This window comes from Neospora caninum, chromosome VIIb (genome assembly GCF_000208865.1).
Source record: "Neospora caninum Liverpool complete genome, chromosome VIIb".
NCBI classification, from domain to species: domain Eukaryota; phylum Apicomplexa; class Conoidasida; order Eucoccidiorida; family Sarcocystidae; genus Neospora; species Neospora caninum.
Genome location: NC_018394.1, coordinates 4,430,459 through 4,565,119, shown reverse-complemented (window position 1 = coordinate 4,565,119; position 134,661 = coordinate 4,430,459). Strand labels below are relative to the sequence as shown.

General features: G+C 55.3%; 20 protein-coding genes across 20 annotated transcripts; 9 read left to right on the top strand and 11 right to left on the bottom strand.

The window, feature by feature from the left end:
* Nucleotides 1–1,862: 1,862 nt before the first annotated feature.
* NCLIV_029610 (putative prefoldin subunit 3) lies at nucleotides 1,863–5,277 on the bottom strand (the record flags this gene model as incomplete). Its single annotated transcript, XM_003883156.1, has 7 exons — nucleotides 1,863–1,982; nucleotides 2,192–2,281; nucleotides 2,737–2,859; nucleotides 3,103–3,331; nucleotides 3,765–3,835; nucleotides 4,283–4,363; nucleotides 5,212–5,277. 7 exons carry the CDS (start codon nucleotides 5,275–5,277, stop codon nucleotides 1,863–1,865), a joined length of 780 nt encoding a protein of 259 aa, XP_003883205.1.
* A 4,317-nt stretch (nucleotides 5,278–9,594) lies between these two features.
* Nucleotides 9,595–13,400, bottom strand: NCLIV_029600 (conserved hypothetical protein; the record flags this gene model as incomplete). Its single annotated transcript, XM_003883155.1, has 3 exons — nucleotides 9,595–10,542; nucleotides 10,909–12,811; nucleotides 13,258–13,400. The coding sequence occupies 3 exons, from the start codon at nucleotides 13,398–13,400 to the stop codon at nucleotides 9,595–9,597; spliced, it is 2,994 nt and encodes a 997-aa protein (XP_003883204.1).
* A 2,680-nt stretch (nucleotides 13,401–16,080) lies between these two features.
* On the top strand, nucleotides 16,081–22,542 carry NCLIV_029590 (hypothetical protein; the record flags this gene model as incomplete). Its single annotated transcript, XM_003883154.1, has 11 exons — nucleotides 16,081–16,224; nucleotides 16,456–16,602; nucleotides 17,645–17,740; nucleotides 18,198–18,299; nucleotides 18,651–18,722; nucleotides 19,092–19,177; nucleotides 19,878–19,955; nucleotides 20,367–20,437; nucleotides 20,866–20,922; nucleotides 21,333–21,427; nucleotides 22,117–22,542. The coding sequence occupies 11 exons, from the start codon at nucleotides 16,081–16,083 to the stop codon at nucleotides 22,540–22,542; spliced, it is 1,374 nt and encodes a 457-aa protein (XP_003883203.1).
* Nucleotides 22,543–26,390: 3,848 nt separating this feature from the next.
* NCLIV_029580 (putative synaptobrevin-like protein) lies at nucleotides 26,391–27,680 on the bottom strand (the record flags this gene model as incomplete). Its single annotated transcript, XM_003883153.1, has 2 exons — nucleotides 26,391–26,807; nucleotides 27,297–27,680. 2 exons carry the CDS (start codon nucleotides 27,678–27,680, stop codon nucleotides 26,391–26,393), a joined length of 801 nt encoding a protein of 266 aa, XP_003883202.1.
* A 17,320-nt stretch (nucleotides 27,681–45,000) lies between these two features.
* NCLIV_029570 (conserved hypothetical protein) lies at nucleotides 45,001–46,656 on the top strand (the record flags this gene model as incomplete). The annotated part of the gene is made up of 2 exons (XM_003883152.1): nucleotides 45,001–45,096; nucleotides 45,247–46,656. The coding sequence occupies 2 exons, from the start codon at nucleotides 45,001–45,003 to the stop codon at nucleotides 46,654–46,656; spliced, it is 1,506 nt and encodes a 501-aa protein (XP_003883201.1).
* A 2,930-nt stretch (nucleotides 46,657–49,586) lies between these two features.
* Nucleotides 49,587–50,951, bottom strand: NCLIV_029560 (conserved hypothetical protein; the record flags this gene model as incomplete). Its single annotated transcript, XM_003883151.1, has 1 exon — nucleotides 49,587–50,951. The coding sequence occupies one exon, from the start codon at nucleotides 50,949–50,951 to the stop codon at nucleotides 49,587–49,589; it is 1,365 nt and encodes a 454-aa protein (XP_003883200.1).
* A 4,355-nt stretch (nucleotides 50,952–55,306) lies between these two features.
* Nucleotides 55,307–60,408, top strand: NCLIV_029550 (conserved hypothetical protein; the record flags this gene model as incomplete). The annotated part of the gene is made up of 5 exons (XM_003883150.1): nucleotides 55,307–57,011; nucleotides 57,424–58,913; nucleotides 59,306–59,421; nucleotides 59,935–60,109; nucleotides 60,304–60,408. The coding sequence occupies 5 exons, from the start codon at nucleotides 55,307–55,309 to the stop codon at nucleotides 60,406–60,408; spliced, it is 3,591 nt and encodes a 1,196-aa protein (XP_003883199.1).
* A 1,759-nt stretch (nucleotides 60,409–62,167) lies between these two features.
* NCLIV_029540 (putative WD domain, G-beta repeat-containing protein) lies at nucleotides 62,168–65,658 on the bottom strand (the record flags this gene model as incomplete). The annotated part of the gene is made up of 2 exons (XM_003883149.1): nucleotides 62,168–63,922; nucleotides 64,450–65,658. 2 exons carry the CDS (start codon nucleotides 65,656–65,658, stop codon nucleotides 62,168–62,170), a joined length of 2,964 nt encoding a protein of 987 aa, XP_003883198.1.
* A 3,805-nt stretch (nucleotides 65,659–69,463) lies between these two features.
* NCLIV_029530 (hypothetical protein) lies at nucleotides 69,464–70,336 on the top strand (the record flags this gene model as incomplete). The annotated part of the gene is made up of 1 exon (XM_003883148.1): nucleotides 69,464–70,336. The coding sequence occupies one exon, from the start codon at nucleotides 69,464–69,466 to the stop codon at nucleotides 70,334–70,336; it is 873 nt and encodes a 290-aa protein (XP_003883197.1).
* A 3,168-nt stretch (nucleotides 70,337–73,504) lies between these two features.
* On the top strand, nucleotides 73,505–75,187 carry NCLIV_029510 (conserved hypothetical protein; the record flags this gene model as incomplete). Its single annotated transcript, XM_003883146.1, has 1 exon — nucleotides 73,505–75,187. The coding sequence occupies one exon, from the start codon at nucleotides 73,505–73,507 to the stop codon at nucleotides 75,185–75,187; it is 1,683 nt and encodes a 560-aa protein (XP_003883195.1).
* NCLIV_029520 (hypothetical protein) lies at nucleotides 73,645–74,076 on the bottom strand (the record flags this gene model as incomplete). Its single annotated transcript, XM_003883147.1, has 1 exon — nucleotides 73,645–74,076. The coding sequence occupies one exon, from the start codon at nucleotides 74,074–74,076 to the stop codon at nucleotides 73,645–73,647; it is 432 nt and encodes a 143-aa protein (XP_003883196.1).
* Nucleotides 75,188–75,446: 259 nt separating the features above from the next.
* NCLIV_029500 (hypothetical protein) lies at nucleotides 75,447–76,668 on the bottom strand (the record flags this gene model as incomplete). The annotated part of the gene is made up of 2 exons (XM_003883145.1): nucleotides 75,447–75,823; nucleotides 76,527–76,668. The coding sequence occupies 2 exons, from the start codon at nucleotides 76,666–76,668 to the stop codon at nucleotides 75,447–75,449; spliced, it is 519 nt and encodes a 172-aa protein (XP_003883194.1).
* Nucleotides 76,669–78,572: 1,904 nt separating this feature from the next.
* On the bottom strand, nucleotides 78,573–84,368 carry NCLIV_029490 (conserved hypothetical protein; the record flags this gene model as incomplete). Its single annotated transcript, XM_003883144.1, has 4 exons — nucleotides 78,573–80,314; nucleotides 81,044–81,189; nucleotides 81,964–82,439; nucleotides 83,700–84,368. 4 exons carry the CDS (start codon nucleotides 84,366–84,368, stop codon nucleotides 78,573–78,575), a joined length of 3,033 nt encoding a protein of 1,010 aa, XP_003883193.1.
* Nucleotides 84,369–87,199: 2,831 nt separating this feature from the next.
* Nucleotides 87,200–92,787, bottom strand: NCLIV_029480 (conserved hypothetical protein; the record flags this gene model as incomplete). Its single annotated transcript, XM_003883143.1, has 4 exons — nucleotides 87,200–88,668; nucleotides 89,248–89,682; nucleotides 90,231–92,127; nucleotides 92,761–92,787. The coding sequence occupies 4 exons, from the start codon at nucleotides 92,785–92,787 to the stop codon at nucleotides 87,200–87,202; spliced, it is 3,828 nt and encodes a 1,275-aa protein (XP_003883192.1).
* A 2,416-nt stretch (nucleotides 92,788–95,203) lies between these two features.
* NCLIV_029470 (GI23694, related) lies at nucleotides 95,204–99,056 on the top strand (the record flags this gene model as incomplete). Its single annotated transcript, XM_003883142.1, has 5 exons — nucleotides 95,204–95,837; nucleotides 96,191–96,235; nucleotides 96,712–97,102; nucleotides 97,696–97,871; nucleotides 98,452–99,056. 5 exons carry the CDS (start codon nucleotides 95,204–95,206, stop codon nucleotides 99,054–99,056), a joined length of 1,851 nt encoding a protein of 616 aa, XP_003883191.1.
* A 2,406-nt stretch (nucleotides 99,057–101,462) lies between these two features.
* On the bottom strand, nucleotides 101,463–104,402 carry NCLIV_029460 (conserved hypothetical protein; the record flags this gene model as incomplete). The annotated part of the gene is made up of 2 exons (XM_003883141.1): nucleotides 101,463–101,528; nucleotides 101,970–104,402. 2 exons carry the CDS (start codon nucleotides 104,400–104,402, stop codon nucleotides 101,463–101,465), a joined length of 2,499 nt encoding a protein of 832 aa, XP_003883190.1.
* Nucleotides 104,403–105,170: 768 nt separating this feature from the next.
* NCLIV_029440 (conserved hypothetical protein) lies at nucleotides 105,171–107,602 on the top strand (the record flags this gene model as incomplete). The annotated part of the gene is made up of 3 exons (XM_003883140.1): nucleotides 105,171–105,646; nucleotides 106,357–107,075; nucleotides 107,529–107,602. 3 exons carry the CDS (start codon nucleotides 105,171–105,173, stop codon nucleotides 107,600–107,602), a joined length of 1,269 nt encoding a protein of 422 aa, XP_003883189.1.
* A 3,475-nt stretch (nucleotides 107,603–111,077) lies between these two features.
* Nucleotides 111,078–120,458, top strand: NCLIV_029430 (conserved hypothetical protein; the record flags this gene model as incomplete). The annotated part of the gene is made up of 4 exons (XM_003883139.1): nucleotides 111,078–111,199; nucleotides 111,515–111,833; nucleotides 112,311–114,038; nucleotides 114,444–120,458. The coding sequence occupies 4 exons, from the start codon at nucleotides 111,078–111,080 to the stop codon at nucleotides 120,456–120,458; spliced, it is 8,184 nt and encodes a 2,727-aa protein (XP_003883188.1).
* Nucleotides 120,459–125,543: 5,085 nt separating this feature from the next.
* On the bottom strand, nucleotides 125,544–127,896 carry NCLIV_029420 (putative myosin light chain TgMLC1; the record flags this gene model as incomplete). Its single annotated transcript, XM_003883138.1, has 4 exons — nucleotides 125,544–125,565; nucleotides 126,112–126,159; nucleotides 126,666–126,757; nucleotides 127,408–127,896. The coding sequence occupies 4 exons, from the start codon at nucleotides 127,894–127,896 to the stop codon at nucleotides 125,544–125,546; spliced, it is 651 nt and encodes a 216-aa protein (XP_003883187.1).
* A 4,918-nt stretch (nucleotides 127,897–132,814) lies between these two features.
* Nucleotides 132,815–134,338, top strand: NCLIV_029410 (conserved hypothetical protein; the record flags this gene model as incomplete). The annotated part of the gene is made up of 1 exon (XM_003883137.1): nucleotides 132,815–134,338. One exon carries the CDS (start codon nucleotides 132,815–132,817, stop codon nucleotides 134,336–134,338), a length of 1,524 nt encoding a protein of 507 aa, XP_003883186.1.
* Nucleotides 134,339–134,661: the final 323 nt, after the last annotated feature.

Genomic DNA, 134,661 nt, shown 5'->3' with positions numbered 1-134,661 from the left:
CAGCTGAGGCACCCGTTTGGCGGAATCAAAGAGTCGGGCGTCGGACGCGAAGGATCGATATACGGTCTGGACGAATACACACAAATTAAGTATGTTTGTGTCGGTGGGGCGCACTAGTAATTGGAAACGCAAACAGATCAGAGCAAGCAGGGAATCGGGAGGAAGGCATGCAGCAAGAGCAAACGAATGAGTGGGGCAAAAAGAGAACGGCAGAAGGGGAGAGGAAGCCGAGAAATATTCTGCTCTGTATGTATATGTGACATGGAAGCGACTTGTCTTTAAGCGCCGGTGACCTATGCAGAGGGTAAACTCGCCTCAGGTGGAAGCTAGCTCTTCGCGCTACTAACGTGCAGTCGGCGTCCCAACGGGGCGCGATTTATGTGCCTTTACAACAGAGCTATCGACGGGCACTGCTCTGGGCTGTGCTTCTGTTTTTCCGTGGTGGGACACGGAAGAAACCTTGAGTGCCCACGTCCTCGAAAGTTGTGCACGCCGCATCCGTCCGAGCTGTCTTTGTGTTTTTTGAAAAGCGCGTTTCTTTGGTAGACTGGCTTAAACTAGCTAAGAGAGACCAAGTGACAGTCCTTTTCACCCATTTCATTTTGCTCACCGACACTCGGACCGCGTTCAAAACATGGTCCCCACAAAAGCGTTTCGGCAGCGCAGCGAAAACGCAGAAAAAGTGGCGCTTCTGGGAACCACTGCTCCTCGGGAGGCGCGAAGAAACAGCTGTGGTGCCGATGCATGCATCGAGAAGTTTGTGACTTCAGTAGCGCGACTGCTCGACTCAGAATCCCGGTACCAAAGGAGCTGCAAACGACGAGTGTTTGCCGCAGAGGAAACTGTCACATGCTCTTCTCTTTCCTGGGGTCGTTTTGAGCCCAAAAAAAACACGGAGAGCGGAACTGACGAGGGCACCATTCACAGGAGAGACGGCAACACAGTGACGCGAAGGATATCGGAAGAGAACGACGAAGAGAGGCCAGAACTACACGAAGTAAGCGCACACTAATGAACTCAGGCTGCATGCGCTTGGTCCGGAATGAAAGGGGACACCGAGAGCGAATCAACATTCGCACACGGGACAAAAGAGTTGCAGTCGAAAGGCCAAAGAAGCGAGCAAGCCGGAATCTCTCGCGCAAACACAATTCAGGCGACAGTCGAAATCTCGCACAGAGGGAAAACTGAAAACAAAGAGACGGGAAGAGAGACGAAAGGAGACAGCGCAGACGGCAGAGACGAGCAGTTTGACAGGCCGAACGAGGAAGCACCAATGATCAAGAGCGGAACGCGAACGCGACGGAAGAGCAGGGAGAAGAGGATGACTCCCCGTCGAGCACCATTTGACGGTCCAGCGAACTCGGGTCTCGAGATTTTTACCTCCGTTCTCAGCGAAGGCCGGCAGGCGGATGAACTGACTCACGCAGATTCCCGTTTGCCTGGACAAACAGAACCAGAACATGGAAATGGACGCAAAGATGGGAAGACAGAGAGACCGAAAGACAAGCGCGCCGATGACACACACGGGATAGAAGCGTGGAAGATCTACCACCGGGCTCTCTGCAGGTGGATTCGCAAGCTACACACCCTGCGACGGAACGCGCAGCGCAATCCGTGGGAGAAGAGACACGAGAGACACCGCAGGCAGACTCATAGGTATGCCCGCACATTCGAGTCATACAAGGTGGAAAGACGACGACGGAATAGAGCTGGATAGCGACAGCCTCCTCCAAGTCACCGAACGGGCGTTTCGCCTATACACAGCGACAGCCCCGCCAGTGTCTGATTGATGCGTAAGGATGGGGCGCCGCACATATCCTCTGATTCTGTTTGCTCAAGAACAAAACTCCTGCGTCTTTGGTTCAACACGTTTTCGGCCCACCTTTGGCTTCTTGGTTCTTCTTCACGCCGTAGTTGTGGATCCGAGCGACGTTCACCTCAGTAACGGTGATCTGCGTCCGCAGGCGCTGGAGGTCTTCCACCTGAAACGGAAGAAAACAAACAAGACGCGAACCGACTCCTCCTTTGCTTCAGAGAGAAAGAGAACGACACACAGGGCCCCACCACCCTGACCCGCGAGGGCAAAGACAGCCCCGTGGAAGACCAGGAAAAGACTCACAAGGCACTGGACAGGAAGAACACGACGCACAGAGACGCCCACTGAAAAGCACGAGAAACCCCATTTCCTCACCGCTGCAGCGCGGGTCTTCTTCGCCGTTTCCACGTTGTTCGTCAACAGCGTCTCGGCTTCATCGAGCGAGTATTCCATGACGACATTCGCCTGCAAAAAAGCGGTCGACCAATGCACTCAACAGACAAATGAAACACCTTTTCAAGTATGCCCGTAGATGGAAACAGATGCATGTATACACATCTAAATATATATAGATGTACGTACTTATATACATTTATATGTGTAGATGTGTACAAAGATAAATACATAATTTATATTCATGCATGCGTATGCATGCGTGGGGGCCGTGGGACCTTACTGCAGAAGGCGAAATACCAGCGAAAAACAAAGGGGGGGGTTCCCTTGCCCTACTGTGTCTCTCTTTGTGAAGTCCCGAGACTCGGAACGTAGAGGCCCTCAGTTTTAACTAAGACATATACACCAAAACACGTAGAGAGAGATGTTTTTCGTGAGACAAAGTCCTCGCCGAAGGTCGATCTGGACGCTGCGTGTTTTTCCTTTGTAGGTCGTGGTTCTTCTTTATCACAGGGGCGAAAACGCACCCCGAGCCAGAGACAAACTGAGTCGGTGGGCGGAATGATGGCCTCTGCATGCAGTGTGTCGGCGAGTTCGAAGTAGGTTTTGAGTTCTGCCTCCTTGGGATCTGCAGCGTCCTTCGCCTTTTCCTAAACGCGAACAAGAGAGAAAAAACGACAGGGAAATGGTGCACGTTCGGCACGCGCCTTTGTGCTCGACAGAGACAGACCGCGTTATCACATGGAAAAAACGCGACGCTCCCCGCCCTTTCTTGCATTTCCTTTGTTTCCGTGTTGCATAGCGAGAAGAACTTCCTGGCTTGCCGTCGCGTTCCCCCGTTTTCTGGTGAACGGCAGCAGACGACCGCGGCACTCCAGCGAATTCCTTCCCACCTTTCTTGTCCTACTTTTGCAAATCGCGCGCAAAACCTCAGAGAAATGCTGGAAATCTGTCCCTCCACAACGGCGCCTTCTTTCCCGTCCCCCGCTTCTCTTCTTCAGCCCGCTTGCCTTTTGGTGCTTCAGTTTCTTTACGGCCGAGAGCGCCTCTTCCATGTCGCCGATTTTCGCGAGAAGAACTTCACTCTGCCTCTGAATCGCCTGCTCCATGTAGCGGTATTTCCTGAGAAATCCATCACAGGACACACGCGCGGTAGGGGACTGTGTCGCCCGCTTCTCCAGAAACTGGCTTTTCACAGCTTCAAAACAAAAGGGAAATGACAGCAAGAAGACACAGGAAAGACAAAGAGGCCCCGATCGACTACAGGAACGGCAATCTTCCTTCCCTCGCAAAACTTGTCTTCGAGGACTCTTTCGCCTTTCCTCCCTCCTCTTCCTCTCCACGTTATCATCTCGGCGACGTCCTCGCCTCCCTGTTCCTTCTCGTCTCTCTGATTGTCCCGTCTCTCTCGTGGAGATCTTCGGTTGGTTAAAACCCCCCGGCGGCCTTTTCGCGTCCGCAGCCTTCGCGTTTTCCAGCTCGGGGCCGCTCTCTCCAGCTCTTTTCTAGTCGGCGCCTTTCCCCCTTTCGCGCCTCGCGCGCTCCACCGCCTCACATGAGAAGTTCCCTGGCAACCGCCTCGACATGCCCGGGGTTTTGCAGCCCCACGAACTGCTCTACGCTTCGCTGCAAAAAAAGGCACACAGGAGACCACAGGCGCGTTCTTCGCTTTTTCTCCTCGCCATCCCGCGACACCCGCTTTCTCCCGCGAAAAGAGAAGAGGCAAAAAAACTTTCCTGGAACCCCGCCGCGAAAGCGAAACGCAAGTCGTCGGTTCTCCTCCGTTTTCTCCTCTTCGCGCCACATGGTGACAGAGCGACGCGCCGACGCCCACGCGCGCTCCTCTCGCTCGGGAGGGCGGAGACGCCTCTGTGGAGGCTGCAGCGCCTACCTCGAGTAGGCAACAGACTCTGCACTCGACTAGGCAACACATTTTGCACTCTTTTTCCGGCTAAACTCCGATGTGTGCCTGGCGGACCGCGCGAAGAGAGAGTCGCTTCCTGCGGCGGACATTCGAAAGGTGCTGCCTCGCCGAGGGTTTCCTCGTTTCCTGTGTTTTGCGCGAGCGCTTACAATAAATTTCGCCTTTGGAATCTTGCGGTGCCCCGCCTCCTGCTCGTCCTGGATCGTGAAGTCGTCAGTGGTCAAGGGCGCCTGCAGGATCGGCGCAGGACACAGAGGAGAGAGACACAGACGATAGGAGAGGATAGGTCGAAGGGGTCCAAGAAGATCGGCAGACGGTCAGAGACTCCCCTTCTTTTCGTTTCGGACTGAAGGTCCAAAAAAGCGAGGAGACCGAGGGGACATACACATTTGGCAAAACGAGGACGCCCAAAGGCATCAGGAAAACAAACCTCCGATTCATGCAAGTTGGGTATCGCTGGACGTTCCAATTCCCCGCAACCACGCGTGCTTTTCTCTCTCCACATAAGCATGTGCCCACACGCCTACAATCTTCTATATCCACTATTCTCCATACTCTACTAGTATGCGCACATATATATATATTTGCGTTTGTGTAAGGATCGTGTATTCCTCGGCCAGAGACTTCCTTTTTTGCCCACAATAAACATGCGTATATGTATATATATATATATATATTTACCCATAGCGGTTTGCCCTTTCGATTTTCCATCACATGTACATACTGATACACAGGTTTTGAACACAGTCCGTTGACACATCTTTGCCAGGTAACCTTCCCCGGAAAGGGACGGGAGACTCTTCCCTCCGACGTGAAACGAACCCCCCCGAGTGTGTTGAACGTTTTACACTCCCTTCGATACATCCGAGAGCCCATGTCCACTGAAAAACAGAAGACTCGAGAGAAACGCAAGCGGTTTCTCGAGGCAAGACCTTGCGAGAAGGCGAAGGCGTGGACCGCAGAAAAGACACGCGAGGAAACTGGAAAGACGGAAACAGAAACGGGAGAGAAGAGGAGAGACTCGAGATGCTGCGGGGAAGAGGGAAACCAGCGGGAAAACTGGATAGACAAGCCTTACAACTTCTGAGGGCTCCACAGCGCAGCCTCCTGCGTTTCCGCCTCTCGCCGCTGTTGCAGGAGTCATCTTGTCGAAAAACGAGTCGGAAGAAGAGAGCTTCCCGTTTCAAAGCGAGAGACGGACAGAACGCAGTGTTCAGTGGCGCAGTGCAGGCGCCAGGAAAGAGCAGAGAACAGAGACCGGGTCGAAGTGCGGAAAAAACAACGGAGCAGCAGAAACACGCGAGGCGCAGAGAGAAGGGAAGAAGAGAGACACAGAGAAGTGGAAGGATTTCGAGGGCCAAGCCTGAGTAGGAACTGAAGAAGACAGTCGGGTTCGGGGGCACGATATGCTAGGCAGCTTCTCAGCTCTTTTGGAATAGGCGCCACAACGGAGAGGAGACGGCAGCCTCGCGATGCTCTAGAGAGGCGCAGCCCACGCGGGGAGAAAGTGGGCACGAGAAAAGAAAGAAGCGAGGAAAAGAAAGAAGATGTGTCGAGTTTGAGAGGCAGGCGGGTTTTTGCACGGCGACGACCTTGCCGAGAAGACAAGGAGAGCGGCGTAAGAGCGCCGGGGACACCCAAGAGCCTCGTGGACGACGAGGAGGCAGAGAAAAAAGAAGACGCGTAGTGCACCTTATACAGGTCACCCCGCCGAAGAAGGGAAGGAGAGCGTATTTTCTTGAGAAGAAAGAGCACACAGTCGTCGTGGACAGGTTTGTAGATGTGCGGCGATGGAAGACGGAAAGAGGGCGCCTGTATCAAAAACAGGCGTTTTCTTCACTCTTTGGATGTCAAAACGGAGAAGAGAGAGAGCAGAGAAGACGTTTGAAAAAGCCGTTACAAGTTGACGTTCCCAGAGAAAATGAGAGGGGGACGAGGAACAGGGAGAAAACGAGAGAGGTCAACGGGTAGGCAGATTCAAAGGTTGGCGGAAGCAGGCACCCACACAGTCCCGTTCTCGGTCTTTTCGTCTTCCCTCCTGAGAGAGACAAGCGAGATAAACCGAGAAAAGAAGCAAACGGCGCGAAGTCTCTTCCTGTTTCGGAGTCTCCTTCGATGTGCGTTTCGATGTGTGCCTCCTCGTGTGCAGCTCCCCTTCCTCTTCTCTCTTCTGCCCCCGCTGCTGTCTCCCCGTTTATAAGCCGTTTTAACGACCGAGCCCGTCGACTCGCGGAACCTGGGTTCAGGGTTCTCGCTTGAATCTACACGTTTTTTCGGAACCTTAAAAAAGGGCTCGAAAGAGTGGACGCAAAGAACCTCGAAAAAGGTTGCGGCTCTGAAACGAAAAAGATCCTGGTTTCCGTGTAATCTCCCAAACTCTATCTATGTGTTCATGTGCAGAGCGGTCTTTTTGGGTGGCCCCCTGGTTAGATCTTCGATGTCTTTGTTTACCGGAACCAAGTTCTATTGTGTTAGCATGGTTTCGAGAACAGACCAGTACCAAAGCCATTATCGTTAATATAAATAGATAGGCCTAAGTATTTTGTCGGGACCGGCTTTGTACGGAGGATATGGTAACTACTGTGTACCCATCTATATTGGGGGTCCGCCTCCTTCCGCCATTCGTTGACTGTGTTTACCACGGGGAATTAGAACAGAATATCAAGTTCGCGAGAGGCATGTATAGCATGCAACACCCTAAATTCCCACCCTGCTGCTACTTCTCACGCAGTAAATAACTAGATACAAGGAACTTGACAGAGTTGTCGAGGAGCGCAACTCCCTCTCTGGGCGCCGAGTCGCGACCGCCGGGTCACAGAAGGTAAAAGGCGGCAAGATCGAGGTAATCTGAGTTCTGTATGTGTCGTTTGCGCCGGCCACACGCTTGTTGCTCGAAATACCATGAAGAAAGATGGACGGAAAACGCGTTTTTTCTCCGAGTCTACGGTGCTTAGAATCACCTCGAGCGCCAACCGCGTTTCCCACGTGATTCACAGGGAAAACACGTTCTCGACCTATATGACAAAGCTCGCGAATCTTCGGACACGAAACCGAGCAAGGATCGCCTCGAACTCCCATCCTAGGTACTATAATGTCTCTGTTTATTCGATTTGAGTTATACAGTTCTGGATCGCGTATCATGTGTACAGAGACAATATCTACTTAGAACGTGAACACATAAGATCATCGAATATAACGGTATGCTCCTGAATGTAACGGTCGATTCTTTGAATCCCGAAAAAGGAATTCCGGTTCTGAACCAGGAGGTGTGAGTGCGGTCTCAGTTACAGAGCAGGTGGGCATGTAGGAAGAATCGTCGATTCGCACAAGACTCGATTGAACCTCGACGACAAAAACCGTTACTCTACAAAAAACAGACACCCCGCTTTGACGCATTTTCCTTTCTTCAGGCCGTCTCAACAAGCAGTCGGTGTCGTGGAGAGGAGAGAAAATGGGTACTACACAGCGCGAACAGCCAAGAACAGACGACGTACGGACTCAGGAATCCGAGCAGGACAGGGAAAGACTGAGGCACATGTCTCGAGAGAGTCCCAGAACCACTAGTGTTTTGCATAAATCGCTAAGGAGTGAACAGGGGAGGTGGTGCTTCGTCCGTTAATGCACCAAAGATATCGATTAGAGTGTCAAGAACGTGCGGCGTGGTCGTGGTGACAGCGCGCGAACGACTGTAGATCGTTTGGTACAGAAGGGCAATAAAATACGTAACTGAGTTAAAGACTAGAGGACTTGCACAAGCTGGCGATAAGGAAGGGTGGTAGTGGGGTAAGAGATCGAATAAGGCCAAGAGAAAGCGCGCGTTGGTGGGCCAGGAATCAGGCTCTTTGTGGTCTTGACTTCAGCTCTTTTCGGTTTGATGGAACTTTCACACCCAGATAAAGTCTATACCAGTCAACCGGTGCGTAACACCACTTCATATCGTACCTGCATATGGTATTTTCTAGCATAGTAGGCAAGAGCTGTGGAGCGGTGAGCGGCAAAAGCTGTGATGGAAAACGAACTCCGGTCATTGGAGACGCCGCAGGCGCTGCCTGGAGGATCAGGAACGGGACCCTCGGCACAGAAGGGTATCTGCCTTCAAACTGAAAAAAGCTACACGGTCTCGCAATACTCGGTGTGTCCGTGTTTCCGCTGTTTTCTGAATGCTCAAACACCGATTCTCCGACAGGCGCCCACCTCGCTCTCGCTACTGAGTTCTGTGAGCGGCTGAGGGACTCTGACGTCTCAAGTCGTCGTGAGTTTTCTAGAATTGTAACGAAGGGGTGAGAGGTGAAATCTCGCATGGGCAGAGGACGGGGGAGCTTTCGCAAAGACTTGGCGCGTCTAGATGAGGAGAGGCGACACGCGCGTGGGACAGCGGCATTCCTCGAGCGAGCCCCTTTGGCACTTTTCGTGAAAAGATGAAGTGAGTCTCAGGCTGTTCCATTGCGTTCTACCGGCCTCCCACTATAAGGCGAAGCGTTGCCGTCGACACGGGAGATGTCAGGAGGGTGAGAGTTCTCCTCTCCGACGCATTCCGGATCTGTGTTAAAAACGCTTGTTTATCATCTATCTAGGCACCTTGAGGAAGAAAGATGCTGTCGCCATGCGTGTTGCGATCGAGGGGGACATCCGTACACCTACATATATACATGCATAATTAAATGCGTATGTCTATGCTTTGCATACCACCGGAAGGCAGAAGAAGGGAAAGGCATCTGGGGCGTGAGAGTCGGTCAAACAGAAGATGCACGAAAGCATGCAGTTTTGGGTGTCATCCCGTCGGGATGTTGACGAATCTGTCGGGCTCTCGTTTCCACACAAAAAGTCGGAAGGAGGCGACATAGAGTGGCTGAGACGGATCCCTGCATTTCGGAAAACTGCAGCGAGAGGAAAAGCGCGGTTTGAAACGGGATCCTCCACACGAAGCCGGGAGCAGGAACAAAGGCGCGCAGTCAGAAGACGTGACGATAATATCACAAGAAACTTGTCAAACAAACGAAACAGAACCCACCAAAGAAGCCTCCCTGCCCCGCTCAGGGTGTGTCGTTCGTCCCTGATGGTTCACCGTGTGTTCCGACCAAAGTCGAGGTGTCCTCATTTTTCCTCTCGGAAGAAGACAGACACACTTCGTGCTTCAAAAAGACTTGAGGATCCAACGACGTAGAACACGCCGCACAGAAGCAAAAGAATCCCGAGTCCTTCTGACAGGTAACGGCCCGTTTCCCACGCCCGGTGGGCTGTCTTGTCCCTCGAGATCTCCATGCATAACCTTTTTTTCCCTGTCTCTTCGACCCTCTGTTATCCTTCTATTCCCCTCTCTTCTTCTCTCTTCCCCCCTTCTTCTTTGCTCACCTCTCCCTCTCTTAAGTTCTCTGTCTTGTCTCCTCGCTCCCTCTCTTTTTTCTCTCGTCGCCTCTCCCTCGCAGTTTTTCCTCTGCCGCTTGCAGTCTCGTTCCGCAGTTCATGCGCATTCGGGTTTCGTCGGCGTGGTTTGCCGCTCCCCTCTGTCTGCGCACCCTGCGGCGGGATCCGCCTGTCTTTCCCCACTTTGCACCTTTTCTCTCTCTGTGTCTGCGTCTTGGAGCCAGCCGTCGATAAGGGCGAAAACGTTTGCGTGTCCAGGCTCATTTGCGAGGTTGTGCCACACGTCGACGTTCTCCACGAAGGTCACGATTTCCTTCTGCGCCTCTCTCGCTTCCTCCACCTTTCCCTTCGTCAGGCGCTCTACGTTTCCCCCCTTCTCTCTCTCCCCCAGGTAACCGACCGCCCTCGTAGGCTGTCTTCCTTCGGCAGGATTTGCCGGCTCGCGCGAGCCTCGGCTGTCGCCGACTCGAGCTCCCCGTGCCCCTCGCGAGCCTTCTGCTCCCTGTGGGCTGTCCAGCGCGTCCCTGTGCCGCGAGGCCCGCGCGCGCTCGAGAAATGCGTCGAAGTCCTTTCGCTGGTCGGTCCGGAACTCTTCCCGTTTCTCGCCTCTCTGCTCCGTTGCTCCGACATTCAGCAGAATCAAGGCCCTCTGAGGGGCGTTCGCGCCCCGCCGCTTCTCGGGTGCACCCTCCGCCTCGCCTTCTTCCTCGACCTCCTTAGCCTTCCGGCCTGCATGCGCTCCTTCGCTGCCGAGCCTCTCGCCGCTTTCTCTCTCGCCTTCGCGCCGACGGCTTTCCTTCTCGCGAGCTCCTAGACGCTCGAAAAACTGCACGGCGCCTCCCACGTCGCAGATGGTGTCTCCGGCGTTGTGGAGAATCAAAATCTTCTCCACATTTCTGGCGGTTATTTTCTCCACTTCTTCCAGATCGAGTGCGCGCTGAGCCCCGCGCATGATGGCGGCAACGAGCGCCCCCGGCGGCGACGCCTTGAACGTCAGAGGGTCTGCTTGAAAGGACAAACGAAGTCGCTCGTATTCTGCTACGCGCTGCAAAACAAACTCGCACAGACACTCCGAGATCCGTCCACAGATACACACGCAACCTTCCAGTCACACTCACGCATCTACTGACCACAAACATACACACAAATATACACAGTTCTCCCCATACTCATCCATATATATATATACATATATATACATATATACATATATATATACATATATATACATATATACATATATACATATATACATATATATATACATATATATATATATATGTGGACGCATGACGCATGTCCGGAAAAACAAAGAGACGTGGAGCCACTGGAAGGTTCACATCTCCGACTCGGATGAACCTTCAGAGGGGTGCGCGGTCGTCGACATGGGCTATGGCAAGGCGAAGCGCACCTTTCGCTTTCTGTCCTTCCGCAGACGCCTCCAGGGTGCAAAGAGCTCCAGAGGGACACCTGGGAAGAACGCGGCGAGGGGAATGATGCCGTACTTGGCGAGTTCCCACTTTAGCTTCGCTTTGCGTCTCTCGAGATCGAACATGGGCGAAACAAGAATCAGCCCCGTCAGCCCGAGTGCATCGTTCGCGGACGCGCAGAACTCTCGAGAAGCCGGCGAAAGTGGACCCGGCGCTTCTGCAAACGGAAGCTGTCCGTCTGTGTCCCTTTCCTCGCCGCCCACCCTCTCCTTCTTTTCCTTCCCTTCTTCGGTCGAGACGCCTGCCGCCGCACGTGCGAAAGGTGTCGTGTCTCGCCAGTCTGCTTCTTCGCCGAACGCTCCCAGCTCGCCCTCTCCGGCCCCTGTTCTCGCACATCGAGCCTCGCCAGCTTCGTCCTCTCTGCTCATGGTGGCGCGTCTCACGCTCCTCTCGGCTCCGCCGCCTGTCTCCGCCTCCCCTGTCTCCTCGTCCCCGTTGGGTGTCTCAAACGCGCCTCGAGCCCGCGCGCGGCAGCGGGCGACCGTCCCTGCGTCTCCGGCGAGTTCGAGAGCTCGCGCGGCCGCCCAGCCGCCCATGCTGAGGCCGAGGAGGTGGACGGGAAACGTTTTTCTGTCGGGGGATCCGAAGCGCCGCTGCGTCCAGAGAACCACGAGGAGGGCGTCCCGCGCAAAGTCGTCCAGCTCCGAGACCACGCACCGCAGGCCTCGCCACGCGCCGCTCATGCCATGGCCTTGCAAGTCGAAACCGACGACCAGGAAGCCGCGCGTATTCAGTGCATGCACCCAGCTGTTCTCATAAAACAACGAACCCAAGGAAGACTCCGGTCCAGGCGCAAAGGCAGAAGGCAGATCTGACGAGGTCGAAACACCGAGAGACGAAGACGAAGAAGAGGACGACGAGGACGGAGATGAAGAAGCAGAGAAAGAAGAGAGTCGCGTTTTTTCGTTCAGATCGTCACTCTCATCTGCCAGCGAGGCACCGTCGGTTACGGGTCTTCTCCCTGTCTCGGTTTCTTCCGGAGATGCTCCCTCGCTGGGTCTGCTTGGAAGCTTTTGCAGAAAGTGACTCCGACAGTGTTCGCCATACCCGTGCACGAGAATCACCACGCCGCGGATCGGAGAGTTGCAGGCCGTGCATGCAGTGACTCCTGTTACTCTGTCGCGCTGCAACTCGCCGTTCTCGCCGACCAGGTACGTCTCAGCTCCCACTGAATTCCCTGCTCTCGCGTCCTCGCTCCTTCGGCGCGGTTCTTGTCCCTCTCGCGCGCGCCCCGGCCCTCCCTTCGTCTCCCTCTCAGCCCCCCAACCTGTCGACCGCCCGCGCCTGCTCTCCTGCGGATCGCCGAAAGACGAGAGAGAAGAAGACGAAGAAGAAGAAGAGAGAGGAGAGGGCGAGACGGGCGGACGCCGGTCCTCGAGCTTGGCAGCTGCGTCGCTTTCTCCGCCTGGGTCTGTGCTCAGAGAGACAAGAAATGGATTGCACTTGCACGGCCACCACGTGTAGGTGCGAAGCGCCAAGCCCTGGCTGTTGACGAGTTCGCCTTCGTCCGGCCACCCGTCGTGTCTATACAGTCGCTGCAGACTGCCCGGCTCAGTCGTTCCGAGCGCCTTTCCCTGTCGTTCGACCGCGCGGGCAGGTGCTTGTCCCGCGCCCGGCACGCCCAGGGCCGCTTCGCGTCGCGCTCGTCTTTGCTCCTTCCTCTCGTCCCTTTCGCCTGAATCTGTCTCCCCGTCTGAACGACCGGACGCTTCCTTCAAGCAGCCAGACGCGCATGCAGCGAGTGCGGAGCTCCCCGCCAAGGCCCCGTCGCCCCTCGGACGAAAGGCGCAGAAGCGCCGCCATTGTCTCGCCGTAGCTGCGGGACTTGCGCAGTTTCGAAAGTGCGGAGTGCAAGCGTGGTCGTGGGAAGGACGTGGAAAGAGAAAACGTGCAACAGAAAACGCACACGAAGGGGAAGAGAAGGCAGAAGCGGAAGAGAATGCAGAAGCGGAAGAGAACGAAGAGGAAAGGAAGGAAGAACAGAAGGAAGAGGAGGAAGAGGGAGGCGGCAAGGCGCGCCTGCGGGGAGGCGAAGAAGAGAGAGACAGGGGAGAAGAGGGCGACGTCTCACAGGACGCGACGGGAGACTGCGAGCAGCGACGAGCCGATGAGAAAGAAGACAGTGGAGAGGCGAGGAGGGGCGAGGGGCGAGAGACAGTCCTTCGCCTGGAATGGCGGCTTCTTCCGGAGCAAACAGAGTTTTTGAGAGGTTCGCTAACAGATGCATTTGTCTCTGTGGTGTCCTCTGTCGCTTGTCTTCTTCCACGAACCTCCACAGAGAGGCCAGCGCGCGCCTCTCGGCTCTCCGGGGCTCGTTTGCTTGCGACTCTCCGTGCTTCTCGAACCGGCGGAGCTCGCGGTCCGAGGTCCCCGAGCCGTCGGACAGACGAGGAAGACGGCCTGAGTTTCGCATGCTCTCTCGCCGAACTCCAGTCTGTGTGCGCACTCAGGGAGGAGAGTCGCGTTCGAGGCAGGTGCGGAGAAGGCAGGCGCGCGAGGCAGGCAGACGGTCGACGAGACAGCGCAGGCGGGGGGGAAGCGACGCAGGCCGGATACGAATGAGACGAGACGGCGGACGCCCAGGAGGGGAAGGCCGAGTCGGCCGGGAGCTCGGGAGAAAAGGGGAAAAAGAGACACCAGGGAGAGACGAGAGATGCTCGAGGAGGCGCGAGCGTTTCAGCGAGGGGCGAGGCGAGAAGCGGGCCCGGTTTTCTCGCGTGTGTGGCATCCGGAGAGAAAGAAGGAAGAAACAGCAGAGGCAGCAACAACCCAGGCGGAGCTGGCGGCGCACCGCCCAAGGCGTGGAAAGCCGCTCCCGGCAACGGGCGCATCTTGACAAGCAGGCAGAAAAAGAGAGAGAGGGTTTTGAAACTGAAGAGCCGCTAGGCAGGAGTCTCAGAGAACACAAAGACCCATGACGAAGGATTCCAGGCGTTCGGGAGAGCTCGTAACTCCACAGAGTCCCCAGGAGGCACCTTTAGGCGAGCGGCGTCGTCGTCCGTGAGAGCTGGCCTTTCTCGTTGATCGACAGGAGGGCAACTTTGTCGCGTTGCCAGGAGAAAGAGAGGGAGAGGAGACCGAACAGATGGACGTAGAAAGGAGACAGAGAGAGCGAGACCAGGCATGACGAGAACGCGAGGTAAAGAGAAACAGCGTCTTTGGTTTGAGCGGCATGTGCGGGTGCATGCAAGGTCAGAATGTGCCGGACTTTTTCAGGTCTGGAAGGGCGCACTAGCTAGCCGTGTGCTCCCGTGTTTGTGTCTTGGTTTGCGTGGGAGGAAAACGCGCGTTTGCCTGTCGAGGCGAGCCTCTCCCGCGGACAAGAACGGTGGAGAGACTGCAGATTTTGTGCGTTTTGGAGAGTTTTCTGCGCGGCTGTTTCCCTCTCGGAACCCCCCCCCCCCCCCGCCGAGTGCCTGAAGTTGGCGGCGCTGTGTCGGCGGCCGACTGAGGCGCGCACAGAGCCTCTCTGTTTTCCGTTTTGCCCCAGGGATCTTTCCAGTAACGAGTTAATCTCCTTTCGGCCGGTTTTTTTCGAGCAATCTTGGCCCGTTAACCCTCTTCCTCTCCCCGTGACTCCTCCGGCGCCGCCACTCCCCGGTCGCTAGTCCGCCCTGGGGGCAGCGCAGGTGTTGTGTACGGCGTCCGCTGCATGCGCGGTTGCAGTTTTCACGCACAAAAGACGGGCCAAGGCGCAGTTGTGAGTTCCGCGATTCACGCGAATCTGAAAAGCGATTCGCAAGGACGCGTGTGTCTCGTGGTGATTTACGAGAAAAGTGTGCGAGGACCCATGTTCTATGTTCCCTTGCGATTTTGACCTCGCCTCCGAGCTCGGCCTTCCAGCGATTGTCACGAACCTGGGTTTTCCGCAGTCTCTCCTCTCTTTACCGTCGAAACCGCGCCTCTGTAATTCCTGTTTCCCCGCTTTTCCCTCTTTCCCCCGTCCCGGCCTGTGCCCGCCGCCCACACAGCCAAGACAGACACTGCCGACCAGGTACCCTCCTCCCGAGGCGGCGCGCGTTGTTCTCTTTCTCGGTAAACTTTCCTTCTCGTTCGCTTCTGCCGGCACCGCCAAGTCCTCGCACTTCCAGTCGAGTGTCGCTCTCTCGCAGAACTCGGCTTTTCCCGCGCACGCGCGGTGTCTAGACAGCCCGACCGGCTGCCTCCACGAGAGCGAAACGCCTGCAAGCTCCGTCTCTCTCCCGCGCCGAAGAAGGCGCATTTCTTTCTCGTTTCCCTGCTGCGCCCCAGCGGCTCCTGCCAAAGGATCCTTGTTCACGTCCTCTCTCACCTCCGGCACGCGCCTGTCCGTTCGTTCGGCGACAACGCTCGGCGCTCGTGTCTCTGAAGTAGTCGGGAGAAAGCACTCCGTGTCCGTAACGGTCTTCTCTCTTCCGCGCGTTTTTCTCTGTTGCGCGCCATCCTTTGCGAGGTGTTCTCTGGGGTCCTGTCATGTGCTGCTCTGGACGTGTTTTCGTCGGGCCAAGAACGGCTAGGACGAGACAGAGAAGATTCTGACTCAAATCCCGTTGCCTCTTGCGCCCACAAGCCTCTTTCTTTGTGGTATTCTTCGATCTCCCCAACAGGGGAGGAGCGAAGACACGCGGGAGAAGCCGACGGGGCTCTTGTCTGAAATCTCGCAATGTCCTTTCTTTCCTCGGAGAGCCTGTCTTTTCTCGCGTTCCTCTGTCGCTTTGTCTCCAGTTCTCTACCCTGATTGACTCTTCTCCATTCTTCGGCCTCTCCGCTTTCTTCTCGCGCGTCTCCGCTCGGCGAGGAATCGACTGTCTTCAAATTAAGCTGGCCGCCGTTCGGGTCTTGGTTGCCTTTGACCTTTCTCTGGGCGTCTTCCTGCTCGTTTTGCGAAGTCGCCGGAGAATTCGCCGGGAGGAAATGAGAAAGAAGCGGGAGTGCCTTCACTTTTTGTCCGTGCTTCGCTCTCGCTGTCTGCTGTCCACACTCTGTGCGTCACGTCCTCCCGCCCTGCACTTGCTCCTCTCTTCGCGTATTATCGTTTCGCTTCCCCTCTCCACTCCGGTTCCTAGCTCTCGCGCGTGTGTCTTCCCTTGTTCTTTCCCCCTGCTCTGTTGACAATGATGGGTGGGGTGTTTGGATGCTTCATCACCCGCGAGGGGCTGGAGGAGTTGCGCGGCTACGAGTACAAAGCCTGCGGCAGTACGCCGATCGATCGCTTGATGAATCCCTGGTGGGAGTATGTTGCCGACAAACTGCCTCTCGTAAGAAGACACACAAAGCCAGGCAAACCTGGGGGCGGTTAGGTCTGCCTCCCCTTGCGAAGTGAATCTCTGCCTTCTTCCTTGCTCTCTCCCCTTTCTTTCTTCCTAACCCTTTCTCTCCCTTCTCTTTTCGTTCTCTCGTAGTTTCTTGCTCGTTCACGTATACTCGCAACCGTCTTCTCTGCTGGAGACGCTGGCCTCGTCGCGTTTCCGCGTCTGTCTCTGTTGCAGTGGCTGAGTCCAAATCTTCTGACTGTCCTCGGTTTCGGCTGCACGCTCTTGTGCATGCTTTTGGTGATGACATGGATGCCCCACTTGGACGAGGCCGCTCCTCGCTGGGTGTATCTAGCGATGTGTCTCCTCCTCTTCGTCTACCAGGTGAGCCTCGCTTCCTTCGCTTCTCCGCTTGCCAGTTTCGCGCATTCCCCACTCTCGCGACTCAAATTCCCCTCTCATCCGTTCGTCCCCGCTCCCCCCATAGCAACTCAATCCTGCAATCTCTCACGCACATCTACAATCTCTTCTGGTCACCTAGACATACAGGCATCTCTCTACCTGTGTTCCTATACCTATATATATATATATATATATATATATATATGCGTGTGAAAGGTTAGACGGGTGAATGGAATGTGCATGTGTTCTTTTATAAGCTTGAGTACAATTTTTGGATAGATAAAGGTGGATATGGCCACAGCTATCTTCTACTGGTGGCGGTTCTTGTGTGTGTGTGTGTGCGACATATATATATATATATATATATATATATATATCTGCATGTCTGTAGATTACGGATGCATCTGAGAGTGTCTCTCAACACAGGGGAGTCTGATTATGTGTATATATATATATATATATCGGAATGCATCTGTGCGTGGGAAATTAGATGCTTGCATAGGTGTAGATGGGGACACAGAACTTCAGCAAATTTCAGGGGAAGAAAGAATCAGATGGCCCTACCTGCGTTTCTCCACACGTCTCGGGTTGCCATCGTCATTTCGCGTTTTGCTCCTGCTTGCGCGTCCTTCGTGGAAGGCTTCGGTGGTCTGTGAGTCCATCCGTTGGCAAAATGCATTTGTGTCCACCTAACCTTTTGCAGATGCAAACTCATTTGTACACGTGTACGTTCTCTATTCTTCATGTCTTTCACACTATACATTGATGCTTACATAGATGCATGATCCTACATAATGTGCATCAAAAGTACATATATGTACACATCTGAGTGCGCACGCAACCATGCATCACATACAGTGTCGCTGCAGGTGTGCAAGTATATATATACACACATTCTTGGCTATTTACACATATGCTTGTATGCATGTGGTGACAGTCTCTCTCTTTCTCGAGCTGTGTGACGGAAGAATATGAGGAGACAGAGGTTTAGTTGGAGACTCGAGGATGGTGTGTTTTTTAACAGACGCTGGACGCGGTTGACGGAAAGCAGGCGCGAAGGACTAATTCGTCGACGCCTTTAGGGCAGCTCTTTGACCACGGTTGCGATTCTTTTAGCACCGTAAGAGAAACGCTTTTCCAAAGTGTCTCGCTCCTGCAGAATGCGGAACGCGTCAGGTTGGTCCTGCCGCCTGTGCGCGTGGGGGAACCGAGAAGCCGTGCTTTGGAAGGTTCATCCCGGGACATTTTATCTCAGAAATGGTCTTTCAAGTAGACTGGAAAACCTGGCGTTTCCCCTCGAGAGGGAAAAGACTCGCGAAGTGGGGAAAGGAGGGCGTGATCTCCCAGCAGGGGGGGGGCGAGAGTCGCGCACAGCGTCCGCGTGAGGATGCAGAGAAACTGGCGGTCCTCGAACCTATGCACAGCGTAACTGGATTTCAGGAAACACAGAGTCTCAAGATCTCACAGAGGAGAGACTGCTCTCGCCGCGAGAGAAGAAATCCAGAGGCAGCGACGAGGGACACGAAGAGGGCGAACACCGTTTCAGTTTTGCGGCTAGATCTCTTTCGGATTTGCAGGTTTTCGCCGTCTTCATCAACGCCGCGAGTGCGCGCATGGGCGTTTGCATGTCCTCGTACGTCCTGCTCGCCATCCTGCAAATGCAAATGTTCATCTACTCGGTGAGTCGCGAGGCTTGGCGAACGAAACGAAGTCGTAGTGCAGAGAGCCCCGCGTCTCCACAGAAATATCCCCCGCAACTCCACTGCCGCATGCAGTGGGCCGTGCGTGAACGGTTTTCAGGAAAAGACCTCCCTTCTCGACGGAGGTCCACGCTTCCTTCTATAGCTTCACACCTTTGCATACATACGTATGTACATATATAAATATATATATATATATATCTGCACGTATATGTATGATGAGGGGACTGTGCATGTTTGTAAAGAGTGATGGTTCGTTTTTCTAGGCCTTGCCGCTCTTTTGCACGCGCCTTGCATGTGGCAAGTTGTGTGTCGCTGTGCCGTCCGCAGTGGTGGGAAATTCACTTCCACGTCTATCGCTGCCACACAGGCGTCACTGGCGTAACCGAGGGTCAGCTTGTCGTAAGTCCAGGACAGAAAGGAGACTTTTTCTTAACAGTCTCCTCGACACTTTGCTCTTCCCCCTCGCAAAAAACGCATTCCTATGCACCGATATTTACACATATATACGCATACATACACATACATACACATATATACATGTATGTACGTGTGTGTACATCCTCCTCATATGCATCGTATGTGGATATGTGTCTGTCTGTCTATCTCTGTAGAATTCCTGTGCGATTGCCTTTTTACGCGAGCACCAGTTTCCGCACATGCAAATGCCAGGAGAGCATCGGGGAGTTGCGTTCTGCATGTATATATTTTGGTGTCTCTCTGCATTCATCTATATATCTCTGGACGCGCACGTGTCTGCGCCTTCTTTAGACGATGGGCGTGAACCTGATTGGAGCAATTTTTGGCCCAGATATTTTTCTCCTCACCCTCGGCCAGTGCCTGGCCGTCACTTACGGGTAAGTCGACGCTCGTGTCGGCCGGCATGCATCTCCATATATTTACTTATATACAACAAATATATATATGATATATATATATATATATATTTATCGACAGAGGCGTCCTTCACCCACCGCCAAGCCTTCAAATGCAGGTATCTGTGCATGTGTAAAGGTGTATAGGAGTGTGTACTTATGTGTAGATATGTGGCGCGTACCCCCCTCGGAACAGGGCTTTTCCAGCGACCTGGGGGAGGACCGATTGCCGAGGCACTTGAAGAAGAGTGCGGCACACCTGCACGCTGCACATAAGTTCACATATCAGTAGCTATGTATCTATAAATATATATATATATATATATATGTACTGTTGACATAGATCTATCCGTATATGCTTGAATGGCTGCAAGTAAATAGCTCAGGGTGTCTTCTGTGCATGAAGGGAAAAGGAGAAGAAGAAAAATCTCCTCGTACCGTCTCTGCGTAGAGACAAGGAGATAATAGAGGCATGGACGCAGGAGAGCACGACTATAGAAGTGCCGCCATATTCATATGTATATGCATATATGTATTCAGGTATATGTGTGGTTTTGGTGAGTCATTTGAGTTCCGTCTGGAGTTTCTTTCGCGAGTGAGGACCGCGAAAGTCCGTCCCTTCACGTTTGTCTTCAAGCGTACGCGGTTTTCTGCTTTTCGTCGGTTGTCTTCCTGGCTTCAGTCCAGCAGCTGCCTTCTTCCCCGAGTTCTTACTGAAGACCCCAATGCAATACGTCATCGCCTTTCCCTTCTACCTTCTGTAAGTTGATAGAAGAGGCGATTTCGTGACCGTACTCGCTCTCTCTTCCCTGAAAGCAAGGTGTTGTCTGAACGCACGATGCCGCCGCACAGCGTTCGAGGAAACGCGCTCGAGGCGTGTGGGGCCACAGGGCGTCTGTCGGCTTCCGTCAGCTTGGCGTTTTCGACTGCATGCGCTCGTATATAGCCGGGGTGATATCGCCTGTCAGTGGGGCGCTTTCACCAGCGTCTCTTTTTTGGACGGTTTTTTTCTCTCCTCTCCGCCATCCGTGGGCGTGGTCTCACGCCTCCATTCGCGACTCCGCGGCTGCATGCAGACTCTCGGTCCACGAGCTCTCTCATTTCCGCCTTTCTCGTCTCCTCTGGGACGCTTCAATGAGGCATGGTGTCTTTTGTGGATGCCCCGCTTCAGTTTAACGTACATGCTGCTGTCTGACGTCATCAACGGGTGCCGACTCGTCAACGACAAAGCTCTCGCCATCCGTGAGTTCCGCCGCTTCGTTTCCGCCCGACGACTGTCTCTCGTGTCCCTGCTTAGCGCGTCGAAGAGGCAAAAAGTGGATCCGATATTTTGCGTCGCTTTTCAGCCCCACAGAAACAGCGAAACCGGGTGCCTCTCAGCGCTCTCCACTTCTATCCCTGTGTCTATCAAGACACATCAATGCAGCTGCATATATACGCGTGAGGTAGATGCGTCTACAGGGTGAGGAACAGTTGCATGCGGATGGGTGGCTTGAGTGATTAGCTTTTTGTCACCTTTTCTCCAAAGCGTACACGCAGGCATATAAGTTGTATATGGGCATGCATGTCTTTGAATTGGATGGTTTAAAAGTGTGTCGCGTGCAGGTCTGTGTGGACGGTGCGATGGAGAGTGTTTCTTCGTTGTTTTGGTGCCTCCTTGGGCCTTGCAGCGCAACTGGTTGGCTGCTTCTCGCACGTGATCTTTCAATTTGCCTTCTTCTGTTCGGGTGAGTCGAGCGTGGATTTGAAGAGACCGGACTTGGACCAGAGAACTGCGGGGGGCGGCTGCGCGCATGCAAGCGAAAAACACGGGAAGAGGGAGACAGCGAACGCTGCGCACTCCCCCCCGGTGATCTCTTGGGACTTCTGACGCTCAAAATCAAGGAAAGCGAAAAGGGGATGCAACGGCCAGGAGCAAGGAAACGCACAATGGCTTGTGCTGAGAGAAGTCGACAAGGGTTTTTAGGGTCTAGGGTACGAGCCGCCCCCGGAGCTCGTGCTGATCGCGTAGTTGACTCTAACCAAGACAGCTTACGTGCCGTGCGTGTGCCGAACATGCTCCATCGGTTTCGGGCTTTTTGGAGACAGGACCAGAACAACGCCTCGGCACTCTTTTTTCTCCTTTTCCGCTGCACAGACCTCATGCACACACATCCCGCGGTGTGCTACTCCCTCATCATCATCAACTCCTCAATCGTCGTGCTGCGCATGAATATCGCAGCAACGTGCAGAGTGAGACGGCGTGCCTTGCCAAGACGCTGCGCTTTGCATGCACAGCTCTGGGGCGACTAAACTCCACCCACTGGACTGCTAAAGACAGCTAAAAGTGGATGTCAATATCCTACTGGTCTTCATGTTTGCTGGGAAGCTGTAGTCGTTAACACCGTCGGTTTCGCACAAGCATAGCACCAGTCTGGGAGTAAGATATGAGATAAAACGTGTGCGTGAAATCAGAGACGGCGATGACCTGGGGCCGAAGACCGAGATCTTGGTTCGCAGAACAGATGTTGGGGGAGTTGTGTAACCGTCCACAGGCATCCTCAGCTGTAGAGTCTTGTTTGTTGCACGTGGGATTCGTCGAGTTGCTTTGTACAGTTTCGTTTGTCGAGATGAGGGAGAGAGTTTTGCGTTCGGCCCGTCTTTGACCCCCCCCCCCCCCCCCCGCAAGCGTCTGTCTCTCAGGCTGCGATCGCATTTTGCTTCCGCGTGTTCTCTCTTCACGTAGAAACACTTCTTTGCGCCCCCACGCGCAGGCCCCAGGATGTGGGCGTCCTCGTCGATATTTTTTCACGCGGGCGTCTTCGCATTTCTTCCAGATGCCCTTGCGGTTTCGTGCGTTCCTTTCCGGCGTTCCTTCGCGGTTTCTGCCGTCGCTCGTGCTCTCACATTTCCCAGTTCTCTTGGCGTTTCTTTTTCTGCAGCTCCGCTTCTACCCCATCCAATGGCCTGCGGTGCCTTTCTACGTTGCGAGTCTCTACTTTTACGTGGCGTGTCCTCGCGCGTCTTCGCCGCTCGCCGCGGTCCTCGCTTCCCCGTTCTCTGATGCGCAGCAGGCGTATCACCAGAAGCACGTGATTCCTTGGGTGTTGCTTGCTTTAAGTCTGTGGAGCGTCGTCTACTTGTACGACTTCCTCCTGAGCACCATCACGGCGATATGCAGCCACCTGAACATCACGTGTTTCGGCGTGAAAAGGGAAGCGAAAGGCACGGGACGGGGCAGAGGGCCCTCCGCAGGCACGGCGAAGCTCGAGAAACTCCGAGGAGACAGCCCTGTCGCGGCACGAGCGGGGACAAGTCCGATGCAGACGCGGCGGCGGGCGCAGGCGGCCGCGAATGCACAAGAATAGAAAAAAAGCCTGGCGAGTCCGGCCAGAACAAAAGAAAATGCGTGGCGCGCCGGTGGCGGGAGAGGTCGCGGGAGAGAGCGAACCAGATGAGAAAAGAGTAGAGAAAGCGGAGAGACACCGGAACGAGCGGCGAGCAGTGGGGGGGGAGGGGGGTTGGTTGCGACGGAGAACTCTAGGAGAGATGGGAAAGAGCGGAGGCAAGCGAGAAGAGATAAAATGCAACGCGGCGGCACTCATTCGGGGGGGTGGTGGGGTGACGCGCCTCAGCCCACGACTGGAGACACAGCCGCGGCACGAGGCGGAGCAAAGAATCGAGGAGAGAGAAGACACGCGAAGTCTAGGTAGGAGGCGGGAGAGCAGGTAACGAAGGGAGAGACGAGAGGAAAGGCGACGTGGAACGCAGAGACTGGGAATGAGATGCGGCGGATGGTCCAGGAGAGGGGACAGGAGCTGCGAACCACGCGGCGAGCCAACATGCAGACGGAAAGCTGTTTGTGGAATCCGTGTTCAGCGGGGAAGACGAGCAGCTCCACTGCGTCTGTAAGCTGGGGAAGAGGCACCTTTGCGTGGGCGAACGCGGTGGTCCTCTCCCCGCTTTTTTCCAATCTCCGGGACACGTCCAGTCGCGCTTTTGGTGGCGTACGGGAAAAGACTTGAACAACGGCGGTGGAGAGTTTTTTCCAGCTTTGCATGCTGCGGCTCGGGCCTGAAGTGGCCCCCTGCGAGGCGGCGGCCCCGTCGCGTGTACAGGGGGAAGCCTTCTTACTTGAGCAGTGTCCCCTCGCCAAACGAGCCTGCTTTCCTTTTTCACGACCTTTTCCCGGAACCTGAGGCGCAACTTTCCTCCCGACTCTTTTCTGTTGTATCTCCACTGTTCTGTTCACTTCATCTCCCTTTCCTGGCGGCGTCCGTTGCCGGGAAAAAACAAACGCAGGCGGCGCGACCGCGTACGGGGGAAAAACGACCGGCCAATGCATGTGCATGAACATGCGCCCATGCAGCTCCTGTAGGCAAAAAAGACACGTGCATGCAATGCATCTTCGTATACGTAAATGGGTATATGGAGGTGTCCACATTTGCGTAGCACGCATATCCACATTTGGTCATTCAATTTTCTCATTTCGATCTGCGGTCTCTCTCGCACATGTCTGTTTCTCTGACCCGGCAACGCAGCGGAACGCTTGTGTTCCGAGTCTCCGCACGCTGAGGCAATCGAGTCCCCTGGTGCGCACGTGGAGCCAAGGCGTCTGTTCGGACAGAGAGCCCCCGTGAATTCAAGGCAGTGCGCTGTCTCGTGAGAACAACTGTGCTTGCAGCTCGGCTCTCCTGTTTCTGTTCCTGCGTCTATTGGAAAGCCTAGACAGCGTGGCCAGTCGCTCTCTGGGGCGACTTGGATGGGAGAGCCTGCGCCGGCGGACGGGGAGCTGGGGAGGTTACATGTCGTTGTTTGTCCACAGGAGAGTGCGCTCGCCCCGCCGTTTGCTCAAGCTTCCACCCGACGGCGCCTCCTCGTTTTGAGAAAGGCCACTCTGGGTATGTAGCGGTCTCGGTTCTTGGGGCTGCCTATCTCTGGCGTATGGCAGCTGCGCTTCACTGTTCACTCAGAAATGCGGGCTTTTCGCTAGCGCTTCCACACGTTTCCCGAGACTCTCCCAGAGTTCCCAAAGATAGCAGTTAGGTTGTAAAGAGGTCTGAATGTGACATAGGATGTGCATTTCATCTACGTGTAGGAAGCCGTTCGGCATGTGGACAATGGATGTACATGTGTAATCGCATGCTCTATCTTGGGTTAAGGCGAAGAGAGAGAAAGGTTCGACGCTAGCCTCTTTGATGTCTCGCGCTTTGCGGTTTGCGACTCGCGTCTCTGGGCCACACACGCCACATGTTCTGTTTGCCCACCGCTGGTTGTGCGTTGTCCTCGTTGCTACTCTTGCCGCCTGGTCGACGTCCTCGTCATGGCCAGATGTTAAACATACTTGGTTTCTCCGAGAGAGTCGACGAAACTTGCCTTCTGCTTTCGCCTGTCTTCACTCGCGGACCTCCAGATGCTGGCCCAACTACAGCAGCTGCCGATCGCGCTACACATACACACGTACCCTTTTCTTTATAAACATAGTAAGGATAACAAGAGGCACATGTCCACATAGAGTTGAACCGTTCCATTAGGGCCGAGTTTGTACTCGAAGCGAGCGTGTACCGTTTTGTATCGTTCGCGTCGTTTACTTTCCTTCTGCGGTCAATAGTTGTCGAGAGAGCTACGGCAGTGGCTAATGTTCAAGTTGCGGGAGCATGCACGTTTTAAACGTATGCATGGAGTGGGTTTCCGCCAACAAATCGAATGCCACCAAACTTGGGACGTTCGGGGGCACGGATCCATCAAGAATGCCAAATCGGTTACATGAATGTATATATGTATATATATACATATATGCATGTGTGAACGAGTAATTCATCTGTCTGCGGTTCTTCGCACGCTCAAATTTGCAAGCTGATTACACCAAGTGGACTTGAGTAGAACGTTTTTCGCACATTGTAGTTAACGAGAAGGGTGCATCCTATCCCCGCATCTAGCTCTAGGGCCCTGTCAGAAATGAGAGCGTGGACGCAGTTCGGCGAGGCACACGGACTACCGGCCCTTGGGATGCCCGTTGACCTCTGGGCGATGTTTCGGGCAGAAACCGCACTGTGGCAAATCTATGGAGCCAAGTGGGTGGAACAGCGGGTCTCCGCAAGGTGTGCGTCCAGTTCAGACAGCTGGACGTAACGGAAAACGAAGGGAGAGTGTGAAAACTACAGTGAGAAACTCCCTCAAAAAAGTGGTACAACGACGCCGCTGTTCCGGGGACGGTTCACGCTGTTCGCCCAGCACTTAACAGGAGTGGACAGAACTTTTGGTGGTTGTACTCATTGCACGCAAGAAATCTTTTTTAGCACAAACAGGCTTTGTCTGTGGACAAAGATGAAGAGTACTCGGACTGTGCGTTTGTTGGGGCATGTGCATTCTTTGAGGGTTGTGCAAGGCCAGCGTAGTCGAACTCTAAAAATCAGGCGGTTTCCATTTGTGTGGTACTTCGTGTGACCACTGTCTGGCGAAGTTCCTGGCAAGGAAACAGTCGTACACATCTCAGGTACAACCTGTTTTGTTGGTACAGACAAAACGTATAAGACGAACGATCACCGGGTCTCCACTCGAAGCCGCAGGACGCCAAAACACTCGGAATCTCGCGCTTCGGCAGGAAGAAACCACCTTTTAATCAAGAGACAGTCTTTTTGCGGAACCAACCCCGCAATCACTGACGGTGGGTTTATGTCGAAAACCGCAATCGTCGGCCGGCATGACGAACAGCCGCCCGATCAGGTGCTCTCCCAGAATGGGAATGTTACGTCATCTGAATCCCGGCCTGCGTTTTCTCCTCTACAAAAACATAAATACAGTGTTCCTTTCCAGCAAAAAGCCCGCTTGAAATAAAGCTCATTTCTCGACGACTCCCTCCACCGCTGCGATCAAAATTAACCCCGATGCTTAGCGAGTCTGTGCGAATTACCAACCTGTGTCGACATGCAACATTTTCACCTTTGTACGCCCCAATATCTCTGTAGGCCATCCCAGAGAGACATCGAGCCACTCCCTAAGTACCTGTACGAGAAAGCGTCTTCTATTTGGACACAACTCACGCAAGCATGCGTCTTTCCAACGTGGGCAACACGCGCGGCAGCAATTCCCGTCGTCCCCTGCAGAAAAAAACTCTCTCGTTCCCCCTTCCACGGGAAGTAGGAATCGCAAAAGGCTCGCAGAACATCAGGCGTGAGTGCAGGACAGGGGCAGAGACGACTGTTTGCCCCCGCGTCTATTTCTCGGAATTAGAAATTAGGTCAACAACGACGTAAATCAGATAACCAAACGTAGCGGCAATGACAATGCACAGCATCACGGTCAGTTTGATCTTTTGCCACCGCATGGCTTGCTTGACGTCGCCCGCCGTTTCTTTAAAAGTCTTGGCGCTCTCCGCCAGCTGGCCCGTCTTAGATTCAAGACTCTCCAAGTTAGCGTGGTTCTGCAAAACCATTTGCACGTTTTTCTCCATCTCAATCTTCACATCTTCCACTTTCTTGAGAACCTCCGTCGTCTTGTCGACACTTTCAGGTTGCTCGAACCTCGAAATCAGACCCTTCACGGCCTGACGCAAACGCTTCTCGAGTAATCCCGCCTTGATCCCGCAGGCAGGTTGGTCGCGAACGGCCTCGGATACCAGCTGCTGAACTTCCTGAGCACTCAGCCGAAATATCGAAAGACACAGAATTGCCCATGCATGGAGGCCCGACATGGAATTGACAACAACAGCGTTAACCTGGTCTCGACACTGTTACGAAACAGTCGTGTCACACACACACACACGCATACAGACAGACAAAACCCTCGCGGCAGTGTGAGTCTTGAGCGTGCAGCACGACAGTGTCAGGGATTGGGAAAGTGCCAGGCGTAAAGTACTCGGTGTAGCTGTTGTCTTTGTTTCTCGGATTCCCTTCAATGTCACTAAAACAAGAGTGCTTAGTAAAGCAGCTTCGAAAGCAAACGGAAGACGATAGGTCAAGACCTCGAACCGAGCTACCGACGCCCGCGCGTACGCACCGGCCAAGACCACTCCGGGACTTGCGAAAAATTAAGAGTGCTTCAGGGGCCCGTTCACCATTTGTTTGCGCCTGCACATTCATGTTTGGACCCTGAGTGTTTGCTCCGAGTCCTGTGCACTCACCGCCAGTAACGCGAAAGCTAACCGCTCAGCATACTTCTTGTCATGGACGTAAAGTCCAAAGAGAAACGCTCCCGTCGGATCAGAAGCAAGAAACATGTTTCCTCCATCATCCACAGAAAACTTCCGGCGCAGGCCGGGCGCAGCATCTGGAGCGGTTTGCAAGACTCGCGGGAATAGAGGAGCGAGTGCACTCTTCTCCCTCGACGTCAAGCGGCTGTAAAAGGTATCCAGGACCGTCTTCGACTTGAGATTTCCCACGGCAACAAACCCAATGTTCCAAGGGGGTTTCGTTTCCCCAGAAGCTGAAACAGCGGAACCCGCCAGGCTCACGTTGGTACTAGCGAAACCCGGATCGGGCGACGCCGTGCCGGTTGCGCCCTTCATCCCAAAGACCTTTCACAGATCGTGTCCCACGCGAAAATTATAGGCGTGCCTTCGACAGTGCAGCTTAGATAATGCGTTTCACTGGGGTGCACAGAGATCAGGATACGGAGAAAAGGACAGGTACACCAGCAACGACGGCGCTATCCGTTTGACAGAGAACAATAGCCACCGGGAAATCCCCTCTAAAGCACCTCAATTTGACTCGATCGACGTCTCTAATCCTGTTCGTTTCAACAAAGACACCGCATCTTTCTTCTGCTTGAAATGCCGCTGTGACGGGGAAATGGAAGGCTGGCAATGCAATGTATTTTGGGCAAGGACAGGCCAGCGTTCAGCCTCCGCGTCCGGCGCCACTTGGAGACGGGCACCACAAAACGGTAACGTTTTGTTGCCACCAAAACAAGGTTCAACAAAAGAAAAGCCGAAAACGATTTTTCACCGAGGTGACTCATAAAGAGGACGACGGCCAGCCTGATTTACGTGGTTCGGACCCATCGCAGCCGGCACGGGACACTTCACAAAGCGCAAAGATGCAGTCGCCACAGCTGGCCGTCTCCGGCTCGATACCAGGGAAAAATGCGTGAACGAGCTTGGAAGACAGTTTCTATCCGTGAAAGAGGGCGGAACATTGAGAACATCGCTTTGGGCTTCTGCTTCGTCTCGCGTGCTCTGCGCTTTAGAAGAGACTTGGGAAAGGCCAGCGCGCCCCCGTCTTTTTCCTACAGGCGGTGAGAACAGTCAGTCTGCCGGTATTTTCCCTGCAAGGATTTCACAAGAAGACGTCTTAGGATTTAACAAGACGGTTGCCTACAAGGTGGCAAATGTCAAGGGGCAATGCCGGTAGTTTTTTCGTGCCGTCGCCGGCGTCGTTGCCGCAAGCGAGTCCTCGAAAAACGCCTTTTTCCCTGCTGTTGTAGAGTCGGACGCACCGTGAACAACTGCCAGCTGCGGTGTGTTCTAACCCGCAACTTCGAGAACATAGACGGTAGCCATTATTTTTATCTCAACATCAGTGTTCTCAGGCATCTCGCGGGATTTTTGACCAGCAAAGGGTTTGCGTAGGTCGACTAACTGTCTATGGATGTCGACGTCAAAGGGGAGGCAGCAAGAATCCCCCACGGGAAGCTGAGAACGGAATGCCTGCTGGACTGGTCTGAGCCGTGCCAGTATGTAGAAACGAACCGTTGAGGATTCTTCCGCAAAACAGGCGCATTTCGCCTTCATTGGTTAGGAACGTCAGTGATACGCCCACAACAAGAGGTGGTTGTGGCGCCAAACCCGTGGGAGACTCCGCCGTTTGGAGACTTCCAGTCAACACAGTGTAGCCGGAGATGTGCAAGCATAGAAGCTAAGAAGTGGAAGTGGAATCAGCGCAGACCCGCGCGGGCATCGGGCGTGTTGCCTTTCAAAACAAATCCCAAAATACAGAATGTACAGGCTTAGTCACATACACTACCCAGTGTAGTGATCGCTGCCTCGTTCTCGACGATCTGCCACACGACGCGATGGCTCTATGATACTGTCTGCGGACGTGGAAAGAAGGCAGTGAAAAGACCAGAGAATAGGAAACGGAAAACTAGAAGAGGAGCCCTTCGATGCTGTGGCGTTTCGGTTGTTTGCTTCATTTTGAGGAAAGCGTGCTGCGGGTCCAACTAGTCAGCCACCCCTGGCCTCTGGCATCGAAGCAACGTGGTGACCGGGAGCTGTACAAAGCTGCTTTCTCTAGTTCTACAGAAGCCTCGAATGACCAGCAACGGTCCAACTATTGTGTGTGGGTGCGGCCGCGAAGGTACGCCTGCTCTACTGCAACGAGAACGAATCATTCGTTCAGGAAGCAACACGTTGCCCCCCACCCCGTCCAGCAACGGCGGGCGCTTGATCAGAGAATCTGTGGCCACTTGGTCGCCTCTCCGGCTGTAAACGACACTTGTTTACCTGGAAGGGCTTTGCCAGGTGGCCATCGTCTCCCTTGCTCGTCTCGCTTCTGTGGGTGTCTAGTGTTCAATTTCGTCTCGTGATGAGGTACAGTGGGGAACTGACGCGTCCCCTCCAGTGGGGTTTTTCGCGGTTTTCGTTGCCTCATTCCTTCGGAGTCGCAATGAAGGGCTGAGGAGTCTCACTTCCAAGTAAGGCGACACGCCTTGTAGCGTTCAAGAGAGGGGATCTGCGGCTATCACGACAGGGCGAGTGGAAGCACACCTAAGGCTAGGTAGGGGGGCATAGACTCGATGCGGGTGGGTTTCAAGTGGGACGTGGGAGTATCAAATTCAGGACGGGACGCATCAAGAGCTCTGGCGGGGACCCTGGCGGCGCAGGAAATCAGTACAGTTTTTTGTGTTTATCGCAATCGGGGTGCCATGGCCCGGCGAAAGTGCGAGGACGCTCAACCGGCAGTGTCCGTCTGGGGCCGCTTTGGAATCGATGTGGGGCCCGAGCAAACCGTCCGGTACGATGAGTTCCCGGCGATAATTCGCCAGTGGCAAAATGTGCCTTCCGCAACATGGCGCCGGTAAAGCTGTAAATGGATATTTCGGCCGTCCGGACGACGCCACCGGAAAGAGAAAGCGGACCGCGTGGTACCGGGGTGACAGCCCGAGTGTCGCATAAAACTCGCACCTCTGCGGGCGACACAGGGCGTTTTTTCCTGCATCCTGGAGTTTGGTGTTCCTGCCTGGTTCCATAGTTCCTGCAAACGCCACAAGCTTCCTGCCCCACCGTCCGAAAAGGGCTCTTTTCCGGGAAAACCCGCTGCGTCGGAACTCCCGAACGACTCCGGGTTGGCGCATGCGTGCTCGTTTTCCGGGTGTGGAGAGTCGGGCGCGCCCGCTGCGAAGACTTTGGGGTTGCCCGCCCGTGCACGCAGACGCTTTCCCCTGCCTACGCCGATGTCTCGCGTCTCATCTTACCAACGACGCTCACCAGTCGCCGTATGGGGTTTAAAGCAAATTTTCCAAATGTGAGAAGCGTCTCGAACGTGGGTTTCTTGATTCCCTAGCGGCTTTCGGGTTTTCTCGTCATCCCCCGGAAAAGCGGATGCTCCTTCGCGGGGCATCAACCCCGGTTGACGCCCTACATCGAGAGAGGCGTAAGCGGTCGGTCTGGTGTTTGGCTGCTTTCTCGTGTTTTACAGAAACCCGACGTAGCGAGCCTCGGTCCAACTGTCGTGTAGGTGGTGTCTCGGATTTACGTGCGGTTTAAGGCAACGTGAAGGCCTCCTTTTTCCGGGAAGCAACGCGCTCCGTCCGACGATGACGGGTGCTCCCTCACAGAGATGCGTGCTGCATCGTGGCCCCTCCGGCCACAAACAGCATCCCTTGGCATGGAAGGGGTTTGCCGGTTGGCGTCGCCCCGCCCTTCTTCTTGTCTTTCTTGCACTGGTCCTGGAGTTTGGCGTTCGACGCGTTTCTTCCCACAGTTCTGCGAGACGCGCGCACAACAGCAGCGGCGATAGCGACAGCGAAGGGAACTCCGTCGACGACAGCGTCACACGTAACGACACCTCCACTGACGAAAGGCCGCACAGAAGTAAGGAGCGACGCGGGAGGGCTCTGCCGATTTCATGCGAGGCCAAATTGCATGCACTGACAACCTGGCCGTCAACGCGAATCCACAGACGCAACGGCGGCCGCGGCGGCGCTATGTCCACGGACGTGTCACGCCGCGCCTCTGGACTTCGTCTGTGGCTGTGCGTGTAGGAACGGGGAACTACCGCTCCGGCCCGCCATCCACTCGTGGGATTCACAAGAAACGTAGGAGGGTCGCAATCGTCGCTTCCGCAACGCGGAGAGGCAAGAGGGGGGACCGGAAACACCGACGAAGAAGGACGACAAAGACATTCGCGCCCCGGCGTCGCACACGCTGGTAAGACGGGTTGAGAATGCCAAAGGGGTTCGCGGGAGAGACTGCGTTTTCTACACAGAACGAGGGATACACACGCCATGTGCAACTCTCTGTGTAGGGGGGAGGCTCCTTCTCCGGGGCCTCTGCTCGGGGCAAAACAAGGCGCAATTCGGGGACGGGCTCGCGGCGTGGCCAACGGGGGGCATCCCGCGGCCACACCGTGGGTGTCCGGGACCGGGGCGATCATTTCTCTCTGCTCAACGGTTTGTTGGCCGAAAAAAACCACACGCGCTGCAGAGAGTGGAAACCTGGAATGGTGGCCTGACGAGACGCTTCTGTGGGAGAGGAGAGGTTCCGGTCCAGCCGGCGGGTTCAAGACGCGCAGACGTTGGGACGCACAACGGGCATTCCATCTTCCCCCGGGTTCCTGTGCATCACATACCCTATGGCGCTCTCGCCGTCGTCTCGAGCAGACTGGCGCTATTTTCCCGCATCGCGGAAGGCGCGAGTAACCCTCGGCAGTTTTCGTCCAGGAGCGCGCATTGGCGTGTCCGCGAGGTACACAGGCATCGATCACCGGGAGCATGGCTTCTCCCGCTGTGTGGGCTGGTTTCCCGCTTTACGCGTTTCCTGTCCGGGCGGTACCAATTTGTGTTTTCGTGTGGCGTCCCTGTAGGGTTAGCACCGTGGAAACGTTTGCCCGAACGGTGGCGAAAGGTGGACGGAACCCCAAGGTGGTCGCCATCGAACTCGCTGTGGTGGGCATCCTCTTTCTCGCGGGTGTGCTGTATTTTGAGTATTCGAGGAGAAGTCAGAAGGCACAAGGTACGGCTGACAGAGAAAACGAGAAGGAAACGCTTTTTTGGTACCCGCTGCGAGCACAAGCGAAAAAAGATGCTTTCAAGCGTAGGGGGGAGGCCTGGCACATTCGCGTACACAGCTCATATATGTCTCTGCTCGTGCGGGTCGCGACTGATCAACAGCACGGAGAACTAAACCCTAGACGAATTTCGCATTCGAAGGTACCTCCCACTCATTTCACACACATGCGTCTCGTGAGCAAATCGCTGCGATGGGCCACCGCCACGCATGTTACGGTCCACTGGACATCGATACGTGTGAAGGCGTGCGCGGATTCGCTGTTGCGTTTGGGAGCTTCACGGCCCGGACCAAAACAGTGGGGATCCGCTGTATGCACCCGTGGGCCACCCTCGCAAGCGTTTTTGCCCGGGTTTACCCAGTTCATTCTGTTCCTGTGTGAAGGAATACAGATCCGCTTGCGTGCACGTATGCATATGTGCCGTTATCAGTGCACTGTCCCCGTCGAGGACGCGTTTTTTGCCAAGGCGAACAGTCGCCTGCGTCGCTCGAGGGTAAAAAAACCCTAACGGTTTCTCGCGGTCCATTCTGTTACGTCTTCCAATCGAAATAGAATCGTGGGTGTGCAGCTTCAGGGTGCGCCTTTCACCAGCATACACTATGTGCGAAAGAGAGACGATCGCTTTGACTTCCCCCTTATGGCCACCACTGTCTCGCAACGGTACTCTTTTGCGTTGTGTCTGCTTTCTTTGCAGAAGAACACGCGCATATCGACCGGAAGACGATACTGTATGGGAACGTTTGCTGTGTGCACGCGAGAGACCCAATAGGGACATGAGCTCCGCATCCCAAGACGGATCCTGGGAAAGTACCGTGGTGTGTTGTTCTCCCCCCATCGACTGAAACTTATAGATACTCATGTCTTCACAGCTAAATGGTATGCCTACACCGGGTGTTCCGCACTGCTGGTGCGTTTGCTTCCCCGCTCCATGCATTCCCGGTGTCCAGAGTCCTGTTCCTACGTAGACTACAAGTGAATGTTGGGGCCCACTAAACTCGGAAGACTTCCCCCGAGAATCAGCGTCGCTTTCATTTCTGGCATCTCCCGTATATCGCGGCGCGGTACGCTCTCCCCAAGTACAGAGCTTCTCGGAGCGTTGGCCTCTTTGTCTCCAGGTCTGAGGTGGTGAGTTGACGGAAAGCAGGCCGTCGGGGGCCTTCACGAAGCGGCAACAACAGGGTCGGTGCTTCGTGAACGCCCTGGGTCTGTCGTCCTCTCTTGCAAAGGCGCTAGGTTCTTTGCGTCGCCTCGTGAACGAAACGCCTCTTTGCAAGGCCATTGTCCCCTGCTCACCTGTGTCCTGCACTCACGCCCGCGACTGTCGCATTTTCCCCCTCTCGACAGAGAGTCGATGTTCTTCGGAACGCGTAGCACATCTTTGGTGGTAGCCGTTCATCTTCGCGTCTACGCGTGCCGGCGTGTGTCGTCGTCTAGAGAGTAGAGACCGGGAGGACTGCATGCAGCACGGGTAACAGGGCGTCCTGGCTGACGGGGCTCTCCGCACCATGAAATCTGCTCCTCACCTCGGCAAAGACGGACTCCCTTCGACTTTCGCGGTCCATGCGACCACTTCACCGCGTCGCGCACGTGCTCTCGACTCGGTGCGGGTCGTGCCTGCATCGCCTTGGGGGGGTCGTCTCCTTTTGCCCATGTGTGTCTTCGACAGCTCCGCGTAGAGCGGCCTCCCCCCGTAAGGCTCTCTGGAGAGATTCGCGTGTGGCGCAGCGTTTTCTGCCGAGTCGTGTGGCTGTAGCTTTTTCGCGTTCTCGGCTGCTACTTTCGTGGCAGAGCGAAGCGGCGCGCTTCAGCCGCGGGGGCTGTCTTTCCGTAACACGGAACAGCGCGTTGCAACCCCGCCCCGCAGCAAGGGCAGTGCACAGGCCTGTTGGGTGTGCGCAAACGCTGGGGCGCGGTGTTGAGCCAGACGCGGAGGCGGCTGCGCGAGGGGACCGAACGAAAGTTCCAGCGCGCGGTTTCTGGAGCAGGGATGCGAGTGACGTGTGGGGATCGTAGGTTCTTCGGAAGGCGAACGCGCTTATGTCCGTTCGCCTCTCTTCTGTGTTTCTTGTTCCACAGCGGCCAAAGAGGGATGTAAGCAGGCAGACCTTACAGCTTGAGTTGTTCGAGGCGCGTGCGGATGCGGCAGTGTCCGCGCCTGAGGCGGTAGAGGCAACGCATACCCCAAGGCAGGCCCTTCGGCTTCTCTGCAAGCGACTATGAAGACTGAGCTGCTCCCTGTCTTCACGCTCGCGTTGTTGTCTTGTGATGTTCTCAGGACGTTACACCCCTTGTTCTTGGCCTCACCATCGCTGGCGTGGGGATCGCCGTCGCAGTCTTCGTAAGTCTCTGCTTGCTGTCGAAAGAAGGGTGGGACGTGTTGGTGGAGCAGTGGAACAGAGGGGCGAGCACAGGTAGGAGATGCGGTGTAGCCAGGGAGACAGAGACACAGACACAGCGTCGAGACAAGACAGCGACAAGCACGTGGGACCTCTCGCGTACGAATGAGGCTGACATGAGCCGCAGGAATACCCCACGAAACTACGCGGGAAGCAGAAACGACGAGCGACGACACGGCGGCAAGGGCCGTTGTAAGTTGACAGGCACTTTTGTTTCTGGCGTGTTCCCCCACGGATTCTTCCCCCGCCGCTTCCTGTTTCTCTTGTCAGTACGCAACGCTTGTAAGTCACTGCAGTTTCCAGAAGGTCGAATTTCCACAACGAATGGAGAGACAACGGCTGGTGCGGGCGAAACTGCCTTTCTATGGCATCCGCTCGTCGTCGCTTGTCCCTGTGGCGAGCGCTGCGAACTGTTGGAGTTTGTTGCATGGATGAAGAGACAGCGGGTCTCTGGGCTCTGTCTGCGTCTTGTGTGTGTGTGTGTTCTCCGGAGTTCAACGCATGCACAATGGACCAAAAGACGGCTTCCGTCCTTTTTCTATGCCTGAACAAAGAATTGCAGGTGTTTCATTGCGTGTTCAAAAATGTGCGGATTCTCGTTCTGCCGCAGCTGCGAGAACACGTTGAAGTCTTTGGGGGCATCGTTGTACGTTAGCCGGAGCCGGTCCACAAAGTACGTCCAGCATTCTTTTCTTCGAGGCTTTGTCACCAATAACCCTCGTTTCCTTCGTTGTGGCTGGTCTCTGCAGCCGCACACAGCGACGCAGCCTGTACGTCTCCCTTCTCTCTGCCTGTCTTCCTGAACTGAAAAACGATACTTTTTGCTCCCTCAGCGAAGCGATACGCGTTGCCTCTCCTGTGTCGTATTCTAAAATAGACTCTCCCCCTTCCCTGCGGAGTGTATCCCCCTGCTACCTGGAGTGTCTGTGCTCTTCCGCAGGACACCCCCGCCAGCCCTCCCCATATCGTCCCCCCGGTAAGACGCAACACACTCGTGCACAAACAAAACGTTGCGAAGAAACCTCAAGCAGAAGATAGCTTCCGACGCTGCCCCGGTCAGCTAGAGCCTCCCGACACTATGGCCCATGGTGTATCCGCATGAATTTGTGTCTGTTTCGAACTCCAGACGCCCAAGGTATGTGATGCTTTAACTAGCTGTGTCGAACGAAGAAGCATTGGCTGTGTCCACATAGAAGAAGGATTTTGGATTGTCGTTAGCTATGCTCTATCATGGTGTGTCACATTGTGTATCCGTGTGGATGTGTGTCTGTTTCGACAATCAGGTGCCCGAGGTACGTAGTGTTATAACGAGCTTGTTTTATACGGGGAATGGGTTCGTTGCTTTCATCTAGAGAGGACGGGGTTCTGGATCATTGCTAGCTAACAGATGAGACAATGTATCCCATTGCGTATCCGTGTGGATCTGTGTCTGTTTCGCACTTCAGACGCCCAAGGTATGTGATGCTTTACCTAGCTGTGTCGAACGAAGAAGCATTGGCTGTGTCCACATAGAAGAAGGATTTTGGATTGTCGTTAGCTATGCTCTATCATGGTGTGTCACATTGTGTATCCGTGTGGATGTGTGTCTGTTTCGACAATCAGGTGCCCGAGGTACGTAGTGTTATAACGAGCTTGTTTTATACGGGGAATGGGTTCGTTGCTTTCATCTAGAGAGGACGGGGTTCTGGATCATTGCTAGCTAACAGATGAGACAATGTGCCCCATTGCGTATCCGTGTGGATCTGTGTCTGTTTCGCACTTCAGACGCCCAAGGTATGTGATGCTTTAACTAGCTGTGTCGAACGAAGAAGCATTGGCTGTGTCCACATAGAAGAAGGATTTTGGATTGTCGTTAGCTATGCTCTATCATGGTGTGTCACATTGTGTATCCGTGTGGATGTGTGTCTGTTTCGACAATCAGGTGCCCGAGGTACGTAGTGTTATAACGAGCTTGTTTTATACGGGGAATGGGTTCGTTGCTTTCATCTAGAGAGGACGGGGTTCTGGATCATTGCTAGCTAACAGATGAGACAATGTGCCCCATTGTGTATCCGTGTGGATCTGTGTCTGCTTCGAACCTCAGACGCCCAAGGTATGTGGATCTTTACCTAGGTTGGTTTATACGGCGGCGCTTTCGGCGCTTTCAGCCAGAGAGAACGGTTCAGGATTGGCGTTAGCTGACATCGGTGTGGGGTTCTGGTCGGGTATTTTTTAGCTCGTGTGAGCTGTGGACGTGTCAAGGACCATGCCTAATCCCTGCTTGTTGAGTGCGTGTTCGTAATTGTTCTCAGGCGGCGGAGACTGAATCTGTGCTAGATAAGGTAGGCGTTCCCTCTCTCTGCAACATCGGTCGTGTATTTCTGGTTCGCTGCCTTGCCTTTCTCTCCTGTGGCCCGCTTTTTTTTGGGATCGTGTGTCTCTCCGGGTGGAAGGTGTTACTCGTGTCCGTCCTGATAAATAGAGGTAGATGTTGTTCTTTGCCTGTATGTCTTCTTCACCACGCTTTCCCCGAGTTGGACATTTGCTTAGCTGCCCCACGCCTCTCGCTTCACATTGGCGCGCCTGAGCAAGAGCGCGGATTTCTTCGGTAATGCGCAAACCAACCGTGGTGTTCAATGACGTTCTCTGGAGAGCTGCATCTGTCGAGGTTTGTTCGTTCATGCTTCTCTCTGGTTGTCCTTTCAACTCCGTTTCCAACGGTCTTGTTGCTCTGCCGACTGTAGGGACTGTCTGCCGGATGCTTTTTTCTGCTCTGGTTTTTGCTGGTGTTCATGCAGATACCCTGGCAGTCGGTGAGAGAAGAAAGGCTAACGGCGGGGAGGACTGACCCTCCCGGGAGGTTACCTGTTCTGCCGACCTTAAAAGCTGTTTCATTTCTCGCTGCAAGGCCGTGCAAAAACAGAGCTAGCGGCGCGACAGCGGGCATGTCTGGGGTCTCATTTCAGAATCACCCATGTGTAGACCTGCGCCTTGTCGCGATTTGCCTCCATATAAAAGAAGGACGAGCGTGCAGTGGCCCAGACCTATCCAGACGCGAGGACGTCTGTGCCCACCTTCTCTGTGTGCATGCCCCTTTGGAGCGAGTCGAACGCTGCCCCGTTTTCAGAGCTCATCAAACACGAGGGGCTATGGCGTGTCGTGGTCCCACCTCTTTCTTTTCTTCAGGTTGCCACTGTGGTAAGTCTCCCGAGTGTCTCTCAGCAGCAAACCCGGAAAAAGGATCCAGATCGGAGACTTGCATGGCCACGATTCTGGTCACGAGGAAAGCGCGTCTAGTGTGCAGATATGAAGAAGTGTATGCAGGAAGGTCGAACTGACGGCTTCGGAAAACGAAAAGTGAAAATTCGCGAACCGCCTTCCGCGTAGGCAAACATCATTATGTAGCGTCTGGAGTGCGTCTGTGGAGCCCCAACCCGTGAAAGAGATGTCTTTGGGCAACTGGGAGGTGTGGAAGCCCGAGGTCTGGAGGCGTAGCCAAAAACACGTGCGTGTAAGGAGAACCCGCCCGGGAGTTTCGCGTGCATGTATGACAAAGATTTTTTCGGTACTTCTGCGTGTTGGGAATCGTCAGGCGGTGAGTTCCCTGGAGGCGTTCAGAAAGAGAGAAACGTCCATGTTTCATTTCCTCAGAAGGCCAGAAGCTGTTGAGGGTCTGCAGGGGGAGCGTGGGAGGTTTCCGCCACGCTATTTTCCGCGTTCAGGTTCTTCGCGAAAAGTCTTTCCTGCGGAAAAGGAAAGAGGGCCAGATGCGTGGGAAACGGATTGCGTCCGACAGGGTGAAAGTCGAATTCCCTGGTATGCGCACGCGCTGCCCTCACTCTCAGGCTGTAAGTCTCGAGCAATTAATAACAAGAACGTTACGTCGGACACGTCCGTGCCAACGTAGATAAACAGGGAAACTGAAATCTTCCGTGTCTGGGCTCTTGGTCGTGGCGGCCTGGTCCTGTTGCGCCCGGGTGGCGGGTATCACGTCACGAAACCTTTCCTAGTTAAAGAGATCACGAGGACACCCTATGCACACCGACGCTTTCATGCTGGCATGAATATACGTAAAATCCTCCATGTAGATTATACAGGGCTCTGTGGGCACATAGACTAATATGTTTCTTTAGGTACTAGGGTGCGTGGAGGGACCAGAAACTCAAATATGTGAGGAACATGGGGTTTCGGGGGTGCGCAAATTCCGTGCTGACGACTCAAGGTAGAACAAGTGTTGGGTCCTCTCTGTGCCCTTGAATATAGGTGGTGAGTCTGCAGCGCGTCAGCTTAGCGGTAGCCGGTCGAGAGCTCCGTTATTTGTTACTCTGAAATCACTCCTGGAGAGAGTGAAGAAAGAAGAGCGTTCATTTGTGTTTTCGTGTCCGGTCGCCGAGCTGTCGGACTCCCCTTTCATCCATCTACAGACTTCCAGCGTCGATGTAGAATCCATCGATTTGCCTTTGTCGCTGGATGCTATCTGTTTTTTACGTAGCACTCTGGGTGTGAGGCTGTATACACCTTTTTTGGGTGCCTTCGCCAAGCGACCATGTAGCCGGCGTTTGGACGAGGACAACGTGACGGGTTGGTTTCTTTGTTTCCGGCGTCCAGTTGGTACGTTCTCCGGTGAAGGAAATCTTTGTCGCCTTGCAGTCGCATCGAATGTTTGTTCTGTACAAAAGGGACGTTGCTTCGGGAAGCGACCTGCAACGCAGGCTGGCATAGGCTGCGGTGCCGAACCAAGTGGTTTTCGGTCTGTCGTGCTGTCACTGAGTGGAAATGTCGATTTTTTCTGTGGATGAGCGATGCCGAAGATCTGCGTAGGGGTCGAGAGAGACCGTACCCACTTCGTGAATGGCCTTCCCTGTGGAGCAAAAAAAGGGAGTGCCGACGCGCACTTACTTTTGAAGAGCACCTGGTCCAAGAGTCGTTTCTTCACGATTGCCCGGACCCTCCTGTGTGCCGTTAGCCGTATGTGCACACGTCTGGTTTCTTCCACGGCAACGCGATGTTGCAGAACCAATTTGCGGACAGAGACGTTGGATTTGCGAGGAAACCGGCCCTTAAACAGTGCCCCGAGCAAAGCTTGTGTGTGGCTGTTGAAAGAGCTTCACGGCAGTTTTTTTCGTTCCCGACGGGCTTCTTCGTTCCCTTCGATCTTGCACAACAGCTGGCCTGTCGTGGCCATTGTATGTGTCGGTCGCCCTGGATGGCGGTAGCACATGTATTGGTTGTGGTCTTTGTGATGTTCTTCAGGTCGTAAGTGTTCTGTTCTGCTACAGACAGTCCACCTCTTCAAAGTGCAGTCATGTAGCAGAACAGAGGACGCATTTGCAACAGGGGGTTGTGTGGCCAAACCGGGGCGATGTTCCTGAGGGAACGAAACGGCAGGTGGCCGTGCGTGCTTCGATGCGCCTCTTTTCGGCAGCCCGTGTTCCTTTTGGGGTGTGTGTTTTACGGGCGCGAGGACAGAGCGACGCCTCACTGCTCGTGTCGAGTCTGTACACCCGAACACAATGCCGGTCCGCTGTGCACTGGCCGCTTGTCTGCATCGTGGTCCCTCTGCGCTGAACAGAGTGCCTGTCTCTCGAACAAGGCAGAGTGCTGAAGTGGACAGAGTTTTTACGAGTGCCTAGCAGTCTACGGGATTTTAAGAGGGAATGGTGGTGTTGGAAAGAAGAGGCATTCTCTTCTGTCCTGGGCCAGCCTTAGAAATTGAAGCGGAGTAGTCAGTCCTTGCTGTCCCGTGTGTCGGGGGGTGTTGAAGTGTTGAAGAGTCGGTGGGGAAGTCTTGCGCCTTTGTCCAGGTGCTGCCGGTCTGTCGTTCATATAACGCATTCCGTGGCAGATGATTCCTGTAGACTGAAAGACTAGGCCCCCTGCAGACAGTCGAGGGAAGTCGAACAGCTGTGCGTCACGCGCGGATCTACGCAGAGTGCCTACGCTCTGTAAGCTAGCCGAACAGCAAGCCCCTAAAGTGCAAGGGTGTCCGTACCCCCCCCCCCCCCCCCCATCTGCCACTCCCGTGGAGCGTTGACTTCTTTTGCTGTATGCGTGGCTGCCGCAGGGTGCGCCGTTGTTCCGCGGCCTGCTTTCGAGGGGTGAGCGCGCTCAGCAGCAGCCTGGGGCCGCGCCGCCTGCAGAAACCCCTCCCACGCCAGCTTCTGATGGAGCACGTCACACGCCATCCACAGGACCAGGGGTGGCTTCACATCATCTCCCGAGTCCGGGGCGCCGCCCTGGTAGAAATGCATGGGATGGGGAAGATGAATACATGTTCATCCCAGCTACACCGTCGCCGGCCGTCAGTAACGGCAGCCTTAACGAATATGATATTGACTCAAGTGAAGACCTCACCATGGGTTATTCGAGTGACCACCGGTATCATGACCAAAGTCTCGCACCAGGCGTGCTCACCCACATAAAATCGGCTAGTCTTCGTCCGCTTCCATCCCGGAGCTCTGACGATGAGGGAAGCCATCCACCGCTCGCCAGGGCCTACTCAGTGGGTCAGATATCTTCTCAGCCTACTTCAGCTGCTCCCCTGTCAAAATCCGGAGCCAAGGCGGGCAAAGGAAAAGGATTTTTCAGCAGGTTGAAAAAGCGTGACGGCAGCTAGATTCCCGGGATTATGCGTACGGTCTTTGCGCGCGTGGTGGGTCTGCGTTTGTCGTGTTTCTTCACCTCACATGAAGGTTGGCTAATATTTGGTTACAGTCCAGAGCGGCTTTGGTAAAGCAGTGATGCCCTTTCCTCTGCTAACTGCGGCTTCTTGATAATGCTTTTGGAAGGTGGAGAGAAGATCGCTGGCCTGAAATGTGGGCGCTTGTGTCTTGTTTACGAAGCACGCGGGACCCGGTCACTAGTTTACGGGCGGCTTGGCAGTTCTGTGTTATGGACGGGGCTGCCGAACTCAAGGTAGGGTTGCCTTTCTTTTGGATTCTTGTGAGGCGGTTCTGGCTGCGGTGATGGAGCGAAATCTCTTGTCACGCCACGCGGTGAGACAACAAGGCTGTTTTATGAAAAGACGTGGAGGTGTTTTGCGGAACTCTGCAACGCCTTCCGTTTTCACGTGTGGTGCTAGAGTGATTTGAGATTTACTGCGAAATGGAATGTCAGCCGCGGATAGTATATTTCCAGTTGCGGACGTTTTTCAACGCGTCGAGCAGCGTGTGTATTTGAAGGTGTGTGTGCCCATCTCTTTATGTACAAGCTGGCTGAAAAAATGCCGTCAATATTATTATTTCTCCTGCGGAAATCAGCTGTTAGACGCATGGGGAGCGTTGAGCGCAGCCGCGCATTTCCTGCGGGGGCCGCTGGCAGTGGACAGCTTTCATGGGCCGAAGAGTCTCAACGTGAACACCCGTAGCAGACGGTCTCGCGGGGAGTTCCGGATCAGGGGTCTTTCGTCGTGTCATAGTCGCAACTGTAATGAGCATATAGTGAACGACTGACAGGATCCGATAAAAACACGCGTCAACTGAAATTTCCGACGGTGGCCATGAGGAACGGCGGCAGCTGGAGAGCCCTGAGTTTTTACGCCACACGCAATTCATTCCAGGGGGCGGGTTGTTCAACAAAAAGAGGACAGGTTTCTCATGGCAATCCCCTTGCTTCAAGCTCCTCCGAAGACAGCAACCCCAACCCCATAGGCAATTTAGGAAAGCCTCGAAGAAATAACTGCTGCTCACCAAGAAACAGTCACCAGCATCACGTGACTAAATAGAGCTCTAGTTCCGAAAATTGCCTCCAGCGTTCATCTCGCATGGGGCTACTACCTCCTACTTGGACCCAAACCTTCCACTCCCCACAAAAGGTAGCATGGCGTCTCCGCTCCTGACTAACCACCCGTGCCGACTTTCCAGTAAACGGCAAGTGTTGAGCCTGCGGAGGAGCCACACACTTTAGGGGTGACAAGTTTATCAGATTCCCCGCAAAAAGTGGAGAACATGCGGTTCCACATCGACAGGGGCAACCTCCAGTTGATGGCATTCTTTGGAATCGACTGCGTTGTCTGTTTCCAGCCGGTTCGATCAACCACGCTGCTGCTTCTAGCTGCTTGGGATACAAGAACTTTTAAACAAGCTCGGAAGAGAGCAACGAGAACCACCATCTACCTACGGCAGGAAAAAGTGAATTTCTGGGTACGCTTGGAGAACTCGCGAGCAGGAGGAACAACCACACCCGCCCCCAAGTGAACGTGCGTGAAGAGGGGAACCTCTTCCTACTGGGCGTCTCTATGCTCGCAAATCTTAAACGTAGATGTCACTGTCTCTCGTACAGGGATCTCGCGATGAACTATTTGCAGAGGACAGCTGAGGTAAATACACGTTTGGAGGAACGCCGATCCCCCGTATTAGCAAGAGGTATTCTCCCTCCTGTTGTCTCTCCTCGAGACCAAACTACCATTGGAGAAGCAAGCACGCGTGCTGTCAGTTTTGGTCTCCTGGGCCCAATACTTCGTTCCCCTCCTGGGTTGGAAGTGCAGGAGACGCCGAGGCAAGTAATTAGATATGTGAGTTTTAGATGAAGCGGTGTGTCCCTTTATGGGTGGTCGAGAAGGAAAAGATTTCGGTGTTGAAGATTATGAGCATCGTGTCACCACTTTTGACGCCTCCCAAGCCGTCCTGCACACTCACGACTCGCCTGTAGCAGCCATCGCATTGAGTTTCCTCATACAGTCTGGGGACATGCTTCTGTAACAGATAAATATATATCTGTTCATAGCCAGTATATATGTGTATATATTGTCGAACAAAGTATAGGTGAGACGGCGCAATCCATGCACACCCCCTGCGTTTCTTGGAAGCGCCGTAGGCCAGTGATGGTTCCTACGCAATGGCCGATGACTCTCTCTCACAGGTGATTCTGCGTTGTCTCCGGGAGCACCTCTCCCCGCGTTATACCACGGCGATTTTGCTCCGGGGACGGTGGCAGGAACAGGGGAAATCAAGAAACCTGCGACTACCGTCTGCTTCGATGGAAACCTGTGATGGCGCCTTTCTAGCTTCACACCGGCCTGAGACTGCCAGGCAAGAACCAGGTCTAACTGACTCGGCTTTTTGGTCGTGTACAGAGTTCTGTGCGCACAGTAGTTCTTCTTGGAGCTGACAGCAGCCACGCCTGCTGTCCCCTACGATTTACGACTACCCGTGTGTCTGCGACAAGGACAGCCCGGCAGGCGTGCACCGCCCTGAGCGGAAATTCCCTAACGTTCCAACTCTCTGTGGACACACGGCTTTCAACCGACCGTATCGGAGCGCGTTTTCAGAAGCGGACGCAAGCGCTCTGGAATGCGTGCGTCCCGTTTCGGCTGTCCGTGTCTCTCGGTAGAACCGCCGTTGCCCCTTTCCTTCTCATCCACAGGGCTCCGCCCGTCACCGGGACGGGGATTGCTACCGCAAGTTGCCGCCGTGCAACGAAAGCAGGACCGACCAGCTGCAATTGCTTCCGGAGCCGTCGGTCACCCGGGCCCGATTTGGCAACCGAAACGGTGCGGAAGAACAGAGGCCGGCGTCGCAGATTTACGGATACGCCTCGACTCTCTCCCGGGTTCTCACGGGACTCGCGTTTCCCCCGTTGCCGAGGTGCCGTCGGGTTCACCCGACGAGCATTCCCCTGCCACGTCCAGGACGGGTTCCCCACAGCAGCTGCCGGACGGTTCTTTCAACACCTCCCCGGCCAGCCTTCCTGCGGCTGCCACGGCCTCCCAGTATTTAAAAATACTGTCTTTTCTCTTCATGCGTGTTTCGATTTTTTCGCTGGTGCCAAACCATCATATCGCAGCTTGGGAAAGCGACTCGACTCTCCCGGATCGCGATCGCGGGAGGAGCAGAATCGTGGTTCAGGCGGTTGCGCTTCCTCATGGTTTTTGAAATTTTGCCGAGCGTGGCGTGATTTGTGCACGAAAGGTGCCCCACGTGTTTAGTGAGAGGCAATTTCTGACTTGCCTGTTTTTCCCGCGCCTTCATACGCTCGCTGGCAGGTTCTTCGGAGCCGGTTTGGGCGGAACGCGCGTTTACCCAGACCGTTCGTCTCGGCTGTGCGCGTGCGAAACTCTCTTTTCAGTAGCTTAACGAAATCGCGGAAACCCGACCCAGTCAGAGTCTTTTTGGCTGTCCGGTTCCCTGCAAACTTTCCTTTTTTGGCTCCGGAATCGGACCGACCTCTTCTGCCCTACGTGCGGCAGCGGCACACCGTTAAGAAGGAAGTACAGGATTCCGCCGCCATGACTGACGCGACGCACGTTGCGGCAAAGAACGCGGTGGAGGAGGGGCTGAGCTCGGGAGATCGAGCGAAAAGCATGGAGCTGGCGAACCAAGCGGTAAGGTGTGATGCTTTTTGCAGCAGAGGTTGTCCTCTTCACGGACAGACAGGTGGCATCGTGCCGGCGTTGTGGAAACCGGAGCGCGGCCAAGCAAGAGCAGTTCTCGCCAGCGTCGCCGATTTGGTGGTTTCTTGCTGTTGTTTACAGACTGCAGGCGCGAGCCTTTCCAGCTTCGAAGTCGGATGCCCGAACCAGGAGGTGTCCAAGGCGCAAGGACAGCTGGAGGGTTCGGAGACTGCGGTTCCGCGTGTTGCGTTCGGCCTGTCGCGTTATGTTGTTCTGGTCGCCTACTGCCTGTACTGTCTGCTTTCTGGACCGTCCTTCATGAACTGGACAACAATTGCCGACTCTCTCTACATGTCGGGTGCTTTCGAGTGGGAGTGCAAACCCGGCGAGATTGACTTCACGGTTCTTTCCCACGAGCCGAAATGCCCCGAGCAGGAGATCTCTGTGAACTACCTGTTCACTGTTGCGTCGTGCTCGTATTTCGTGTTTGCGATGCTCGGAGGTATCATGCTGGACTTTGCTGGCCCCAAGTTTGGTGCATTCACCGGCCTTGCGTGCCTGGTTGTCGGGTGGACTCTCTTTGGGCTCTCCTCCGAGAGCTTCCGAGCGTACGTGCCGGCGGCGGTGTTGATGGGAGCAGGCATTGACATGGCGTTTTTCCCGTGCCTGTGCGGAGCAAATCTGTTCCCGGGGAAGGGTGCGACGATCATCGCTATATTGGGTTCTTTCCGTTCGATCTCCTTCATTGTCGGCGTTACGCTCCGGACCATTTATATGAACGTAGAGGGAGCGACGTTCCGGGGCGTCATGCTAGGCTATGTTGGTGTGGGGCTGGGTTTGTGTGTGCTCGTTGCCGTGTTGATCATCCCGAGTAAGGCCTGGATGGCACCTGACGCGCCGGCGAGCGCCTCCTCGGAGGACGATGTCGAGGCGGGGGCCGACGCTTTGGTCAAGCAGGAGAAGAACTTGACGGCAGTTCAGTCGATCAAGCGCGACTTCCTGTCTCTCTCGTTCTTGCCCCTGTTCCCGTATTTCGTCCTGGTGCTGATTGCGATTCTTTTCTTTGCGCCGTCGGCGAAGCGTCTCATCCCCAGCGCGTACGAGGCCAACCAGATCATTTCCATTTTCTCGTTTGTCCCGTGCATCCTGCTGGGATGGGTCGCCGACCGGGTTGGTATTGTCCCCGTCATGATGATCTGCAACAGCTGCGGCCTTATCTCCTGGATCCTCATGTTAATCCCGGGAATCCCGTGCTTTGTCGCTTCGCAGTTCATTGTGTCGATTCTCATTTCCATCCAAATGTCGTTCTTGGTTTCGCAAATCTACTGCTACGTTGCCGAGGTCTTCCTGCCAGAAAATATGGGAAAGATGATCGGGTTTTTATGCTCAGTGGGGGGTATTATCTCGCTTGTGACCGACCCCATGAGAAAATACAGTGTTGACAACGGGTTCTACACGATGACAGTGTTGTGCCTCATTTTTGCGGCCGTCAACGAAGGGCTTCTTTTGTTCATGTATGTGAGGAAAAAGAAAGTCCCCAAGGTGCTGTAAAAGTGTGCGAATGCCAAATAGAAAGTATGTGACCACGTTTGAGCTCTAGACGAGTACCTGGATGTCGGGTTGTGTGCCGCTAAAAAAGAGGGACGATTGTGTACGTGCAATCGTCTTTTTGTCCCGGTTGTTGTCAAGACCCGTCGTGGTCCTAGCTGACGTGAAGCGCACCTCAAGTTCGAAGAGGCGGTTCCGCGCTCAGCCAGTTCCCGTCCCACCTTGTTGTGTGGTCTTGTCTCTGCAAATCGTTTGCGGGGACTGGACTGAAAGGTTTTTGCACAGTCTGGGGTTCTCCGCGCGTACACGTTGCAGGGGTAGCGCGTATGAGCGAACCAGGTAGGGCGTGGAGGGAACAGTTGTTTGTCCACGTGTTACGTCTTGCCCACGTGTTTGTTCAATGGAGCCCAGATTTTTTTTCGCGCGAGGTGTAGGGGGCGCTGCAGGTTGTGAGCGACCGCCGTTTCTCCAGGACGCCTGCACACCGTCTCTTTGTCGCTGGTGTGCACCGGAGGCATTGTCGATGAATCTGAATGTAGAGCGGAGCAGCCGGCGCTGGCAGTAGTTGATGGCCAGTCGCTCGCCTGCGTCCTGACGGCCGTGCAAGAGCATGTGTTCCGTCCTACTTCTTGTGCTACAGGAACAGTGATTTGCGCGGTGAGCGAGTCCGTGAAGCCTTGGTAATTAATTCACGTGACCAGCGAATGGACCCGATTGCGGCGCATGTTTTATGCTCTGTCGGGCGATGCTTGTTCGCCCGATAGTTAGGTCTCAACAGTTGCTGGCCGTCTCTGTTCATTCGGGGGTACCACGTGTCGACATTTTGGCTGACGCTGATCGTCTGCAGTGTGCGCTTTGAAAGAGGTTTTTCTGTCGAGTATGCGCTTCGCAGCATATTCGCAGTTGGTCCCGTTTCTGGCGGCGCGTCTTTTGTCGTAAACGTGCAGGCGCTTTGGGGCGCATCCGGTGTGTGCCATCAAGAGGCCTCGCAACTGGTGTATACTAGTGGAGCTGGTGGATGTGGAACCTGAGGTTCACTCAGTCGGATAGGGAGTGCGGGCACGAAATCGGATGGGTGTCGAGTCCGTTATCGCAAAACAGTTGTGTATCCGGTCAAGCCTCTGATTGTAAAGCCCCGTCGCGATCTATGTTGCGTGCCAGGAAGTCGATGGCTCGAGCATATACAAATTTCCTTCTGTCTCCTGTGTCGTTGTATACTATTTTTGGGGGAGGGTGTAGAAGAGCTGAACAGTTGTCCATGGCCGTGGAGCCACGTAGAAGTCGTGCACAGCAAGAGGATCTCTGTTCTAGTCTCGTTGAATCAGGCCTGCGGCCATCAGCAGCGTAGATCCATGTTCGTCACAAACTCGGCTTATACAGTCCTTGGCGTGCGGCGTGCGATGTCCATACGGGGACTGCAGGCCAGCGTTGTTAAGAGGTTTTTTCGGTTCCCTGCCAGGGAAGGCGGGACACGGTCACAGTGGTTTTAGTGTCGAGTTTCGACCAGGCGCATGACCGGCCATGCCGAATAATAACATTAATCGAGACGTCTCTCCTCGCGCTGAGAATGAAAATCTCACTAAACTGCGCAAATGCGGCATCTGGATGGTTTTGGCAGATTTCTTATACAGATTGTATCGCATGCACAATTTGTAAGGCGATGAATGTCTTGCTGTAGAGTCACTCTTTCACAGCATTGGGAAGCATGTGCTTGGAGGGCGTGCGTGACAATCTGGCCCCCAGGGGTAAAGGATTGCAGCGATTTTGTTTTATCCATAGAGCCTTCACTCCAAGCTGTAGCCAGTTCCTGTCAACGTACATCTCTAAGCACTCGGCACGTGAAGTCTTCTGTCATGGGTAGAACGGTTAAGTTAAGGAGTACTTAACCGGTGATGTTCTCTGCCGGTAGCTTGGTTTCCCTGAAGTTGGGGTGATGAACCGAGAATGATGTTGATTGATTCCACAATGCCGTCGGCAAGAACAGCGAGGGGGGGCAAATCCGGGTTCCAGAGTTCCACATTTTCAGGCACGCATCCCCTACTCGCGCATTCATTTTTTCTTGGGTGAAAAGAAATGGCATTCATCTGTGAGGTAGCGTTCGCCGGCTGACTGTGTAGCTTGGTCTCCACGGCAGACAGGTGCTTCCTACGCTTTGGAACGTCACGGAGGTCCCACTACCAGGGTGACGCCACGAGAATATTTCCAACCATTCGGACAGTGACGTGGGAGGTGAGGCTTCGTAGGGGGTTTTACTGCATCGCTGCAAGTCTGCCACGGTGGGATATCTGTGAAGAGAGGGAAGCGCCAGGTTCTGATCACACAGCTCACCGTCTTTCTGGGAGAACTGGTGCCGGCTTCGAGTTGACCTCGAAGGAAGTGTAAGCCTAACGAGGAGGGGCCCACATACGCGTGGGAAAGACAATAGCTGTAGCCTCCGTGCAACCGGAAACAGATCACGTCAATCACAAACGTAAAACTTCAACAACAGCCACACGCAATGATGTTTTTAGGCGACCAAGTAGCTGTACACACGTCCTTGGATCGTAAGAAGGGCCAGAAACAAAACGAGTGTGTATATGGGACGTCGGTGAAATAAGACAGTGCAGGTAACATTGTACCGTGCTGCACGGCGTTAAGCGATTGCCCGGAACCACAAAAAAGGTGCCGCTTGCAGTGCAACGCCTCAACAGCGCACCACAGCGGCTACAAAGGTCGCCTTGAAGGAAGACGGATCGTCATCGCGTGAAGATTCTAGCAGCATAGCAGCTCCCACGCGGAGAACTAACTTTTGCTTCACGCAAAAAAGCACACTAACGCTGGACCTCATATCTGTTCGCTCAACTTCCCCACTCTTGTCTCATTGTACCCTCTCATTGCCAGTCCTTCCGTGAGAAAAACGTTTTGGCCTGAGTCACATGCTCCTTTCCAGTTCCTTAAAGGATACTTCTGCTGTCTACGTGCTCGTGAAAAAGCCGGCATATTTTCTCAGCCCGGGCCATTCCAACTCGCAACGCACGCGGAGGCGCAGCGATGGCCCCTCCTGTCAGTCCCGTCCCGGTGAAGGCCGAGGGCACTTCCAGATCAGCTATTTCCTTCACGATAGCCATCAGGCATGCGTTCGCCACATTTATCTTCCGCCGGGAACTTCTAGGCTGCCGTTTTGCCTTCTTTCCGCTGCTGCCGTCTCCGACGGAGCTCGGCCCTGCAGGAGAGCAAGCGTCTCCCCGGATTGGCTCAGTGCATCTGTTGTCCCTCCTCTCGGCAGTTTGAAGCGCAGACACGAGAGCCGCTGGCCTCCTGAAGCGGCGAATGACGGCACTGGCGACTTTATCTGTAACACCTGAAATTTGCATGAGCTGCTCCGCCCATAGCCGACATGCGAAAGTCGAAACGTGGTTGTTCGATATTGTGCCTCGGACCCCGTGGCCCCGTTCCTCACTCTGCTCGAGGGTGTCCCCGTCGTCTAGGACGTGGGCAGTGGTTGGTGTTTCGGGAGACACGATGGACGAGGAATCATGCGAGAGCGACCGCGAGGATATAGGTAGAGCACCCGACGCGATTTTGTTGACAATTACGGCAGAGGCAAACGACATTTGTCTACGTTTTTTTGGTCTCTGCTGCAAGTCCACAGGCAACTCCGAAAGCTGTGCAGCTCCGCGGAGTTGCTTCACCGCCCCCAAGAGAAACAGCGCAGTACCCGCGGGGTTCAGGGGCTCCTGGGTGTCTATACCCCATTCGATGAGCAGCATTGAAATCAACTCGTCAAGATTTTCTGCAGAGAAAGAATAGGAAACAGGCATCGACTCCGTGGTCGGTCCCGGCGCCCTGCCTGGAGTGGCTGTATCTTCCAGCTGCTGCGCTAGGGTGGGAAGAGCCAGTGAACCAGGAAAAGAATCTTTCCTCCCAGAGCTCTTGTCCCTGCAACCACTTGGAGATCCCTCAGAGAACGGAGCGGACGCCGTAATATGGGGCTGCGGAATGGCGAGAGCTGCCCGAACGCCTTCCAGAACACAGATGATTCGCGCTTCGCATTTCATTTCTTGCATCAAACCGCACAGTCGGTGGGGAAGATCTTCGATTTCGCATGTTTTTGTGCGAGAGGTATTTGCTGACTGGGCCAGCGTAAATTCGGTCACATCCTGCCTGAGGAGATCGGCGGGCGTATAAAGGGGAAGAAGCAACATTCGCCTGTACGGACTCCTGCCCAGGCGATTTCCCCACTGCTCTCCTGCGTCACAGCCATCCTGGACGCGTTGTCGCTGTACCCGTTCAGTATGGGTGATAATCTCCGACGGCATGCACAACACACAAGTGTGTGGCGCAATTGCCATCAATTTTTCGACGGCCAACAATTCGGAGAGACTGCTGGGTACTTCCGCCACGTCTCCCGAGAGAGACCGACTCGTTGCGCGCTCATCATGCAGATTGCGAAGCCAGCATTGACGAACCTCATGCGTAACGATCGTCACACAACGCCCTAACTGCCCCTCCTGTCGAAGGAGGTTCTTGAGGAGCGGTGGCAACTCTGACTCAGACAGACGCTTCGGAAAATGCACATGCACATGGTGAGCCTCACTGTGCGTCCGCTGTGGCCTTTTGTCAGCTCTTTTTTCCTCAGGCGCCTGTCGACTTTCCCGGGACTGCCGAGGCAGGCTGAGGTCTTCTTCCCGCGACCGGACGCGCCCATCCCCTGCCTTCAGCGCGCCTTCACGGTCAGAAGAAGCCCCGCATGACGCAGGCACATCGCAAGACATGGCAGCTGCATCCCATCCCAAGGCTCTGTAGTTCGGCTCTAGTGCTCTGTTTCGGCGAGGCCCGACCGCGTGGACGACTGGGAGCTAAGAGATGTGAACATCAAAAATATGCTCAGGATGCGAGCTGAGGAACATGCGACATTCAGTTTCAAAAGAGCACAAACGGCAAGACAGCATTCGCTGCGAGGCTGGACGGCTTGCCCGACGCATGCTGCTGTGCACATGCTACCGAGGAAGAGCGTCATCCAGTGAAGGCATCCTCCCTTGTCAGTGAGGCACAGGCCGTATACATGGAAAGACGAAACGAGACAGTTGAACAAGGGGAAAAGAACTGCATCGAGGACACAGTGAAGCGAATGGCTTAAGTGTCTCGAAAAGAAAAGTTTCCGAATCCCATCGTGGCGCGCGCAGGGAGGAGGGTGCATGCAGCTGGCGGCCAGCGCCTATCTCGGCTACCCTTCGTGAAGAACGTGAGAAAATCTGGGCTAGATACTGTATCATAGGTAATATCTTCTCTAAATACTTGTCTTTTTTCCACGTTTACAGAGAGAACGCGCGTCCAATGAATACGGTAAGATTCCAGGCAGAAAAGCGCGAGGGTGCACACATCGAAGGAGTCGGTCTGCCTCACTTGAAATAGCAGTAGCCCGGTAGCCCTCAAGTCTGGTATTGCTCGCGCTCCGTTTTCTGCTGTTTTCTTCGCAAGAAATGAAAACACATTTATTTTGGGTCCACCTGAACGCGCATGACAGGTAGCGGGGAGTCGTGGTGCCTCCCCCTGAAGGGTTACGACGCCTACCGGTCACCTGTTGTCATCGGCAAACCCGCTCACTCCACGTGGCCGACATACTACATACAGTGCGTTCTGTCCGCATCATGCATATTGATTCGGCTTTGCCTTTGCAGAGACTCAGTGTACCCATTCACTTAACTGTAAGAGAAAAGCGAAACCCTCGATGCTTCTCGTTTCAGTCTGCTCTTATTCCTTCAATCACTTTTCAAACCATGCTCTGGGGTTGTTTATCAAGCCTGCGTCAATCCCAGGCAACCAACCGAGGGCCCAGACGACCTTGAAAATTACAGCCGCCCTTTCTCCCTGCTGATCTCTGTAACGTGATTGACGGAGGCCCATGGCTTCACCGAGAACTGACGACGCCGAGACAAATGGCAAGCGCACTCCGCCGTCAACACGATGGTTGGACTCCGCGTTCGCAGTTCAACATACAAACCATGGTAGAGGACACACATCCCGGTGGTAACCGTCACGCGTAAGGGTGATGCTGTTTCTTTGAACACACAAAGCCGGCAGCTGTCAAACCCCCTGAAGTCCCCGCAAAAAAGATTTGTTGGCGGGTGATCGGCGAGATGTGAATGTCCTACTGTGCTGTGAAGCCCTCAAACCGCTTGGGTGTTTGACCTGGCGGCGACGACTGAACTCGCATTTAACTATTCATAGTGTATGGCGATGCGCTGCGATTTGGTACTGAAAAGGATCCCGTGGTTACACACGAAGAAATCTTGCTTTCCCTTAGATCAAGAGAGCCAACGCGTCGGTGCCTGCGTCATGCTTGGGAATGACCTCTGTCCATACGGTGTCGCTTTTGGTATTTCTCAATAAGGTTCAGCAGTCCAGCCATATATCCGCGACTTTCTCTCAGAGACTGCCTAGAGAGCAAGCACACCCTAGACAGCAGAAGAACTCTCGCCACTTATCTGTCGCATACAAAGTATTTGTGTTGCGCGTTATTCTCGCTGCTCTTTCACACCGTCTAAGTAGGCACATACACATATGCATGCTTTTATATATTTGATGTCTCTGAAGGTACATGTCACCAGTTTGTCTGAGTAAGTCCCCAGCTGTTCCTATGCGCGTCTGCCACCGGGTACATCGGTTCGGATTGAATACACACACACCATTCCACTATCGTCGTAAATGTGTTCGAGTGCGTACGTCTCTACAGAGTCAACATTCAGTAGAGGGAGCACGCCTGCACAGCACCTCAGTCTCACGCAGAATGAATCGCGAACTTTACGACGCTCTCCTGCTCTTATGGTAAAGAGCGGAAACAGGACTGCTTTGAGCGATAATACTAACTTTACCCTAAGATGTTTGGGGAGCGATGTCCTGCAGACAAAACCTTATCGTGAGAAACAAATCCCTTTGACAACCAACACGTTTCTGTCGCCATGCTAGTAGGCTGTGCTTCTGAAGGCGTGGGACTCCGCCACTTTTCTGAAAGGAAGCTATCGCACGATGAAGCATCTTCCTGCACCAAACAAGGTGGTCAGCAGTTCACCTTTCGGCCATGCCCGCAGATGTCCAGCTGAAAAGCCCATTCTCGATCTGTTTAGTTGTGAGGCCACCGAGAATGCCGTGTCCGGCGGATATACGGCAGGTCGCCTGTGACAGTCGCCACTCTAACGGCCCACCGCTCCGGACGCTACCGCCACAGCGGGGCTACGCATTCCTTGTTGAAGCAAGGCTAATTCGCAGCGAATATAACAGGTGGAACATAGATTGGAGACTCGCTCGCGACCGTGGACTGGGGATGAGGGCTGTTTCTCTCATGGTCCTGGTTCTCGGGCAAGGTGTGGAGTGGCGTTTACCCACAAAGAACCGCGGTTTTCTGCCTCTGCCTCGAAGAAGGCGCAGCCGTGAGGTTCCTCGGTGCCTCTTACACTCGATGAGTGGAGTTTGAGGAGTTGCTGCGTGTTTTCGTTCGCGATCGCCTCAGCTGCTGTAGAATCGTCCGGTGCCTCACGAACGAAAAGTGGGGCCGGGTCCTATTCCTCGTTATCCAAAAGGCAGATGTCTTCAGTACCGTATTTTTGCTCTGTCCGAAAAAGTGCCGAAAGGAACCATGTTAGAATCTCCCCTGTACTTTGTGTGATACTCGTCAACGACGACTGCGCAGACACCAGGTTCCACTGCTGTCACTGTAACGATTTGCGCCGGTGATTGCTGGAAGGAGAAGCTTTCTCAGAGGAAGAACCCGATCCGTTTGCGAGGCAAGATGCGGTCTCAGGTCCCCCGAAAAAGCGAGGAAATAGGCCGTTTCGTGCATAGTGCTGTCACCATGCTGCCGCCCGCACAACGCGCCGGGGGGCTGGGTGGTCGTGTCTTCCGGAGGCGCGCGACTCTTTCACCCCTGCGTGACTCGCCGCCTGCTCTGTCCCTTCTGTTCAATATAATTACAGTCTGAAGGCGCAGCTTTAGTTAACAAGAAGAAGGCTTGTTCGTCTCTCAGCTTGGCAGTTTTCCCTCGTTATTCTGGACGGCTTCGTGGCCAAGCTCTCTGCTGTTGTTGCTTTCTCAAGGTCTGCCCGCCTGCATGCTGCTGCGTCTCTCGCGCGTCTTCGCTCTTCAACTCTCGTCCACCCTGTGTGCTGCGACACTCGATCTTTCTTCAGCATTTCTGTGTTTGGGCTTCTCTCCCGAACACAATGCGTTTTGCGGTTTGAGGGTTTCGGAATCGCAGGACATGCTCTGCGAAAAGGAGTCGCTGTCCAGGAAGACGCACTGGTGTCAAAGGGGCGAGCTGCCCTCGTGGCTAGTCGACAGGCCACGCGGTGACGCCTTTTCCTTTTCAACCTTTCACCAGACGAGGACTTTTCCGCCCGACTAGGCGCCGTCTTCACTGGCCTCTAGCGCTCGGTGGCCTTTTGCACACTTCTGCATCGCCAGTTCTCTGGAGCATCGCACACCAAAGTTTGCCGAGGGACCCAGCCGAAGACACACACATGCGACCCGCCTCTCTCGTGTCCTACAAAACTGCATTGCCCTCGATTGTTCGTCGTTCGCGCGTCGTCAAAACGTTGGCGAGTTCCGCTTGACGACTGTGCACTTGTCAGCTTGCGCTCGGTACCCTGAGACGTCCGCAGAGCCCCGCCTATCCCCAATGGCTTCAACCAACCTCACGGCGGAATTGGGTTTGGGGATCAGCCGAGGAAGTGAACGAGGCTGTGATCCTGCAGATATTTTTGTTTCGAGAGAGCCTGACGAAGGCAACATGACGCCCCCGGGGCTGTCCCCCGGCGGGGCTTCACTGCGCCCACTTCGGTACAGTGGATCCCTTCGAACTGTCTCTTGCGGAGATCCCAAGATGTCCAGAAGGGTTATGCATGGAACTATTCTGTCGGCGGATTTCGGGGAGTCCCAACGCATTCAGACCACCGTTTCTTCTTCCTTCCTTGCGTCCACCTCGCCTTCTCTTGCGTCCGCTTCCACGTCAGCCGGTACCACCAGTCTCTCCTCACTGCTGAATCAGATGGCCCGAAGTGGAGACGCGCTTCAGCAGCTCCAGCATGCATCAGAGCGCCTTAGAGACCATCGAGAGACAAGACTGGCCAGCGACGGAGTCCCGCCTGCTTCGGGGACCGTTATTTATCCCTCTGAGATGACATGCGCCGCCAAAGAAGCTGGCCTCGCTGAGTCCGGATCTGGGGAAAAGCCGGCGAACAACTCGGGGGAAATGGTTTCACAGAAAGCTTCGCAGGAGCTTCTAGGCAGAGAGATCGAGCAGCTGAGGGGGAAAGTTCTGCATCATCAAGAGGAGTTGAATCGTCAAAAAGAGCAACACCAGCTGTACCGCCGGCAACTCCAGACGCTACACGACGAGTTGCTGGCCTCCCGCGAAAATCTTCAACCGGCCGTGGCGAGTCTCACAGATCGTGTCTCTTCGATTCGCACCCAAATGCAACAGCACGAAACGCTGCTCGGCGCCCAGCGGCAGGCTCTCTTGGACCAGCAGCAAGTGCTTCAGGCAGAGGTCGCCGAGGTGGCGTCTTTCATCTCAAGTTGCGGGGCCGCCTTCAAGGACTTTGAAGAGAGAGAAGCTGCGCTGAGGGCTGAAGTCGACCGGCGCATTCGCGATTCCCAGAGCTACCAGGAGCAGGAAATTAAGAAAAGCCGAGAGGAACAGCGACGGGAAATCTCCAAACTCCAGGAGACACAACTACCTCTTCAAAATCTGCCGGGGCTCCTAGAGGAACTTGGCCGCCGTATACAAGACAACGCATCCACACAGAAAGAGGCGCAGATGTCCTTCCAGGTGGAGCTCTTCCAGAATCAAAGGGAATGTCTGGGCCTTCGCGACCGTCTCGACAACATGGAAGAGCAGAGCCGCACCAACAGTGAGGCGAACCGCGACACTTTGCGTCTCCTCGAGGAACAGAAACTGGCCACGCAGCGGCTTCTTGAGACGCACGAAGAGTCACTGCGCGCTCAAGAACAGCGTCTAAGAGATGAGTTCCAGCGTCAACTTGCTGCGTTTTCGAAAGAGAAATCTCAGGAAGTCTCCATTCAAATGGAACACGTGCGCGAGGCGCTCGATGAGCTCAGACGAGAGACCGCGCTCTGGCAGCAGAAGGCATCACAATCGGAGGAGCTGGACCTGCAGAGAGAAGAAGCGGAGAAACGGTGTCGCCAGCGGGAACAGCAACTGAGGAAAGAACTTGAAGTGGTGCTGAGACAGCAACAGGAACTTCGTCAAGAACAGTCTGAGGCACGTCAAACGCGCCAACAAGATCGAGCGGAACGCCTTGAGAAGAAACTTGAGGATGTTAAACGTTTTGTATCTGATCGCGAGAAAGAGGCTCAGAAGCGTAAGTGGCTCTTACGAGTCAGGGGAGGCTTACCCTCGACTGGAAGGCAGAAAAGTGTCTCCAAACGAATGGAGTAACGTACGCGTTCTTGCCGATTAGGTGCCTCACCGCGTCGACAGAGACTGAAGAGAACCAAGTGCATCTCGCTATTTTGTGGAGGAAGGTCAAAAGAGTTCTTACGCCTTTTCTCCACACAGGAAGAAGGTTTTCAAAAGAATTTCTCGCTGGGATCTCTGCCTGTCGAGGCTTTTCTTCCTGTTAGTGCATCTGAAGCTCCAGCGTGAGTTATCCGTGCGCCTCGTTTCCTAATCTCTTGCGTCGCTCTGCGTTACCGTTTCGTCCGCGTCTTCCCCGAACGTCTCACTTGCTGCTGCTTCCGCCGGTTTGTTTCCTGTGTTTCTCTCTTCCGCAGACTACCTCGACTTGATCGCGGCGCTGTCGTGTGCTGCTTCCCCCTCCCCAGCTGGACCTCTTCGCGCGCCTCTGCCCTCCTCGTCCCAGAAGAAAGTGGCGCTGCACGCAGCCCTCCTTCTCCGGTGCACATTTGACGCCATCCACGCGGCCGCTACCGCGTCATCGGAAGACTTCTTTTTGTCGGACTCTCAGATTCTTAGGAACGGCGTATCCCTCTCGGCCCAGTCTTCCGACGAAACCGTCCGTCCCCCCCCGGGTGAGGAAGACGCTCCTCACGAGACGAGTTCCACCGACTCTTCTGCCGGCCAACAAACAGACTGTCTCGCAAGCAGAGTGACACGTGTGACCGAGAGGTTTCTCGAGGCGGGAGAACAGGTGGCGAGCGACTCGTCGCCGCGAGGCCGCGCTCCTGCGGGTTCACAGGCGCGCGGGCAGAGCTGGACAGTAGGGCAGGCGTCCCAGGCAGCTTTCTCTGGAGTGAGGGGGAAATCCGTGGTTCTCTCGCCTCGAGCTGACGTGGAAGGTACCCTGTACAGCGAGGATGACAAAACGACGGAGGGTGAACAAGTGACCCCGACACTTCTCCCTCTCTCGGGCACGTCTTCGGTGTGTTCCACGCGGCACACGACGACATCGGCCACCTCTCTGGATGCGCTTGGGGCATGCGCTGCTGGCTCTGCGTCTGGTTCGGGCGGTCCTGCGTGCGCCTCAAGTCAGAAGCAGGAAGCTTCCCTGACAGAAAACCGGGACGAGACACTCAAAGTTGACTCGTTCGCATCCCTCGCGGACCGTCTCCGAGGCGGACCAAGCACTGACGCCGCCCAGGACAGATGCACTGCCTACACCCGAGCAGCGCGAAGTCTGGGTTTCGGAACTGACGAGCAGGAACTAGACCGGGAATCGATGGCGACTGCGCCTCGCATCTCTGACCTGCCGGCAGTGGACAGTGCGCCAGTCGAAGCAACGGGATGGGGAGACCAACAGACGGGATCCCCTCGTTCGTCTGTAAGCGCACCGGTTCCTGCCTCCTGGGCCAGACAGAGAAGCGCCACGACGCTGCAGAAGACCGCCTCCAGCGCGGCCGTCGCAGCTCTTCTCCCGGAGGGTGAGGGCTCGCGGGTTCAGGGCCAAGGCTGTAGAGAGGCCGCAACGCTGGCTCGAGCCTCCGAGGCAGTTAGGCGAGCTTTCAAGACCGTTTCTCTGGAGGGACGTACGCCGCCAAAGTCGGACAGCGAGACAGCCGGATTCCCCAGACACGCGGGTGCCCCGGAAGCTGGTCTTTCGGACGAAAAAAGTGCGGGAGAAACGCGTTTCGAAGGGCGTCAAAGCTTCAGATTCAAGAAAGAGTGCAACGACTCTGGCGCTGAAAGGGATCCCTCAGCTTTGGTTACCATGCCGCTCGTGGGCGGCGGAAGCCGAGGCTCAGAGCTGTGGGGAGGAGAGGGACGAGGAGAGAGGATGGAGTGGCGAATCGACAACTTTATCGAGGTGAGCTTTTACGTCCCTGACCAAAAAAGGCCAGAATCCGCTCGCGACACAATAGACGCCTCAATGTGTCGCACATTCCTCGAGGTAGTTTATCTGGATTATCTAGACAACGCCTCGCACGCGTTTGGCGCTCTGCGTACTTTCTCGAACAGGTCCGTGTTCCTTTCTCCCTTCTGTCTGCGGTTTCGGGGTTAAATTTAAAAGGCTTAGCTACAGGAGCCCCGGAACCCGCGGAGAAACATCTTCTCCCGAGGCCATGTGCGTCGCCTGTCGTCGACGTCCAGAGCTTTCGCTGTAAACCTCTTCAGATTCGCCTGTTCTGCTTTAAGCTTTACCCTTCTCTCTTCGCGGCAAAACCGCCTGTTTTTGCTCTTTTCCGCTCCGTGCCGCAGACCCTTCGTGGAGCTCTCGAGAGCGGCACCGACGCACTCTGGTCGCCCTTTTTCTCGTTCAACGGAGTGCAGGAACTCCAGATGCAGTTCCTGCCAAACGTCCTCTCTTGCCTGAGGTAACAAGGAGCGCCTCCTGCGCGTGCACACGCATCCAAATGTGTGCACCTGTATGCACGGGAATAGAAGTGTACTCTCCAGTCTGATTGGCTGACCGTGCCCAGTTTTCGGGGAGACGTGCCGGCGCGAACGCTGCGCGTGGACGTTTCGTCAAAAGCAGACGTGAGAATGCCACGAAGCGCGGGGAGCTGGCGTTCTGGCCAAGCAGATTTCTACTTTGTCCTTTTCCAACCAAAGAGAAACAGAGATCGGACGCGACTTTCCCTTTCTGCGTTCCGTTTTCGTTTTCTTCGTCAGTTGCACGGCCCGTCGTTCTGATCTTCGAGCGCGAGCTCGACTTCCGAACTTTCGCACCTACGGGGCTGAGAAGGTGACTTGACTCTCTGTGCCCGATGGCGGCTTTTACGCAGCCTCTGCGCCCGTCTGTGCGATAGCTGAAAAGACGTTTGCCCCCTTTACGGTCCCTTTATTCTTCCTTTCGCCTCCCGTGTATCTGTTTTTCTTCGAATCAGTCGCAGAGAAAAGCTGACCCACGAGGAGAAGCTCAGACGCGTACTGGATGACCGCGCATGCATCTGTGGACTCTTTCTCTGGTCGTCTTCACCGCGGGTCTTCAAGTGCACGCTCTGCATTGGGAGTGAGAAGCGGGAAGTTGTCGTCCGCCCTCCACAGTGCCCGAGTCAGACGGTGAGACGGGGTAAAAGGGGAAAAGCTGGGGCAGACACGGAGCGCGATGCATATGTGAGCAGAAGAAAGAAGAGCTGAGGAGCGACGGCGAAGAAAAAACGAAGATTCACGTCCTTTTGAGGCTCCTCTGGGGCATCGAGTCGCGACAAACCGTGCCCGTTTCAAGCTGCGACATCCCTTTTTGTTGTTTGCAGCGGAGCTCGTCGACGGAGCCTTGCAACGCGGCGCTGTGGGAGCATTTTGACCCCCGCGAGAATACCCTGACTGTTGGAGTGACGGATTTTGTGGTTCTGGGCTAGGAACCCCGGGCGGTGGTCCTCCTTTTCTGTGTGGTTTTTCGAATCCTGCGTCTTCCCGCTGTGTTGACTCACGTCTTTCTCCTCCCCTCTGCCACAAAAGCGAGGCACACTTGAAGTGTTCTTTTGTGTCTTAGGCGGGCACCTCGTGCGAGATCGCACCTGAGAGTTGTTGTCCGTGCTTTGCCGCCCCAGCAAAAAGTGAAAAACTCATCGCAGAAGGACCCATGCTTAGTCTCTTTCCTCTCGTCCTTGCGGGCTGAGAAAGTGAAACAAAAAAAAAACAGATGGTCAGCTGCACAGCTGTGCATTCGGAAGGCGAACAGTTGCTTCAACTTCAAAGGAGTGTGGTGAAGTGTACTAAAACTTCCCACAGATCCTCCAGATACTGGTTGAAACAAGCAATCCCTTCAGAGAGTCCGTCCCACGGAAAGCGGCCGCGTTCGCCATACACTCTGCTTATGCTTTCGCGCTCGCCAGCTGGATTGGTGGGAGCGCCTTACCGCAAGCTCTACTACACACGTGCGAGATTTGGGGAAGGCAGCCGGTCAAGAGCCTGCGTTATTTTCGAAGGTCTTTTCCCCCCGGACATGTATACATACTTCAGTCACCACCGGGCTTCGTTTTACAGACACTTTACAACTCGTTTCCAGGATTACTGGCAGCCGTCCTGCGTGGCATTGTGTAGCAAAGGTGTGTACAGTCCGACAGAGGCGCGCACAGCTTTTCTACACACGTCGAGCGCACCTTCACACGCCTCAGAAAAACGTGACGGTCCTCTCTGGCCCACGATACCGCACGTATCGACTCCGGGAACTTCGGTTTCTGCTTTCTTTTGAAACGCACAGCCATCCATCTGATGGTCCACAGGGATCCCTCTGTCCGCGTCTCAGAGTTTGCAAGTTTTTAGATTCTTCTCCGAACTCGAGTCCTCCGCAAACACTTCAGGGTGGCGCACGGACACAGAAAACCATCTTAATCGTCTGCCGCGGTTTGTTCGCGCAGGGTTGTCTGGGGTCTGTAGCCACACGAAGGCGGAAGTGTGTTGAGAGCCTCAAGCTTCCCTTGGCAGGCGGACCGCTGCCAGTTTTTTACACAGACTTCACGGCGAAACTGGGCACTCTGTTTGGCTTCTCGCGTTTCTATCGTGTTTCCCCCTGTGAGCTGGGGGAGGGCAAAACAGCTACAACTAGGTTCCCTCAGTGATTTTTCCCGATTCCAGACGCATCTTTACCCAAGAAACATGTTTCCAGAAAAGATACGGACCTTTGCGTCCAAGCTGGGCCCCCGTCTCGCTCAGTCACACTTGGAAGACATCGCACACAATCCTCAGAACTTTCTGCTGGTGCACCACGGCAGACCCAAGCAGTCTTCCCGAAGACTTCTCTTTCCAACAGGAGAGAGTGCACGCACGTGTACGACGTTCTCACTATGCGGCCGTACCTGTTCGCCAAACCCACAGGCGACTAGAGCGAGAACCCAGCAGGCTGTTTGTTGTGTTTGCGCCTCTGGGTTGGCAACAAATTTGCTCGTCCATCTCTCTCTTCTCTCAGCTCGTGCGAAACGTTCACTCGCCCTATCGAACCAGTGTGTGGAGTTCCTTGACGGGGTTTTCTACCTGTGTTTTTACCAGTCTACAAGTTACACCTCGAAAAGAGGATTCGCTGTCTAGGTAGCTTTTTCGTTTGTGGGCTTTCCTCGCGCAGCCGTCGCTCTGGCAGAGGTATCCACTCTCACCCTTTCGCTCTCTTCTCTCTCCCTGTCACGCCCCCGTCTTTTGTTTCTTCCTGTCCCTGCTGTCAGAGGCGTCGCCGCCATCCCTGCCTCCGCCAAGTTTCTCCATTTCCTCCATGTAGCCACACTGGCACATGCGCAACGCACACCGTGGACACCGTTCCCGTTGCTTCAGAAACTCATCTTCGTCCTCTTCTTCCACGTCTACGTTGAGCACAGGTTTCGGCTGCGTCGTCGCGTACGCCCTGCTGATGAACTGGCTGTCCACGCCTGCCTTTGCAGTTTTCGCCGCGTACGCCCTGAGAGCCTCCACGGGATCCTGTTCCTCTTCCTGTCGGAGTTTCTCGGGATCCAACAGCCCCAACTTCTTCAGCAAATGCTGGCTTCGATTTCCTCCCCCCACGTTGGCGCCGCCATACCCCTCCTTGGCAGGTCGAGGAGGCACAGATGTTTTCTGCGTCTCCAGAAACCGGCGAAGGCGCTCCTTCCCTCGAGGAACGACCTTGATAATTTTCCCGTCAAAGGTCTCTTTGTATCCTTCGGGAAGCTGGCCCGGGACAAAAATGTACTCTTTTGCAAAGACAAGACTGTCGCCCGTCTCCTCTTCCTCGCGTCGCCGCCGACCTTGCGGCGTATCCACAAAGAGAAGCGCACCCTTCTGCGAGAGTGTCCGGTCGAAAAAGATCGACACACAGCCGTCGGAGCAGGAGCACAAGATCTGGTTCGTCTCCTGCGGCCACTCGACGCGAAGCGGTGCGCGACCGACGGCGAGAGGAAACGAGGCGACTCGAGAAAGGTCGTCCGCGTTGAAGATCTCCAGTGATCCTCCAGCTTCGTCGGGGGACGCGCGCCCGGCCAAAGAGGGATCGCGCGGCTTCGCAGGTTTCGACTTGCCTCCAACTTGGCTAGTTGTACAGACGTACTTTTCATCCGGGGACAGACAGACCCCGGCTCGGTGACTCTCTGTCGGCAAACCCTCGACCCGCTTTACAGGCGCTTTGAACTTTCTCAGGTCCCACAGAGCTAGAACTCCATCTCCACCTCGAGAAACGAAGCGGTAGTCGTCCCGGAACCCTCTCAAAGACAAGATGGCCGTTTCGAACCCGCCGTCCCCGCCGCGCCAAGTCCTCAGCCCGGTGACCCCTTTCGAGTTGTGCCTGATCCCTGAGCCTGCCGAAGAGGCTCCAGTGGACGAAAGTTGGAAGTCTCGGACAATCGCATCGGGACGTCCAAAAGTCTTCTTGCTGCCCACATTGCCCCACATCTGGAGGGATCCGTCGGCACAGCCCACAACCACTGCCTTCGCCGCCGTGGGGGTGTACATACAGCTCGTGCAGTGCGTCGCACTGCTGTTCAGGCCCCGTCGGTCCACTGCTTTCAGACAGGCCATGTGAGGAAGCGTTTGCAGCATGCCGTACAGCGGCGCATTCAAGTCCCAGAGCCTCACGCTGGCGTCCAGTCCGCAAGACAGAAACTGGTTTTTGTCCAGAGGGTGGAAGTGACAGTCCAGAACTTTGTGCGTGTGACCCTTTGTGTGCGAAACATCTCGAATGTACATGTCGCCCTTTGTTGTGGTCACGACTGGCTGGGAGGGATCCTGAGAGTCGTAGACGCGACACTGAGAATCGCCGCTTGCAACCAGAAGAAAATCGTTCCGAGTGCTGAAGGCCAACGCCTCGACTGTATGCTTCTCCACCGGGGTTACCTGCCGGTAGCTTCGCATCCGGCTCGTCATGCCTTGAAAATCCCAGAATCGCACGACTCCGTCGCTTCCTCCCGTTGCCTGCAACAGCAAAACAAAAGGCCAAATCGCCACCGCCCGGAAATGCGACACTGCGGACTGGCACGCTGACTGCCGCGCCCCGCGTTTCGACCCTGGACCCTGAACTCTGGTTCTTCCGCTGACTTGTGCATGCGGATGGCGTCCAGCCTGAAACCACGGCTCGGTGGAGAAGAGATACCTCCAAAAAGGCGGCGCGTGTCTTCCCAGCTGTCGCCAGAACGCAGCCGCAGCTTTACAGAGCGACAAGAAGCATCGACGAGGAGCTGTTACGCGAGAGTGCAGCAGTTGCAGCTATCTCTTCGATGGAGGGGTACTACAAAAAAGACCTTGGCTCGACGAGATAAGCCAGCCGGAGGATTCACCGAGGCTCGGCGGCGAACGGCGGGGAGGAAAGAAGCAACCCAGAGAACACCGGAATCGGAAGGCAGAGTTCCGCCCCCGCAGGTGAGGGCGAAAGACGAACTGTAGACTTCAGAAACGAATCAGGAGACGAGTCGAAAAACAAGGATGAAGTGTGAAAGACGTACCATTCGGTTTGCCTTTGGGTTCAGAGCGAGAGCGCTCGCCAGCGACGGCTGGTGTGCTGGGACATAAACCTCCAGCGAGACCGGCAGGCCGAGAGTTCGCCACTTTTCCTCTTCTTCAGATTCGCCCGTGTCGTCCGCTTGGTCTCTCGCGTCTGCATCAAAGTCGCGACTGTGGGGTCCGCGTGTGCCTTCATTCTTCTCGCCGTCGACCTCTTCTCTTCTCTTCATGCGTTGCGTCTCCTCTGCGGAGAGAGATGACGAACCGACTGCCGCCGCTTTCGATTTTGCAGCCCTTGACTTAACGATACTGTTTTTGCACTCGGGTTTCTTCGCTCCTGCTAAACCAAAGGCAGCAGGCAGGCCTATCGCGCTTCTTAGTTGCGCCGCCTCCTCTTCCTCGTCCTCCTCTCCCTCTTCGTCTTCCTCCTCCTCTTCGTCTTCCTCTTCCTCTTTTGTGTCTCTTCCCTTTCTTCTGTTGTTCCGATCGGTACCCCTACGCACTCGGAACTCCGGGTCTTCTGCCGCGTTGTGCTCCCCTTTGTCTCTCGCACTAGGAAGGGAGGCCGAGGAAGGCAGCTCCGGCGCTAGGCCGAGAAGAAAGTCTTCATCATCGAAAGAGACGGCAAGGGGCCGAGAGGAAGAGACGCCTGCAGGCTCGGAAGTCTCGGAACACGACCGTGCTTCTTCTTCCGAAGAAGATGCCTTGGAGGCAAGACCGCTCTTCTTGCCTCGGGCAGAGGCCGTGCGGGAAGAAAAGGACGAAGACGAACAAGAAAGAGGTTGAGGACCAAAAGTCAGGTCGTCGTCCGACTCTTCTTCCTCGCCTGACAACGACGTCTGACGACCGAGTATCTGCCGTTCCGCCCTGGAAGGCGAGGAAGGATTGGATGCACGAACCGGCTTGGGGCCCCAGTCGTCGTCCGATTCCTCGTCGCTGGCGTTAGCAACAACGCGACCCGCTGCCTTTCCTCCAAGGGAAGAAGAATACACACTGTCTTTTCTTCGAAGACAGGGACCAAAGGAGTCGTAATCGCTCTCTCGGTCCTGTCCATCTTCCTCGCTTCGTTCGGCGGTGCCCGACTCTCCTTTTCCCTCTTTCCGTCGACAAGCCGCTCGGGCCTGCGCGGCGTCTTCCTCTCGCCTCTGTGCCCGCGTCTTGAAGTGCCGGGCCGCGCGTATAGCGCGCATTTCCTCTTCGTCACTCGACATGGCGTTCGACGACGAGGCTGTGGGAGAAGACAGCGCCCGAAGCGAAGCGAAGAGCCCAGGAGTGAAGCTGAGGAGAGGAACACGTATGCTGGACGGGCGGACGGAACGCGGGATGCACTTCCTGAAGAATCAGTAAAACGAATGACACATAGACGGGACGTTAGAGCACTTTCTCGGGACGGCAGATGGGAATCAGCTCAAGTCAAACGAGCGAACGAGGCGGGTGGAGACGACCCCCGGGTCTCTTCGCTCCTGGAGAGCGGCAGAACAAGCAACGAATGATCTCAGCAACCCACACACACTGAACGGAACAGACGACACCGAAGAGTCGCTAGTATCCCCGCCACGCGCATTCTTGCGTTGAGGGACTATAGAAAAAGCTTGGCGAGTTCTGTTGCGGGTTCCGCGAAAACCCCCTGGGTTTTTCTGCGGAAGGGAAAGGAAAATGACACGGGAAAGAAGCAGCGCGGGAACGGGTGCTGACCGCACGGTGTTCAAACGAAAAGCGCAGGCCATAGCAAGGCGTTTCGCGGACAAAATCGCTTTACCTTTTTTCCGATGCACAAAACAGAGTTCCTGAAATCGGACGAAGCATCTCCCAGAGGCGGCTCCAGTGCATGCAGAAGGTGAACTCGGGCGAAGAGGGAGAATTCGGACAGCGCGGTGCGCGGTGTTCTGAGCGCCGAGAGGAAAACGAGCAGACACAAGACAAGCACAGGCAGTAACAGCTCTCGCCACGTTGCAGTGCCGCGGACCGTCGTGGACCGTACACGGGATACACACTTTTATCTCGTTTCCACACGCTGTGCAAGCTCCACACAGGCGTGATATTTCTGTGCATGTTCCGGTTCGCCGCCGACCAGAAAAACGAAACAGACCTGCGCGCACTCGAGATCGACCCTTGGAAGAACGTGTGCCGAAACGTCGAGACGAGCGGACGAAGCCTCGCACGCCAAAGCGTTCGCGCGCGTAGAGAGAGGCTGCTGGAAAACTAGAAGTTCCATTCAGCTGCTTTGACTGAGTCTTGCAGCGGCGAATATAAAGAACGGGGAAGAGGAACGGTCTTTTCATTGGATTCTTCGTTGAGAACCTACGGAGGAACGCTTCGTATGCCTGCGCTACTGAGATTCATGCGCGAGCGACTTAACCAAGGAGAGCGCCCATCGTGCTTGCCTCATTGACTCAGACTCTCATCAGCAACAGCGGTTCTGAGTGGCGGTGCCGATGCGCACAGAGCTGCGGTCCACCACTCCCCAGAAAAGCGTGGAATCCTGTCTCAGACAGGATCACTCCCAGTACGATAGAGCTGAAAATCACACGAGCACCTGAGTACGGGTTTCTCTCGCTCCATGGCATGGAGCTTGCTGTCTTGAGGGCCTGCTGCCATGTCTCAAGAGGCGGGACACGTCGACATACTCGCTGTGCATCTATTCGCGGTCAAATGGCTTTCAAGACGTACGGTCCATAGACGGGTACAAAGAAGTTACCATATCCACCGTACAAAGCCGGCATTAAATAGAGCGTAAAGACCATAGCTAGACCATGTAGTGTTATTATCACATGAGAAGTAGACACTGTCTCTGCACACGCGAGTCAACCTGACAGGCACCACGTACACAAAAAGAGTGTTCCCATGCCTTGCCGAGATTTAAGGCAGTGACTTCCACCAATATCTGTGGAGCTGGCGACGGCAGCCCCGGACGCCCGGTTCTCATGTTCGTACCCGGCTTTCGCGGATTCTGAGCCGTGCCCCAACTCGCCCAACGCCGCCGGACATACGAAGCGTTCTCTCTAAGCTCTCTACCTGCGTGAAAGGGCGTTGGGCGTAGACGTTTCCGTTTAGCTTGTTCTGACCATGGCGGCGTTCGTGTGTCCGCACATGCGCAGAGGCGACCGATCTCAAACAAGCACTTGTTCGGGATTACAGACGCCTCGTTCGTCATTCTAGAAACAGATCGAAGCCCACGTTTGCAAGAGCAGCCGAGGAAACAAAGTTTTCCCTTGGAGGATGAGAGCTCCTGTCTGCACTCTGCACGCAGGTTGGGTTCGACGGTTTCCCTGCGTGCGCGTGGACAACGCCGCGGGACCGTAAAGCTGAAGTGTGGCGCTTGTGGCGTTTCCCTACAGGGAGTCCTGGCTGTGTTCCGGGCGACTGTTCGGACTCCCGGTGATGTGAATTTCTTTCTCAGTTGGTCCCTTCTTCGCGTTGACCCTTGCTGGAAACCTACTCCCCCCGCGCTCGAGTTGCTGCGGTCTCTAATAGAGATGGGCGCCTTGGCACGGGGTTGACAAAGGGAGTGCTGAGTACCGAACTGGTCCAACGAGCTTTCTTACACTACGCACGTTTCCTCTGCAGGGCTTCGTAAACGCCGAGATGCATGCAGTGCACCCGTAGATCTCCTTTTTTGTAGCGATGCATTCCTAGAAGGCTCCAATTTTTGGAATGGCGGCGTCTCCCGCACCGTATCGCACCGAGACAGCTCCAGCCACATGCTTTCCTGCCTTTTTGAGGACAAGGGAACCAAGAACGCGTGCGCTTGTGGCGGAGAGAGGAAAAAGCGACTTCAACGGTGTTTCCCCTGCTGCAACGCTCCTTTCGCTACCCCCCCTTTGACCGTGCATCGGCGTTGATCCGGTGAGCTCATCTCAGGACTTCCTTTTCCGCCGCCTCTGGGGCTTTCCTGTTTACCCCTTTCCTTCCCCCCCTCGCCGCTCTCTTCTACCTGAGTGCTTCTCGTGTTTGTCTTTGCGCCCCTAACAAACCGGCGCGCTTCCTGCAAAAAGGGACAGATAGATGCGACTGAATCGGCTGCCGTGTGCGCGCGCTCGCTGACCCATGCGGCGTTGACCGCTGGAAAAAACGCTGCGGGGGCGCCGTCGTTCTCGCTCTCCGGTGGGAGTCGTAGTGCGTAGTGTACCCCCGACTTTCGGCGTCTCTCCTGTCTGCCTGGTCGCCAGCACACACTGTCGCTCCTCTTAGAATCGGCCTGCAGGTTCTCGCTTTCCTGACATCTTTTGCATTTCGAATGGTCCATCTCCCGGGAGCAAGCAGATCTTCCCTGGATCCCCGGAACCGACAAAACAGGAAAGCAGCGGGCCCCGGGATCCGGCCGCGTAGTCAAAGCAATTCAGATGCATGGCGCGGGGGACCGCTACCCGCCTGTTTTCCTACTTCCCCGAAGCGTTCACTCTCTGCGCTTGCGCGACAGACGTTCCCTTTTCGGGCCTTTTCTCCGGCGATAAAGCACTGACCGAACAAAAGCAGCCGCCTGCCGCGCGCGGTCGTCGGGCTGCGCCCCGGGGAGCGCCTCGCCCTCGCTCTCCTATTATCCCTCAGAGAAAAGAGGGGAACAGGGTACATGTGCTTGGCACGCGTGGTTTTTGATTCGTCAAGCTCTACTCCTTTTCTCGCGTCGAAAAGGTTAGGGCGCTCTCTGTCTCAGAGAAGAGGTCTCTCGCGCGCCGGTTAAAAATGTGGCGGGTCTTCCCTGTGTTACTCTGGTCTGCCGGTAGCGCGCGTCCCTGACCACCGCCCTCCCGAGAAACGGAAGAATGGGAGATCGCCACATTGGCGCCTGCCTCTCTCTCGCAGAAATCGATCTCTTCTCCCGTGTCTCTCTGTAGAGGTCGATCGTCCTTTCCACCAAAGATGCTTTCTTTGCCACAGCCGGCTCTCTCCTTCCTGTCCCCCCGGAGACGGGCGACGCTGGAGGCACGCTGTCCCGGTCTCGCACAGACGCTACGCCGTCGCCAAAGCTTTTCTTGGCGCGGATCCTTTCCTTTCCGTTTCCTCTCCGTCCCTTCGATGTCAGCAGCTGTTCTAACTCTCTCGCTTTTCGCCCTCGCTCTGTGCCGCACCTCTTTCGTAGCCCGCCTCGCGCCGCCGTGCGAAGCAGCCACCCTCGAAGACTCCGAGGCGTCGTTGTCAGAATGGCATGAATTAAGTAACGACGGCGTCTGGTTGACGACGGACAAGTGGAAGAAAACCCCTTTCTTTGAGGACGCCGGAGAAAATGCGTCGAGTTACGACGACGCGACGCCGCCCTCGAGGTTCGCGCCTCCCGCTGTCGCCGACGACGGCGCGCGAAGATCTCCGTCTGCTTCCCTCAACAGAAGACCCAAGAGAGCTCGTGTGCGACACGCGTCGCCGAGGAGACAATACGTGCACAAATTCCCACTGCTGGACAGCCGCCCGAGAGTGGATCGGCGCCCGCGGGCTGTGAAACGCGCGACTCGTCTGCCGCCCTTGTCTCCGGTGACCATCACGGCTATAGGAGTCTTGCTTTCGGTGGTTTTCGTCACCATCTTCGTGCAGGGTATGCTCGCGGGCGCCGCCAACGAAGAGTCGTTCCTTGGCAGAGTAGGCAAGTCGATGGCCTTCCTGGGGCCTGCGCTGCGGCCGACTGAAAGGCCAGAGGATGTTCGCCTCTTTGGGGTCACTCTGGGGAGCACATGGACTTCAGTTGGGCTTCGCATTTTCGCAGGTGTCTCCCTCATGTTTGGAGTCGCAGGTGTGGTCCTATTTGCTCTCCACAACGGATCCATTGTCCTCCGGCCGCTACTGGAAGCTGTCCAAACGCACGCTGAGGCGCTTAGGCCGTTGTGGCCGGTCCCCGAACCTCCACAAGTGCAGGCGCCGGTAGAGGCGAATGTGGAGCCGCCGAATGCGGCTAAGTAAGCTCTCGACGGGAAAAAGGGGGAAAGCGCCTTGCGAGGCCGATATGTAGAGAGTCGTGCTGCATAGAGGGGCTGTTGGGAGTGACGCGAAGAACTTCACACCGGTACCTGGATGAATCAAACGGTTGTGCAAAATGGGAAGCAGCCGCGTGACCGGCTGATCGCTCTCTCGGCAGCCCAGAGAGGCGAAAGTCGGCACGGAGGCGTGAGCGGCTCGACGCTCGCGGCGAGGGGAACGAACTGGTTCAAACCGAGACTCCTGTGGGGTTTCGCTTTCCACATGACGGTTTTTTTTTTAAAACCCGAGTTATGGCTGCTCACGCACCGATCCAAATCGACCGTTGAAGATTTTTCAACGGTTCTGTTGCTTTTTCGGCCGTGTCCACGGTCTCTCCGTTTTTGGGTGGACGCCCTGGGGACTTTGTGAGACGGCGTTGTGCGCTTTGCGCGGCAGAAAATTTGTCAATTTGTTCACCGCCTATTGCGCCCTGCCAGAGTTAAGAAAGATCCTTCGTGCCGGTGGGCATCTCTGCGAACCGGTTATATGCCTGAAATGAAATTCTCTTCCACCTCTCTCTTCTGACGACATCGCTCTGCTCGACCGTCTTCTCGAGAAAACGTCACGCACGCTCGGCTTTTGGGGAGCGGTTCCGTTCTGCACACGTTGGTAACCTGTGCCGGGGGAAGTGTATTCTCAGGGAGAGGCCAGAAACGCGCGTCCGGTCTCTCTCGCGATTCCTCGCAAGACAGAAAAGCTTGCGGGTCTTCGTCCCAAACATCTATACTGCTCTCTTGCCTTGTGTGTCCACCGGTCTCCTCTGTGTCGAACAGACGGACACCTTGTAGAGCGATGCACGTCGGCTGTTGCCGGATCGGAAACATGTACTGAAAGTCCCCTGTGGAGGGAATGAGCAAAAAGAACCGGACGCTCCCTGAGTTTCTCGTCATTCTTTCAGCCCTGAGTCTTCTCACATGTCTCTCAGCTGGCTCCCTTTCTTCGCTGCGCTGCGACCCCGTTTTCGTATCCCCTCCTTCTTTCCAGCGCCACACACTTCCCGTCCTTTGCTGTTGCATCGCCTCCGTCGGGCTTCTAGATGCCTGATGCAGGGTTCGCATTCTTCTTCACGCCTCTCTCCCCAGCTGCTCTTTGGTGTTCAGCAGGAAAGGCCTGAGTGTGCCTTTCAGAACCTCTGCCGTTTCGTCCCCCGCCGCCTCTCTCGAGATCAGCCACAAACACAGTTCCCGAGTAGTTCGCGTCTCTCGGTTTCGTTGAAAAAAACCCTATGCTTAGCTAAATCCGCCTCGGTTCCTCGCACGTGATGAATCCAGGCAGTCAAGTCCAGCGGTCTCGGTACGTGGATATGAAGGGAAGCCTGCCTACAGGTGTACGGAGTCTGTTCCCCCAGAAAAAGCTTATAGATAATCCTGTCTCAGATTTTGTCACTCCCACGATACGGTGGTACACTGACCACACGAGCAAGCGCATCGTTTTCTCTCGCCAGGAGTACACGTGATACAGAAATCCATATATATACATATATCGCTCCCGGAACAAGAGTAGCTGTCGCGTTTTTGTCCACACGTGATTCTACAAAGACGGCATTTTTTGCTCTTTCACGTACCCTTCTGGGCGTCGGTTCCCGCCTGCTCTACTACCAGATTGGATCTTCCCTCTGCAGCTTGTTTGACGCCACTCGGCCTGCTGAAAAAAGGTCTGCTCCTTTACACATGCGACGGAACTGGTTCGCGTGCCTCCCGCACGCGGCAAAGCGTCGGGGCCGTGTGCGGAGTCTTCCAACTTCGGACACTTTTCTCGTTTGGTTTTACCGACGCGCAAATTGTCGGACCAGCAGCTGTAGTTTGGGAGAGGTCAAAATCTTCGCCGATCGGCGAGAGACAAGAGGCGGGAGGTTCGCACAGCCAACAATCTGTGCCTCGTTTACCCCCTACTACGGCTTGGTTGCCCACCTCACTGCGCTTTGCTCGCGACTCAGAGCTTCGCCCTTTTCTTTCTCCTTCTCTGCTCTCGCACACTGAGTTTCCTCCCCGTCCAGGCTCTCAGATGCAACGCAGGAAAAAACGCGTTGTTCCGTGCCAGTGGAAACTCCTCTCTGGGCCTTTGCGTTTTTTCGCCTCAGCTGACACACGCGTTGGAGTGTGTCTTGGTTTTCTCCGCGGTTTGCGCATTCTTTTCGATTCTGCCTTGTCCACGCTGCTGTCTCCTGCGCTTCTCGCCCGCCTCGCCGTTTCCGTTTTTCGTCTCTGGGTTTTTACAACCCTTCACGTCCCTCTTCATGACCCGGGGAAAACAAGACAAGACCGCCCCGCGCGCGCGCGTTTCTCCGCTGGTCTCAAACGCACATCGTCGCTTCCTCTCCGGCTCGGTTCTCCTTTCTCAAGAGAGCAGCCCACCGGACAACTTTCGTCCGTCCGGTCCCGGCTTTCGCCTTTTCTTTGTTGTGTCTTTGCGGACACGGTCACACCGCGAGTGTTGACTCCGGCAAAGCCGGACCTACGCGGCTGGCGCGTGTTTTCCGCGCGAGGCTCTTCCGTTTTTTCCCTTCCCCATCTCCGGTCCTCGTAATTCCCTTCTCCGCTCTCTCAGCGGCGACTTCTTTCGCGTGTCTCGCCGCTCTCTTCGCCGTCTCACACGGGACCGTCGGCGGGTTTCGGCCGCGCGTGAGATCCTGCGCGAGCTGGACGACTCGCGGGACCAGCTGCCGCGACACTTTTTTTTCTCTTCAGTTTTTCTCTTGTGCGATCTCGGCCTTGTCTTTGGCCGAGCGCCTCCCTTCGTTTCAGGAACAACGTGTGAGGCTGCGCACAGTCCGTGTCATCTCCCTGGGATCGAAGCATGTGACGCGCGGCGCTCAACTTACCGCTACGTTCGTCTCCCGCGCAACCACACGCATGTGTCTTGCTGGATCCCCCAGCCCTTTCTCGCTCTCGCGGGTACATCTCCAAGTCCCCACTTCTTATCCTCAAACAACAGAGACCTGCAGAGATTCTGCAGCACTGGGAGATCGACAGATCGATCGCGCGCGCCTCCACCTACACGCATGGATCTGTATCACCATATCTGTAGGCTAGCTTCAGATGAATCCTTTCGTCATCTCTTTCGTCTTTACTTCGTCGGTTTATCTGCGCCCCACGCACGTGCTGGGGCACAATGGGCTCGGCTTCGCCGCGCCACTCACCCTCTGGGAGGGAATCGTTCACTCCCGACGTCTCTCCTCCGTGCGAACAAGAGGCTGAGGATCCACCTGTCTCCTCGCAGCACGTAGACGGGCGGCAGCCTGCCTCTGTCCCTCAGGCTTCCTCTCCCTCTCCCCACACGTCGTTTCCTTCCTCTTTTTCAGTTTCTCCTGCTTCTCCTTCGGTCTCTTCCTCATCTCTGCCTTTCTCTTCGTCGTCAACGACGTCCGAGACTCGGTTTGTTCCTCCGTCGCCTCTCTCTTCCTCTTCGCTGTCTTGTCCCTGTGCATATCCACTCCCGTCCTCTTCCTCCTCTTTTTCCTCTTCTTGTCCGCCTCCTGTCTGCGCGTCCTCTTCTGCTCTTCCTTCCTCGTTCTCCGCTTCTGCATCGTCTTCTGTCTCGTCTTCTCTCTCTTCATCTGTGCTTTTGTCCTCGCTCTCTTCTCCCTCGTCCTTCTTTCCTTCTTCCTTCTCCTCTCCGTCTTCGCTCGTCTCCCGTCCGGGGCGCCCCTCCCGGGGAGCGCCTTCAGAGTTGGGCGTGGACATCCTTCTGGCCGGGGATTCGCCGAGCGACAGCAGCACTGCCGACGAGAGCGATGTGGCGTCGACGGCGCCTTCGGTCTCCCTTCTTCAGAACTCGAATGCGTCGCCTTCTTCTGCGGTCTCTTCTCACTTTCTCTCTTCTCCGCGGACAGCCTCCAGTCCCCCCACTGTGGGGAGTCGATCCCTAGAGGGCTCTCTGTACAACCAAACTCTGTCGGAGAGAGGTGAGGCCAGCGAGCGAGAGCGCGACGGCGGAGACAGAGGCTGCGAAGGAAGAGACGAGGAGCGAACCGAGCGACGAGGCAGGAAAGAGGGAAGACGCGGCAGGTCCACCTCGTCTTTCTTCCTCTCGCCTTCCTTCCAGGCCACCCACGCGTACCGCACGGGCTTCGGCAGGAGTGCGACATCGACTTGCTGGAGAGAGCGAGGCGAAGGACGCGACTGCAGCGCTAACTCTTCCCTCCCTTCTTCAACGTTTCTTCGCGGCATCCTGACCCCGCCGCCGCTTCGATCCTCGGTTCGCGGCGAAAGCGACGCGATTCGCCTCCTCCCTCGCTTTCCGTCTTCGTCGTCCTCGCCCTGTCGGTCCCCCGCCCCCTTTTCCCCGCCTTCCCACCTTTCTTCTCCCGCGCACGCGCCCGAGGAGTCCAGCGCCGAGGCGAGGCCTGCGGAGCGGAGGAGTAGGTGCGACCGGATCGGGAGACGCAACCGACGCGAGGAAGAACGGAGGAGACACGGGGACTCTGGCCGCGACTCGCCCTCGGACGAATCTTCGCCTGACGACGCGACTTCTCTCTCGTCGAGTGCACCCTCTGCCCCGCGAGAGGCCGATGCGGGAGGCGAGGAAAACGAAGAAGCGTCAGAGGAACAATATGGGGAGAGAACGAGCAAAGGCAGACAACGAAGACCCGAAGAGGGCGAAAAGCACGGAGACCGAGAGAGCGAGAGCAATCGGAGACAGAGACACAGTGAGGGGCAAGACGAAGGCGAGGACTCCGACAGACGAGGGACACACGGCGCCGGACTCTCGAGCCAAGACGCGGGGCAGAAGGAATTGAACTCGAAGGAAAGACAAGGTCACTGCAGACTGGAGAAGAAGGACAGAAATAACTAGACAGAGCCGACAGAGGGAGACACCGTGGTGAGAGGAAAAGGAGAAGGGTGAGAAGTGAGAGAGGACGACGCCAAAGAGGAACAAACGCCCTTTCTCGCCAACTCGAAAAACCAAACAAATAGCCATTCTGTAGCTGAAAAAAACGTCTCCAGCTGCCTCTCTTCTCCTCGTCATCCCGCGTTTTCGCTTCCCCCTCGTCTCCCTTTCTTCATTTCCGTCCTCTCGTTGATCTCTTTCTTGAGGTACACCTCATCTCTCGTTAAACTGCCTCTTGGCCTGCCTTTGCCCTCCGGGATATCCTCTTGACCGCCTTCTTGATCTCCTTGATATCTCCCTTGATCTCCTTGTTGACCTTGATCTCCTGGTTGATCTTCTTGATCTCCTTGATCTCTCCCTTGATCTCCTTGTTGATCTTCTTGATCTCTCCCTTGATCTCCTTGTTGACCTTCTTGATCTCCTGGTTGATCTTCTTGATCTCCTTGATGTCCTTGTTGATCTTCTTGATCTCCTTTATCTCTCCCTTGACCTCATTTTCTGCTCTACCTGTCTGACTTTTCACCTGTTGTCGCGTCGTTCGGTTCTTCGTCTTCGCCCTGGGTAGGGCTTCAGTTGTTGAGGGTGTCGGTGAGAACTGGTCTTTGGTAAATCAAGGAACACGAGAAGAAAGAGACATGAGAAGATCGGTGAGAGTATGCGGAGAACTCTCGAGGGAGACGAACTCAATATCGTGAGTTCGCCTGCCTCCTCATCTACCGTTCTCTGACTGCCGTGTCCGTCGCCGGTCCTTCTTAGACACGGCTCAAGTCTTCTACTCCTACTTTGTCGGTTCCTCTTCTTTTTCTCTTCTGGGAGTTCCGCAGGAAAGCCGGTTTTCGGTTTTTCAGACGAACGATAACGGAGCAAAGGAAAGGGAGAGGGGAGGGTGCCTTGCGAGAGAAAGGAAGGTGGAATGGCGGAAGAGAGGAAGGATACAGGGAGAAGGCGGGCGGAGACCGAAGAAGAGGCGACCTTGTACGCCTCTGAGTGATTAGACGCAGAGGGAAGTGGAAGTCGTCGAGAAAAAGGTGGAGGTGCGAGGGAGGAAGCAAGACGAACAAGATGAGGGAGTCGGACAGGGAGACGGAGACGAGCAGTGGGCGAGAGTGAAGACAGAGCAAGGAGAGAAAGTCCGGGTATACGGAAAAGGGACCGAAGAGAGTATGCACAGCACGAAGCTACTCGGAATCGAATAGGAACTAAACCGTAAACGGTACCGGGGGACGTGCACATAGAACCGAGAGCGGAGGACGGCCAGCAAAGACAGTTTTTATACTGGGGAAAGGTGTACCGCTCCTCATACGAGATGCGCATTCAACGCGCGTGTCGCAGTTGACGCATTTGGCGAGCAAAAACTCCCAAGACGCAGCTCTTTCACATGCATGAAGACGCGCTTCTCGGTGAGAGGCGATGAATTTGCTGATGCGCGAGGTGGAAACCTCCATTCTGCTTCCGCGTCCTCGTCGCTCTCCGCAGAAACCAAAGTTCTCTAGATGGTCTACACGGCACAAGATACACAGGCCGACAAGGTCTTTTCTCCGCTCGGTGATGGAAGGCCCTTGCAATGTATATATATACATGTATATATATACATGTATATATATATATATATATATATATATACATGTATATGTGGGATTCGTTGGGAGGGGTAAGTGGAAATCAGGCGTTTTCGGACTGCAGAGCTCTGCCTGCGTTTATGTAGAAGAAAGCCTCTGCAGTTGAAAAGGGCGTATTGGAGTCGAGTTGTGTCGGAAGAGGACGGAACCCGGTGAGGCCTGCCAGTTGCGTCGCGTCTGTACATTCTCCTCAGAACTCGGAGAGTTGAGGCTCGGCTGGGAGCGAGAGACAGGCGCGTCTCTCGTCGCTTCGGCCTGCCTGCGTTGCGAGGCGTGTCTCGGTGCCTCGCAGTGGAATGTGCCCGAGAGAGCGAGTAGACTCTTCTCTCCTCGCTTTCTCCTCTTAGCGCTCGTCCTCCCGTTCTCCCGTCACAGAGAACGGCCTGCGTCTGCGCTTCGACAGGCACTGGGGGAGTGCGCAGTCGCCGAGACTCGCCAGAGAGAGAGGAAGCGACGGCGCGCACACGAGTTTGACGCAAGAGAAACACAGAAAAGAACGGCGAGCAGACTGTGGAAGAAAGAGTGCGAAGAACGCGAGAGGGGGCGAGAAAGAGGCAGATGAGAGAGAACGAAGGGTGCGAGAAAGAGGCAGATGAGAGAGAACGAAGGGTGCGAGAAGGGAGAAGCAGCCGAGGGGGAGACGTGGACGCCTGCGAGTCGCAGCTGGTGCGGAGCACGAGGGAGGTGGAGCGGGGGCTGTGCGTGTGGGAAAATGCAGAAAGAGGATGCCTGGGGAGGGGACAACGAGAGACAGAGGACGCAGGCCAGCCCACGAGTTGAGATGCACCCGAATTTTTTTGAGAGATGCGAGCACGCGTATCTTTTTTCGCCAGGGATGGTGAAGGGAGTCCCTCTCTCACCTTTTGTGCTCTGTGAACGCGTTCATTGCGTTTTGGCATACAGCTCAGAAAACCCGGAAGAGTTGTCTTCAGGGTCAACTGCAACCTCGCAACCGTCTGCCGCTGTGCCACAGCCTACCGCGCAAGCAACTGCATGCGCTCCAAGAGTCATATAAATACAATTCTATTTGTAGACATGAGTAAGTATCCATCGTTGAGCTTTTGAATGTATGCATATCTGTAGCCATACACCTTCGTATATCGGGGTGTCCGCAGAGATACATTTGTATCCTTAAATATAAAAATACACATATATATATTTATGTATATATATTTATGCATATATGTATATACGTATATATATATATATATATATCTGTATGAACAAGCGCGTGCTCGTACTGGCTGAAACGAAACGTGGCCGCCCCAGTTGGCAACTTTCTTTTGAGAGATGTGGCGCAGTTTATGACGCAAAAAGCCCCCAACGCGCAGCTCGAGTTTCGCCTCCTACGCAGATTGGGAGACAAGGCGTTGTTCGTTCCCTCGTTTGCGGTTTACGGTTCCCCACGTGGGAGCATTCCCTGAGTCGAGGTCGTAAAGCCGACACGCGCTGAGTCAGGGAGACAAGCCTCGAAAACGAAACGGAGAGAGAAAATGACCCGTCAACACTGACGACTCGTGAGAAACACAGGGAGAGAAGCGAGAGGACAGAAACAGATAGGAGAGGAAAAAGCGAGAGAGAATGAAGAGAAAGGACACGAGGAGCCTCCGAGAGGCTCTTTGCGCGAGGCGCACAGAGAAGCACCCGCTGGATGCTGGCAGGAGACGACTAGAGGAAGGCCACTGGAGACAGTTCTCGCGAAGAAGAACCGGGGCGTACCCGGCTCTGTCTCAGTGTTCTTCGATCAGTCTCAACTTGCGCTCCCTAGCAAAATCCTCGCAGTCCTGGAGAGTTAGAGCCCCCGCGAGAATCAGACGCCATCCAGCTGCGGCGTTGCGACAGAGCGTGCACGAGCACTTGAATCCGTACTGATGAGTCATGCACTCGTATCGATGCTGGAGGAACGGAGGCAGTTCGAGACTCCCCTCCACCGCGCGCGGAGATTCACTGTCTCCTGAAGCTTCGCTTCCTCCGTTGTTCCGTCCTTCCTGCCTGTCTCCCGGTCCCCCTTCTCCTTGCTCGTCGCTTTGTTGGTGTGCCACGCGCAGGCACGGCGTCGCTCCTCGCTTCGTAGCTTTCTCTTCTCCGTTCGCATCTCCAGCGGCCTCACTTGCTCTTCCCTGTCTGCCTGCCCCTGCCTCAACTGATGCCCGAGGTTCTCTTTCAGTCGCCTCGCGTTTCTCCACGCTCGCTGCTCCGATCGCGGCCGTTTCGGTTTCGCCTTTATGGAAGGAAGGCGAAACATCAGGCCGCAGTGACGAGCCTGCATGCAGTTCGCGACGCGCGCCTGGCGCGCGTGCCTCGCACGGCCGAAAATAGTCGGCAGTGATTTCTTCTCCTGGCAGAATGGGTCTGCATGCAACAACTGCCAGAGAAAAGTAACTCGGAGTCAGAGGAAACAGACTGAGAAGGGCCGACGCTTCTTGCCCCGAGCGGGGCTCCCACGCGTCTCCGTTTGCGGTCGCCGTGTCTCGACCTTCGCCACTGCGAGGCTTCAGACCTTCCGTGCCAAGGGCTTCGGAGGGGGGACACCACACGCCAGCGAGCGCCAGGCGTGCTCCCGAGGCCTTGCTTTCTCGCTTCCTCGCTCGGTCTCCAGGGATTTCCTTTGCTGGCCTTCTCTCGACAACTTCCCGTTCTTCCTCGTAGAACCAGCGACAGTTTGGCAAACACGAGTGGTTAATGCAGCTTTGAATCGGGAAAAGCGCCAGGCCTTCCACTGAACACAGCGATGAGCAGGGTGCGTTTTCTTTCCTCTTTCGGCGATTGTCCCCGCCGCATCCGCGTGCAGTTCCGTTTTCGCAGGCTTCCAGGACGCGAGACTCTCTTCGTCGGTTGCCTGTCCCGTGCAAAGCGCTGACGCCCCTTCCGCAGCTTCCGCTCGCTTCGCCACGCCTCCTCTCCTTGGCGCGTCCTTTCTTGAACTCCGTCCATGTTTGCCTTCTCGCTCCGCTTTTCGTCTCCTTTCGCCTCTCTACGACCGCCTCCGGGTGCGTCGTCTTCTCGGCCTCTTGCTTCTCATACTCCTCCTTTCGCTCCTTCTGCTCGTCGTTCCCCCTCTCTTTCTTCTCGCTCTTCTTTTTCTTCTTCCCTCGCCGCGTTGCCTCGGTCTCCAGGAGACTCGCGAGCTCGTGGTGATCTACACGATACGCAGTGGCGTTCATGCGAATGAGACCGATCACGTCGGCAAAGCTGTCGAGAGTCAAAACGCCAGCTGCCTTCAATTCCGGAAGGAGCCTCGAGAGAAGCTCGAGGATATCTTGCGTTTGCTTTCTGATTTGCGCGCGGAAAAAACTCTCAAGGGAACACCCGGCAACCGACTTCGTCGCCGGGCTCTTCGCCGGCTCTTCGCTATCTCCATCGTCTTGCACTTCATCTTCTCTTCCCGGTTCCTCTGCCTCCGGTTCGTCCTTACCTTCTCCCCCCTCGGTCATCACTTTCGATTTTTTCGCCTTATCTTGTTCGGGTTTCGCTGGAGCGAGAGCAGGTCCGGATCGCCCGCTTGGTAATCGCCTGTCTTCGTTTCCCTTCTTCCTGTTGGAACAAACATGCGCGGCATTCTCTGACGTGCGTCGCGCCCTCCGAGGGACCACTGCATGCACCCTCGGTCGTAGGCGCCTCGACGCCGTCGCTCTCGCCAGGGCCGTCTTTTGCGTCGTTCTCTTCTTTCTGGGGACAGGCGGTGGAGCGCGACACCCGCCGACTCGCTCGAGCGACTCTGGCGCTCTTTCGACTGCTTCTCCTCTCGCCTTCCTCGGCCGCCTCAGCCTCAACTCCCCTTTCGCCCTGTGCTGTATCCGAGATCGCCTCCCACGCCACTCGGCTTGGGAAGAGCCTCTGCGGCTCTGACGAGAAGAGGAAGACGCGAGAGCTTGACAGCGCGAAACATGGGACACAGCAGGCGAACGAGAAACACACGCTCGAGGGGCACAGGACGCAGGAAATGACGAGGAAGACCCGGCAGAGGAACCAGAAGAGGAAGAAGAGGAACGAGAAGAGCGGAACGACCAAGACGGTGCGGCAAATGAGGAACCAGGGGAGGAAAGACGAGAAGCGCTGTGAGGCTGGGAAACAGCGGAATGGCAACTCTTCGTTGCCTGGCCAGCGCGTCGCCTGGCGCGCGCGACGCCAGCCAGAGCAGCGGCGTAGAAACGTCGATATTTCCCGGACTTTAAGCTTTTCCGTTTGCGGTTCTCCTCACAAGACACAAAAGCTACCTCGTTCGACAGTCCAATGGGAGACAGCCTTCCGTCTCCATCGTCTCCGCTCGTCTCTTCCTCCTGGGCCTCGTCTTCTGCCTCAGTCGTGGACGAAACTGCGTAGTGCGGCCTCTTCATCGTCTCCCACCTGACAGAGAGGAAGAGAAAAAGACAGAGAAAGCGGAAGAGAAGAGCGTGAGAGAGAACGAGGGTGGGAAAAAGAGAGATAGAGGGGAACGGAAGAGACAGAGACACGAGACTACCGGATCTTTGGAGGCGCGCACGCAGCAGCGCGCTCGTTGTGCGTGGTGGTGCTGGTGAATCAGCGTCGCCATGTCTACTTTGGCAATTTGCATCTTACGCCGGGAAGACCGTTTTCCCCTTTGCTCCGCGCAACCTGCGGCGCTGGCCGCACGGAGAGGAACCAGCTCGCTCACTACGCCGGGTCTCTCAAGAGAGATACAGCGGGCAGCGAGGCACTTGCGCAGTCAAGAGCGGACTCGCAAGTCCTCCGCGACAGGGAGAATTTATCGGCCTATATGGGAAAATGTGCATGTGGAACCGTAGCCCCAGCGGGTCTTTTCTCGTACGCTTTCTCCCCTCGTACAGAGAACCATCCCACCTCTAGATCAGTTGATCAACACACATCTAATTATGTTATGTATGCACACACACATACATATATATGTTGATTTCAGAATGCATTGGCCTATCTGTTCTGAGCCTCGCTTTACACATACACGTGTGTCTAGTCCCATATAGTGTAAACATACATAACTATGCATACTTGAATACATATACATATACATATAGATACTGATATGTATTCATGAAAAACTGGCGAGACGTGACTGGCATGTGAGTTGCCTGTCGGGCGCCCAACTCCCCACCGCGGCCTCTGAGGCACTTTGCTGTGGCGCACCACGGCCGGCGGTGCCATCCTGCCCATGGCACAATCCACTCTTCGCTTTCGTCTTTTCGCTCGTGTTCGCTCAAACGTCCACAGCCGTCAGCGTCGGCACCTAAACCTTCGCACTCTTCGCATGTCGTCCTCTCCTGCGCGCCTCCAGTTCTTCTGTCTCCAGTTCTCTCTCCGCCTCGCTCCTTCCACTTTTCTTCAGTAGATGAGTTCCCTCGCGGAGGCGAGTCACAGGCAGGTCGAGTTCCTCTCGCGTCGTCCAAGTGCTCACTTTGAGCCTCCGCGAAACGTCCTTCGGCTTCTCCCTCTTTGTCGCCGCCTCCCGGCGATCGCGCGCTCGCAGAGGCAGGGAGGCGCAGGCAACGGACGCCAGCAAACATCTTGGCCGCGACCAGATAGTACTCGTTATCCGCCTCTGCTGCGCGTCGCAAAAGCTCGGCGTACGCAGGCGAGAACCCGACACAGAGGCGGCTGTGGTACTGCAGAAAAAGAGGAGAGAAAGAGCGAAAGCGAGAGGTCTACACGAGAGGAGACCAGAAGAGCGAGAGGTCTACACGAGAGGAGACCAGAAGAGCGAGAGGTCTACACGAGAGAAGACCAGAAGAGCGAGAGGTCTACACGAGAGGCGACGCACCCCGATCCGGCCAACCCGGAGGGAATGAAGACAAGCACGCGAGTGAAAAAGGGGAAAGAGAAAAGAGTCTCTCGTCTCGACAGCTGCGCATCGACAGAGACGGGGTGTGAAAGAGACTTTTTCGCGCTTCATCCGCTGCCTGGTCCAGCCTTCAGAGTGCCGCCCACATGGGTTCCCGGGTCTCAGGTATCCACAGGCCGATGGTTGGGCATTTGCGGTGTCCCGTGGAAGCTTTCAGAACGATCTTCCCATTCAGACTTGGGCCCTGGAGCCTTCATGCTTGCCAGTTTCGCTTAAGCGTTGATGCACGACATCCGCGCATCGGGCGGGAAGGCGGCTGCGCGTCGCTGTCTCTGTGGGGCGCATGGTGTCTCTTCTTTTGACATGCCTACGGAGACACCCGACGATGCGGTGACTCGCCGTCCTCCACCCCTGCAGCTCTGCGACAGCCCCCCCTCAGCAGATTCGAGACTCGCGTGAAAAAGAGCTTCGATTTCGCGTGTGCACTTCCTTCTTTTCCGCTCAAACGACTCACCGCTGTGCGCGAACACAGATCCCCACTTACCAGAAACTCCGCTTCGCGGCGGCACCTGTCGTCGCAGAATTTCTGCGCGCAGCCGCGTCGCCATCGCCGGCAGCGCACGCCTCCCACATAGTGTTCCACCGCCCTGGCGCTGACAGCCTTCTCCCTGTCTCCGCCCGTCGCCCTTCTCTTTTGCGGCGTCTTCCTCCCGTGAATGTCCGCGTTTTCACGCCCCGGAAAAGCTCCGCTGCGCCTGCGACCAGAAGAGGACCTCGCGGGTGAAGAACCCCGCGAAGAAGGAGACGAAGAACAGGAAGAGGAGCAAGAAGAACGAGAAGAAGAACAAGAAGAACGAGAAGAAGAACAAGAAGAACGAGAAGAATGAGAAGAAGAACAAGAAGAATGAGAAGAACAGGAAGAAGGACGAGAAGAACAGGAAGAAGGACGAGAAGAACAGGAAGAAGGACGAGGGGATTGAGTAAACGAAGAAGGCGCGACACAGGATGCGTGGTGTGTGGCAGAGAGAAGCTGTTCTGTCAAGCAGCCTCCATCCCTTCTCTCTCGCTCCCCTCGATGTGTCACCTCCGTGTCCGTGCTGTGTCGCTCTTCTGCCTGCCTTGTGCCCGTCTCTTCTTCTCCACCTGCCGCGCCTGCTTCCTCCACTTTAAAACTTCCGTCTACGTGTTGTTCGTCGCTTTTGTTGTTGATCTCTCCTCCCTTCTTTCTCGGCAGTCTCTTTTCTGAAGGGGGGCGGCGCCTGTTCCCCCCTTTCGGTTTTCTGCTTGCGCGGAGGAGACTTCTGCGGAGCGGCAGCGGGGCACTGCAATGGCAGCAAAAGGCGGGGAAGACGAACTCGGCCGACGACGCCAGCCGGCCGCCTTGCCGAAAGAGAGGCGAGAACCAGCCTCGCGAGGCGCGGTCGAGAAAGACGGTCTCGCCCTCGCGGAGGAGCGACGTCGCCCGAAGGCCCAAGCCGCTCGCTGGGGAGCTCGGCGAAAGGGAGACACTCGGTGGCCAAGTGCAGCCCTCAGCGGCGCAGAGGGCCGAGCGGGTACGGAAGGACAGCGCCGCGGAAGAGAGGGAAGGACCAGAAGATGCAGGAGAGGGATAAGAAGGCGACGACGGGGAAGAAGAAGGAAACGATGAGGGAGAAGAAGTCGACGACGAGGAAGAAGAAGGGGAAGATGAGGGAGAAGAAGTCGACGACGAGGGAGAAGAGGGGGAGACACGCAACCCTCCCGCCGTGGCCATTTTTGGAGTGAGTCAGAGAAGCAAACCAGGAAAAAGAGAAAAGAAACAAAAGTGAAAAGGTAAGAGGAAGGAAAGCACGAGCAAGAGAAAGAACGAGTAAGAGACAGAACGCTAGAGATAGCTAGCCCGTCGCAGAATGTGGACGGAACTCTCTGAATACGAAACGCGGTCAGATACGACGGAGACATGGAAATGCGAGCTTGCGGCTCCAGGATTCTTGGAGAGAAGTGAGAGACGTTTCGATCATGACAGGAAGACGGCGAAGCCTGCTTCCCGAGCCTTTGAGGACGCCCGCCTCGCGCATGCGCATGCTGGACGAAGTCGAGTTCAGACCACACTGTCGGGGGTTGGAAAGTCCTTTCTTTCCCTGGAAGTGTATCTTTCGTCTCTGATTAAGCGCTCGCTCAATCGAGAGTCTCCTCGCAGAAGAAATCGCCTCTCAGAGCCGACAGAAGATCGAGTGGAAGGCGCGTCTCCCTAGGAGTCTCCGCGCTCGGAAGAAATCGAGAGTCGGCGCCTGTGCGCTGGAGACTCGAGCCCGCGAAGATCGGCTGCCGGTCTAGGGCCCAGCATGCGATCTTCTTCAACGACACAAGCGGGCGAGCAGGAAAGACCGCGAAAGGATGCTCGATCTCTGGAGATATTTTCTTGGACAAACAAGAACTTCAGGCTGCAAGCTTCCAGGGCGCGTCGTATCGGTCTTGCAGCCGACAGGATGCACTAATCAGCCGCGCAGAGCAAAGGAGTCGCGCCGTCACCTGTCTCCCTCTCGCTGTCTGTCTCTCTCTCTCTCATCGTCTGCGTCTGTCTTTCTCTTTCTGTGCCTCTGGAAACGGCAAGAAAAGACGCGGAGTGGTGAAGAAGCCCCGTTTCGCAAGACAAGGAGAAAAGGGGAACGGAGGTCTGTCGAGAAACTGCTCCCCATCCGCAACACTCTACACGTGGTCTCTTCTCTCTTTCTTCTCTTCCCCTCGCGTTTGGTGAAACCGATCACAGGCTCTCTATAGCCGTCAGCCTGAATGTAGCGATCGCTCTTCTGGCCACTTTTATCTCTCTCCCCGTCACTCGCTAGGAAAAACCCTTTTCTTTCTTCGCTGTTGTACACATCGTTTCATTCACTTCTCTCTCGCTCTCTATCACATTTGCATATGTGGCATCTACGCATATGGGAGGAGATACACATACATATATATTTATATATGCAGAGAGAGTAAGGCATACTGAAACAATTAGGGTGCATTTCCAGGTCAGTTAGCCATGCCTGGGATCTAATGCGCGACGGAAAAACGAGAGTACTCCACTAGCTCGCGCTGTTAGCTTTTGCGTCTTTAAGCGTTTTGGTGACGGCGAAAACGACAAGTGTGGCGAGAGCGCGGGTGACTGCTTCTGCTACTCCTGCAGCTGTTCTCTGCCTCTCCCACGGGCAACAACCTAAAGAAGCTGCAAGTCGCTGTCGGCGTCTTTCCACTACCATCCCTGTACGGTGTTGCCCCGAAGAAAGCCTCCATGCATCGTTTCTTTTTCCTCGAGACCGAAAAACTTTCGAGAAGGTCCAAGCCCACACGCAGAGACCCCCGCCTACACATACACACATATCTGGAGACTCCGCCTCCAAACGCCCCACGCGGGCGCAGTGGCTTCAGAGAGAGAGAGACGCGAGACAGAATGCACAGAGAAGAAGAACGACTGTAAAGAGCAGCTGTGTTTGACTCGATCTCCTCTCTTCACCACGCTGAGAGGAAAGTTTCACGACTCGGGTTCTTGGTCTGAAACTCCGAAAATCCGAGGCACAGCCCCGGACACGGCGTTCACCCGGCTGTTCTTTCTCTCGCCAGCCGCGGCTGGGTTGGGAGGAGCGAGACGGGGAAAGGAAGAACACCTCTGAGAAAAGAAGAGCGAGGAGGCAAACCAGAAACGTTGGCGAAGCGAGTGATGTCACAGCGAATTCCCTTGCGCGCCACAATGCGGCACCAAGCGTGCGAGCATCAGAGGGCTGGGTGTAGGCGCCGGAAAAAATGCGGACGAAAAATGGTCAAACAAAGTAAAAATCCTTTAACCGTTTCCGGGCGTCTGATTCCTCAGCTACCACAACCCTTTTCTGTGGCGAAAAGAACAGAGCGGTGTTCCTGACGGGAAAACAATCTCCCTCTCGCTTTCTGCTGGAAGACGTGGAACGACAGAGAGATTAACACACGGTAGAAAACCCAACACATGCAGACGAGGGATGAACCTCCAGGCACATCTGTTTTTCTCAGGAACGAGGGCTCTAAGCAGCCGACGTGGAAGCGAGAATGACAAAGCGAAAAGCAAGAGAACAGGAGAGAAAATGCGGCCTCTTCAGCGAAGGAATGAACCGCACACACCACACGTACTCAGCAGACAAGAACAGCACTTGTACCTCTCACAGCAGCCTCCACTTTTCGGAAGTGACGGCTATCGATTTCCGTTTTCTTCTCTCTGGTTAGCTTGTACTCAACACATACGTATAGTCAGGGGGGCGGCGGCTGACAGGCATCTCGGCTGCTCTTTTTCCGTTACGCCTCGGTATCCCTGTCTGTGTGTGTCCGTATCTCCCTACAAGAGTCACCTCTTTCGCTTCGTCTGACTCTCTATCTCTCGCGCTCTCTCCACTTCTTACTCCCTATGTCTCGCTATGCTTTCGATAGTTCTCCACCCCTCTCTGCCTCTCTATCAGGGTCTATCTCTCTCGCCCTTTGTAGCTTCAGGTGCGTGTCGGGTGTATCTCGCTTTGTCGCTCGCTCCCTCGCTGTGTCTCTGTGGACGCAGCTGCACACCCGTCTCGCATTTGCGTGTTTCTGGAGAGCCGCGGTTTAGTGGATGACGGTTGGTAGTGCGAGCTCTACTCCCGATTCTGCTGCGAGGCTCTGGATCACATGCGTGCACGTGGGGAACCTCTTCATCCATCGAAGAAGAACGTCGCCTAGGACCGCCTTGTACCTCTTTCGGTTTTCGCCCAGCACAGCGCCATACACGAAAAGGCTCGGTGGCCAGGCACTTGACGCTTCCGCTCTCTCCCTCGCCTCTTGAGAAGCCCCTGCGCGTCTCCCTCCTTCCTCACCTCTACCTCCTGTCACCCTCGCTGCACTTCTCTCTCCTGTTCCTCCGGTTTCTTTGCTTGCTGCTTTTTGTCTCCTCTCCTCTCTTTCGCTGTCGACTCGGTCCGTCTGTTCTCCGTTCCGAGGGGGGACAGAACCCTGCGCTTGGGAGGTGCGCGCGTTCTTCATCTTCGCGACAGACGCTCCCGCGTCCGGGAGTCTCTCCGTGGAGTTCCGCGCTTGCGCCTCCGCCAGGAGCGAGGAGGAGACACCGGACCCAGCGGATCCGGCTCCGCCAGCTCCGTCCGCAGGGGTCGCCGCAGGGGCGGGACGGTTTCCCTCGACGCGCGTGCAAGGAAGGCGGAACGCGACGGTCCACCAGTTCTCTGGGTCTCCGGTTTGCAGGGCGGTTCTGCGAATGACGCCTTTCATGGACACTGCGAGGTAGACGCGGCCCAAGTCGGCGCAGTCGCGCTGGAGGGCGTCGAAAAAAGACGCCTCCGCCACGCCGATTTGCCGATTCAAGTTGACGGCCAAGACCACTTCGTTGTAACCGCGCTCCAGGCCAGTCCAGTCCAGCCAAGGCGTCACCGCTAGAGCGTAGTCGCTTCGAGGCGAAGCAGGCACACCGTGCCTCGCGCGATTCCCCTCCCCCTGCCGAAACGAAAAAGACGGACGAGCAGAAGAAGACGGAGACGAAGACAGAGAAGAAAAAAGAGAAGAAGAAGGCGAAAAAGCGGGAGAAAAAGGGAGAGGAGAAGAAGGAAGAGGAGAAGGAGGCTGGACGGCACCTGGCGCTGCGGAAGCGCCTGGTGCGTCTGTGGGCGGTGCGTCGACGCCTTCTGCGTCTGCGCGAGTAAGGAGCGTTTTCAGACTCCGACTGAAACCAGCGTCCAAGACGACCTGGCGAAGGGCGGGGCCTCCGGGCTGAATCTCGCGAGAGCCTTCGGAGATGGTGAGGGGGAGAAGAAACGAAGAAGAAGCAAAGGACTCCCAAATGACTCGACACTGGCTGGCCACCGCGGAGCCTGCATCGACGGCGTCGGGCGACGCGCGATTCAGAGCGACGAAGGCGCTGAAAGCCGCAGAGAGCGACAGGCGGCGCAGCGCAGCCTCACTGGACGCAGGCCGGGAAGGAACACTGGGGTCTTGAGGCGTGAAACAGACCGACGAGGCGGCTTGCCCGATGGCGTTCGCGGGAAGGTACGAGAGTTCCAGCAGCGCTGAGAAGTTCGCCTTGATCCCTGCGAGGAAAGCAGACGCCGAGTCGCTGGAGGCGTGACGACACGGATATTTAGGTGACTCCAAATATAGGTTCTGTTCTAGGCGTCTGCATGCTTCCCGTTATAATGCGTTTTAGCGGCAGAGAGAATACAACTCAGATGCTAGCAGTACCAGCGTACTGGGAGTGATACATCTGAGACAGGATTATTTTAAGCATTTCTGAAGAGCCTCCTTCTTTGTCCCTTTTCTTCTGTAGTCTTCTCTTTCCCTTTCTTCTTTGGCGTCTGCTCCTCTCCACTCTGACTGCCTCATCGACTCTCCTCTTCCGCTCTGTCCTTTTTCTTCCCAACCGGTGACCTTCGAACGCGCCCACGCGTCGCATGGCTTTTCGTGTCCCGGCCGTTTCGTTCCGTCTTTCTCTTCTCTCTGTCCCCCCTCTGCTGCGCTCTGTCTGCGAGCCCCTGCGGCTCGCCTCTAGCTCGACGGCCGCGTCCCGGCGCGGCAGGCAGCTGCTCACCTCTCCCACGAGGCGCCCGACTCTCTCTCTGCATGTGCCGGCGCGCTCCCGTCTTTGTTGCCGCTTTCCCCCCCGCTTTTACCTTGATCTTGCTGTCTTTCTCCCTGTCCCTCACCTTGGTTGTGTACAACGAGGGTCACGACAAATCCGCCTGTGAGGACTCCAGCAACGCCCGCTTTTTCCGCTCCTGAAGGCGGAACGAGAAGCACCAGAGAGTTCAGACTGAGGATCGAGTCATCCACTGGCGAGTAACGAGAGGGCTCTGCCTCGCGAGGCCCTGTCTCCCCTTTGCCTCCTGTCTCTCCTTCCCAGGCTCTGCGCGGGCGCGCATCGTCTCTGAAGGCTTCCTCTCTCTCCTCCGGCGCTGCAGGCAAAGAGAAGGTGACGCGGAGCAGCGCGCCGGAGGGACTGAGCGTCGAGGAGGCCATGATGACGCCGGCAATGGTTCCCGCGGCAACCGCGCATAGCAACACGCCGACCGTCACGACGAAGCAGAGAAATCCGCGGTACTTCTCCTCTGCACAGACAGCAAAGCGTCTGTTGGACATCAACACTAGATGCTGCTAACCCCACTGCAGAGGGGTAGAGTATGTAATCCCTGACCAGTGGAGACAGCAAAGGCGAAGCGACAGCAAAGGAGGGGAGACAGTTGAGCACTCGAAGAGCACAGGAGAGGCGAGGACAGCGGCCCCAGGCGGGAGTGGGAACAGGAGGAACTGCTGAAAGGGATTAGAAGCGAAACAGACACGGGATTGTGGCATAGACGGGAAAACGGGGGGGGGGGGGGGGAAAGCACAAAACGCAGGCTCGCCTTGAACCCCAGAGTTTCCTCCCGCCGACTCGGTTCGTTATGTTAGGTGTGATACTGTGTAACTGAAAAACACCAAAGTTATGCGGTGAATTTAGACTGCGAGCACTCTGCTGAACACAAGGTATCACCACAATAGACTCGCCAGCGAGCGCAACGCCCCGTTACCCCGACACAGGAGCCTCTGGGAGACGTTTCCATGTACAGGCTCAAAAAAAAACTGACGGCTCGTGCCTTTGTTTCCCGCTCGCCCCTACCTCTCTGGCGAATCGCTCGCTTCGAGTCGCTGTCTCCTAGGGTGGCTTTCGAGTCCTCGTCCCCGTTTCGCAACGCCTGTTTCCACGTCGCTTCCTCGATTCCCCCGCATGCGATCGATTCTGCAATCTCTCGGAGCCGCGCGCCCGTGCGGGTCTGCCCCACACTCGCCCCGCAGAGAGTGCTGCCGCCACAGGAAAGGACGCGCTGCCAGCAGGCGTCCAGTGTACCCACAGGCTCATCGGCGTGGCTCCCCTGCGCGAGGAGTCGCGCAAGATCTTCTTTCAGCGCCTCCCCGCAGGCCTGCCGCACGCGCTCCAGCGTCGAGGCCCTCGCACTGGACTGACGGCGCAGGCCGTAGGGCACGGAGAAGGATGCGTCTCTGTCGCCACGACTCGTCTCCCCCAGGGTCCCCAAATCTCGCCGCTCTGGATCAGCCACTGCCGAGCCCCGCTTCAGGCTGCCTCGCTCGGAGGGACACGCACTGCGTCGCCTGCCGCCCTCAGTGCCTCTCCGCCCAAGCGCCACGCCCTCGGTTCGCTCGTCGAAAGGACGTCCGGCTCTCCCCCAGAGGGCCGCATGCTGCAGCGAGTCCGGGAGTGTGTACGGCGCGCTGAACGACGAACGCGCCGAGGTTCGACGCCGCAAGGGATAGCCCCCCGACCGGGAACGGGGAAGGCTTGAACAAGCTACAGGCAACAGAGACGGGCGTCCGGTCTCGCCCACGCGGGGCGCGCCCAGACTCCCGTGCCGGATTGAGGAGCCGTGTCTTCTGGCTAGCCAAGCGGCAGGGTGCTCGCCAGAAGACGCGGGAGGCAGCCACGCCCACGCGACGTCTCTGTCGGCGTGTGCTGGAGAGACAGAGGCGCCTTGACCCTGTGCATGACGGACCGCTGAGCCTGGCTGGCCTCGGAGAGCTCTTCCTTGTCTCTCCTCCGCAAAAGCTTGCGAGTCAGGACGCAAGGCAGAGTCATGGTGCGCAGCGCGGCGCGCAGACTCGTGGGGGGTGACCGGCGATGCAGAGACAAAGAGAAAATCCAAAAACTGCGAGGGCGACACGGAAGGGGGGGGGCTGGAGTTCGACGGAGACCGTCTCCGGCTGCCTCGGCGCGACGCGGGAGAAGCCGAGGTCGCCGAGGGAGTCGAGGACATGCGAGAGAGCGGACTGCGGAGATGGGTGCTCGGCGACGAAACACGGTTCGCGTGTCGGCTGCTAGGCATCGGCACGTGAAGTGTATGTACAGCCGAAGCCGTGCGCTCCTGAGGGGCGGGCGCCCAGTCGGGCGAATGCCCAGAAAGGGCCGCATTCAGCCCAGAAAAAGGCGTTTCCTCGGCCGTCACATGTGAGCGGCCAGTGAGTCTTTGGCGAGGCGTCAGGGACACTTCTCCAACGCGAACCGGTTTGCTCCGCTCAGAGACCGAATGCGAGAGAGAAGAGCTGCCAGAGGTGCCGAGATCCGCAGGGCTCGAGAGAGCCGACGCCGGATAGGGGGCAGGGGAAGGCTCTTTCTTCCCACTTGTCTGGTCGTTTGCATGCGCCGAGGACGCCGCGCGCCTCGTCGCCTGAGCCTTCCGCGGTCGCGGCCAGACTCGACGACGGATGGGGCGCTTTTGCGACTTCCCTTGCTCTCGAAACGCTCCGAAGATGCCGCTGGAGGAGAAGCGGAGACGCGCACCGCGAGCTGCGTCTGTGTCGTCTGTGTCTCCTCGCCTTTCGCGAGGTGTACATACACCTGGAGGATGTGAAGCTTGCCGCGCAGAGAGCTGCGCAGGGAGGTCCGGCGGTGCGCTTGGCAGACTGCCTCCTTCTTTTTCGACACTTGACCTCTCGCCCGCTTCTTCGTTTCGCCCCGCACTTTCGCGGGCAAACGTTGGGACGAGGGCAGTCGCCGCCGCCTCCTGACAGAGGTGGAGAGAAATCGCGAGATAAGAGTCCGAGACATGAGCATGTCGGGCGTCCTGCGTGGAAAGAGAAGAAGACGGTAAAGCAGGGAAAGCAAGTGAAGTGGAAGATAGGCCAGAAGACGGGGAACAAGAGGAGAGCGAAAAGCGAAAAGACGGAGATGCACACGTTGAAGCAGCGGGAGCCAAGAGAGGAGGGGGACGAGGAGGAAGGACAAGATTGTCTTTCTGACTCCCCGGACGCGTCGAGGAAGTGAACGAAGCTGAATCAGCCAAGCCGCCATCCAGTGAAGTGTTTGTCTGTCGAGGGATTGTAACAGAAGAAGTAGATGCCGAAGAAAGACGTTGGCGGAAAACCGGAGTTTCTTGCCGGTGCTTCTCGCCGGAGCACGAAGCGAGAGAAACGGCGAGAGAGAGCGACGACAAAGGAGAGAATGCCGTTAGGAGTTTGCTGTCAGGTACATGCACGGTATCGGGGTGCGCGCTCGCGCCAGAGAGGCAAGAGTGGCTACGGCCTGTTTCTTCCTCCAGGCGTGTCTGGGGAGAGATCCGCGTCACACTGCGGCCGCGACCAGGAGACGATTGAGAGCGGCTGGAGACACCGCCGGCTCGGAGACTCGCCAGGCGCACCGCTTGCCCGCTCTCGGCGGACTTCATTGTGTGGCAAGAAGGCGACGAGGAGCAAAGGAGGAAACCTCCAAGCGGAGGAGAGGGGAGGCAAGACAGCGAGGCTAGGCGCGGCAGCACAGAAGGCCAAAGGGGAAGACCTGGCGTGAGGGGAGAAGAGAGGCAAAAGGGAGACAGAACCGGAAAGGCGGAGCAGGAAGAAGTGCGGACACTTCGAGGAAACGCCGAATTTTGCCATGCCTCGATATGCCGATGGTTTGTCTCGGCCGACGAAGGCAGCGGCAGTCCAGCTCTCGGAGAACGAACGGGGGGGGGAAGGCGCGAAACGACGGAACGAGAAAAGAAACAGTGGAAAGGCCTCTGCCTGGCACGCAGGGTCCCCTTCACCGTTTCCACGCCCTATCTTTTGCGTGTACAACCAAACTCGCCAGCGGCGACGGCGGAGACGCCTCGCCTTTTGGGAGACGGCTCGCCGTAACTCCTCAAGACAGCTCCTGCTCGATCCCGAGGCGACACCGGGGGAACACAGCGCCTTCTCTGTCTCTCAAGAACAATATTTCTGAGGCAGAAAGAGGACGAAAGGCGGAGGACGAAGCGGCTCTTGCATTGCTCATTGACTGGTGCACGCAGCAGTTCTGTCTCGCTCTCACTCGAAAGCAAGAGCCAGAAAGCAAGGGCTAGAAAGCGAGAGGCAGGCGGCGCCCCAGACTTCGGCGTCACCAGGAAACCGAGCGCGCGTTTTTCGAACACTGAACCGCGGAAAGAGCTCTGAAAAGACACAAAAGAAGGAAAAAGCCGAATGCTCCACTGGCCTATGCGTCGCCGCACCTGAACCCGTCGAGAGCAAGGTGAAAGAGAGCTCCCGCGGCTGGCGGAAGGGGAGCGGGAGAAAACTACACATACAGAGAGACGGGGGACACACAGAGAACGCTACGAGGCCTCGCTCTTTTTGTTGGGCGATTTTTCACCTCCGCTATAACGGCGCTTTTTGAATGAATCTTTTGAAACGGCTCTTCCCCTTCCCACTGCTTTTTATAATATCTGATGTGTTCCCGCCCGTTTCGGCAGCTGTTCGCGGCGAGTCCCCAGACCGCTGGTGTCGTTGCGCCCGCTAATCAGTCAAAAGAGGCGCGCGTCTGCTCCAGTGGAAAGCAAACTCGCGCAAAAAATCGCCCACAACAAGCAGAAAGAGTAAGCCGCCAAAATGCAACGCCCCTCGCGGGCACCAGAGGGAAAAAACGCTCAACTCGAGGCCAGTCCGCCACAGAGAAGGCAAGCGACCGACTGAACCGGCGTGTGCTTCGTCCCGCTTTCGCCTGTACGGACACTTTTCGGAGGGAGAGGTTTTTTGTGGAAACGCGAAAATCGAAAGGGAGCGCTTGCAGCTGGCACTCGCCGCCTTTTCTGCGGATTTTCTCTGTTTCTGCAAAGGACTCCTCCCTCTCGTTTCTTTTGCCGACCCCGCTCACCGTCCGCGTTCACTTGCGGTCTTGCTCGAGCCGCAGCAAGGAGGGACGCGTCTCGTGCAGAAACGGGGGGGTTCGTTGCCGATCGACGAGACAACGCGCGGAGTAGAAGACAAGTGGAGAGAACGCCGCTCGGTCGCTCCGATATTTCCGGATCTTTCCTTTCTGTTTTTTCTCCCCGTCGTGTCTCGGATCGTTGCCCACCTTTTTTTAAACGGCGAGACGCCTCATACGACCTTGTAAACCCACGAGAGTCTTTAATCTGCGGGCGTTGTGTCGCTTTGAGCGAGAAGGTTGAGGCGCATACATGCACACGCCCGTCTTGCGAGTCCCGGCCTGGCACGTTTCCCCGCTTTTTCTTGTCGACTTCTTTCCGCTTTCACGAGTTGGCTTCCTCCGTGGCTGCGAGGCGTTTCCGTACGTCTTCAGGGATGTGCGAAAAAAGCCGCCGACTCTGTAGGGCCCCTCGCGCGGACCGACAGTGTATTGGAGGGGAGTGTCGACGCCCAGAGGAGCAATCGCCAGATTGAAGGGAGAGAGCAGAGAGACCCGAGGCTCTTCCGGCCTGCCTTGGAGAAACTTACAAACTTCGTTCTGCACACGAGCGACTCCGCGATGTTCCAAGTTTCCTCCTTTCTCCCTCTTCTCTCCGCCTGCACGTTTTCTCCTCACGACCAAGCCCCCCCACCATTTTTTGCTTGCTCTCTCCCAATCTTCGTGTTCTTCCCGCGCCTCTCGAACCGTCGATCGGCCTTTCGCGACGCCGGGAGAAACTCTGTGCATGGCCGGGAACAGAAGGATCACTCGCCTCGTCGAGAGGGGCGGCACTCTTGAGGGTTTTTTGTGGAATTGCGACTCGTCGGCTTTGGAGCTTCTTTCAATGCGTTCTGAGAAGAGTCACCCGCTCGACGGCTGAGTCTTTCACCTCTGCCGTCTTGCTGGAGGAGGTCCCTCGCGCTGCCTCCTGTTCTCGCTACGGAATGGAAGAGTCGGCCGGGGGCGACACGCGAGAACAGATGGACGCCTCTCGCGCGACAGAAGAAAGGCGCTCGAGGAAAGAGACGCCGGAAGAGCCGCGGATTGCCACATGCATAGAAATCGCTCAGAGCGTCCTCGAAAAAGTCCACAGGGGTGTCCTCGCCCTCCGCCAACTTGGGGAGCAACAAGCCTTGCGTCAGTCTTCTCGTGCTTCTGTGCTGTCTTCTCCTTCGTCATCGTGTTCTGTCTCGTCCTCTTCTCATGTCTCTTCTTCTCTGTCTTCTGTCTCCTCTTGCCCCCCACCGCCTCGCTGGTCTTCTTCGAGTGTGAATTCCAAGCCCTCTTCTGAGGCAAGAGCTCCAGAAGGAGTCAAGACTGGCGAAGACAACACGAAAGACATTACTGAAGAAGGCCAGGAGGGAGCAGCACACGCGCCGCCGGGGAAAGCAGAAGGAAATGCAGCGAGCCGAGACAAAGAAGAAGGATTCTGGGACGCCTTTTTAGAGAGAGTCAAGGCCCCCCCCCACCTGGTGGCGGTGACTGCTGGAAAGGAAGATGCAGGAGTCTCCTTTCTCCGGTCCCAGAAGAGAGCGGCTGAAGCGTCTGGTGTTCGTCTGTCCCTACTCGAGTTGGACGGTCAGTAGACCTTTCCAGAGTTCAGAGCCAAAAGATCGCGCGATACCTTGTGCTTTGCATGTTCGGTGTCTTGCTTTAGAAACTCCTCTTTCCGCCCAGTCCTCGCTGGTTTCTACTCGCCGTCTTTCGAGTCAACACGTCCCCTGGTTTCCCAGAAGTTCAATTCTGTTTTCCTTGCGTGTGCTGAAAATGTCGGAGTTCGTTCCTTTCGCCGTTAGATCTGCTCCGCCAAGGAAAGGCGCAGCACCTCTTACGGAAGAACTGTCCTCGGCGCCCAAAGACTGAAGCTTCAAAAGTTCTTTCCGGTCCGCGACTCGCTGATTTCTTGTCGAGTTTGGTTTGCATGCATGCAGGTTCCATATCTCTCCGCAATTTGAGAGATCACCTTCGATGTCTAGGTGCGTCACCCGAAGTCGACGCCGTTATTATCCTCTCCCCCTTCGACCGAACCTCTCGGCAGGCTGCCTCACCCTCAACTTGTGTGTCGTCTCCAGATTCCTCTCTCCCGCCTGCTTCCTCTGTTTCTTCGTCTTCTCCCTCTTTTGCTTCTTTCTGCTCCTGTGCTGTCTCTCCTTCCTTCTCTTCATCTTCATCTTTGCATCGCTCTTGGTCTTCTGGAAGTCTCGGGGAAGACAGCGGAGATGAACGGGCTGACGCGGGCGAAGATCCACAGGGCTTTCTCGCGCAGGCGTTGCAGGCGCTTTGCCCTCAAAAAGACGTCGATTGCATGTGCGCCGAGAATTACGGAGCAATGGCGACGTTCAGGCGGAAAGGCAGAAGCAGAGAAGGCGGCCGTCGCCCCAGAGACGTGGCGGCGGTGCCTGCCTCAGCTCTCTCAATCTCGCGTTCTCGCTGGCAACGCGTGGCCACGCAGGCGGCGACGCGCACAGAGAACGGAAAACCCGAGACACCGAACGCGCAGCGACACGCCCCGGAGACGAATCAGAGAAGCCAGACCAACAGGAAACGAATGAGGAGGGAAACGGAAACGAAGAAGGAAAAGAAGAAGGCAAAGAGGGGGAGGAAGGTGATGGTTTGACTCAAAGCTGTGACGAGGCGACAAGTGGAAGGAAGAGCAGGCCAGAAGATGGGCAGACGGAAACGGGTGTAGAAGAGAGGAAGCGAGCACGCATCCGTGAAAAGAGGAGCGAAATAAGAAGACACCTCAAGAACGTCCTCAGAGAACTCGAGGACGAGGCCCCAGACTGCGTCGTGCCTTTCGCAGTGCCGTGCGTCGCCCTAGCAGTGCTGGAGATCCTGAAAGCGTGAGAAAAGAAACAAACGCAAGGCTGAAAACAGAGCAAACAGGAGAAAGGAGAACCACCCGGACAATCCGGACGCAAAGAGCAATCCTGAGTTTCTTTTGACCTTCTTCTTTGCTGCCATCTACCGGAATTTGTGTTCCTCGTCTTCTTTATATCTTGTCTTTCCCCACCGTCTGTTCCTTTCGTCTATCTTCTTCATCTGCTTCTCGGTCGTCGTCGGTAATTGTGTTTTCTGTGTGTTTGTCACCGTGGTTTGTCTTTGCGCCTCTCTTTCTTTGCGTCTGTCTTTCTGTGCGCTTCTCGTTCTGCGCGCCTCTCCCACCTTCGTGCTCGTTTTTTTCGACGAATCTTCTCTGGTGCCTTTTCACCCTGCCGACATCTCCCGTCGAGTTTTTGCGCCTGAGTGCTGGGTCTCTTCCCAGTCGCCTGTTCTCAGCTTTCGCCTTCTCTCCACGCTCTCTGGTCCCTCTTTTGCGCTCTCTTGGTTTAGGTCTCCGCCTCGTTGCGCGCGTTTCGTAGGTTTCCCCGCCCCTCCGTCTTCGCCATTTCTGTCCTCTCTCGTTTGCGTTCTTCCGCGAACTGTCTCCTCTCAGGTGGAAGATTCCGCTCCCTGGCGCCTCCGCGGCCGTCGTCGGGGCGAGCCCTCGCGTTGGCCAGGCGATTGCTCTCCTTCTCCTGCAGGAGCAAGCGACAGTGACATTGTGTCACAGCCGCACGAAGCAGCTGGGCGAAATCCTCAAGCGTTCAGACGTCATTATCGCGGCCGCTGGTGAGACAACTCAGAGAAAAGAACAGAAATAGAGAGACCAGGAGAGACTCGCGAGAGCACAGAGCAGAGCACAGAGCGACAGAGAAGAAGGAAAGCCGATTGTGCACGTGCAACGTTGATCTTGTGGACGCCTTCGTGTTCTTTCGTCTTTTCATGCGTTCCGTTCTTCCTCTCCAGCGTCGATTCGCTTCCAGTGTCTTCGTTGTCTGGTGAGGTTTTCCTGCCCGTTTCTGCACATGCCTGCTCTGATATACTGCTCCTCGCCTGTACGCAAGTCTCGGTTCTCCCGTGGTTTTTTGCTTCTTGCGGCCGCGGTGTCTCCGTCCGTGTCCGCCCCGTTTTTTTGCCTGTCTCATGTTTCTTCTGTGCCACACGCTCCCGGCGCGCGCCAAACACTCCGCGGCTTTGAGTGAAATGCGCAGGAACATCGAAAAAAGTTCCAGCGACTCCGCTGCGCTTCCAGTCCTCCACGCACAAACACTCTGAGGCGACTTCACTGCCCCTCCGCGGTCTCCCCTAGAGACCCGCGTTTTCGGTTGAGACATCCGGCTTGCAGCTGTCTCTTTGCTTCCGTTCTCAGGCTCCCCAAATCTTATCTCTGCCGACAGCGTCCGCCGCAACGCCGCCGTGATCGACGTCGGCGTGAGTGTTTCCGACAAGGCGAGCCGCGCAAAGGGTCGTCCCTGCGCTCTGCTGAAAGAGAGCGAGAACGCCGCGAGTCACGCGAGCGACGCACGAAGCGAGCGAGTCGGAGAAGGCCAACACGCAGCTCCAGAAGAAACCAGAGAGAAAGGAAGGGATGAAGTCCCAGAGACGGCACAGGCAAGAGGAGAAGCGAACGGAGAAAAGTGTGCGAATGCAAGTGTGAGAGAGGCACAAGAGAGGAAGGCGCAGAAAGGAGACGAGAGCGGCGAGATCGGCAAGAGCGGCGAGAGCGGCGAGAGACGCGAACTGGAGAGAGAGCGAGGAGGGGAGTCGAGAGGCAGAAAAGCGCGACAGTTAGGGGCTGTTCTAGTGGGAGATGTAGACTTCCACGTGAAGAAGAAAACGCGGTTTCTAACACCTGTCCCTCGAGGTGTAGGTCTCGTGACTGGGGCAGTGCTTATGCGACAGGTTCTCAAAGCAAAAATTCTGCAACTTCTTCGCAGTCTGCAGAGAAATAAAACGAACAGCAAATATCCATGACAGAGCGATTCCAACAGCAAATATCCATGACACAGCGATTGGGGCGTCAGCGACTCCCCATCATATATAATTATATTTAATTATATATAATCATATATGAAGATATATATGACTATATCTACTGATCTATCAGTAGGTATATATATATATATATGAATACGTATATCTATATATACATATGCTTATATATAATTGTATATCAATATGTATTTATATAATTATATATGAATATATATATATATATATATATATATATATATATATATATATATGGTTATATATAGTTATATATGAACGTATACATATATAGATATGATTATATATAATTATATATGAATATATATATATATATATATATATATATATATGCAGGTACGAATGTAGGTATATGAGTATAGGTGTGTACATATGGAAGTCCTTGTGAGTAGATGCATTTGCTTATAAAGTACAAGTATATATATATATATATATATATAGGTGATACATGTATATATAGATCATGGTTATCACATTCATTCTCTGTGGCCGTGATTTTTGTTGGCAGGCGCCGATGGTTTCGATTAAAAAAAAATATTTCTCTTCGACGCTGGGTGCGATGTTTGCAGAAGTGGTGCATGTGCAGTGCCTTTTTTCGAATGGGTTTCCGAGTCTTGCTCCGTTTTCGGTGTGGAGTCTCAGCCGACGCCGCACGATCAATAGATTTTCACTTAAATTTTAGTACTTAAATTGATTGTCAAAAAATGAATCGGGATTGAACAAGTAGGTCTCCGCTATGCGTGAATGCGCATTCCTTGGAGGAGAAAATAAGGACTGTTAGCAGACTCGCCAAGCCTCAAGGCGCGACATGGCTCGCCCCTATTTATCATTTCACAAAGACACATATATATATATATAGGTACTATAATGTCTCTGTTTATTCGATTTGAGTTATACAGTTCTGGATCGCGTATCATTTGTACAGAGACAATATCTACTTATATATATTCACATATATATATATATATATATATATAGAGAGAGAGCTTGCTCTGGCTCTCCAGCTCTTTCTGCAACTGCCGCCACAAATGTATATACATATATGTAATGAGAAACAAAGAGGAGATATACTCAACAAACGATACAAAGCTAGATGAGTAGGCATAAATGTATAGATATATTTGCAGGTATAGAGATACAGATAGGTGTATACAGATTTGTTTCGACGTAGAAAATATGCACACTGGCGCTGCGCCATGATGCCACAGAGCTCCATTGACTTGAAGCGGCTCCTAAGAGGCGTTTTCCGTGCCATACGGCCGAGGCGATGGCGCGCAATGCTCCTGCCTGCACTATAACGACTCGCGTACTTTGAGATCATACTAACGGCGAGAAGGGAACTGTGTTTCAAAAGAAAGGGATGTTTAGCCGGGAAGGTAGGGTCTCAAATATATATAACCAAGTATCAACACTACCTCTAAAAGTGAATGGCGGAACAAACACTCAGAGCTGCGCGTAAGGCTGCTGCCCGTGCAGGTGCGTCACGACTCCCCAGGAACATGCAACTAACCGTCGGCCGTCCCCCTCGAGATTCGAAAGTGTCTCGCATGCAAACCCTCACTGAGGCTGAAAACAAAGGCTGCGTCGATCTTTGAAGGAGGCAAAACGCACCCTTCGGTGGACTCCTCCCAGTTCATTGTAAAGACGCAAAGCGAGAGAGGCTCTGCCGAGAACTAGCCGAAAGACGAGAAACAACGGAAAAAGCAGCGGAGAGGACGGAAACGAAAGAAGAAAGAGAAACGCAAAGAGAGACAAAGAGAGAAGACAGAAGCGAGAGAAGAGAGAGACGAGAGAGAGGTAGGATCGACGTGTTGTAGCGATAGCGGAATCTTGGCTTCTTGGAAATACAAGAAAAAACCGATTCGGAAGTTACACTGATCGGGAGAAACGGAGCAACGACGCAGAGCTTCATGACAGTGTTGTTTTCTGGATTAAAAAGACTAAAAAAAAAGCCAGTCGACGAAGCCTTGCAACAAGACGATCTGTTAGCTTCCCCGCAGAACACATCTCGTTTTCCCTCTCTTTTTCCCTTTCACTCCCGAGGCTCTATCCCCGTGGAGCATATCACACCCCCCCCCCACCCCCCCAGCGTTGCTCGAGTTATCCGCGGGGTTTGCCTCCTTCGTTCTCTGCCCGTCCTCGTCCTTGCCACCCTTTTCATCTCCGTCTTCTCATTCCTCTTCCTCTCACTCTTCTCCTCCTCTACCTTTTTCATCTTCGCCTTCCCCTTCTCCACCGTTCTCTTCTGCGTCTCCTCATGCTCCTTCATCGCATACTTTTCCTTCTCTTTCTTCATTCTTCTCCTCTTTCTTCACCCTCTTCTTCTTCTTGACCGTGTCCTTCGTCTTTTAAATTTTGCCTTGCTCTGGCCTATGCCTCCATCGGCCGACAAAGCAGCGTGAGGAGGTTTTTCTTCTTCTTCAGGCGCGCATCGACCTGCAAGAGAAACCCGCAAACAACGTCACATTGACGCGAGGCCTTCACTGCAGCTCGGCGCATCTCGCCGACACCCCACAGAGACAGAAGAGCACCGCGAGTGTGTTGAGCAGACGTAAACGCCCCCGTTGCTTCCCAGGCGTCTCCGCCGCTTCGCTTGCGTTCTCCGGTCTTCCCTGCCTCCTCTCTCGCCTCCACAAACGACAAAAACGCTCGTTCCCCCCGCGCGTACACATATATACGCATGAACTCATCTTTGCAGTCCCAGCGCCTGTGTTTCGCATCTGCCGCCGTCCCTACAGACATCTCGCAATATACAGGCGCATGTGTACCTGGGTAAGTAGATGTATACATGTGTAGATACATAAGGACATAAGTGGAGAAATGCATGGACGCACGCTAACATCCAAATGTACGCATATATCTTTCTCGTGTGCCTACCTTCTCAGGATCGACTGCGTAAGGCAGTGGAATGCGAATGCAGAAAGGCTCAGCACGGCCTGCCGCTCCCTCGGCGTGCATCGCATCTGGAGCAGCTGGGAGGAGGCGTCCTGTCACTTCGATTTCTCTCTCGCTTCCAGTGACTTCGAGACTTGCAGGATCCACGGGAAGAGAAAAGAAAATGCAAATCTCCCTGCCTTCACTGTTCTGTGCCGTCCCAGCCTCGCTTTCCTCGTCTCCTCGAGGTCGAGGCTTGCGATGCACCACGCGCCACAACGGAGGCGCCGCAACGGTCGCAGCAACGCCATCCTCCGCCTCGACAATGGAAAGAGAAGAGGCAGATGAAGAAGAAGATGAAGAGGATGATGAACCAGGCGACGAAGATGAAGAAGACGATACTGACGAGGAACAAGGTTGAGAAGGAGGGACTGAAGAAGACTGAGGTGGCTCTGGAGGACGAAGGCGACGCGTGGTGACCTGTTGCATGAAGAAGACATCCACCTCTTGTTTCGTTTCCTCCTCCCCTGTCTTCCCGTCGCCTTTTTGTCCGTCCTCTGTTTTCTCCTGTGTCTCTGTTTGGTGTTTCGCGTTTTCGCCTCCCTGTCTCTCTTCTTTCTCAGCTGGAAATGCCTCCTCTGCGATCACTTGAATCAACGGGGGCTGCGGCGCGCCTGCCTGGCGGCCGTGCTGTCTGGAGCCGCTGTTCGAGCCTCGATTCGCCGCCTTCTTCGTCGCTTCCTCCCTCGCCAGCAGAGCCGCCGCAATCAGGTCGCTTTCCGGCTCGCCTCCCTGCTCTTCTCGCCTCCGTTTCTCCTCCAGCCTCTTCATTTCCTCTCGGAAACGCTCTACCTCCGCGGCCGAGGGGATGATGACCCCGACCCTCACGCGTCCCTCTCCGCCTTCGCTCTCTTCATCTCTTGCACTCGGCTCCTCTCCTGTCTTCTTCTCTCTTGTCTGCTCTTCGCCACGAAGACCACTCTGCGCGCTTGCCGCCTTGGCCTGGGCCTCTTTCGGCGCGTTCTCGCGGCTGTCTCTTGGAGTGTCTCCGACGCACTCGGACTGGAGAGAATGGAGACACGCTTCCTTTCCGCCCTTGTAGAGGAGTTTCGGAAAGCGTATCGAGTGCGGCGCGACGGCAATTTCCCCTGCGCGGCGAGCTAACTGCCCAGGATCCGCGCCCGTGACGGCGGCGTGTGCCGCGATGTTCTCGAGGATTTCAGTCTCTCTCTTTCCGAAGAAACCTGCGGCGTCTTCCGCAGGCTGCACTTCTGCGAGAGAGTCGCTTTCAACGATTTGAAGCAGCGAGGAGAGAGAAGACCGTCCAGCGTCAGGCGCTTCTCGCCCTCTCTCCGCCCACGAGGCTGACGCCGGAGAGAAGGGAGAAGCGGCAGAGGCGGAGACAGAGAACGCATCGACAGGGTCTTGCCGGCCGTTCGCGTATTTCCTCTGGAGAAGCAAAAGCTGCTCGAGAGGCAGCAGCCGATTCAGACAGACCGAGGCGAAGTAGAACTTGAAGCGGAGGTCCGTTTGGCATCTCTTCACCACGAGAGGGTGCACACAGACGTCGACGCAAACTCGAGCGCTCTTCACCTGCACGGTCTCAGGTGTCTCTTCCTCCCTCGCGCCGCTGGCGAGGCGAGCCTCTTCTTCGTCGAGGAACAGCGGCACAGCACGCGGCTTGGCCTGTTTCTTCTCCAGTCCCATAGAATCCGCACTTTGTTCCACAGATGAGTTCGGTTTCTCCTTTTTCTGCAAAAAGCGGCGCACACCGACACTGATCGGCACAAACGCGTCGTCCAGCTGCTCCGGCAGCGTACATACACCTCCGGGGGGGTGTTTGCGCGTCGGCGCCTTGACCAGCGGCGAGGAACAGACGTTCACAAAGTACTCGAGCGACTCTGAGATTTCCCGCGTCTCTTTGGCAGTTTCGCGCGAGATCGCCTTGCTGGCCGCCTGAGAGCCTTCTCGAAGCTCGACAATCAACTGCGGGGGGTTCGCAGGGAGCGAGGCGAGCGCGCCGTCGCTTTCTCCGCGTTTCGCCGGGAGAATGTTCAGCTGCGTGCGAATCACAAACCCCGGGCGCGGGCGGAAGGGCGGCACTGAACGAGCCGCGCCCGACGAAGTCGAAGAAGCCGACTCGGCCACGGCATTCTCGCACCCTTCTTCTCTCTCCACCCTAAGGGATTCACCAGAAGAAGAGGAAGAAGCGGAAGAAGAGGAAGAAGAGGAGGAAGAGGAGGAAGAGGAAGATGAGGAAGAAGAGGAAGAAGCGGAAGAAGAGGACGAGGGTTGATTGCCTCTGGCTGCATGCAGTTGCTGCTGAATGAAGCGTTGATATCTTTCGGGGTCGGATTCAGCGAGGTCGTCCAGCATCGCCCAGAGCGCCTGAGCCTGGCTGGCGAGGCCGGGACTCGGCGGCGACGAGAAGGCCATGGGAAGACGAGCTTTTCGCGGCGGTCGATCTGCGCGGAAAGGCGGCAATGAGGAAAGCGCGAACTGGGCAGAACGACGGAGCGAGAAGGAAGCGGCAAGACCTCAAGAGACAGAGTCAACTTCGCCTTCTCCGCACTCAAAAGGGCACGAATAGGTGCGCTGCGGAAGCCCAAGTCGTGCACAGCACGCGAGAGAACGCAAACAGGCAAGGGAGAGAGGAAAGCAGAAAGACGAGCATCAGGAGACAGAGGGGGAAAGAGAGAAGAGAGGAGGAGCGGGGAAGATGGAGGCTCTCGAAGGCGTGCACTTAAATGTGTCTACAAAATGTAGAGAGGAGAGAGAAAAGAGCACAAGAGCGAGAGAGAGAGAGATCGCGTAGATGCTGCGACACAGTCGGGAAATGCGTGTGCGAGTCGCAGACAGCGAAGGCGAACCATCGACTTTCCCAGCATGCGCCCGAGATGCTCCTCTGTGCCGCATAAAAAGAGCCGTGCGAGGCAGCAATGCCCAGTTCCACTTCTTTTTCCTTTTCCGTCCTCTCTTTCCATCTGCTCCGTTAATGGCATGCGCTTTTTCCGGCGGGTGTGGGTCTGTGTGTCTGTGATCGGAGTTCTTAACGACACAGGCCAACCCGCCCTGTGGTTCTCCTGCCTCTCCTCTTTTTCCCTTTCGCTTTCCCTTTCCCTGTCGCTTTCCCCTTCTCTTTCCCTTCTTCTTTTTCTCTGTGTTTTATGTTCTTTGTCTTTTTGCTTTCACTTTTTGTAAAACATGGCAGGGGGGGGTCTGGAGGCTCGCTGCCTCCTCAACAAAAGCCTGGTCGCCTCTCGTCTTCGTTCTCCTTCGGTGCGCTCTCCACTGCGTCTCGAATCCTCTCTCCGTCCATCTCTCTCCTCTTTGCATGCATCGATCTCTTCTTTTTCTTCTCGCTCTTTCCTTTCTTCTCTCTCTTCTCCCTCTCTTCCTCCTTCACCCTCCTTGTCTCCTTCCTGCTGCTATCGAGTAACTAGTGTAACCGCCCTGTCCTCTTCGCCTTGTCGATCTTCTCCTTCTGCGTCTTCTGCTTCGCTGTCTCTCTCGGACGTGCCTGACAGTTCCTCTGCCTCTTTGAGTTTCTCGCCTCGCCCTCCTGCCTGTCTCTCCGTCGCCGAAACCGCGAGAGACCGCCTCTGGCCTCTTGCTTCCTTCTCGCGTTTTGTCTCCTTCAAAAATCGCGCGGAGTGGCGAGCCTTCATGCGCCTCCCACCGTAAGTCTCCTTTCTTCTGCTTCTCTCGGAAAAGGGTGGCGTTCCCTCCCGGAGAGATCGGAAACCGTCGAGGGGAACGAGGAGAGAAAACACGCGAAAAACAGTCGTTTCACGCTTCACGCTTCGGCCAAAACCGCGACAAACCGACCTCTCTCCTCGATATGGCTCTTCCCGTTCTTCTCTCCTCCTCGTCTCTCTCTCTTCCAGATGCGCCGTCTGCGAAGCTCGCAGACCAGAGTTTCTCTCGCTTCTGTCCTTTTTCTCTCGCTTCTGTCCTTTTTCTCTCGCCTTTCTACTTTTTCTCTCGCTACCTCAATCTCTCTGTTTCTCCAGACTGTGTGCGTCTCGAGCACGCCTCGCCGAAAGAGGCATCTTCTTCCCAAAAAATACATGCCTTCTTTGTCTCCTTTTCTCTGTCCCTCTCACCTTTCAACGGTCCCCTCTCAGTGAGATGCAACCCTTTCCTCCTGTGCTTTTTCAGCGTTCTCGTATTTGTCAACGACAGCCCGGTCTCCCTCCGTCTCCTCTGGTGTCTCTCCTCACCTGTCTCTTGTCCACACACGTGGACCTGTCTCTTCTTCCGCTTTTCTCAAAAGACGTGGAAAACTGTTCCCCTGTTCCCCTGTGCTTTGTTTCGTGCTCCACATGCTTCGTTTTCAACCGGACAAATGCGAAATGATCATCGAATGTGTGTCCTTGTCTTTCTTCAGGAAATCTCGAGTGGAGCCGAGACGCCCGATCCCGCGCATCTTCCCGTGGCGCATGGCCCACAATCCTTTGCCCCGGCGGTACCCTCTCTACAAACATCGCGCTCTCTTTCTTCCTCTTTCTCTGCCTTCCTACGCGCCGCAGCCTGCAATCTCAGGCGTTCCCACCGCCCCCCTCACCATCACAACGAACGCTGCTCACCTCCCACGCACATGCATCCTCCAAAATGCGGTGCGACAAATGCAGCCTCTCTCTTCCTCGTCTCCCTCTTCTCCTTCCTCGTCTTCGCCTCCCTCTTCTTCCTCTTCTTCGTCGTCTTTCTTTCCTCTGGAATTGCCTGGCGTGCTTCGACACACTGTCCTGCGAAGTCGAGGCAGAGCGGCGCATGCACCGTCATGGGTCTCCGCGCTGGCCACTTGTCTCCATGACGACGCCGCGCGTCTCTCTGGTCTCTGCTTTCCTTCGGCGCCGAGCGGGTCTCCGAATATAGACCGACCGCCCCGCTGCGCGTTCTCGGGCGCGTTCGTGGTCGTCTACTCTGCCGACGAGTTCCCGGCAGTCTGCGCTGTTCGGACGGCCCTGGCGGCGCTGGCGCCGGAGGTGCGTCTCGAGGGGCGGCAGGAGGCAGGTGTGCGCCTCCTGAAGATTTTGCGCAGAGAAGACGGACTCGAAGTCTTCGTAAAAAACGAACTGAACCGGCCAGACAAGACCAGGAAAACAGGTGAGGAGCTGTGCGTGGAAAAACAAAAAACGCGAAAAACAGAGGCTCCAAAGGACTCGACCCACACAGCTATCTCAACACCAACGTACAATACACACACAGATATCAATATATATATATATATATAGAGAGAGAGAGATGCATGGGTGTATGTATATGTGCTTGTGGGCGGATGTGTGTGTAGAAACATGGTTGTGGGTGTACAAGAATTGCGCCTGCATGTTGATACGTTAACACCAGTAGCTACAAATATATATATATATATATATATATATATGTATATATGTATATTTATAGATGCATATCTACACACACGTATTTGTGGTAACCCGTGTACATAAATTGCGAAGTGCAAGCAGAAATTCAGAGACGTGTGTCTGTTGGAAGTTGCATGTCTGTTTCGAGCGCACAGAAGAGATCTCTCAACTCGTTTGTGGCGCGTCTTCTGTTCAGCTCTCGCGAGACGGGAAACAGGGAAGGCTGCCGTGCAGAGCATTTTGCTGACTTGCGGTGTCTCCAGTGTCTAGACAGCGTGAGGCGGGAGTGTCGGACTTCTCGATGGCGGCAATCGAAAGACAAAATCATTTAACAAAGAAGAGAGAGACAGGGAGAACGGAGACGGAAGCTGAGAGAACGGAGACGTGCAGATGGAAGGCTGAAACGCTGGCGGAAAGGAGGCACACGTTTGTTTCTTTTCCGTTGCGCTTTTGTTTGTGCTTCTTTCTTCTCTGTTCTCGCCATTTTCGCGCCCCGTTCATTTTCGTCCTCTCCCACCTTTCTCTCCGTTTTGTCTCTTTCCCCTTTTCCCGTGAAAAAAGAGAGGGGAAGTGGAAAACGACGAATGGGCCGCTTCTGTTTTTGTGTATTTCTTTCAAGCTTGATCCATCTCCTCTCGGAAAGGAACGAACCTCGGAAACAGATGCAAATGGGTTCTCGGCTTCGTCTCGCGGTGCCTGATTTTGTCTCTGTGTCTCGTCCTTCTTCCTTTACCTTCCTCTCTTTCTCTCGCCTTCTCTCTCTCTTTGTTTTTCTCTCCGTTTCTTCTTTTCTCTCTCTTCCGTCGTCTCTGTCTTCTTCGCTCTGCCTCTCTTGCTTGGTCTCTCGTTTCTTCCACAAGGGATCCTTTCTGAGCCGTCCATCTCTTTTTCTTCCTTGTGACCGAAGCGGAATAGCCTTAATGTCGTAGGGTATTGAAAACCAACCCATTTAGCTGCTTTAACCGGTTTCCATTGCTCGCGCGGTTTCGCTGCCCTACCCTTGGAGCGGAGAGGCACCAGTTGCCGGTGGTGGGGTGGTTTCGGAAGGAGAGAGGACTGTTGTTTCTCTGCGTGCATGCGCCTCTGTGAATCGCTGCCATCACGGAAGAGAACGAGAGGAACACAGAAGGAATAAGAAGCAAAAAGAGACAAAGAGGAAACCTCCAAAGGAGGTTCGGACGAAGAAGACGAGAGAGCGATTAGAAGAGAGAGACAGCCGGCGAGGGTTCGAATCGGTTCCCCAGTCCTCTGCCCAGCGCAAAGCTTTACTACTGTCCGAACAGCTGCTTAAGGCTCCTCTCTGTTTCCGGTGTTTTCAACGTTTTTTTCTCATTTCATCAGCTGTGCAGAGAGCGTTTTCGCGAGGGCGGCAACCTGCCACTCTGACCCTGCTCGCATTTAGAAGGCACTCCGCAGCACAGGGAGATAGAGCGAGCGTTTGTGCTTCGCATGCCTCAGCCGCCAGCGCAGGAACGCTGTAGAGAACGCGGCAGATCTCTTTCTTTCGCCTCGGAAGACAAAAGGGAGAGAAAGCCAGATGCTTGCGGATAGGAGCTGGCCGCCATGACACAGAAAAGCCGACCGACAGAGGTGGGAAAAACAGATCGAGCGAAAGGGAGAGACACAGAGGGTCAGGAAACAGGAAGAGCAAGCGACAGAGAGAAACAGAAGTGGGCCGAAAAGAGACGGCAAAGAGACAAAAAGGCCAGAGGAACAGAGACTTCTGGGCTTGGTTGCCCTCCGAGCTCTTGCCCGGGCCCTAGAGACATCTATGAAGAGAGGAAAATCGCGAAATGTGTGGGAATATCTCTTGCGCGTGCTGGGCAGAGTGTACCGACATCGCGAGGAATGCAGCGCGCAAACGCTATCTTCCAACACATGGCAGGAAGAGGCGCGGAAACGCCTGTAGACAGGAAAGACGGAGGCACAGGCGGAGCCTCGCACACTCGGGGAGCAGGTGGAGGCGTTTCATCTTTAGTGTGGCGCTTTGCTTGTTCGAAGATACGGAGAGGCAGGCGGTCCATCTTCGTTCCGGTGGCTTGAGAAGGCTTCTTGACCGAGGGGAAAGCCGAAGCAGCCGTCAACGCAGCGCCGACGAAGGCGCCTCTTCTCCTAGCCAGCGTTTCCAGCCCTCTCCCTGTCCACGCTAACACACAGGCGTACATGCTCTACGGATATGTATGTTCTTAAGTAGTATTTCCACATGCATAGAGTTGGGATATACAAATACTTTTCTGTAAATCATGTGTCAAGTGCGCCACTTGGGAAGGAGTCGTGGGTGTCTGTGCGGCAGCGCTCGCGCTCCCCCGCGTGTGCCTCAAAAAAGCGGAAAACGGGGAGCGTGTGACGGAGTGTGTGGTGTGTTTTTCGTGTCTCTTCGCCGCGTCTCCTTACGAGAACAAAGTGCTTTTTTCTGTGTTTGTTTTCCCCCGTTCCCTTGTTTTTTCTGGCTTCTCCGTTCTTTCCACCTCTTCGATCTGCTCTCGGTTCCGCTAGCCCTCTCTATTCTGTGCCGCCGTGGTGTTTTCGTCCACTGCGCAGCACACCCCGACAGCAAAAACGGTGAGTCTGGAAGGCCGCCTCCGCTGTAATCATCCGTTTCACCCCGTTTTTCTGCTTTTTCGGTCTGCCTGCAGAGCAGCGCCTTCCTGTTCTTCCTGTCTGCGAAAACGCGCCGGGAAACGCGAGCCTTTCCTGTGCGTTCACTCGACTCACTCGGCGCCGTGCCAGCATGCCTCGCGGATGCCCGTGACCTCGTGCGCGGGAGCGCGTGTGTCTCGTTTTCGCGGAAACAAGGAAACGAACCTTTTCCCAACCAAGGGCAGGAACGAGGGGCTTCCCCCAGGGAGAACGAAAACCAACCTCCTCGGAGACCAGGAAGGGGTTTCTTCTGCCGGTTCTCCGTGGCGTATGCCGCCGCTGTGTGGCGTCAGGTGTACGTACACTGCATGTCTGCTCACCGCGCCAGTGTGTGCGTTCGCTCGAGCAGTTATCGGTTTGAGTTGCCGCGGCCAAAAAAGGGAATCGAGGGAGCAAACGAGGCGGTAGTGAAGAAAAGGCACGACGCGTTTGTCTCGGGAGGGAAACGAAAGGAAGAAATCGGTTTTAGTCGTTTCCATCAAACGTTCTCAAACCGCAGGCCCCCAGCCCCGGCAGGAGATTGGCGGCACGACGACGCTTCGAGGGCAGAAGCCCAATCCCGGCGTGCGCCGATGAGCAGTTGCAAAAGTAACCTACAGAGCGCCGACTTTGTGAAACAGGGAGAAGGGAAGTGGATGCTTCATGCAGGAAAAAGGAGAGAACAACCGTGACACCAAGGGTGCCCAGAGGGAAAAGTCGAGCGAGCCTCGTTTCGGTTGGGCGCGTTGGGTGAGGCGCGGCAACCCCCGTTGCTGGTCTCTCCGGCGTTTTGTGGCGACAAAGGAGAGAGGGGCTCTTCTCGAGCAGACGCATGCAGCGAAAAGCGCAGAAGGGCGCACCAAAAAAGAAGTTCATGAATTGAGCAGCAGTTCGCACAAGCGGCCTCAACGCGGCTCTAGCGATGGCTGGGTGCCGTCTAGACACCGGAATGGCAGAAGAAAGAGGCGCGCGAGAAACAGAGAAGGAAGAGAAGACTAGACTGAAGTAGCGAAAGAGGCAGAGAAGGCCGAACGGAGAGTCGAGGGGAGGGATTCGAGGACGAGGAGCGATTCGCCTTGGTTCTCACGGGAGAGAGCAAGAGGGGCCGTGTCGAGCAAAGCAAAAGATGGAAGTTGAGGAAGATGGCATTCTCCGAGACTATCAGCCATGGAGCAGCGGAGGCGCAGATCTCTGCAGTCTTCTTCTCAGGGTGGATCCTCTTAACCAAGCGAAGCAGCACGTCGCCAGGTAGAGTTTCCCAGAAAAAGTAGTTTGAATAAACGTAGGAATGCTCCCCCCCCGACCGCGCCCTAAAGACCCGTGACTGCGCTCCCCTGTCCCTCTGATTGCCTGGCCTTCGTCCCTTCTCAGGAGTCACACACGTTCTTCCCTGAGATTGTCCCTCTTTCCTACCTGTCTTACACGTCTAGGTTCTGATCCCTGCCGTCTGATTTCTTCGCTTTCTCTCGCATCTCACAGACCCCGAACAGCCCGCCGGTCGGCGCGTCTGGGCGTTGCCTCTCTTGGCGTAAGTACTGGGGTTTCGCGCGCGTGTGCGTTCAGCATGCGAGAGAGCGTGGCCGTTGTCGAAGATCTGCTCCACCAGGTGTCCGGTTTCCATCAACTTCTCCTCGCCGAGCTCAAACTGAAGTCGAAGGACATCAACGCCTTCGTCGCCGCCCTCACGCACCTCGGTCTCCAACTGCCTGCCTCCACGAAGCGCCTCGGCCCTCCCACGCCGCTGCATCTGCGGAACCTCCGCCGCCGGCTGCTCGCGAAACAAAAAGCAGGCGACGCGCGGGCGTCGGAAAAGGGGACAGCGCGGGACGTCTATGCAGAAGAGAGAAACGGAGAAACGAGAAAACGGGGAGAAGACACAGAGGTAGAACACGAAGAAGAAAGCGAAAAAGAAGAAAGAGAGGCAGAAAGGGAAGAAGGAAGGGAAGAAAAGGGTGAAAGAGGAAGAGCAGAAGCACGAAGCGATGGTGAGAGAGGAGGGCTGCAAACGGAGTTCGAAAAAAAAGGAGACGGAAGAACGGGGGGAGAGAGAGGCGTCGGAGAAGTGGCGACAGGCTCGAAAGAGCAAGGGACCGGGACACGTAAGGGATGCGTTTCTTCGACGTCTGAAGTTTCTCGAAAGACGGAAGAGCGAGAAAGCAAAAGGAAAACCAGGCGCGCCCAAAGTATATCTTCCTCTGGTTCCTCTTCGTCTCCACCGTCAAGTGGAGTCGACACTCCACTCCGCCGGTCATCCCAGCCAGGCGCTGGAAGGGATGCTCTTCTGCGTCCACTTCAGTCTCCCTTCTTTCCTTCTCAGTCTCCCTTCTTTCCTTCTCAGTCTCCCTTTTTTGCTTCTCAGTCTTCGTCGCTCCCAGCGGCTTCTCTCTCCTCTCCTCTCCACTCTTCTGTCTCTGCTTCCCACTCCTCGAGCGCCCCTTCGCGTGTGCAGAGTGTGTCTCCCGCCCGTGTCTCGGCGAGCGTCTCAGCTCGACTGAAACCCCGCGCTCCGCCCTCTCCGGGAGAAGCCGAGGAGGAAGGCGCGAAGGCGAGGGGAGACTGGAAGTCGAGAAGAGAAACCGCCAGAAACGCAGGGACAGCAGCGAGCGGCGAGGCGGAGCCGTGCGCCTCCGATGTGAAGCCGAGAGAAGGGAAAGCTAAGAAGTTGCAGGACACAGGAGAAGCACGGCCAACTTTACTGCCGGATTCGCCTGTCTCCTCTGCGCCTTTGGCCTTGTCGCCTTCCCCGTCCGCCTCAACCCCTTCCGGTTTGCCTCAGAAAGAGGCAACAGGCGCACGGCTCCCCAGGCGTCGCGGGAGGCTGAGACTGCTCGCGCTGGCTGACTCGCCGGACGCCGAGGCACGGGACGGAGGGTCTCTGAATGGAGAGGATTCGAGCAAAGCCGCGCGGCGTCTCGCGTGCCGAGCTCTCGCCGGAGAAGAAGCAGGCGACAAGGCAGAAAGCCGTGCATGCGCTTCCCTCTCGACCGGTGGGAAAACCCTAGAGACGCGGCAAGCGAACGAGAAAAAAGGACCTCGAGAGGCGTCCTCGCCTTCTTTAGGTTCGTCCCGTATCTCTTCGAAAGCGCTGTCTTCTTCACTTGTCTCCTCGCCCGCCAGTCGCCCACGCAAACGAAAAGCGCCTCAGCCCGCGGAGTCTGCTGCGCGTTCTCGGGCGGGTCTCTCTCCAGCTCGTAGTAGTGAGGGAGCGGAGGAAGGCGAAGGCAAGACGAAGGTGAAAGGCGCAGCGAAGAAACGCCGTGTCCTTCCGTCTCTCACCCCTTGTACTGCTCTGTCTTTCGCTTCATCTTCCTCCGCTGCTTTGTCTCTCCTCAGGGACTCGGCAGCCTCCTCAGCGGCCGCAGGAGGCCCCACATCTGTCTACCCGGAGACAGCCACGAGGCGCGACCGGGCCTCTGCGAGCGCTCAAGAAAGGACCAGTGGAGTCGCTGCCGAGACGCAGCGTGAGGCAGGCGCCAGGCGTTCTCAGGAGGCAGAGGCTGCCGTCGCCTCCCAGCGTTCCTCGGGGCCGGGAGACAGCGAATCTCCTCTCGCTTCCCCTCCTTCTTCCTCTCTGGTTCCTTCTTCCTCTCTGGTTCCTTCTTCCTCTCTGCTTCTGGAGGAGAGCAGGCCTGGAAGAAAGGCGGCGCCTGTGTCTGGCTCAGACGATTCTCTCGGAGAGACGCGCGCGAGCTCGAATCGAGCAAAGGCGACTCGGGCGCAGCTGCTTCAGAAGCCTGTCGCGCCACACTCCTCAAGCGGAACGGGAAGCGCTCTTGGGGCAGGTGCCGAAGAAGAGACCGCTGAATCCTCTGACGTCTCCAAGGAGACGTCAGAGGGCGGCGGCCGAGAGCAAGCAGCTGCGCCGAAACAGCTCGCGCTAGCTAGCTACCCCACGACGAAGACCCGGAAGGCAGGCGAAAGCTCCACGCGACGTCGCAGCGAGACACCGGCTATAGGGTTTAAGCCAAGTGAAGGTTTTCCAGGTGGGGAAAACGGAGGGATGAGAGACGAAGAGCTGGAGAGGAAGGGGACGGTGGAGACAGAGGAGGGGGGCGGGAGAGAAAGCGTGGGACCGGAGAAGACCAAGGTAGGCAGGAGCAGCGGGAAGACAGTGGAAAGAGAAGATTCCTGCCCCTCCTCGTCTTTGTCTGCTTCTGCAAAAGAGAAGAGAGGAAAGGGACCGGAGACACTTCGAGCAGAAGCGCCTAAGCAGACTGGAGGGAGCAGTCTGAGCTCGAGGAGCTCGAGCGAGGAGGACATACCGCTCTCTCGCAGGTTTCAGTCTTCTTCTGGATCTTCGCCTGGCACGTCAGGAGTCCGAAAACCTCAGAAGCGAAAAACAGCGTTCCAGCCAAGTGGGAGACCCTCTCCTTCCGCTGGCTCTTCCTCTTCCTCATCTCCATCTCTCTTTTCTTCCCAGCCCTCTTGCTCTTCTTGTTCTTCTTCTCCTTCGTGTTCTCGCGAGCCTGCCTTAGCTTGTGTCTCTGCGCAGGTCTGTAACGGCGGCGGGACAGATCTCTCTGCTTCAGGTCTCTCGGGGAAGAGAACGGCCCAGGCGCATGGCAACGGAGCAGCGGCGAGCGGTTCGCATGCCGGCTCGGCCGATGAGAAAACTGCTCAAAGTCGCCAAGGCAAGCGCACCGGCCGGGCACGCGGCGCGGAGAGACACGCGACCTCCGGGGGGGGAAGAGGCCAGGAAAGCTCGCGGAGTTCCCCGAGAGGGAGCAAAGACAGCGACAAAAAAGGAAAGAAAAAAACAGCCGGCGAGCGCGTCTCGTCAAAGGAGAAGAAACTTCGCCTCTGCGACGAGAAAGATCCGTGGCTGCCTGCCGGTAGACACACCGGCCAGTCTGAGACGGAACAGACGTCGGGCGCGTTGGGCTCCACGGGGCTGGCTCCGTCGAGGGAAGGTGATGATGCTCTTGGCAGCGGCGCCTTGAACGGAGGCACTTCACACACCACGTTAGGAAGCGTGGAAGAGGGAAGACGCGAAGCAGGCGCGAGGCGGGATCAGGTCGTCTCTTCTCTTCCGCCTGGAGCCTCTTGTCCTCCTTCGAATTCTCCGCTTTCATACGAGCCGGCACCGCCGCCCTCGCTGCAGGCCTCTGTCTCCCCTTTAAGCGCTAGGGCGCAAAACAAGGCGACAGAAAAGAATGCCAGAGAGAGAGAAGAACCAAGAGAAACAAACACCCAAGGAGCAGGGGCCCAAGGCGCAGGGGAAGGCCAGGGACTACATAAAAACGAGCAAGGAGTGGACAACGAACAAGGACGGAAGAAGGAACGCGAGCTGGCGAGAGAGCGAGGAAACGGGGGGGAGGTTGCTGTAAGACAAGATATCTCGTCGTCATCTCGCCCCGACCGTCCTGCTATTCAGTTGCCTCCAGGTGCTGTCCTCGATGTGGGCCGTGCGCGAGAGTGTTTGGAGAGAGCAAGAACTGGAGAGAACGGCTTGGGCAAAAGTGGAACTTTGGGTCAGCTTCAGTCGAGTAGCGATCCGCAGATTCACGGCTCCTGCTCAGAGTCGATTTGCAGTGACTCCTCTGGGCGCCAGGGGCACCAGGTAGAGCAGCCTTGCAGAGAAGAGCGGGAAGGCGTGCTGACGCGAGAAGAGAGAACAAGAACGAATAGACTGGAGGACACGGGTAAATCGCTTGCCAAGCCTAACGATGAGGCCAGCGAAACGACGCTTCCTCAGCAGGCGCAGGAGACGAGGCGGGCGACGAAGGGCGAACAGGACAAGGCGGCATGCAGGCAAGTCGAAGGCGGCGCGACTCCTGGAAGGCCCGCTGGTGGGGGAGAGACAGGAACGCCACGGGAGAGTCGCAGCCGAGAGCAGACCTGGACTCGATTTCCTGGTCGAGGGCCCAGAGCCGCAAGTTCCACCTCGAATGCAGAAGAGCGGCCTCGCCTCCGAGAGAAAGAAGAGAGAAGGTCGGAATCCGGCAGCAACCGAAAAGGAGACGAGGGAGAGGAAACGAGAAGACACGGCGAAAGGGAAAGGGAGAGAGACTACCGACGGATGGGAGAAAAAGAAGAGAGAGGAAAGAGAGAAGAGAGAGGAGAAAAAGGAGAGAGAGAAGGACGAGGTGAGAGGAAAGGGCGAGGCGAGAAAGAGGACCCATGTGGCAGCGGCTACGGCCATAGACGGTTGGAGGAAGGAGGGGATCGAGCAGATAGTCGCAGACGGTGGCGAGAGGAAGACGAGAGAAGCGGAGGGGATAGAAGAGACTCAAGCCCGGCGGGCAGACAAAAAGGTTGTCCTTCGTTTTCTCAAAAGCCGTCTTTCTCGTATCAGCCGTTCTTCTGGGCGGCACATGCCGCACAGCAGGAACGACGCAGGAGTTTCTCCTCTCGAGGCGGCTCCGGCTCAGGGCCGATGGACAGGGCCGACCCCGGGTGTACGTACACCCCAGGCGACAGGCGGACCTGGAGCAGAGCGGACGGAAGCGGAGACGGGAAACGGCGCAGCTCGCCGCCGCGTCGAGAGGAAGAAATTCGGGGAAGAGGATGCCAAGAGAAAGCGCGTCACAGAGAAGGCTCCTCGTCCACGTACTCTTCTTCCAGCGCCGCTTTTCGGCCTGCCTACGGTGGAGATTCGCGATGCGACGAAGGGACATGGTGGCGAGAACAAGGCAGAAGAGAGAGACAAGAAAGCAGAGCTTATGCTTCGTCCTTTCGTGCGTCTTCGCGTCGGGAAGACGGGGAGTCTCGCAGTTCGTGGGGCAAACGCCCGCACTATCTCACCTTCTGTTCCCAGAGCAAAACTTTCAAATCGCGATCGTTCTCGTCTTCGCCCTCTTCCTCCCTCTCGGCTTCTTCCTCCTCATCTCTCTCTTCCTCTTCTTCTCTCTCGGCTTCTTCCTCTTCTTCTCTCTCTTCCTCTTCTTCTCTCTCGGCTTCTTCCTCTCCTTCTCTCTCGGCTTCTTCCTCTTCCTCTCCCTCTCTCTCTTCCTCTTCCTCTCTCTCGGCTTCTTCCTCTTCATCTCTCTCTTCCTCTTCTTCTCTCTCGGCTTCTTCCTCTTCTTCTCTCTCTTCCTCTTCCTCTCCCTCTCTCTCTTCCTCTTCCTCTCTCTCGGCTTCTTCCTCTTCATCTCTCTCTTCCTCTTCTTCTCTCTCGGCTTCTTCCTCTTCATCTCTCTCTTCCTCTTCTTCTCTCTCGGCTTCTTCCTCTTCATCTCTCTCTTCCTCTTCTTCTCTCTCGGCTTCTTCCTCTTCTTCTCTCTCTTCCTCTTCCTCTCCCTCTCTCTCTTCCTCTTCTTCTCTCTCGGCTTCTTCCTCTTCTGATTTGGCTTCGCCTCTTCTTTCGGCGTTTGCTTCTGCTTCCGATTTCGCCCAGCCTTCTCGAGACAAACGCGGGGTGGGCGGTACATGCTCCACAGGGCGGGTGTCGACGAATGAGGGAGTCACCTCGAGGGCCGCCGGCAACGCGAAGAGCCCTCGGTGCTTCTCTGGCGAAGGCACTGGGGATACTGCCAAGACCGGAGAAAACCTGGAAGCGAAATGCGGCGAAGTCCTAGCCACAGCGGAAACCAGCGCGAGAAGGACAGATGCCGGCCGGAGGGAACTGCTGACCTCAAGCTCTTTGCACGACGAGCAGGCCTTCCGCTGCTCATCTCGCATTTGTGAAAATGCGAAAACCACAGACACGGGCCTTGAAACGAACGATCTGAACAGCCGACCTACGTTCCCATCGGTCGAGGGCCAGCCTCGTGGACTAGGCGCTCGCGGCCAACGGGCCCCATTCCCAGGCCCAAAAGTATCTCTTCTCTCTTCTCGAATTCCTTCCTTGTCTTTTTTGTCGCCAGGTGACCCTCCCCTCTCTTCTTCTTACCCGTCTTCCTCTTCTTCCTCTGTCGCTTCCTCTTCACCTTCCTCGTCCTCTTCTTCTGGACCTTCTGAGACGTTTCTCGCTGCCGCTGCCTCGCCGCTGGAAGCCGCGAGGCTGTGCAGCGGCGTGCACGAACAGGCTACGCGTGTGGCGCAAGCAGCGATCGCCGACATTCTGAGGCGCCAAGCGTTGGGTGGATCGTCTGCAGAAGTGTCTCCGCAAGGCCTGCTCGCCAGATCGCGTCTCGATTTCGTTTCGGAAAGGCCACGGGAAGGTCGACGCGCGGAGCTCTCGAGGCGAAAGCTCAGTTTGACTTTCAGTCTCTCGAAGAAGCATGAACACGCAGGACGCGGGGAGACAGGAGACGGCACCCACTCTCCTCACCCGCCCGATGGCCCGCCCTCTGCCTCCCAGTCCTCGTCTCAAACGCCGCGTCGCTCGTCTTCTGTTGCTTCGTGTGCATCCGCCGCTGCGTCTCCTTTGTCTTCTTCCGCTTCGTCTAATTCGTTCTCCTCTTCTTCGTCTAATTCTATCTCTTCTTGTCTCTCTTCTTCTCTCTCTTCTCTCCCTTCTTCTTCGGCTTTGTCGTTAGGCGAGGGCCGGGGCCTTTCCTCAGCGCGGTTGGTCGGGCCCCAACCAAATCTCGTGGGAAAAGCGACGAGGCGCACTGCGACGGAGCCTGCCTCGTCCTCGACTGCTGAGACGAGGCGAGAGATGAGCGGAGAAAGTCCGGATGGTGACAGAGACGGGAACGACGTGGACAGCCGCAAGTGGCGAGTCCCGCATGCAGAGCGCCTGGAAGCTGAGCCGCCCCTTCGATTCTCCGAGGGGCTGTTTGGCCGCTCCACAGCGGCGCGGCCAGACAGAGACAAGGAGGGGAAAAGCGCGAAATCCGCTCGACCGGGAGAGCACGAAAACTCGCGAACTGAGGACAGGACGAGGGCGGGGGACGACCGAGATGAGCGCAGCGCGCGTGGAGATGCATGCAGGCGGTTCGCGAGTTCAAGAGACTTGGACGCCTCCGAGCTGGAATGGACAGGAAGGCGAGGCAGTGAGAAGAAGAACGAAAGGACAGACAGAGGAGAAGAAGAAGAAGAGGAGGAAGGAGAAGTGAAGGAGGATGAATCCTGTGTTCAGAGAGAACTCCGGAGGAAAGCAGCGCCGGATGAGAGATGCGGAGACACGGCCGGCGAGCCGGAGAACTCACTGGCAAGAGGGAAGAAACCATCTCTCACGCTTTTCGGATCTTTTCGAACGAGGCCTGCGACCGTGAAGGAGACGGCCTTGCCTCTCCAAAGGTTGGTTCGAAACGCGGAGAGGGACGAGAAAAGGCCGTGGGAGGAAAGGAAAGAAGTGACAGGAGCCGCACGACACGGCCAGGCAGACCCAACAGGGACAGGGAAACGCGCGGACGTTTGTTCTTCTTCCTGTTCTTCTGGGCGCACCTCGCTTTCCGCGGAGCCTTCCGCTCCCTCGTCCGCCTCTGTGTGCTCTTCTTCCTCTGCGACTTCCTCGACTTTCTCGGTTCCAGTTTCCTCGGTTTTGCCTTTCTCTTCGGAGTCTCCTTTTTTGCTCGCGTCTGCCGTAGCCACCTCTCTGTCTTCGTTCGCGTGTTCATCTAATGAGAAAAAAGGGAAGGAAAGAGAAGCGCGGGGCAAAGAAAAGCGGGAGGACAAGGCAGAGAAGAAAACCGTAGAGAAGGAAGAAGGGGCGGGGCAAAAAGAGAAAGAGAAGGACGAGAACAAGGCAGCGGAAAGGAAAGATGAAGAAGATTACGAGGAGAAAGAAGACAAGAAAGAAGAGATTGAGGCGGGTTTCGGTGGGTCCGCTGTTTTTGACAACGAACGGAACGAAAGACGAGACGCGAATGCTGGCGTGTCTGGCTCTGAAGCTTCAAAAGGAGAGGAAGAAGACCAGCGTGGGCGTGCAGAGACGGAGGGCGAGAAGAGAGAGGTGGAGGGCGACAAGACGAAGGCTGAGACAAACGGGAAGAAGGCACATGAGGCGGGGGCAAAAGACGAAACTCCTTTCTGTGGAGAAGACAGAAAGGAGAGTGCTCGGTTTCTCGCCCAGCCCGCATGCCGAGGCGACGAACGCGAAGGCCAGGAGGAAGAGCGGTCTTCTTTCTCGTCTTCCGATGCTCCGCACCTCTCGCAGGACGGTGTCGCACATGGCTCTTCCGCACCAGTCTCGGCGACTCGAGTAACCGAAGCAGTCGGAGAGACAAAGACGTTCCTGACAACCCCAGTGCCGTCGGCGGCTTCTTCTGCCGGGTGGCGAAGGCCGAACCACCCAGAAAGAGAGCTTCAAGAGAATCTCCCGACTGGGGAAGCAAACAGCGAAGACAAACGAGCAGGCGAAGAATGCGACGTGTCTCCGCAGCAGAGCGCGAGGGCGAACGGCGGAGACGAGCAGCCCGAAGAGAGGCAAACGCGAGACGGCAAAGAGTGTGAAGGCGCGACAAATGAAGCGGAACTGCAAAACGTCTGCTTGACGCTCAAACGCGAACTCGAGGAGACGCTGGTGTGCGATGTAAGGCTCCCCACTTCATCTCTCTCCGAAGCTTTCGTGCCTCAAACACGGCAACCTTCTCTGTCTCGGATAAGGACTGCTGCGTCAGCACATCAGCGCATCGTGTGCCTTTCCACAGCTTGTTTCTTTTCCACTAAGAGAAGCTAAAGTCTCTCGGTGTGCGCCAGAGAAGCAAAGGGAAGAGTCGAACGGCGCGGCCTGCGGTGAACCCTCACCCAGAATCTTCTTTTTCCTCCTCACTCCACTCGTAGACACGTGGAGACTCGTGTGTGGCTTTTGGAGTGCTTCGTTTCCCTGGTGTTTTGTGCATGTGGGCATTCGTTCGCCTACCTCGCTTTGGAGCGTTTCTCGCTGCCGGTGGGGGCCGGAGGAAACATCGCGGTTGCGTTGAGCGCTCGCCGGAGGCGGGCGACACTCGCGAGGTGTTGAGTCGCTGGGAAAAGCTTACGCTGTGCGCGCGAGAATGTCTGTGAGGCAGGTTCTGAGGAGATGTGCAAGGCGCGCAGCCAGTTCGTGTCTTCTGGAGACGTTTTCTGCCTTGCTTCGCTCAGGACACAGAAACCACGCGACGGCTTCTCGTCGAAACGCACCGCCTGCTCGTCCACCAACTCCCAGTGCCGCTGATGCTTCGGATTCTCAAAGTGAGCATTCCTGGAATGCATGCCTGCACAGCTTCAGATTTGCATAGGCGCTTTGTGGCGACGGCCTCCCGTGTACCGATGCCGGCGAGTGCCAGGCACGGCGAAGGAAGAGTAGTCTCCTGGTCCAGCGTTTCTCCTTGCTCGGCTCTCTCGTCGCCAGCTCCTGTGCGCAAAGGCGGAGAAACGTGACAGGTCCATGCATGTATATATACCGATGCATATATACATATATGCATAAGTGTACGCTTATAGACCTCCCTATATATGTATAACCGTTTTCTATATATATATATATATATATATAAATGCCGGCGTATATATCCATGTATACCTAAAGGCTTCTATTTGCGCTCGAATTCGATTTTGGTGTGTGTGGTTGTCCCCTTTTAAGTCTGCAAGATTTTATCAGGACTTTCTGTGTGCCCCGACTTCCGGTAGGTCTGTTGATGCCGTCCCGCGTTCTAGGTCGGAGCGTTCGACACCGGTTTGGACGTTTCTGTCTTTGTGTGAAGCCGACAGGTTTAGGACGCACCGTGCAAGCGGTCGTGCGGCACCGAGACGCGAGTCTGGGATCTCTGGCCCGGCGCATTGTGACGGCGCTGAAGGGGCGTATTGCTCTCCAGGCGCAGCAAGAGCAAGAATAGCTCTTTTTCTCTCGAGGTCTCCGCGACACACCAAACCTTTCGACTCCTTTCTTCTCTCGTGATTTCCTTGGCGTGTTTCGTAGACGGGGAAAAGAAAGGTGCGCCTGTCCTCGATTCTGACGAGAAAGCAGAGACTCTCCTGGCACCTGGTGAGACTGGGCGGGGGACAGATGTGGGCAGCATCAGACAGAGCCATCGACCAGAGAGAAAAAGACACTTTTCCCCCTCGTTGCGTCTTTTGGGCGAGAGGAGCGCCAGCCCCATCGATGTCTTACCACGAGGACGTCTCGCTTCTCCCGCGGTGAGCCTCTTTCCAGAGAGCCGAGGACACCGGAGAAAGCGTGTCGTTTGCCTGCGAGGGAGAAGGAAAGTGACGACAGCGAGATAGCCCGTGCAACGCATCCTGCATCCCCGCTCGGGTGTACCGGCAGCTGGACAGTGGTGCGATTCTTCCTTTTATGGAAGCAGAGGAAGTCGGGGGGATGGACCGCGGCGCCAGGGGAGATGCCACAAAGATATCTCGCAGGGAAGCAAAGAGACAGGAAAGCGGCTTGGCTCCGCCAGTTGGACGAAAACCACGCAAAGCTGCGCTCTACGACTACTGCTGTGCGTAGTACAGCGCGGCATCTGTGCGTGAAGAACTCAAGGCACGCGGGAAATGGATCGTTTTCTGACTGAAGAAAAAGGGACTTCTTAGGGGAGACCCCGAAACAAAAAACAAACGGCCCTTCCGCGAGTCTGGAAATCGTCTATCCGTCTGGTTGTTTACTGTCCTCACTGTCATATAGTATAAGTAATGTATTCTTACTGGTTTGTATCTATATAAGTCTATCTGGTGTATGCGTACCCACGTGATTAGATCTCTGCGTACGTGTCAAGGACGTACAGCAGGAAATCAAGGGTGTTTTCGTTCAAGGTCACTGATTTGTATGTTATTGTAGCTTACCTTTCGCGTCAGAGAAGGCCGTCCCATTTCGTACGTTCAGCGTGCCTAGTTCTCGGCTCAAGACACAGATTCAGTTCTTGCAAGATATACCTACAAATTCGTAAATCGACTTCGCCATTGAAAAACACAGTAGAGTCCGCAAGAGATGGGCACGCATCCAAATCTCAACTTGAGCGTTTTTTCATTTGTATATGTATATATATATATATATATATACATATTTGAAATGAAAAATAAGGCGAGAGAAGGGTGTATGTGTGTACACTTGTGGAGATAATCTTTCTGGTGTGCGTTCACGAAGGGGAGGCTGATGGCCTTTTATTCCAGAGCTCTGCTCTAGGAGTGAGAACAGATGCACAGCAGTGAAGCGCGAGCTGGTGACCGCAGCGAAAATCAGAAAAGACCCAGCTTGCCACGCTGGTGGGAGTCAACTGCATCCATCCACGGATTATCGATATTATCGGAAAAGGCGCTGGTGTACATACATGCAAGCATGCCCCTCTGGTTATGTGGCTTTTATGAAATACTCTTTGTGAAGGCGTTCCGCTTCGTCTTCGGTTTCCGATTGCGCTACCTGATGCCCCCTTTTGGACTTTAGAGGGGCGCCTATTTAGGGCGTGCAGAGGAGAGGAGAGGAGATCGACATCTGGCGATGAGCGCAGCGCGCACATGTGGATAGTCTCGACTTCGAGGACTGCCTTTTTCCCTTTGGAACGCAGCTTCAGGGCCTCTGGAGCGCTTGCGTTTCACGCTGGTGGCGTATTTTTCTTCTTCGCAGCGAGCGAACGGGAGCAGTTGATGACTATCGTAGAGACTCACCACCAGATGCAAGGAGCCAGCTGTCGATCCAGCGCCCTGCTGTACAGACCTCAGACTGCGGGTATTCTTGCAGGCTCAGAGGGGAAGATCGATGTCCCAGGAAAGGCAATTTACCAGACTTCACAAGCCTTGCTTCATATGCAGAGATATACGTGCTGGTGAGGGACCAGTCGGACACGAAGATACGCAAATCGGACACCTACCTACATATTTGTGTATGTACACAAGTCAATGTTCGTACTCAAGCAAATACACGATATATATATATATATATATATTGTATTTGCTTGGATGGGGGAGGGAAGCAGCATTAAGGGACTGTGTGTCGGTCACGTTCGGGTGTCTTGAAAAAAGTGAAAAAAGCGACGCGCTGTCTGCGCCTTACGGGCGCAAACGTGTTTGCATTATGTCCTTTGTTCTTTCCGGAAAGCCTTTTCTCGTCTCGTTCCTTTTTTGAACTCTGAAGCACACCTCAGTTTCTATGTGGCAAGAGTCGACCGTCTTTCTTCCCCCGTCTCTCGTGTTTTCTCTCTGTGCTGCATGGAGAGCTTCCTGGTGTCCTATGCAAAAAATGGAGAGACCCACTCTCTGAGAACGGAGAAGTGGGGTAGAAGGCTGGCCCTTTCCACCTTTTTATCGAGCAGGTACGAGAAACCGTGTTGCTCTCACATGGTGGTCCACCGCGATCGCCGCCCCCCCCCCCTACAAACGGTGAGACTCCCCCCGAGTATGTGTGAATCTCACGTTATCGACTCTGTTTTCGAAGGTTCTCGTCAGTCTAAAATACTTAGACATGTGGTGACGCTGACGCACGCATATAGACGTATATAATTTATGTGGGGCCGCGGCTTTTTATGAATGCGTCCATTTCAGCGTGTATACTTCATGCACATGTAAATCTATGGACATGTATACACCTCGTTCATGTATGTCTATATATATATTTTAGATTGGAGGGGGTATGTGCGTGTGGGAAGGCGGTCAGAGTGGGGGAAGGGAACACCGCTGCGAGAGCTTGTTCGACGCGAAGTCCGAGCCCGGAGTCGCCTCAATTCTGCTCGGCTCTCATTTGTTTGAATGGAGAAACATTCAAATAGGTTCTCAGCAACCCGCGTACATCGACGAAACGCGACGGCCAATGCACCTGTTTCCCGCGGCGCCGAGCGACGTCTTTCTGAGCTACAGTGTGTTGCGTTGTGTGGTCCTCTGTCCACCGCTATCTTACGTCCACAGATACACATACACACGTTCGCACTGATCATATATCGCTAGCCCACGCACGACCCTACCGCTCGGCTGGCGGACCAATGCAAGTGGGTCACTATATACATATATCTGCATACACCTGCTATATGGATAAATGCACGTATCCATTGCGTATAAAGATATGGAGGTCAACCGTTCTGATCCTACAGAAAAATAGGTGTATTGTGCACGCAAAATTGTGGAGATTTGTGACCGCATGCGAGACACTGTTCCGGCCTCGTGAACACGACACCCCCCCCGCCGTTCCGCCTCTGCCAAAAAGTCTCTTTTTCCACATATGGTTCGCGATCTCAGCGATTGCTCCCAGCGCTTTTGGGACCTAAAGCCTTCCGGCAGATCCGCTGAAATGCAAAGCCTGTTTCGAGCACGGAATCTCGCGCCGCCAGCCACATGCGGCGGCCTATATACGGGTTGTGTCGCGCATCGCGTACAACCGAAGAGACGTCCGTAGGGCAAAGTGGCCAAAAAAGGACACCAGAACGAGGGATCCCGTTCCCTTCTCTCCTTTTGAGAGATGCCTGTTTCTCTAAGATGCAAAGCTGTGCGGGCTTCGCGAGCGAAGCGGTTCTGAGCTTTCGTCCGAATATTTCCGACGTCGGCTACGGCGCGCACCTGCGATTTTGCTCGTTCGCAAACCAAACACGGCGCAAACGCGCACATATCTTTCGAACAAAGGCACTTGAAAGTTACAAAGTTGGTCAGGAGGCGCGTCAGTCTCCGTTTAACGCCTTAGTCTTTTGCATTGTCCCCTCCTGACTCGCCTTACTTCACGCATGTTCCATCTTGTTGCAAAACGCCCTCGCAAGAACGCGCAACACGCCCCCTGGATGGAGACCCCCCGAACACGATAGCATTTCCACATACAAAAAAAGACAAGAAACGCCAGCGAAGACTTGGGCGAACGAAGCGCTTCGTTTTACTCCTTTCGCGCGAGCATCCTGCACAGACAAAACCGAAAACACACGAAAATCGCGCATGAGACCAGCCGGCCGAAAACGCCATCCCCCCAAAAAATGGAGAGGCAGATGGCCCTTTTGAACAGGCAACACCGCCAGACGACACGCATGTGCGAGAGGACTGCAAGGAAGACTGCAAGTTGAGAGCGAGAGCAAACAGAGACATCACTTTTCTCGCGACTCTAAACACGGGCGCATTACTGTTCTCCAACAGAAATGCACAGCCCACTGAGACACAGCGTGGAGAGACGAATTTGCCGAGATCCACGCCGTGTCCACTGCATGCGCAAGCGGCGTGCGTCTTTTTGCTGCGCGTATGCGTTCTTCAGTTTTGATTTCCGAGAGCCGCAACCATGCACATGTGTTTGCTGTCTCCTCTGCACAGTTACACTGCTTTTGAAAAGGCGCACCCCGGGTGCGTAGGCTCAGTGAGGGCCCGCTTCACCACACACGATGAACCGTCAGTCGGCGCACAGAGAAATTGTACGAGGGGGAGATCTCGCCGCGTGCGCTGTGTCTCTGACTTACGCTTCGCAGAACTTTCTGTAGTCGATCTGGTCGCTTGTGAAGAATTCCCTGCAGAAACACGCGGCAAATCAACAGAAACGCGATGATGAAGATCGGCCTCTTTCACCAGTTGCGTCGTGGACAAACCAAAACCGCGCTTGGCGAAAATTCGGACATTCCACGGCACGCGAATCACGAAACGCCGCGTCGGCGTCCGGACGGAAATCTCGAAAGGCCCTCCGCCTCTCTTGAAGTCTCCGTTTCTCGGAAGAACCGCTCGCATGTACATTGCCGAGAGCACAAAAACGCAGCGGCAGGTCGTCTCCGTTGCCAAAGAGTAACTTTCGAGGAAATCTACGAAACAAACCACGAAGCAGAAAGGCTGTGCTACATCCCCGAAAGTCCACCATCCACGCGCACGTACTACACACATCTCGGCACGAAAGTGTTCTGGCGCACACAAAGGCCAGGCAATCTGCATGCGTGAATACCGGTTTACGTAGACACGATACCGAATATGTTACTGCGAGTAGATGCGTTCCCGCCTTTGCTCGCTTGGCTGTATGTACACTTACGCAGCCAAGGCGTTGAACTCTGCCTCGGTGAGAGGCTCTCCGTAAGTCATGAGGATGTTTCCCATTTGCTTGCGAGTAAGATAACCATGTTTCTGAGAAGAGAAAGCGAAACGCACAACGGAGAGGCAGCAGATGAAGGTAAACGACGGAAAATACAAAGGGAACGGCCCCGGAAAGAAAAAGCCCGGCCGGCTCCATCGAGCGTACACTTCAGACCTCCCAAGAGTCAGCAAGAACACCACCCTCCCCGTAAAAGAGAACATGACCAGGTAAGCACACATTCCGCGTGGAGGTGTACCCCCGAAGAAACGGCATACACCGGAACCCGACACATGTCTGCACGTCGGCGTACCGGCGCCGACCGAAAACCAGCCAGATAGACATATACGTGCATTTTCTTGAAACAAACCCTCTGCACGTCCGAATACACCACACGCCCCCTGGAAATGCCTTCTGAACGTGTGTGTCCTACTTGCTCTTCCACACACATATACAAATGCACGAGCACGGAAATGCGTAAGCATAACGCGTTTAAAACACGCAAAACTCCACCAGCTCCACTCTCTGTCCACCTGTGGATACATCCCTCTATACCAATACGTTTACATATATATATATATATATATAGAGAGAGAGAGAGAGAAAGATAGATAGATGTATAGAGAGGGAGATAGATAGATATATAGAGAGATAGATATAGATAGATGTGTATACATTTGTGTCGCTGTGCGTGTGTACTTACAGAAGTGTCAAAGTACGCGAAGGCTTCGACAAGGTCTTCAATGTTGTCTTCAGGGTGGGTGCTAGCTCCCACGAATTTTTGGAATGAGGTGTAGTCGAGGCTGTCACCGCTGTTCTTTTCAAACTCCTTCTTGTCGCCGTAGGAAGGAGCCAAGCCGAGCTGGCGAGCGAGGATCATGGCGTCGTTCGTAGAGACCTTTCCGCCTGAGGCGCGCTCGTTGAAGCGGTCGCGCATCTCATCGGCCTCTACCATTTCCTCGAGAGCTTCTTCCATGTCTTCGTCCGCTGCGGGGCGGAACTCTTGGCGGCAAGAGGGCGAGTCGCAAACGTCACCGTACGCGTCAGCAGACTCCCGCACGGGCTCCGGTCGCCACTCGAAGCCGGGCATCCACATGAAGTAGTTCAACTCCTTGTCCATCGGCCCCAGAACGTCTGCCGGCATCGGCAGCTTCTGGTAGCAGACCGGACACTTCTTCTCCAGCTTGCTCATCGTGGCGACAGAAGGGAAACCTAGAAACACTCTGTCAGGCTAGCGCGTGCACTCGCCAAACACACTGTCACCAACTCGCACGAGAGGAGACACAAACACCCCTGGCGCCTGAGACGCGCAAAGAACGGCGAGAGGTGCGGGACCGAAGGGAACGAAAACAAGCGAGAAGGGAGAAGGCGAGACACTGGGGCTGGAGACGAGTAGACACCTCGGAGAGAAGAGGAGGAGAGAGGAAGAAGGACAGCCGAAAAAAGTTAGACACGGAGAGGAGGAATCCCTGACGCCTGCAAAAATCGAAACAGACGGGCGCGTAAAACAACGGGCGGGCGCTTCGCTCTCTCCTGGCCTGTCCAATCCTGAAGGCAAACAGTGCACACAGAACATAGACGCGCGGAGTTGAGAATGCTGTGAAAAAGCACAGATCTGCAGGGATTCGACACTAGATAAAAGCAAAGAACCGGGGGCGAGAAGAAGGGGGAACCGGAAGAAACGCGAGACGGACGAGACAGCGGCAAGAACGCCGGCAGGGAGAGGTACAGCGAGAACTCAAGACAACACACAGGAAAGGGAGATGGACACGGAAGGAGGCAGCTGAAAAACAGAGAAGACAATACGAAAGAGGAACAGTGGACAGACGCGCATGGGTTGACAGGTCCGGGGAAACACGAGACGGGAAGGCGGAAACTGAGATACTCCGCATGTATACACGAGAGCAGGCAGGTTTGTGAAACTGTTTAAGAGAAGAAAGGAAACTGCACCTGAAGCGGCCATGCACTGACAAGAAGCACACACAAAAGACGAAGAGAGCCCCGTACATCTCATCGCCCACAACGCCTGGTGACAGGGGGGCGCGACATCAAAAGACACGAAGAAATGATTGACAAGCACAAAATCTGTACAAGCCACCATAGGTAAGGAAAGGTTCGTCAACGAGAAACTCGTCAGGAAACATTCTTCATTGTCTGCAGTCCAAAACCGACGCTCTAAAGAGCCCTGCCCTCCAGGTGGAAGACGTCAGTGTGCACACGGCCTATGTATTCATTGTGTACAGAAAATCGTTCTGCCTCTCTCCACTTATGTATAGGTCCGTTCTTAACACGGAAAGAACAGGGTAGGGACGCATGTTTACACACATCCCCAGTTACGCCCTCGGGTCCCTCTCGTGGTCCTGATCGATAGAACAGGCAGAAACTGCAGGGGGTGGGGGGAAACGGCAACCGCGCAGCATATACAGATTTCCCCCTCTCCTCAGCCACTACCTCGGCTTTCCTTGTCGCCCATCAACAGTATGTGCTACCAATTTGCAAACTCGGAGTGATGCAACGTTCCAAAGTGCACTGAAGAAGAGTAGTGTAGATCGACCAGACATGTGAACAGGTTGGTACTGGAACGGCGGCACGCGCGCACACAGAAAGCACGGGAAAGACGGAGAGATCACAGGGGGTCATAGCAGAAAAGAGAAGGAAATCCCGACTCAACTGTTTCCCCAAAAAAGCAGAACCCCGGACACTGGCTGGGTCGGCCTTGCCTGAAAGAAGCGGCTTCTCGCCTAGCGATTGTTCCTCCCTTCCAGCCCACTTGTTTCCCCCCCGCTGCTTCTGCTGCCTGCTGTGTGTCTGACTGCCTTCCTATCCGTGCGCTCTACCAAGAAAAAAAACACGAAAGGGTGCCTCCATTCCGTCCCACATGCCATCCGAAGTCGCAGCCAGCTAGTCACAAGTTCAGCCACACAACAACTCCAACTGCGTGTAGGCTGTGTTGCCGACGCACCTGAACGAAGGGCGAGAGCAGAAATACTCGCAAAAATCTAGATCGCACGAAACAACTCCGCTATGGACTAGGAAGCTTTTTTCGCCACTATGGCCTGAGGAATCGTCGTCTCTAGCGCGAGAAAAACAGGCGAACGCTCTCGACACAAAGCACGGGAAAAGCGGCTCGGGAGAAAGCTCTCTCTCGTTCCAGGCCAGTTTTCTCGCGTTACCGCGAAACGCGCACGAGAGGACGCCGCACGCGACGAGAAGGCAACTGGAGGGCACTCGGAGCTTTTTTTCGGGGAAGCAGGACGAAAAATCGGGCCGTTTTTCTCCAACGTTCCAGGTCACAACACACCGAGACGATCAGTTCTCTTTGAAAACTTTTCTCGACGAAAAAAGCAAAACGAGCGTTTTTCCCTCACGCTCTCCCCAGAAGCGAGATACTCGAGCCCGTATATATTGACTGGCCCACGGGGGCAGTGGTACGTACGTAAACGGACTGCTCGCCGTATAACGACAGCGAGCAAGGGAAACCGTCAGAAACGGAGCGCCTTACCGGTTGGATTTGCAGCGATTTCGGCCGGAAATTGAGCAGAATATCTTGCTGGAGAGAAACCTTCGTTGAAGTTCCTCAAAAAACGAACAAAAACTGGAGAAACCCGCAAGCCTATTCAGAGATGCCTCTATATACAGGCAGACTAGCGACATATACTTGCACAGCTCTCACAGAGAGTATGGACACTCGACACGCGCGACGCCCGCCCGCTCGGAGATGCACTAGTCGCGCTTGCTCCGCGCCCGGGTGGCGTTGGGGGTTTCAGAACGCGGACGAAATCGAATCTTACCCTCTTAAATTCTGCGTGTAGGGTGCGGCCGTGCGCAGAGTTCCCATCTGGGAAGAAGAGAATGGCGGGCACTGTCGAGCAAGTCTTCTTTCTGAGGACTGGAAATTACAGCGAGTCCGCATTGGCGCGGGCCAGCCCAACCTCAGTAGAAAAGAGACGGGGTGCCGCCAGATAAGCAAGGAGAGAAAGCGCACCTCGTACTCTCGTCCCAAGAAATGCCCTCATCGAATCGAGGACTGGACTCGACGACTACCCTGAAACTTTTTCGTAATGGCCGCCTCTTGCACTCTTTGTGCTACCACGTACACATCGAATGTCCTCCTGACATCTGTCCGGTGTTCGTCGAGCTACAGCACATACACATCTGCACGTTATCGAGCTTTTCGCGGCGTTATGAGTTCGTTTGCAAGGGATTTGCCTAGTCTTTCCAAATCTGTTCACAAGATCCCTCGTCCGCTGTGAGGATTTCCCTGATTTCTTCAAACAAGAAGGCTAAAAAGCCTGGCGGGCGCGGGCGGTTAGGTTCACCAATAAGATGGATCTTGCGACCACCGGCGAGACCGGCTTCTGGAGGAAAGAAAGCTCCAGCTTGAGAGCCGGAAACGAAGTCGTTTGCGGATTTATACCGTTCTGCCAGAGATGTTACGCGTGTCGCTGCGCATGCCTGACGAAAGAGAAGCAGCCTGCAAGCCTACAGTGGGGTTGTTTATAGGAGAACACGATAGAGAGAGAGTTGTAGTGTAAAACGGAGCAACGCAAGGGATCAAGACACGATGGTGAAGGTGCAGATGCTCGCAGCAAGTTGCCTGACTAGAAACCCTCTGTAGTCGCATAGCGTTTCAGCTAGGAACACTGCTCTGAAGAAAATTGCAGGCAACGGACACGGCTGCAAGAAAGGGGTGCCAGACACGAGAGTGGGCCCTGTAGAGAGTCGATCGGTCGAACCACGAACGCCTTGCTTCATCCTTCACAGTGGTTGCAAACAGGCCACAACAGTGTATGGGAATGGCAGTGGTGAAATTACACGAGGACACACTCCGTTCATCAGCCAAATGGTGGTGAATGGAGCTGTAGAGGAAAGATTGGAAAGAAGAGTGCACACCGGCGCTGCCTTTTTTCTGAGGGCCCTGGTCTCTTTTTGCTTCCGCCTTCGATTAGACTGATGCTTTTTCGTTACGGTTTCAAAATTCTCTCTGGTCGAAGCCGTTACGACGACTTCCCTCTGTGGATGAACGCTGAACTTGAGTCGTAGTTGTTGCGCGCGCATACGGGTGGACTGCACCAGGCAGACGTTTTGTTTCCAGCTTAGCGACCGAGCCTTGATGAGACTTCGGACGGCTTTCTAATCGTACAGAACGCAGCACTTGAGGCCCTCTGTGTATGACAAGGGTTCCGACAGGATACCATTTGGCTGTAGGAGGTTGTCGGGAGTACTTGAGCCTAAAAAAAGGCTCGAGGCCACATCAAAAGTCTGTTATTCACGGTTGCGTAAGAGCACGGGAGGTCAACTCCGCCCGCTGTTCTGCAGTTTCTACTGAGATACAAAATAATACGAGTAAGAGCCGGTAACGACAAACACGGTCGTTTGCGGACACATGCCGCTGCAAAGCCTCGTCACCACGCGTCCTTCATTGCGAGGAAAATCGAGCGCTAGAAAGCTTGATTCTACTTATCCTGCATATATATACGTGACGCTGCAAAACGTTTGTATAGTTTTATGTGAAAGCAGGCTCAGGGCGGCAGTGGCTGTTCTCGCGTGCGCCAGGCGTAACCGTTATACCTCGTGTTTTCCCGCGTGTACATGTTCCGTTGACGGACGCGAAGTATGCTTCCAAAAACCCACTTTCCTTCAGCTCCTTTAGAGAAGCAATATCACCTTTGCTACATGTGACCCTGCAGAACATGTCAGTGGCCCCTCGCAAAATGTCAGCCTTTTGTAGTTGTCTACCGTCCTACACGTTGGTTTATCCTTGTGACTGTCCGTATTCAAACGCCTGGGTTTTTGGGTTTACCGACATCCCAGACCAAGAGGATTTTGTATTTGCCCGTCCCTTGACTCATGAATAGCAAACTCTGTCTCTTGTTCGACGTGGGAATTCTCCGCTTCTCCCTGTTTTGTTGGCTCCTGCTTTCGCCAGAACCAGGAGCGCTGCCCTGTTGCTAACGATCCCGTTCCGCACCGTTTCACCTCGTGTCTCTCCAGACACGATCACCAGGGATTTTGGCTTAGATTGGCTTGAAGGATTAACTGTCCAACCGCTTACAAGGATTATCCCTTTGCTGGTCTTTGTTTTCAGTGCCGTTCGACCGAGTGAAAAGATGAGGAAGGTGACTCCTGTGGCTCGAGACGCTGCTGCTGACCCCCAAGAACAGAAGAAACCCAGAAGTGGTTCAGATCTGAAGGGGGCCGACGTTCACAACGCCGATTATTCGCTCAACAAAAAGGGTCAATCTCAGTGTCCTTCATCCAGGGAGGTACCGTCTCCGGACAAACCTCGCAAATTCATCAATCTTTTGCCTCCTCACGAAGTTCCTTCTCGATGGACCGCAAGCGAGACGTGCATATGGCTGGTATTCTTGTGCAGTTGTTTAGTTGGATATCTGTGGTTTTCTGACGGAAAAACATCTGCGCTTCTGACGCTCTCTGCAGCCTTTTACACGCTATCGGTCGTGTTTCTAGTCTTCAATGCCCGTGTCTGTTCTATAGCGGCTCAGGCTTTCTGTGGAACGCACGCGGCTTCACATGCGACAGAAACCCAATCCGCAACCTCTGCTTCCGAGTCTCGCCGATTCTTTTCGATTTTGCCTCTCTTGTGTGGAGGCTATACGCGTCCCGCGAGTGCTGGCATCTTCGCCATTGCACTCCTCGCCCGTGTCGCCTGCAACCTGCGCCGTCCTGCCTATTTGCCCAACGATCGGACAGGTGACTGGCTGTACCAGACTCTGGAAATCTTCTCTGCCCTTTTGTTGCTGCTTCTCGTCGGTGTCGTCTCTGCTAATTCTCGCTTCTGTAGAGATTTCTCAAAGCGTACAAACAGCTCGATTTCCCGCTCAGAAGAGAAGGACGAAACTGAAGAAAAACGCGGGGAAACAAGCGTCATTTCGGGGTGCCGCTGTGTTCTGGTGACAGCTCTAATATGCGGACTCGTTCTAAAGCACGACATGAATGAGAGCTTCTTCGAAGATTTCGCGTGGTCCTTTGCTCTGTACGCCGAGACTTTGGCGTTCATTCCCTTTGTACGTCACCAGCCTTTCGTGTTCTCTCAGCAGAAGGCAGGTGCTTGCGCAAAAAAGGAACAGGCGTCCCCCCTGACAGCCGAGGGACAACAACTCGTTGCATATCGATATCGCAGGAACCCCGTTTTAGCTCGAAGGCTATGGAGGCAGTTCCTCTTTTCACTTGTCGTTTCCCGTGCGATTCAAATGGTTTTCTGGGCGGTAACCTTTGAGGAATTCTCTCCAGAGGTTGACACAGACTCGATCTCTGAATTGCCGACAGAGCAAGGTGGCGATCTGCCCGATGAGTATATTCAGCACGACAAACGCGGAATGGCTGACTTCTCTCTCGCAAATCTAAATATTCGTGGTTGGTGCAGTCTCGCTGCAACGGTAGCGCAGCTGTGTTGTTCTCTCTATCTCATGAAAGTTTACTGCTCCACCCAGAGTCACTTGGAACAGGAGTATTTCGTCCACCAAAAGAATGCCTCAGAGGGAGAAGACGAGACGGACTATACACGCTGCGCATTGGAAGAAAAAACTGCTTCGCGCCAAACAGAAGCCGTGGAGGAGAAAGCCAAGGTTCGTGGGGTCCTTCGCAAACGGTTTGTGCCGGCGCCGCAGTGAGGGGCTCGAGAGGACAGATAATTTTGCCAGAGGAGGCACTAACAAGACGACCAGAATGAGGCAGCGGCGACTTGTCCTCCAGAACCGTGCTCCTATCCCGCAGAGACGATGACGGAGAAAAAAACCACAAGGGCACCAAACGTGAAACGCCGACCAGCTTCCTCACCAGAGTGGCACAGAGGGCTGAGCGTTGGAACAACATGCTCTACAACAAGCAGAACCGCGCTGGGAATGCGGTCGCCTGTTGGGTTCTTCACGAAGATGGAGGGTTCAGTGATATGACAGAGGACTCTTCCGGTGTGCTGCTTTCGACCCGCCAGGAC